General features: G+C 53.6%; 13 protein-coding genes and 1 long non-coding RNA gene across 22 annotated transcripts in view; 9 read left to right on the plus strand and 5 right to left on the minus strand.

Annotated features, from left to right (window-relative positions):
• The first annotated feature begins 881 nt into the window (after nucleotides 1-881).
• On the plus strand, nucleotides 882-11,082 carry ERBB2 (erb-b2 receptor tyrosine kinase 2). Its single transcript, XM_030232397.2, has 27 exons — nucleotides 882-993; nucleotides 3,517-3,668; nucleotides 3,748-3,934; nucleotides 4,129-4,266; nucleotides 4,353-4,421; nucleotides 5,079-5,191; nucleotides 5,269-5,410; nucleotides 5,488-5,604; nucleotides 6,206-6,332; nucleotides 6,413-6,486; nucleotides 6,569-6,659; nucleotides 7,004-7,203; nucleotides 7,286-7,418; nucleotides 7,511-7,601; nucleotides 7,682-7,842; nucleotides 7,928-7,975; nucleotides 8,054-8,192; nucleotides 8,280-8,402; nucleotides 8,479-8,577; nucleotides 8,655-8,840; nucleotides 8,917-9,072; nucleotides 9,161-9,236; nucleotides 9,320-9,466; nucleotides 9,555-9,652; nucleotides 9,726-9,896; nucleotides 9,997-10,255; nucleotides 10,353-11,082. The coding sequence occupies exons 1-27, from the start codon at nucleotides 915-917 to the stop codon at nucleotides 10,679-10,681; spliced, it is 3,705 nt and encodes a 1,234-aa protein (XP_030088257.2). The 5' UTR covers nucleotides 882-914; the 3' UTR covers nucleotides 10,682-11,082.
• Nucleotides 11,083-11,528: 446 nt separating this feature from the next.
• On the minus strand, nucleotides 11,529-13,936 carry MIEN1 (migration and invasion enhancer 1). Its single transcript, XM_050985837.1, has 4 exons — nucleotides 13,802-13,936; nucleotides 12,786-12,883; nucleotides 12,461-12,537; nucleotides 11,529-12,237 (listed from the first exon to the last, which is right to left on the minus strand). Exons 1-4 carry the CDS (start codon nucleotides 13,888-13,890, stop codon nucleotides 12,154-12,156), a joined length of 348 nt encoding a protein of 115 aa, XP_050841794.1. The 5' UTR covers nucleotides 13,891-13,936; the 3' UTR covers nucleotides 11,529-12,153.
• A 1,087-nt stretch (nucleotides 13,937-15,023) lies between these two features.
• On the plus strand, nucleotides 15,024-24,559 carry GRB7 (growth factor receptor bound protein 7). Of its 3 annotated transcripts, none has more exons than XM_050985787.1 (15): nucleotides 15,024-15,076; nucleotides 17,397-17,535; nucleotides 17,642-17,786; nucleotides 18,946-19,102; nucleotides 20,025-20,146; nucleotides 20,225-20,302; nucleotides 20,391-20,528; nucleotides 20,612-20,722; nucleotides 20,825-20,923; nucleotides 21,722-21,802; nucleotides 22,330-22,446; nucleotides 22,527-22,587; nucleotides 22,670-22,757; nucleotides 23,540-23,633; nucleotides 23,709-24,559. In XM_050985787.1, the coding sequence occupies exons 2-15, from the start codon at nucleotides 17,405-17,407 to the stop codon at nucleotides 23,853-23,855; spliced, it is 1,569 nt and encodes a 522-aa protein (XP_050841744.1). In that variant the 5' UTR covers nucleotides 15,024-15,076; nucleotides 17,397-17,404; the 3' UTR covers nucleotides 23,856-24,559. The 3 variants fall into 3 exon arrangements, with proteins under 3 accessions (XP_050841744.1, XP_050841745.1, XP_050841743.1); XM_050985788.1 differs by lacking the exon at nucleotides 15,024-15,076 and adding an exon at nucleotides 16,936-17,098 and having other exon boundaries at nucleotides 22,530-22,587; XM_050985786.1 differs by lacking the exon at nucleotides 15,024-15,076 and adding an exon at nucleotides 16,940-17,098.
• Nucleotides 24,560-24,869: 310 nt separating this feature from the next.
• On the plus strand, nucleotides 24,870-27,075 carry LOC103821759 (retinol dehydrogenase 8-like). Its single transcript, XM_050985828.1, has 6 exons — nucleotides 24,870-24,966; nucleotides 25,038-25,199; nucleotides 25,633-25,812; nucleotides 25,885-25,978; nucleotides 26,063-26,246; nucleotides 26,836-27,075. The coding sequence occupies exons 1-6, from the start codon at nucleotides 24,870-24,872 to the stop codon at nucleotides 27,073-27,075; spliced, it is 957 nt and encodes a 318-aa protein (XP_050841785.1).
• A 3,514-nt stretch (nucleotides 27,076-30,589) lies between these two features.
• IKZF3 (IKAROS family zinc finger 3) lies at nucleotides 30,590-65,389 on the minus strand. 5 transcript variants are annotated; one of them, XM_050985782.1, is made up of 8 exons: nucleotides 65,283-65,389; nucleotides 60,638-60,691; nucleotides 59,299-59,409; nucleotides 46,096-46,356; nucleotides 45,257-45,424; nucleotides 44,189-44,305; nucleotides 37,284-37,400; nucleotides 30,590-33,061 (listed from the first exon to the last, which is right to left on the minus strand). In XM_050985782.1, exons 1-8 carry the CDS (start codon nucleotides 65,287-65,289, stop codon nucleotides 32,355-32,357), a joined length of 1,542 nt encoding a protein of 513 aa, XP_050841739.1. In that variant the 5' UTR covers nucleotides 65,290-65,389; the 3' UTR covers nucleotides 30,590-32,354. The 5 variants fall into 5 exon arrangements, with proteins under 5 accessions (XP_050841739.1, XP_030088265.2, XP_050841740.1 ...); XM_030232405.2 differs by lacking the exon at nucleotides 65,283-65,389 and adding an exon at nucleotides 62,998-63,091; XM_050985783.1 differs by lacking the exon at nucleotides 65,283-65,389 and adding an exon at nucleotides 61,388-61,446.
• Nucleotides 65,390-69,025: 3,636 nt separating this feature from the next.
• On the plus strand, nucleotides 69,026-74,859 carry ZPBP2 (zona pellucida binding protein 2). The gene is made up of 8 exons (XM_030230546.2): nucleotides 69,026-69,128; nucleotides 70,110-70,187; nucleotides 70,688-70,813; nucleotides 71,121-71,282; nucleotides 72,020-72,238; nucleotides 73,184-73,269; nucleotides 73,850-74,027; nucleotides 74,585-74,859. The coding sequence occupies exons 1-8, from the start codon at nucleotides 69,026-69,028 to the stop codon at nucleotides 74,683-74,685; spliced, it is 1,053 nt and encodes a 350-aa protein (XP_030086406.1). The 3' UTR covers nucleotides 74,686-74,859.
• Nucleotides 74,860-80,201: 5,342 nt separating this feature from the next.
• Nucleotides 80,202-84,584, minus strand: LRRC3C (leucine rich repeat containing 3C). The gene is made up of 2 exons (XM_050985829.1): nucleotides 84,538-84,584; nucleotides 80,202-82,772 (listed from the first exon to the last, which is right to left on the minus strand). The coding sequence occupies exon 2, from the start codon at nucleotides 82,717-82,719 to the stop codon at nucleotides 81,919-81,921; it is 801 nt and encodes a 266-aa protein (XP_050841786.1). The 5' UTR covers nucleotides 82,720-82,772; nucleotides 84,538-84,584; the 3' UTR covers nucleotides 80,202-81,918.
• A 3,267-nt stretch (nucleotides 84,585-87,851) lies between these two features.
• On the plus strand, nucleotides 87,852-93,851 carry ORMDL3 (ORMDL sphingolipid biosynthesis regulator 3). The gene is made up of 4 exons (XM_050985834.1): nucleotides 87,852-87,986; nucleotides 91,894-92,094; nucleotides 93,275-93,426; nucleotides 93,539-93,851. The coding sequence occupies exons 2-4, from the start codon at nucleotides 91,921-91,923 to the stop codon at nucleotides 93,672-93,674; spliced, it is 462 nt and encodes a 153-aa protein (XP_050841791.1). The 5' UTR covers nucleotides 87,852-87,986; nucleotides 91,894-91,920; the 3' UTR covers nucleotides 93,675-93,851.
• LOC127060877 (uncharacterized) lies at nucleotides 92,039-93,268 on the minus strand. Its single transcript, XR_007780249.1, has 2 exons — nucleotides 92,754-93,268; nucleotides 92,039-92,711 (listed from the first exon to the last, which is right to left on the minus strand). It is a non-coding gene; the product is annotated as an uncharacterized LOC127060877 (long non-coding RNA).
• Nucleotides 93,852-97,606: 3,755 nt separating the features above from the next.
• Nucleotides 97,607-104,619, plus strand: LOC127060869 (gasdermin-A3-like). Its single transcript, XM_050985792.1, has 11 exons — nucleotides 97,607-98,084; nucleotides 98,689-98,936; nucleotides 99,833-100,094; nucleotides 100,262-100,457; nucleotides 101,120-101,285; nucleotides 101,359-101,452; nucleotides 101,874-101,921; nucleotides 102,154-102,461; nucleotides 102,653-102,803; nucleotides 103,512-103,585; nucleotides 103,717-104,619. The coding sequence occupies exons 3-11, from the start codon at nucleotides 99,911-99,913 to the stop codon at nucleotides 103,951-103,953; spliced, it is 1,458 nt and encodes a 485-aa protein (XP_050841749.1). The 5' UTR covers nucleotides 97,607-98,084; nucleotides 98,689-98,936; nucleotides 99,833-99,910; the 3' UTR covers nucleotides 103,954-104,619.
• An 806-nt stretch (nucleotides 104,620-105,425) lies between these two features.
• Nucleotides 105,426-110,469, plus strand: LOC103821624 (gasdermin-A3). The gene is given in 11 exon segments (XM_050985797.1): nucleotides 105,426-105,576; nucleotides 106,659-106,924; nucleotides 107,094-107,289; nucleotides 107,529-107,694; nucleotides 107,767-107,860; nucleotides 108,243-108,296; nucleotides 108,530-108,684; nucleotides 108,875-108,968; nucleotides 108,971-109,024; nucleotides 109,717-109,790; nucleotides 109,929-110,469. Coding segments are annotated over 10 exon segments (1,380 nt in total). The 5' UTR covers nucleotides 105,426-105,576; nucleotides 106,659-106,704; the 3' UTR covers nucleotides 110,202-110,469.
• A 1,293-nt stretch (nucleotides 110,470-111,762) lies between these two features.
• PSMD3 (proteasome 26S subunit, non-ATPase 3) lies at nucleotides 111,763-117,431 on the plus strand. The gene is made up of 12 exons (XM_050985791.1): nucleotides 111,763-111,993; nucleotides 112,810-113,000; nucleotides 114,089-114,226; nucleotides 114,395-114,531; nucleotides 114,619-114,809; nucleotides 114,976-115,079; nucleotides 115,761-115,875; nucleotides 116,094-116,213; nucleotides 116,288-116,391; nucleotides 116,601-116,756; nucleotides 116,848-116,898; nucleotides 116,983-117,431. The coding sequence occupies exons 1-12, from the start codon at nucleotides 111,822-111,824 to the stop codon at nucleotides 117,058-117,060; spliced, it is 1,557 nt and encodes a 518-aa protein (XP_050841748.1). The 5' UTR covers nucleotides 111,763-111,821; the 3' UTR covers nucleotides 117,061-117,431.
• A 1,749-nt stretch (nucleotides 117,432-119,180) lies between these two features.
• Nucleotides 119,181-122,133, plus strand: CSF3 (colony stimulating factor 3). The gene is made up of 5 exons (XM_018921485.3): nucleotides 119,181-119,496; nucleotides 119,981-120,150; nucleotides 120,491-120,598; nucleotides 120,727-120,873; nucleotides 121,230-122,133. The coding sequence occupies exons 1-5, from the start codon at nucleotides 119,481-119,483 to the stop codon at nucleotides 121,398-121,400; spliced, it is 612 nt and encodes a 203-aa protein (XP_018777030.1). The 5' UTR covers nucleotides 119,181-119,480; the 3' UTR covers nucleotides 121,401-122,133.
• A 2,136-nt stretch (nucleotides 122,134-124,269) lies between these two features.
• The window catches only part of MED24 (mediator complex subunit 24), a 17,266-nt gene continuing 7,427 nt past the window's right edge, over nucleotides 124,270-134,108 (minus strand). For 2 of the 3 annotated variants that reach the window (XM_050985771.1, XM_030232399.2), the window contains 17 exons: nucleotides 133,404-133,451; nucleotides 133,176-133,258; nucleotides 132,772-132,858; nucleotides 132,368-132,479; nucleotides 131,676-131,818; nucleotides 131,025-131,062; nucleotides 130,313-130,395; nucleotides 128,941-129,119; nucleotides 128,737-128,836; nucleotides 128,258-128,433; nucleotides 127,549-127,813; nucleotides 127,220-127,401; nucleotides 126,820-126,982; nucleotides 126,446-126,545; nucleotides 124,974-125,051; nucleotides 124,717-124,865; nucleotides 124,270-124,612 (listed from right to left, as the gene is read on the minus strand). In XM_050985771.1, coding sequence (XP_050841728.1) covers nucleotides 124,496-124,612; nucleotides 124,717-124,865; nucleotides 124,974-125,051; nucleotides 126,446-126,545; nucleotides 126,820-126,982; nucleotides 127,220-127,401; nucleotides 127,549-127,813; nucleotides 128,258-128,433; nucleotides 128,737-128,836; nucleotides 128,941-129,119; nucleotides 130,313-130,395; nucleotides 131,025-131,062; nucleotides 131,676-131,818; nucleotides 132,368-132,479; nucleotides 132,772-132,858; nucleotides 133,176-133,258; nucleotides 133,404-133,451 — 2,103 coding nt within the window. In that variant the 3' untranslated portion in view covers nucleotides 124,270-124,495. The remainder of the gene's footprint in view (nucleotides 124,613-124,716; nucleotides 124,866-124,973; nucleotides 125,052-126,445; nucleotides 126,546-126,819; nucleotides 126,983-127,219; nucleotides 127,402-127,548; nucleotides 127,814-128,257; nucleotides 128,434-128,736; nucleotides 128,837-128,940; nucleotides 129,120-130,312; nucleotides 130,396-131,024; nucleotides 131,063-131,675; nucleotides 131,819-132,367; nucleotides 132,480-132,771; nucleotides 132,859-133,175; nucleotides 133,259-133,403; nucleotides 133,452-134,108) is intronic. The other variant, XM_009096545.4, reaches the window with a different exon arrangement.

Below are 134,108 nucleotides of genomic sequence, written 5' to 3' on the forward strand. Positions count from 1 at the left end.
TGCTCCTGGCTCTGCCCGGCCGGGGGGTTCGGATGGGGTCCCCCCCCATGTGAGGGGGTCCCCACCTGTGGAGGACCCCCCCCATCCCAATTCCCTCTGCATGCCCAGGGCAGCAGGTGAAGGTGGAACAGGTGGGGGACAGGTGCCAGCTCCTGGTCACCCCGTGAGATGCTGCTGGACTGTCCCTGTCCCCCAGGACAGTCCCCAACCCCCTGCCCCATTCCGGGGTGCCAGCTCTGTCCCCCCACCCCTGGGACTGACCCCCCAAAAGCACGAGTGGTATTTCTGTCCCCCTCCCTCACATGGGTGACAGTCACAGCCCAGGGAGAGGGGACAGGGATGGAGGTCGTGTCCTTCCCCCCTCTCCCCCCCTTCAGGCGACCCCCGCCCCCCGGGATCGCAGCAGGACCCCGGGGCTGGGGAGCCCCCGGGGAACGGGAACGGGGCACTCCGGGATGGGGGGGATGGACCGGGGTGGGGTTCGGGGCTCCTGCTGCTCCGGGGGGGTGGAAAGTGGGGTCGGAGCCTGGGGGTCCCGTGGTAGTGGGGAGGGGGCACCCGCTGGCCCCGGGGGTGGGAAGGGGGAACGGGGGGTTCCCGGTTCTCCCGGGGGATGGACGGCGGTGATTCCCGGTGCTCCGGAGGACGGGAGGAGAGAAGGGGGGAGTCCGGGGCGGGACGTTCCCGGTGGTCCGGGAGGCTGGACAGGAGGGGGGGGCGGGGGGTCTGTCCTGGTCCGGGCCGGCGGGAGCGCGCGGGGGCGGCGGGAGCGCGCGGCGCGCCCTCGCCCGGGGCCGGGACCGGGATCGGGATCGCGAGGCGGAGCCCGGGAGCGGCGGGAGGCGGCGGCTCCGGCTCCGCAAACTTTCCCGGAGCGGCGGCGGGGCCATGGGCCGCGGCCCGCGCTGAGCACCATGATCGCGGCCGGGGGCTGCCTCGGCGCCGGGCTGCTGCTGCTGCTGGCCGCCCTCTGCCCCCCCGCCGCCGCCGAAGGTGGGTCCCACCGGGGAGCTCCGGGGGGCACCGGGGGCACCGGCAATCGGGGGGACTCCGGGCCGCGGGAGCGTCCCACGCGCGGCGACTTCGCGTAAAGTTTTGCACGGGACCGAGCGGGACCGGGGGGCACCGAGCGGGCGAACCGGGAAAGGGAGGGGGGGACACGAGGGGCGTGACCGAGAGGGCACCGGGGGGACATCGGGGGTGGGACCGAGTGGGAAACCGGGAGGGGACGGTGGAGGGAACCGAGGGAGCAGCGGGAGGGGACCGTGGCGGCCTCGAGTTGCGAACGAGGGGACACCGGGGCTAGGACCGGGCAGCTCCGGGAGTGGGTCGGGGGTGCACCGGGCCGCGGGGTCCGGTGTGCACGGGGGCTGCACGGTTGGAAGTGACGGGACCGCCTCCCCCGGTCCCCCCGCTGCCCCCTCGATCCCCGCCGCGGGCAGCGCGACCCCAGTGTCCCCGCGCCGTGACTGCCGCCAGGACTGGGGGGCCAAACTGGTGTGTACTGGGAGGCGCTGGGGCCCAGCGGGAGGCCCTGCCCGCTGCACCCCGGTCCCCCCGAGCAGGACGACTCCCGGGAGGAATTTAGAGGCTCCGGTACTGTCCGGAGCGGGGACCCTCCCGCTGCAGCCGGTCGCAGGGCTCCGGTACGGCCGGGAGAAGCGGGAACGGGGGCCCCCAACTTGTGGGGATTCTCTTCCCGTGGGCATCGGGAGGGTTCGGGGTGCGGGGCAGGCGCGGTGCCCCGCGGAGCGGCTGGGTGGGTGGGTGGGTGGGTGCGTCCCCGTCGCTCCCATCCACATTCTCGACGTGCCGCACCCAGCCCAGCCCCGGGGGGAGCGGGGAGCCCGGCCCGACAGCCCCCGGGCCTCGGCCACGCACCGCGGCGGGGCTGGCAGGAACGGGGCCAGCAGGGCACGGGGCTGGTAGCCCCAAAGTGGGCACCGGCAGCCCCAAAAGTTGGACCCTGCTGCCTCCCTCCTCGTGTTGGGGGGCAGCTCCAGCAGCGGGAGTTTGGAAAGTGAATGCTCGGTGTGAGGTGGTGGGACAGCGACGTGGGGACACACCGGGTGGCCTTCACTCCTGGCAGCCCGCAGCTCACGCTGCTTGGAGGGTCTGTGTGGGGCGAGCTCCTGGTTGGGGACACCCCGGTGTGTCCCCGTCTCTGGGGCTCGGCAGCCCCGGCTCAGGACAGCCCGGTGGGCACGTGGCTCACGGGCTTTGCTGGACACCCGTGGGCAGCCCAGGTGCTTGGTGGTGGCACCGCCCGCTGGAGTGAGCCAGGCAGGATGGAGCAGTCCCTGCCCTGCCCGGTGCCCAGCCGGGGAGCTGGGCGAGCATCCAAGGCCAAATCCAGGGGGAGAAGAGCCGGGATCCCACCAGGATCCGCGCACTTGTCCCACCTGCCCTTTGCCCCGGGGAAGCCCCAGCGCCCCGTGCCCGTCCCGGCAGGTGTGGGCACAGACCTTGAGCTTTGGCCACCCCACACAGCCGCACGTTCCCTTCCGGGGTCCCCCCGTTTCACCCCGGCCGGGTGGGAGAGAGCCGAACCCCACATTCGGGGGGGCTTCCTCCTTCCTGGCCGTATTTTCCCCGGCTCAGAGGCCTCGGAGCAGGCGGGGGAGGCGAGTGCCAGCCGGGTCTCCCGGTCACGGGGCCGCAGCTGCCCAGCACCGGGGGCTGTCACTCAGCCACCGAGCAGCCGTGGACCGGCGCACCGAGCTCCCGCCCGACCCCCGTGTGCCCCCCTGCCCGTGCCGGGACGGGGCTGGTGGCTCTGGGAGTGACCCTGCGGTGGCGGCGGGGTCAGCGCGGGGCTCGGTGCGGGAGCGGGGCTCGGTCTGGCGTGGGGGGTCTCCCCGGTGGGGTGTTGGGGTGCCGGGGGCCGCGGGCGCGCCGGGGCTGGGCCGTGCCGTGCCCGCCAGCCCTGCGTCACCGCTGCTCCCCAAACACGCCCGACCTGAAAAGGCGGTTCCAGCCGGGAGCGGGCGGCCGGGGCCCTGTGCCACCCGCGCCCGTGACTCACTCGCCCGGGGCCTGGCACCCAGGGCGGGCTCCCGCGCCCCCCGCCCCGCCGGGATGCCGCGGGGATGCTCGCCCGGCCAGCAGCCCCCCACAATGGGGCCGGCCGGGCCCCGCAGCCGTCGCCGCTCAACAATCGGGTCTTGTCTCGGCGTGGGCAGCGCATTCCTGCCCGTGGCCCCGCTGCGGCCCCGCGGCTCTGGGGGTCCCAACCCAGCCCCCAGCAGTCCCCGGCCTCCGCCGCGGGCACGGGGCGACACCGATCCCCGTTGTCCCTCGAGTGGGGCCCGGTGGCGGAGCGGGAGCAGCTTTGCCGGGGTGGGAGCCGGGGGAGCCACGGTCCAGGAAACCCATCGGAAGCTGTTGGGAGCAGCCCCGGAGATAAACGGCGGCCGCCGCATCCGCGGCGTTTCCTGCGGGGGCCGGAGCTCCGTGTGTGTCCCACGGCGGGAGAGGAGGGGTCGGGGACCCGCTGAGCTCCCGCTGTCCCCACAGTCTGCACCGGCACCGACATGAAGCTGCTGCGTCCTTCCAGCCCCGAGAGCCACTACGAGACCCTGCGGCACCTCTACCAGGGCTGCCAGGTAGTCCAGGGCAACCTGGAGCTCACCTACCTGCCCGCCGACGTCGACACCTCCTTCCTCAAGGTGCGCAGCGGGAAAACGCCCCGAGGGGGGGAAGGACGAGGGTCTGGCCGGCTCCTCACCCGTGTCCCCCCCATGGCAGGACATCAAGGAGGTGCAGGGGTACGTGCTGATCGCGGAGAACCGAGTGAGCGGGCTGGAGCTGAAGAGCCTGCGCATCATCCGCGGCACGCAGCTCTTCCAGGAGCGCTACGCCCTGGCCGTGCTGGGCAACGCCGGCCCCGCCGGGGCACCGGGGCTGCGCCAGCTCGGCATGAGGCACCTCACAGGTGGGGAAGCCCTGTTTGGGGCCGGCACGGGGTGCTCGGATACGTGGGTTGCTGCTCCTGCAGTTGGGAGCTGCCAGCTCCGGTCTGGGGTGGGTCCCTGTCCCTATGGTGGGTCCCCACCCAGGACTGGGTGCTCCCCAGGTCCCCACGGGGGCTGCAGGTCCATGGTGACCCCCCTACCTGTCCCCTCACAGAGATCCTGAAGGGAGGGGTGCTCATTGAGAGGAACCCCGAGCTGTGCTTCCAGGAGACCATCCTCTGGAGCGACATCCTGCACCGGCACAACGAGTTCCGTGCCGACATCCAGGTGGAGGCCACCCGCACCCGCACCTGTGAGTGGGGGGTTTGTGCTACCAGGGGGGGCTCTGGGGGTTCCAGCCCCTCCTGGCACCCCCTGCTCACTCCTCCCCCTGTGCAGGTCCCGACTGCCGGGCGCTCTGTGCCGAGGGGCACTGCTGGGGTGAGGGCAAACAGGACTGCCAGACATGTGAGTGTGGGGCCCACAGAGGCTCTGACCCCCCTCTCAGAGACCCCCAAAACCCCTGGGAACCTCTTTCCTTCCCTCTGTATGCCCCAGCTCTACTGACCACCACTTGGCACCCAAATCTCTGTCCCAGAGACTCCCTGGACATTCTGCTTGCAGTCCCGAATTGTTGCCCTACCGAGCCCTACTTGTCACCTAAGTCCTGCTACCAGAGACCCTCTGGACCTTCCATTTGCCCCCCAAATATCTGTCCCACTGACCCTTATTCACCACCTAAATCTTGCCCCCAGAAGCACCCTGACCTGTTTAGCCCCCAAATCCTTGTTCCACTGAGCCCTACATGGCACTGAGATCCTGGTCCCAGCCATCCCCTAAAATCCCTGCTCTGGGAGCCTCCCCTTACACCCCAAATCCCTGCCCTGAGGACCTCTGCTTACACCCCAAATCCCTGCCCTGAGGACCTCTGCTTACACCCCAAATCCCAGCCCACTTGCTCCCCTAAATTCCTTTCCTATTGTTTTTATTTGCCATCTGAATTCCCACCACCCAGATTTTTACCCCAGAAACCCTCTTACCCTCCAACCCCTCATCCTGGCATCTCCCCCATTGCTAGAGGGGAGGAATCCATGTCCCCAACGTGTCCCTCTGTGTCCCCTGCAGTGACCAACAGCATCTGCCACGGCTGCCCACGCTGCAAGGGCACGAAACCCACGGACTGCTGCCACGAGCAGTGCGCCGCCGGCTGCACCGGCCCCAAGCACTCCGACTGCCTGGTGGGCACGGGACGGGGACACTGGGGGTCCTGGGGAGGGGGGACAGGGGTCTCACACAGCTGTGTCCCCCTCCCCAGGCATGCCTGAACTTCAACAGGAGCGGGATCTGCGAGCTGCACTGCCCCCCACTCGTCGTCTACAATTCGGACACTTTCGAGTCGATGCCCAACCCGGATGGGCGCTACACCTTTGGTGCCAGCTGTGTCAGCCAGTGTCCCTGTGAGTGACACCCTGGGGGGGTGCTGGGACAGCCAGCGTGGCCCTGACCCCCCCCCCTCCTCCTGCCCCCCCTGCAGACAACTACCTCGCCACGGAGGTGGGGTCCTGCACCCTCGTGTGCCCCCAGAACAGCCAGGAGGTCACGGTCAACAACGTCCAGAAGTGTGAGAAGTGCAGCAAACCCTGCCCGGAGGGTGAGAAACCCCCCCTGGGGTTTGGGGGGGCTCTGGGTGCCCTGGGGATGTGGGTGAGCAGCCCCCAGGGGATGGGATGGGGGGCTCTGGACACTGCAGGATTGTGGATGAGCAGTTCCTCAGTGTCCTGGGGGGCTCATGGGGTTCACAACGTTGTGGGTGAGCAGCCCCCCAAGTATCTGGACAGAACTGGGGACCCCAGGGGTGTGGGTGAGCAGCCCCCCAGTATCTGGACAGGTCTGGGGACCCCAGGGGTGTGGGTGAGCAGCCCCCCAGTATCTGGACAGGTCTGGGGACCCCAGGGGTGTGGGTGAGCAGCCCCCCAGAGTGGCTCTGGGGACCCCAAGGATGTAGGGGAGAAGTCCCCTGGGGGCTGGTGGCACTCTGAGAACCCCAAGGGTTTTGGTGAGCAGCCTTCCCAAGCCTTGGGGGGCTCCAGGGACCCCAGGGATGGGGGTGATCCATCCTCAGTGCAGCTCTGGGGACTCCAAGGCTGTGGGGGGGTGCTGCTATGCCCTGTGGGTGTATCTCCATGGTTGGTGGGGCAGTGTTTTGGGGGGCTCAGGGGTCCTGGAAGAGCACCCCTGCTGTGCCCCCTCAGTGTGCTACGGGCTGGGAGTGGATTTCCTGAAGGGTGTCCGTGCCGTGAATGCCTCCAACATCCAGCACTTCTCCGGCTGCACCAAGATTTTTGGGAGCCTGGCCTTCCTGCCCGAGACCTTCGCTGGGTGAGTGCCTGATGCCCCTCCCTGAGCCCACTGGGGACCCCCAACAGGACCCCCCCCAACCTCCCTCCCATCCCTGGCAGGGACCCCAGCACCAACACCCCACCCCTGGACCCCAAACTGCTGCGGATCTTCGAGAGCCTGGAGGAGCTGACGGGTGAGATCTGGGGGAGCTGGGGGGGGATCGAGGGCTCTGGGTGTGGGGGGGACACGAGGGGGTGACACTCAGCTCCCCCCAGGCTTCCTCTACATCGCAGCCTGGCCACCTGACATGAAGGACCTGGGAGTCTTCCAAAACCTGCGGGTGATCCGGGGCCGGGTGCTGCACAAGTGAGCAGGGACGGGGACGTGGGGGGACACGGAGGGATGCAGGGGGACACATGAGGGGACACAGGGTGATATGGGGATGCAGAGGGGATGTGGGGAGATGTTTGGGCACAGGGGGAACAGAGAGACGGAGGGGGTGCAGGGGGTTGTGGGAACACATGGGTATATATGGAGCCATGGGGGGACATGGGGGGATATGGGTGGGTTGCAGGGGAGACATGGGTGGGACCCAGGGGGACACAGGGACATGAAGGGGCTCACACAGACTGCAGGGGGACACGGGAAGGACACGGAGGACATGAGGGGACACAGGGCCAGGCGTGTCTCACCCGTGGGTGTCTCGGCAGCGGTGCCTACTCGCTGACGCTGCAGGACCTGGCGGTGCAGGCGCTGGGGCTCCGGGCCCTGCAGGAGATCAGCAGTGGGATGGTGCTGGTGCACCACAACCCCCAGCTCTGCTTCCTCCAGAAGGTGCCCTGGCACAGCATCTTCCGTAACCCCCGCCAGCGCCTCTTCCAGACCCACAACAAGCCCCCGGAGCAGTGCGGTAAGAGGGGTCCCGTGGGGGTGGGTTGGAGATGGTGACCCCCCCCATTGCTGACAAAACCCCCCTGGTGCCCCTCCTGCAGAGAGAGAGGGGCTGGTTTGCTTCCACCTCTGCGCCCAGGGGCATTGCTGGGGCCCCGGCCCCACCCAGTGCGTGGCCTGCGAGCGGTTCCTGCGCGGCCAGGAGTGCGTGGCCTCCTGCAACCTCCTGGATGGGTGAGTGGAGACCCTCGGGAGTGGCAAACAGAGTCCCCACACACACTGCAGGGCGAGGCTGGGACCCCATCCCTGCCCCTTTTGCCCTGCAGAGCCATCCGGGAACACGCCAACGGGACGCGGTGCCTGCCGTGCCACCCTGAGTGCCAGCCCCAGAACGGCACCGAGACCTGCTTCGGATCGGTGAGGACAGGGACACGCCCTGGGGGTGGTGGGGGTGCCCCCAGACACCTGGGTCCCTCAACCCACCCCTGTTCCTGCAGGATCCAGACCAGTGCGTGGCCTGTGCCCACTACAAGGATGCCCAGCAGTGCGTGCGGCGCTGCCCCAGCGGCGTCAAGGCCGACGCCTCCTTCGTGCCTGTCTGGAAATACCCAGATGAATTTGGCGTGTGCCAGCTCTGCCCCACCAACTGCACCCACTCGTGAGTTGGGGGTCCCTAGATGAGGAGGGGGTGCTGGCAGCTGCAGGGGGCTGCTGACAGCAGGGGGCTACCCCTGTGTCCCCAGGTGCACGATCCGGGATGAGGACGGATGTCCCGTGGACCAGAAGCCAAGGTAGGGGTGTGCCTGTGTTGTGCCACCACCATGCTGGGTGCCAGGGGTCCCCCACACTGATGGCCTCTTGGCACGCAGCCAGGTGACATCCATCATTGCTGGCGTGGTGGGGGCTCTGCTGGTCATCGTCCTTCTCCTCATCACCGTCATCTGCGTCAAGCGCCGGCGGCAGCAGGAGCGCAAGCACACCATGCGGAGGCTGCTGCAGGAGACCGAGGTGGGGATCTCCCGGGGGGCAGGAGGGGACCCTCGGTGCTTGGGAGGGATCAGGAGCCTGGCCCCCTCACCCCTCCATGCCCCACAGCTGGTGGAGCCACTGACGCCCAGCGGGGCCCTCCCCAATCAAGCCCAGATGAGGATCCTCAAGGAGACAGAGCTCAAGAAAGTGAAAGTTTTGGGTTCTGGTGCTTTTGGCACCGTCTATAAGGTGAGGAGTGGGGACAGCACAGCGGGACGTGACCCTCTCTGCTCTGCATCCCCTCACCTGCTTGTCCCCATCTCAGGGCATCTGGATCCCTGATGGGGAGAGCGTGAAGATCCCTGTGGCCATCAAAGTCTTGCGGGAGAACACTTCACCCAAAGCCAACAAGGAGATCCTGGATGTGAGTGTGGCCACGACACTGGGGGGAACAGAGCTGGCAGCGGCCCCTGCCCACCCTGACCCTCCTCCTGCCCACAGGAGGCCTATGTGATGGCAGGGGTGGGCAGCCCCTACGTGTCTCGACTGCTGGGCATCTGCCTGACCTCCACGGTGCAGCTGGTGACGCAGCTGATGCCCTACGGCTGCCTGCTGGACTACGTGCGGGAGAACAAGGACCACATCGGCTCCCAGGACCTGCTCAACTGGTGTGTGCAGATCGCCAAGGTAGGACAGGGCACCTGGGCATCTCTGGGGGGGTCCTTGGGGAGAGCAGGGACAGCTGGACATGTGCCACCTCCAGGGGATGAGTTACCTGGAGGAGGTGAGACTGGTGCACCGGGACTTGGCTGCTCGCAACGTCCTCGTCAAGAGCCCCAACCACGTCAAGATCACTGACTTTGGGCTGGCCCGGCTGCTCGACATCGATGAGACAGAGTACCACGCTGATGGTGGCAAGGTAGGGTGTGGGGACTCAGGGACAGTGGTGCTCCCCTCGGTGACAGCCACCCCTGGTCCTGCTCACCTCTCCATCCACCCTGTCCCAGGTCCCCATCAAGTGGATGGCGCTGGAGTCCATCCTCCGCCGGCGCTTCACGCACCAGAGCGATGTCTGGAGTTACGGTGTGTCAGGGTGTCCCTACCTCGGGGGACTTGGGGGTCCCAATGCACTGCTCACCCCTACACCTGTCCCCTGTCCCCTTCAGGTGTCACCGTGTGGGAGCTGATGACGTTTGGGGCAAAGCCCTACGACGGGATCCCTGCCCGGGAGATCCCGGACCTGCTGGAGAAGGGCGAGCGGCTGCCGCAGCCACCCATCTGCACCATCGACGTCTACATGATCATGGTGAAATGTACGGGGAGGGGACACAGGGACAGGGAGGGGACAGGGCGTGCTGTCACCCTGCTCCTAGCCCCTGATGGCACCCGGCTCTGCTGCAGGCTGGATGATTGACTCCGAGTGCCGGCCCAAGTTCCGGGAGCTGGTCACCGAGTTCTCCCGCATGGCCCGCGACCCCCAGCGCTTTGTGGTCATCCAGGTATGGAGGTCCCCAGGGTCCTGTCCCCTCACTGGGGCCCTGGGGTGACCACTGACCAGTGTGACACCCCCAGAACGACCTGGTGGGACTGCCTGGCTCCATGGACAGCACCTTCTACCGGGCACTGCTGGATGAGGAGGACATGGGTGACCTGGTGGACGCTGAGGAGTACCTGGTGCCTCACCATGGCTTCTTCAGCACCGACACCTCCACCACCTACCGCAGCCGCATCTCCTCCATGCGGGTACGTGGGGAGGGCTGGGAGGGAGCACAGGTGTGGGGGTGACCCTGTGCCACATCTAGGATGGGCTCAAGTGCCCGACTCTGTCCTCTCCCACACCCAGAGCACGGCGGAGTCTCCAGCCAAGGTGGAAGAGGGTGAGGGCTTGGCCTCGTTCTCCTTCCCTGCCCAAGGCCTGGCAGAGGGGCCAGAGGGCCCTGTCCCAGAGGTGCCAGATGGGGACAAAGTGGCCCTGCAGAGCCCCCCAGGGCGGGAGCCTGGGACCTTGCCCCGGTACAGCGAGGATCCCACCGGGCTGACGGCCAAGGACGGAGAGGACCCCGAGTGCTTCACTGTCCCAGCCCCCCACAACACCATGCCAGGTAGGGAGGGCACTGCCAGACCCTTGGGGAGGTGGTGGGGGGTGTCTGCCTGTCCCATGACCCCTGGGGGGTCCCTAACATGTCACTCACTCTGCAGAGTACGTGAACCAGGCTGGGGAATGCCCGCCCCGCGCCCCCCCATCCCCGCCGGACAAGCCCAAGGGGCACCAGGGGAAGAACGGGCTCATCAAGGACCCCAAGAACTCCTTCCCAGGGCCCTTCGGCCACGCCGTGGAGAACCCCGAGTACCTGGCACCCCACGGCACCCCCACCCCTGGCCCCTTCAGCCAGGCCTTCGACAACCCCTACTACTGGAACCAGGACCCCGCCAAGGGTGGTGGCCCCGAAGGTGGCCCTGGCACGACGCCCACGGCCGAGAACCCCGAGTACCTCGGCCTGGCCGGCCCTGACGCCACGGCCGTGTAGGAGAGACCCCCCCCCAACTTCACCAAGGCAGCTCAGGGAGGGATGAGCCACAGCTGTGGGGCTGAGGGTCCACCCCTCTGCCCAGAGGTGGCACCGCTCATGGAGGGCTGGGAGAGCCCAGGACGCTGTGGGACAGCGCGGCAGCAGAGTGGGGACACAAGGGTCACCCTCGGTGGCACCGGGGACCCACGAGCTGGGTGGTGCCTGGAGCAGCTTGGAGCCAGCAGGGCCTGGAGAAGGACAGACCCTGTGGCATCCCCCCCATCCAGGGCTGTCCCAGTGCCTGGGACACGTGGACTTGCACTGAGGGCAGCTGGACTGAGAGCAGTCCCGGCTGCTCCGGGATTCTCTGGAAGCACCGGGATGTATATTTGAGAATTGTACATTGGTTGTTTTTTCTACTCTCGTGGTCTCTTTGGTTTCTCCTTCTCTGTCGGATCCAGCTCCGTCTCCCAAGGACCAACGTGTCATATCCCTTCCCTTTCTCCTTCTTTTTCCCTCTTTTCCTTCTCTTTTGCCCTTTTCCCTTCTTTTTTCCCCCTTTCTGCCTTCCCTTTCCCCTTTTTTGTTCCCCCTTTTTTTTTCTTCTTTTTCTTTCCCTTTCCCCTTCTTTTTTCCCCCTTTTCCTTCCTCATTTCCTTTCCCCTTTTCCCTCCTTTCCATTCCTTTTTCTGTCCCTTTTCCCCTTCTCCAGTCCCTTTTCCCCTTTTGTCTTCCCTTTTCTGCTTTTCTTCTTCCCCTTTCCCTTCCTCCCCCCTCTGCCACCCCCACCACTTGCCTGAAGGACAAAATTCCTGATCCCAGGCAAACTCCAGGACTCCCCATTCCCAAGGGACACCAGAGGAGCCACTTTCTCCATCCTTTATTCCACCCAGGCCGTTTGGTTTATACACAGTATAGAATAAATAGGGGACCCCCCCCTTCCCCGAGGCCAAGGGCAGGGACATTCCAGGCAGGAAGCAGGAGCTGGGAGCCTGGGAATGGGCAGGGGGGATGTGAACACACCTGTGGCTCTGGGGCCAGGCTGGGGTTCCCATGGCCAGCCCCTGCCCTGGATTAAACAGTGCCAGAGGGACTTTAATCATTAACAGATCCCAGGGAAGTTACAGCCAGTGGATTCCCCTTGGAATGAACCTGCTGGGAGCTGCTCCAACGCCCAGCCTGGCTCCCCATTCATGGGAGACCCCCCCAGATTCCCAGGGGGTGAGGGAGGGGAGAGGCCAGCACGGAGAAATGGGGGTGCCAACCCTGTGCCCCTCAGGGAGGTGCAGCTGATGGGGGGGGGAAGGCAAAGGCAGGTGGGAGACCCCTCCCCAATCCACAGCTACACCCCACAGCAGGTCGGGCAGGGGACACAATGATCCCCAGTGCCACCTGTGCCACCCTGGGGGTCCCCAGGAGGCTCCTGAGCCCCCTCAGTGGTGCAGGATTTAAGGAAGGCAGCGTGGGGGGACCCTGCTGTCCCTGGGGGGCTACAGGATGACGCAGGGGGGGCGGCTGTTGGTGATTTTCTCCAGGGGCTCCCCATTGCGGGCTCTGCGGATGGCCTCGATCAGCTGGGGAGACACGGAGGTGACAGCGACAAATCCCGGCCACACTGAGGATCTGCCCCTCTGTCCCCTCCCACCCTACCCCAGCAGGACCTGCAGAGGGTCCTGGCAGGGTGGCAGGAAGGGGAACAGCTCCAGAGGGTGACAGAACAATGATCCCATCACAGGAGGGGCTCCCTGCAAACCAAACACCCCCAGCCCAGCCCGGGACCCCCCCGTGGGTACTCACATCCTTCTCATAGGGAAAGCCCCCATTCTCCAGCTTGGAGAACACCAGCTGCCCGTTGATCTCGATCTCAAAGGCACCTGAGGGCACACACAAGGCCCAGCCATCAGCTGTGTGCCCCCCAAAACCCCCCATGGCATCCCCCCCACATCCCTGCCCCCAGACTGACCCCGCTGAGGGGCAACAACCAGGCCAGGCCACCCTGGACTTTCAGCCAGGTTTAACCCCCCCCAACCCCCAACAGGGCACTGGGGGTGCCCTGGGGTGTCCCCCCGAGGCTGAGGCTGTGGGGGTGTCCCCCCCAGGCCCAGCTGCTGTGGGGTCTCACCGGTGCCCCCCAGGCGTGACTCGATCTCGATGTCGGGGTACTCGTCCCGCACGGCGCTTGCCAGCTCCTGGTAGGTGGCCTCGAAGCCACAGGGCTCGCTGGGGAGGGGGGGAACTGCCTGAGGAGGGGGCACGGGGACCCCCAAACCCTCCCTGAACTAAGGACTCCCCCCAGGCTGTCCCCTCATACCAGCTCTGCTGCCTCCTGTACCCCCAATTCCCAACGCCCCCCTCAGGAGTCCTCCCAAAACCCCCAACCCCCCGTACCCCATAACCCTATGGCCCCTCAACAGCTCCTCAGCCCCACAAACCCTCTATAACCCCTCCACAGCCCCCAAATTCCCCTATAACCCCCCTTCCCTACTCTGCAGAGATCCTGAACCTCCCCACAACCCCCTCCTCAGCCCCCCACCCCTCAGAGCCCCCCAAACCCTCTATAACCCCTTCCTCGTCCCCTCCGAATTCCCTATAACCCCCCAATTCCCCACCCTCAGAGCCCCCCAACCTCCCCACACCCCCCTCCTCAGCCCCCCACCCCTCAGAGCCCCCCAAACCCTCTATAACCCCTCCTCAGCCCCCGAATTCCCCTACCCCCCAATTCCCACCCTCAGCCCCCCAACCTCCCCACACCCCCCCCTCAGCCCCCCACCCTCAGAGCCCCCCAACCCTCTAACCCCTTCCTGCCCCCAATCCACACAACCCCCTCAGCGCCCCATTCCCCACCCTCAGAGCCCCCCAAACCCTCTATAATCCCTCCTCAGCCCCGAATTCCCCTATAACCCCCCAATTCCCCACCCTCAGAGCCCCCCAACCTCCCCACACCCCCCTCCTCAGCCCCCCAACTCCTCTAGATCCCCCTCAGCCTCTCCCTTCTCCCCCCAGACCCCTCCGTGCCTGAACCCGCCGCATACTTCACCCCAGTTCCGCCAGTTTGTGCTCCCGGTGCGCCGGTACCGCTGTGGGCCGCCCACCCTCCCCGTTACCCCCGGCTGGCTCCCACCCCCGGGGTCCCCTCACCAGTACTCCACCACGATGCGGACCCGCCGCTCGGCCCCGCTCTCGGCCCCGTTCCCGTCGCCGCTCGCGTTCCCGGTCCCGCCGCTCATGGCCCCCGGTGCCGCCGCGCCGCCGCTTCCGCGTGCGATCACGTGATGCGCCTACTTCCGGCCTCTCTGCCCCGCCGCGCCTCTCGTCTCGTCTGCTCCGAGACCTCCGGGAGGACCGCCGTGACCCCGGTGACCCCCGGGGGACACAAAATGACCCAAAGTGACTTCCAGGACACCTCTAGTGACCTAGAGGGGGACCGACACTCACCGTGTGTCACCCGCAGTGACCCCCAAGTCCCGCAGGGGACCCTCAAACCCTCCCCACGACATGCACAGTGACCTCAGTGACCCCCGTGTCACCCGCACCCACCCCCGTGGGACCCAAAATCACCCCCGTGGGACACACATGGGAGCTGAAATGACCGTCCCAGGAGCTCTGCATTCCCATGGGGGAACCCTCCTTTAGGTGGGACCCACGCCTAAAACCCTGTAGGGGTTCTACGGGGTCTTTTCCCCCCCCCCAAAGACCAATAGGAACCCTCAGCATCCCCCACAGGGACTCCTGAACCCCTCCTTGGGGACACCTCTGTGACCCCATGGCACCCCTAGTCCCCAGTGGGGACTCCCAGACCCTGTGTGGGGACACCCCCAAGGGACCCCACAGGACACACAGAGCCCCTAAAGGACCCCACTGCATTCCCATATCCCAAATTCCGCCCCCAACCCTCCTGAAAGAGCCTCCAAACTGCATGAGACTCCCCCCAACCCCATGGTCTCATCTGGCAGGGGTCCCTGAGGGGACAATGGGGACACCCCCTCCCTCCCTGGGACCCTCCCAGCCCCACTTTGGGGGTCCCAGGGGAGCCCCAACCCAAACCCCTCACCCACGGGCTGGGGCTCAGTGGGATCTGCACCCCCAGGACACCCCAGGGCACCGAGGTGTCCCCGTGTCCCCCTGCTCCGGGGGGTCACCCCAGTGCATTGTGGGAAACTCCCCATCACCACTCAGGGGGGTTTGGGGGGGTGCAGCCCCCCGGGGCTGGGCCGGGGTCAGTCTGGACACCCCTCAGGGTGCCGGGGGGGCTGGGGGACCCCTCTGGGTGTCGGTGGGGGGCCGGGACCGGGCGGCAGGCCCGGGGCGTCGTGATGTCAGGCGGGGGCGGGAGCTGGCGCAGGTAGATAAAGGCGGGCAGAACAGGAATCCCTGGTCCGGCGGGAGGGTGCCGGGACGCGGCGGGAGCTGCAGGTAGGAGCGGGGCCGGCCTGGGGGCTCCCGGGGCCGGGGGGATCGCTGCTCATCCCGGGGGTGTTGGTCCTATCCCGCCGGGAACGACCCCGGAGCTCTGGCTGCGTCCGCACGCCTCCCCTCCCTCCTTCCCGCCTTCCTCCCGGCTCTTCCTCCTCCTCTGCCATCCCGCCGCGCCTCCTCTGCTGCCCCTGGGGAGCTCTGTACCCCCAGGCTCGGGACCCCCACCCACAGCTGGCATCCTGCTCCTTAATCCTGGTGGTTCTGGCACGCTGTCCCTTGTCCTGGTGGCCCTGGAATCCTGTCCCCTCACCCTGGTGACCCCGGGATCCTGCCGCTCACCCTGGGGGCTCTGGGATCCTGTCCCCTCACCCTGGTGACCCTGGGATACTGTCCCTCACCCTGGGGGCTCTGGGATCCTGCCCTTCACCCTGGTGACCCTGGGATCCTGTCCCCTCACTCTGGTGGCTCTGGGATCCTGTCCCCTCCCCCTGGTGGCTCTGGGATACTGTCCCCTCACCCTGGTGACCCTGGGATCCTGTCCCCTCCCCCTGGTGACCCCGGGATACTGTCCCCTCACCCTGGTGACCCTGGGATCCTGTCCCCTCCCCTGGTGGCTCTGGGACCCTGTCCCCTCACCCTCAGGGCTCTGGGATCCTGCCCCTCAGCCCTGGTGACCCCGGGATCCTGCCCTTCACCCTGGTGACCCTGGGATCCTGTCCCCTCACCCTGGTGACCCTGGGATTCTGTCCCTCAGCCTGGTGGCTCTGGAATCCTGTCCCCACACCCTGGTGACCCTGGGATTCTGTCCCCTCACCCTGGTGGCTCTGGGATCCTGTCCTTCAGCCCTGTTACCTGGGACCCTCAATCTGGTGGCCTTGGACCCCCTGCTCCACAGCCCTGGTGGCCCCGGGGCCCATCCTGCTGGTCCTGACCCCTCCAGTGCCCCACCCCATAATCCCAATGTCCCCTGTGTCCCCTGTTTGTCCCCTGGTGGTCCTGGCCCTCTCCAGTGCCCCACCCCCTAACCCCAATGTCCCCTGTGTCCCCTGTTTGTCCCCTGGTGGTCCTGGCCCTCTCCAGTGCCCCACCCCCTAACCCCAATGTCCTCTGTCCCTTTGCCCAAAGCCCCGTGTCCCCTGTTTGTCCCACCCTGAGTGTCCCCACCCTGCCACTGCCACCAGGACAGGGCTCACACCGGGGTGACCTGAGGCCACAGGGGTGGTGCCAGGGCGGTGTCCCTCTGCCAGGGCCCCATCTGTCCCCTGCTGTGTCCCACCAGCAGCATCACCCTGCCTGACCCCTGGCTGTCCCCGTGTCCCCAGATCACCCCTGGCACAGCCAGGGAGGGCACACCGGGCTGGCACAGGGATGGAGCAGGGGGTCCCGGTGGGATGCAGGGATGGCGACAGGGACACGGCAGCGATAGGGACACGGCATGGGGATGACATCATCCCTGCCAGCCACGGACTTGGACCCCGAGAGGTGGCGGGAGGTGGCGACAGGGACGGGCAGCGGGCGAATGATTAACGCGGCTCTGCCCGGTGTCCCGGCACTGCCGGCCCCCTCGCCGGCCGCCACCGAGTGCCACCGAGTGCCACCGTGGATGCCACGTGTGTGTTACGTGTGCCACGTGCTGGGGGGGCCGCGGCACATCCCCGGTCTGTCCGGAGCCGGTACCGGTGTCCGGGCGTGACCGGTGCCCGGGCAAGGTGGCACGGGGCGTGGGTGGGGACACGGGGGGGCAGTGGCAGCGCGGGGGGCTGGCGGCGGTTCCCACGGCGGCTCCCTCGCCCCCGGCTCCCGGCGCGGCCGCCCGGGCCCGGATGCCAGGGCGGTGAGGTGGAGCTGGGAGCGGCTGCGGGACCGGTTTGGCCGGACCCGAGGAGGTGTTTGGGCTGAGCCGCCGCCGCCGCGCTCGGCTTCCTTCTCTCCTCGGCGCCGGCAGGGCTCGGCCTGGCAAAGCTCAGCCTGGCAAAGCTCAGCCCAGCATCTCCCAGGGCTCCCAGACCCTCGGTGTTGGTGAGGGAATTCTGGGGGGTCTCATAAGGGGCTGTGCTCGCCATCAGTGTTGTGCTTCAACCCCCTGCACCCCGACAGGACTGAGGGGACAGGGACACTCTTGGTGTCCCAGCATCCCACCCAGGGCTGGGGTCCTGCTTGTCTGGGCAGGAAAGCACCCCTGGGTGGGTGCCAGGGGTGGGAGCTCACCTGGAGCCTGGCGTGGTGTCCTCTGGGGGCTGCCCACACCTGGCCATGGCCCCTCGAGGGAACAAGGACCCACCCACGGTGCCAGACCCCCTCTGTCTCCCCCCCACAGATAATGCCATGGAGGGGGGGGCTCAGCAGAGCAGCCTCTGGGAGCCCCCCGAGCAGGATGGGGGTCCTGCTGAGCGGGATGGGGGCGAGGGGCCACCCGAGGTCCGGCGCTCCCAGCCCCTCTTCATCCACGGCAGCAGGTGGGTGTGAGGCTCGGGGGGTGTCGGGGAGGTTAAAAAGGGTCAGGGGGTGCTCGGGGGGGGTCACGGGGGGTATAGAGCTCACCCTCCCCCCCCGTGCCTGCAGCCGGCAGCCGTCGCAGGAGGAGCCGCGGGCGTCGTCGCTGCCCAGCATCCCCAACCCCTTCCCCGAGCTCTGCAGCCCCTCCAACTCCCCCATCCTGAGCAGCCCGGCCCTGGGACAGGGACCCCCCCGCGAGGGCACCTCCCACGTGAGTCAGGGGCTGGGGCTGGGCAGGGGGGCTGGGGTCTGGGACCCCTGCATGGGCTGGGCAGGGGGCTGGGGTCTGGGACCACTGCATGGGCTGGGAGGGGGCTGGGGTCTGGGACCCCTGCAGGGGCTGGGAGGGGGGCTGGGATCTGGGACCCCTGCAGGGGCTGGGGAGGGGGCTGGGGTCTGGGACCCCTGCAGGGGCTGGGCAGGGGGCTGGGGGCTGGGACCCCCTGCATGGGCTGGGCAGGGGGGCTGGGATCTGGGACCCCTGCATGGGCTGGGGAGGGGGCTGGGGTCTGGGACCCCTGCATGGGCTGGGCAGGGGGGCTGGGGTCTGGGACCCCTGCATGGGCTGGGCAGGGGGCTGGGGTCTGGGACCACTGCATGGGCTGGGGAGGGGGTTCTTGGGGCACACCCCAGGTGAGTCAGGGGGTTGGGGAAAGGGGAGGGTCTCAGTGCTGGGGCAGGAACCTCTTCCCACGTGAAGGTCTGGGAACGGGTCTCAGCCTTTGGAGAGAGACCCCCCTACAGGGGTCCTGGGCCATCCTCCTGAGCCAGGGGGCCAAGGGATGGGGAAGGAATCATATCCCAAATAAATCAAGGCTCTGGGGAGGGGGGATTCCATCCCTGGGACAGGAACCACCTCCTGCATGAATCAAGGGGCTGGAAAGGAGGAATCCCATCCCTAGGTCAGGAACCGTGTCCCAAATGAGTCAGGGGGGTTGGAAGGAGAGATCCCATCCCCGGGACAGGAATCATCTCCCAAATAAGTCAAGGTTTTAGGAAGGGGGGATTCCATCCCTGAGACAGGAACCACCTCCCAAATGAGTCAGGGGGCTGGGAAGGGGGGATCCCATGCCTGGGACAGGAATCATCTCCCAAATAAGTCAAGGTTCTAGGAAGGGGGGATCCCATGCCTGGGACAGGAACCACCTCCCAAATGAGTCAGGGGGCTGGGAAGGAGGGATCCCATCCCTGGGACAGGAACCACCTCCTAAATGAGTCAGGGGGCTGGGAAGGGGGGATCCCATCCCTGGGACAGGAACCACCTCCCACACGAGCTGGTGAGCAGGAGGTGGGTGGGATGATCTCACCTGTGGTCCTGCAGGGTCCCCTGGTGCCGGGGGGGCCCTGACAGCCCCGGTGCCCCCTCCCAGGTGGTGAAGGTGTTCGGTGAGGACGGCGCCTGCCGCTCTCTGGAGGCCTCGGCGGCCACCACGGCGCGGCAGCTCTGCGAGAGCCTGGTGCGCAGGACGCGGGCACTGCAGGACCACAGCTGGGCCCTGGTGGAGCTGCACCAGCACCTGGCACTGGGTGAGCAGCCCTGGGTGGGGGGGTGCTCTCAGGGGTCCCAGGAGGAGGGGAGAGATGAGAATCTTGGCTCCATGTTTCAGCAGGCTTGATTTATTATTTTGTGATATATATTATATTAAAAGAAAATGATATGTTAAAAGTATACTAAGAGAATAGAAGAAGGGATTTCATCAGAAGGCTAGCAAGGAAAGGAAAGGAATGGAATGATAATAAAATCTTGTGACTGACCGGAGAGTCCGAGACAGCTGGACTGGGATTGGCCATTAATTAAAAACACCGACATGAGGCCAATCAAAGTTACTCCTGTTGCATCCCACAGATAATTCTTGTTTACATTTCATTTTTGAGGCCTCTCAGCTTTTCAGGAGAAAAAATCCCAACGAAAGGATTTTTCATAAAATGTGTCTGTGACACCTGGGGGCACAGTGGGGCACTTAGAAATGATTTAGAAATGCCATGGGATAGGACAGACATTGTTGGGGCTGAAAATGGAACTAGGAAAAAAGTTTCAAAAGGTGGCCTTGCAAATAAGACCAGAAACTTTGGAGAAATAGAACTAGGAAAGATGCATTCTAGTAGGGGCCACGAGGAATAATTTTAGGTGATTGGCTTTAAGGCATGTACAGCATGGTGTGGCAAAAGCTGACAGGCCAAAAAACACTTAGAGTGTATTGTAATTAGGAATTAATTGGCTTCTGATTGGATAATGTGAATTACAACATCTGTATTGTCTCACCCTTCACACGAGACTGAAAATGGAATAAAAGTTTTTAAAACCCCTCTCAGTTACCCCATCTCTGGGCCAGAAAAGGGCTCAATCCCTGGGACCCCTCACCACCATGGTGACCCCCTGGGAACCCCCCACCACCCTGCTGACCCCCTGGGACCCCCCACCACCCTGCTAAACCCCTGTCCCCCCCAGAGCGCTGCCTGGAGGACCACGAGTCCGTGGTGGAGGTGCAGAGCTCCTGGGCCCCGGGTGCCGACAGCCGCTTCGTGTTCCGCAAGAACTTCGCCAAGTACGAGCTCTTCAAGAGCAGCACGGTAGGTGGGCACCCTCTGGACCCCCCCTTGGGCACCCCGGGCACCCCAAGGGGTCTCTGCTGAGCCTCTGTCCCCCAGCAGTTGCTGTTCCCCGAGGTGATGGTGTCCAGCTGCCTGGAGGCCAACAAGAGCATGGCGCACTCCGAGCTCATCCAGGTACGGGGCACCGTGCCCAGCCGTGCCCTGGGCACCCTGCCGTGCCCCAGGGACCCTGCCATGCCCCTCAGCCCTCGTGTCCCCCCAGAATTTCCTCAACTCTGGGAGCTGCCCTGAGGTCCAGGGCTTCCTGCACCTGCGGGAGGCCGGGCGCAAGGTCTGGAAGCGTTTCCACTTCTCCCTGCGCCGCTCGGGGCTCTACTACTCCACCAAGGGCACCTCCAAGGTGAGGCCAGGGGGGTCCTGGGGGAGGGGACATGGCCGGGGGGGGCAGCAGGGCCAGTCCTGACACCCCCCCCACCCCCCCAGGACCCCCGGCACCTCCAGTACTTCGCTGACCTCACCGAGTCCAACATCTACTACGTGACGCAGGGCAAGAAGCTCTACGGGACGCCCACGGAGTTCGGCTTCTGCATCAAGGTGGGGATGGCCCTGCCTGGGGCTGGCTCATTCCCTGCGCCTCCCCCTGTCCCCTCAGAGCCAGCCGGGGCTGCACCGTGACGGCTCCGGCCTCTCCCGCAGCCCCACAAGGTGCGGAGCGGAGTGAAGGGTCTGAAGCTGCTCTGCAGCGAGGATGAGCAGAGCCGCAGCTGCTGGATGGCCGCGTTCCGGCTCTTCAAGGTGAGCCCCGGGCGGTGCTGCCGGCCCCCTGCCGGCTGGGGTGGTGGCAGAGGGATTTTGGAGGGATAACGGCGGCATTCTGGAGGAATACTGAGGTGGTGATGTGGCAGAAGGCTCGCACGGTGTGCATCCGTATGCAAAGCTGGAGATAAGAAATGCTGATTTAGAAATGCCGTGGAATAGGACAGAGACTGTTGGGAGAGAAACAGAACTAGGAAAAAAGTTTCAAAAGGTGGCCTTGCAAATAAGACCAGATACTTTGGAGAAATAGAGCTAGGAAAGGTGCATTCTAGTAGGAGCCACGAGGAATAATTTTGGATGATTGGCTTTAAGGCATTTACAGCATGGTGTGGCAAAAACTGATAGGCAAAAACACTTAGAGTGTATTGTAATTAGGAAATAGTTGGCTTCTGATTGGATAGTGTGAATTACAACATCTGTATTGTCTCACCCTTCACACGAGACTGAAAATGGAATAAAAGTTTTTAAAACACCTCTCAGTTACCCCATCTCTGGGTCAGAAAAGGGATTAATCTGACAGTGCAGGAGGGATGATGGGGAATGTTTGGGGGATGCTGGAGAGCTACAAGGACGGGAATGTGGAGGGTTCTAGGGGGGTGCTGGAGGGGTGACCCCATCCCAGTGAAAATGTTTCAGGGTGGGTGTCCCTGTGCCCACATGGAGTGGATGCAGAGCCTCCAACCCCTGCCCTGGGGGGCTATGGATGTCCCTGGGTGTCCCTGGGTGCTCCCCCACCCCGCAGCAGGGCCCCCCCAGCTGACAGAGCTGTTCCCCCAGTACGGGATGCAGCTCTACCGTAACTACCAGCAAGCACAGGCACGACTGAGCCCACCCCCCTGGATCGGCCCCACGCCCCTGGTGAGTGTCCCCTGGAGAGTGTCCCCTGCCCCCCTGCAGCCCCTGGAGAGTGTCCCCTGCCCCCCACACTCCTGGAGAGTGTCCCCTGCCCCTTGCAGCCCCTAGTGAGTGTCCCCTGCCCCTTGCAGACCCTGGCGAGTGTCCCCTGTCCCACACAGCCCCTGAGTGTCCCCTGTCCCCCACACCCCTGGTGAATGTCCCCTGTCCCCTGCAGCCCCTGGTGAGTGTCCCCTGCCCCCTGCAGCCCTGGTGAATTTCCCCTGCCCCCTGAAGCCCCTGGTGAGTGTCCCCTGTCCCCCACACCCCTGGTGAGTGTCCCCTGTCCCCCAAACCCCTGGCAAGTGTCCCCTGCCCCCTGAAGCCCCTGGTGAGTGTCCCCTGGCCCCTGCAGCCCCTGGTGAGTGTCCCCTGCCCCTTGCAGCCCCTGGTGAGTGTCCCCTGCCCCCTGCAGCCCCTGGTGAGTTTCCCCTGCCCCCTGCAGCCCCTGGCCCGTGGGGACCCTCTGGTGACCCCCCTGTCCCCCACAGCGAAGCGTCTCAGACAATGCACTGGTGGCCATGGACTTCTCAGGGTGCACGGGCCGGGTGATTGAGAACCCCAATGAGGTGCTGAGCGCGGCCCTGGAGGAAGCCCAGGCCTGGAGGGTGAGTGGGGTTGCTGAGGAGTCAGGGGGAGCCCCCCTGAGCCCACCCCAATGTCCCCCCTCCTTTCTTTGTGTGCCCAGAAGAAGACGACGCACCGGTACAGCCTGCCCGCAGCCTGCCACAGCTCCCCGCTCAGCGCCGGTGAGACGTGGGCTCAGTGCCCACTGGGGGTCCCTGTCCCGGGCAGGGGGTCCCCCTGGGTGTGACACCCCTCTCCCCACAGCCATCCACCGCACCCAGCCCTGGTTCCACGGGCGAATCTCCCGGGAGGACACCCAGCAGCTGATTGGCCGGCAGGGTTTGGTGGACGGGTAAGGGACCCTGGGCTGGAGGGGTTGGGGTCCCTGGGGCTCCTGGGGGGGGCCATGGAACTCCAGGGAGGTTCAGGAGCACAGGGATTACAGGGTCTTGCAGCTCCTGGGGGGATAAAGGATATATGTGGGTTGGGGGTGAGTGATCCCAGGTTGTTGCAGGGTTTGGGGGATGCACAGGCTCCTGGGGGATGCAGAGCCTGTGTCCCCATCCCAGGGGTGCCAGGGGGTACTGGGCTACATCCCAGGGGTGCCAGGGGGTTTGTGGGACCCCATGGGTTATTGTAAATCAAAGGTGGCTCCACTGAAGGGGAGAGAATGATGCACCTGACTCCATGGATATCAGAAGGCGAATTAATTACTTTATTGTACTATACTATATGCATTTTATCTAAACTGAATCTGCCAAGCACTCACTCTGCACACAACTGCTCACACTGCACTGAATCTCGTGACTGTCAGTGACAGTCCTGACACACACACACACACACACCTGGCCCTGACAGGCCAAGGAAACAAAACATCCTCACTGTGGGTAAACAATCTCCATGTTGCATTCTACTTTGGTACAACACAGGCACAGCAAGTGCTAAAAATTGTGTTTTCTCTTTCTCTGAGATTGAGAGAATTTTTGTGAATCTCAGAAATCCTTGGGAAGAATTGTGCCTTGCTTTTCTCTGTCAAGAGAAATGTGGCAACAATGGGTGACACTGGGAGGGCAGAGGGGACCTGGGATGGCAGAGGGCACCTGGGGCCAGCAGTGACACCTCTGGGGCTCGCAGGGTCTTCCTGGTGCGGGAGAGCCAGCGGAACCCCAAGGGCTTCGTGCTGTCCCTGTGCCACCTGCAGCGCATCAAACACTACCTCATCCTGCCGGTGAGTGCCAGCCTGGGGCTGGGGGGGCCTGGGGGGGCTGGGCAGAGGGGTCCTGACCTGCAGCCCCCCCGGCAGAGCGAGGAGGAGGGGCGGCTCTACTTCACCATGGACGACGGGCAGACGCGCTTCGCCGACCTCATCCAGCTGGTGGAGTTCCACCAGATCAACCGCGGCATCCTGCCCTGCAAGCTGCGGCACTACTGCACCTGCGTGGCCCTCTGAGCCTCTGGGGGGGCTTGGCACAGCCTGGCACCACCAGCATGGCGGGGTTTGGCTCAGTCTGGCACTGTCAGCGTGGTTTGGCACAGCCTGGCACTGCTGGCTTGATACAGCCCAGCACAGAACAGCCTGGCACAGCCTGGCACCACTGGGATTGTTTGGCACAGACTGGCCCTGCTGATACGGCACGGCTTGGCACAGACCAGCACCACCAGCACAGCTTGGCACAGCTGGGCACCACTGACATGGCACAGCTCAGCACAGCCTGGCGCTGCTGGCACAGCTTGGCACCAGTGGGATGGTTTGGTACAGCCCAGCACCACCAGCATGGCACAGTTTGGCACAGTCTGGCACAGTTGGTTGGTTTGGCACAGCCTGGCACTGCCAGCATGGCACAGCACAGCTCAGCCCAGCACCACCAGGATGATTTGGCACAGCCTGGCACTGCCAGCATGGCACAGCCCACCGCCAGGACCCCCACACTCAAGCACTTTCTCCCCTCTGCCCTGCAGCACCAGCCCCGAGTGTCCCTGCAGGGGCCTGGCACTCCTTGCCCCCACACCAGGGGGCTTTTGGGGTCCCCAGGAGCGGGGTCCCGGGGTGTGGGGGTGCGGGGGGCACCCATCACCGTGTCCCCCACGTCTCCACGAGGCCAGTTGAACTGGGACGTGTTTTATACCAGTGATAATAAAGGTTATTTTTGCAGAGCTCCTGCCTCGTTCCTTGCCATCCACAGAGCCGGTGGCACACTGCTGGCAGCGGCCCCATCTCCCACAGTGTCCGCACGCCTGGCAGTGTCCCCACGTCCCGCTGTGTCCCCAGGGTGCCCCGGGTCCCACACAAAGGCCCCTCTGTGCTCCCCGGGCACCACGTGCGGCTCAGCCACGCGGCCGCCGCAAATCCCCGGGAGGGGGGGATTATCCAGGGGGGATTAAGGACCCGGATTTGGGGGGGCTGGGGCCGGGGCAGCTGCTATAAATGCGGGGGGCTGGGGCGGTGGGGGGAGGAGGCTGTGCCATGGCTCCAAAGACCGTTCTGATCACCGGCTGCTCCTCGGGCATCGGGCTGGCGCTGGCCGTGCGGCTGGCGAGGGACAAGCAGCGCCGCTTCCGAGGTGAGCGGGGCGGAGGGACCCCCCGAGCCCCCGGGGAGAGCCGGCGGGGGCTGAGCCGCCTGTGCCCGCAGTCATCGCCACCATGAGGAACACGGGCAGGAGCGGGGCGCTGGCGGCGGCGGCGGGGCCGGCGCTGGGCCGGACGCTGGAGATCAAACAGCTGGACGTGTGTGATGAGAGCTCCATCCGCGCCTGCCTCGACAGCATCCCCGGGCGCCACGTCGACATCCTGGGTGAGCCCTGGGATTCCCAGCCGGCACCCTCCATGGTAGGGACCCCTTGTTCCGTGCCGGGGACCATTTGTGCTCCCTCCATGCCAGGGACACCTCATGGCTCTGACCCCATGCAGCGGGGACTGTCCGTGCCAGGGACCCCCTGCACCAGGGACCCTCTGTGCTGGGACATTCCCTCTACCAGGGACCCTCCAAACTCGGGACATCCCATTCTGGGGACCCTCCAAGCACTGTGCTAGGGGTCCCTAAAGCACAAGGGACCCCCTGACCCCACACACAAGTGACTCTCTACACCAGAGTCACCCTGCACCAGGGACCCTCCACACCCAGGACATCCCATGCTGGGGACACTCTGAGAATCAGAGACACCCCATGCCCAGGGTGTGGGATCCCCTGCCCAGGGTACACCTCACTGATGCCCCCCACCCCACAGTCAGCAATGCCGGGGTGGGCATGGCGGGACCCCTGGAGTGCCAGAGCCTGGCAGCCATGCAGAGCCTCATGGACACCAACTTCTTCGGCCTCGTCCGCCTGGTCAAGGAGGTGTTGCCTGACATGAAGCGGCGCCGTGGGGGCCACATCGTCGTCATCAGCAGCATCATGGGCCTGCAGGGTAGGGGAAAATGGGGTGTCTTGGGGGGACCAGCCCCCACCCAGCCCTGACTGGAGCTCCCCAACCATGCAGGCATTGTCTTCAATGACATCTACTCGGCCTCCAAGTTCGCCGTGGAGGGTTTCTGCGAGAGCCTGGTGGTGCAGGCACTGCGCTTCAACGTGGCGTGAGTGTGGGGGCAGGTGGCCCTGCAGCCCCTGGGGGCAGGGGTCCGGAGGTGCCCAGTGCCCAGTGCCCCATCCCTGGGCAGGATCAGCCTGGTGGAGCCGGGGCCGGTGATGACGGAATTCGAGACGAAGTTGTACGAGGAAGCCGAACGCGCTGACTACTCACGGACAGACCCCGAGACAGCAGAAATCTTCACCAAACTCTACCTGAGGAACTCCAGGGATGTCTTCACCAGCCTGGGCCAGACCCCTGAGGACATTGCAGAGGTGACAGGCGGGCAGGGGGTCCCAGTGGGTTGGGGCTGGGCTGGACAGAGGTGTTAATTAGCCCTGACAAGGAACAGCAATGCCCAGCAGCAGTGGGGCAGCTGACACCCAGACAGCTCCATCCTGATGGGGCTGAGCCTGGCTGGGAATGGGAATAAGAATGGTGGTGGGATGGGAATGTGGGTGGGATGGGAATAAGATGGGAAGGAACTGAGGATGGTAGTGGGAGGAAATGGAATGGGAATGAGAAGGGGTGGTAGGATGGGGATGGGGTGGGATAGGATAGAGATAGGGATAGAATGGGAAGGAGCTGGGGATGGGATAGGAATGGTGATGGGGTGAGGTGGGATGGATTAGAGATAGGATGGCAAGGGCTTGGGGATAGGAAGTGGATGAGAAGGAGATGGGATGGGAATGGGGATAGGAGGAGAATGGGAAGGGAGGGGATGGAAATGTGAATGCGGATAGAGGTGCAGATGGAGATAGGATGCACACAGGGTTCAGAGGGGACAGAGGTAGGATGGCAGTGGTGGTGGGCTGGGCTGGGGCTGTGGGGACAGAAAGGGGACAATCCCATGGCCACGTGCAGCACACCCTGCGGGTGATCGAGGCGGCCCGGCCGCCCTTCCGGCACCAGACCAACGTGGCATACACGCCCATGGCTGCCCTCAAACACGCCGACCCCAGCGGTGCCCTCATCACCGACGCCTTCTACCAGCTGGTGTTCAAGTACGATGCCGTGCTGCGCTTCGGCCTCCGCGCCATCCGCCTGCTCCGCTGGAAGGCACAGAAGGTCAAGGCAGGCGCGCGGCTCTTGGGCTTCAAATAAACCCTTGTGGCTCCTGGGCACTGCCCAGCCCATCCCGGGGGTAAAAGGGCAGGACTTGTGCAGGGTTTCGCTTCCCATTCCTGGCTTGAAATAGCTGCCACATTAAAATGGGGAGGGTATTTATACCAGCGCCGGGTGAGCAAAGCAGAGCAGCTTCCTCCAGGAGTGCAGCGGCCGTGACGGGGCTGGGAAGGGCTGGCAGCTGCCCCCTGCCTGCCTCCTGCTCCCCGGGGGCACCTGTGCCTCTGACCCGTGGGCATGTGACACCCAGGGGACCTCACCCTGTCACCCCCTGGTGCTGCATCCTCCTTCCTCCAGCACTGCTGTGGGGTCGGGAATGTCCCATGGGGGGGGGCTCTGTGTTACCCCTGTCTGCAGCACTGGGGTGACACAGGGGGTGCAGGAGGTGTTGGGAGGATGGAGAGCAGAGTGACAGGGGTGTGTGGTGTGTTCAGAGGGGCACGGGGAGGCATTTGGGGTGCAGGGTGGGTGCAGGGGTGCCCAGCAGCTCACGCTGCCCCAGGGGCTCCCCCCTTCCAGCTCCCTGTGGGTGACAGCGGGGTGGGCTCACCCTGGGCACTGACGTGTGGGTGCTTGGCGTGACAGCACCGGGAGGTGAGAGCAGGGGGAAACCACAGGAGGCCCGGCATGAATCAGTCCCGCTGCTCAGAAACCTTCCTGGCTCCCCCTGCACTCCCTGGAGCAGCCCCCGCAGCCCTGGAGGGACCCCCAGCCTCAGGTGAGGCTAGATGGAAGCGGCTGCAGCTCCGTGTGCCTCCCACGTGGCCTCTCCGGGACCGTGGGGACAGGATGGAGGTGGGGAAGGAAATATTTTTGCATTATCCCCCCTTTTCGCACGAGTTAATGGCAAAGCAGCGGTGGGACTGTGGCCCCGGCGTGATGGCAGCACCTGTGGGACGTGCAGGGGTGACATCAAAGCGGTGACAGTGTCGCTGCCTCCCCCCTCTGCGGTTTCTGCAGATTTGACTAACTTTCTCCGCTTGGGGGGCAGGGTGGGGGGGTAGGTGGGCGTGACCCTGCCCTGCCCCGGGGAGCAACAAGGGGGAGCCCCGGCACAAAGCCAGAGCTGTGGGAAAAGGGGCTGAGGGAGGACAAGACCCCCCTCATACCCCCCCCAGCCCCACGGTGTCCCCCAGTGCCCAGGGGAGCAGCAACGGGGCTGGAACTGGGGGAACTGGGGGGAGCAGGATGAGCCCCCGCCCCGCTCCCAGCCTTGCTTAGGGCAGTCCCGTGAGCAGAGAGGGGGGAACAGGGAGCTGCTGTGGGTGAGGGGATCCCCAAGAGGTGGGGAGCACTTGGGTGATGTTTGAGACTGAGGAGCATCACCTCCCACCTGGAGCATCCTCCGTGGCCATGGAGCACCACTTCGAGCCCAGGGCTGTCGCCTCCATCCCACCATGGCCGCAGCCCCGAGGGTTGGAAGGAGATTCTTCTAAAAACAATCGTCTGCTGGGACTTTCCTGTCGCCATCGTGTGACGATTGCCAGCAGCTCCCCGTGTCCTCGATCCCCCGAGGATTTCGCTGCCAGGTGCCGACTCGCTGCCATGCAAATGTGGCGCCAGATTTAACCCGCCTGGAGGGGTTGGAGGGGCCGGTTCGGCGGCTCCCCGGGGGCTTCACTTCCCTCCCGGCGCAGCGAGGGGGGCATCAGGCGTGACACAAAGCTGCTATCCCCGTGGTGGTGCCCCGGTGACAGTCACGGCCCTGTCCCCAGCACAGCACCGTGTCCCGGTGGGAGCCGCGGGGTGGGTGCCAGAGCTGGGGACACTTTCAATGTCCCTTCCCGCTGTCGCTCAGCACAGAGCTGGCTCTGCTCACCCCCTGCCCCCCGGATTTGGGAACCCGACCCACGCGGAGGGTGGGAAAACGCCGCCGGGTCCCCGCCGGGGTGGCGCGGGGTGCGTGACTCAGAGCAGGGGTGGGGAATTGGGACACCGAGGAGGTGGTGGCAGTGACTCAGTGCTCCCCGTCCCCTCCCGGCACCGTCGGGTTTTGGGTGCTGGACGGCTCCCCGAGGGAGCAGGAGCCGGCCGGGATGCTCCAAGGATGCAGACCAGCAGCCGAAAGTTTTATGGGATTTTTTTTTGTGCGTTAGGAAGCGTGTTTCAACACGACGACAGGAGAAACGAGTTCCTCTGTGCTCTATCACGATTACAGCTATCAGCAGATAAGGATCTCTCTGTCACAACACCAACTGAAGGTTTCTGTAAGCCTTTAAAGGGGTTTGGCTCCAGGCAGGAGAAGGTTGAGGGGTTTTGGATCAAATAAATTCTTATTAAGGGACAAAGTCGGATGGAGAAACGCTGTGGGACTCGCTGTCGGCATCCCCGAGCCCCCTCTGTCTCACCCAACCCTCGGAGTGTCCCAGCAGCAACAGGGGGAGAGACCCCTCAGTGTTTGTGTCGCACCCGCGCTGGAAGGAAGTGAAGGGAAAAGAAAAAAAGGATCCTCTGACTTTCTTTCTTCTCGGCTTTTTTTTCGTTTCTGTTTCTCAAGCGTGTCCAGCTCTTTGTGGCAGGAGGTGTCAGGGGGGAATGAAAGAAGCGCGAACAACGTCAGCCGGGTAACGCAGGTGCTAAAAGGGCCGGGGGTTGGTGTGAGCCTCCACCCTCCTCCGCCGGGATGTGTCCATCTGCCTGACACAGCCCCGGCAGCCCGGGAACCACGAACCCACCCCACAGCCCGAGCCAGGGGCTGAGCTGCTCCCACCCCACAGCTCTCAGGCTCAACCGTTCCTCTGCTAACCAAAACCGTGTCCAACACCATTTTCCAGCAGTCAGAGGAGCAGATGATGTTATTTTACACCTCTGACTGCGTCAGTTACTCTACTGAGTAACAGGTTCTACTGAGCACAGCCTCCACCACAGCTCAGCACCCCGTGGGACACAGATTCCATCACACCTGTGGGATTTACAGGCAGCCCCAGCATTCATTCCCACTCCTCAGCCAGCTCTGGTCACTCCCAGATCTGTTTTCATGGCTGGCAGAGTGGATATTTATTTACTGACATTTTTAAAACTTAAAAAAACCTTTAAGCACCTGAGTCTCATTTCTTGGTGCTAAAAGCTCCTTCTCTGAGCCTCCCCTGCCCACTCTTGGGGCAGTAAATGGAAAACCAAGCGAGATGGACAGACCAAGGCTCTGGAGAATACTCCAAACCTGTTCCAGACCAAAATAACCAAGCCAGGAGCAGAATAAATCAGAGTCAGAACCAGTTCCAGTGGTTTTCCCATCTGTTTTCCCAGACAAGGTGGTTTCCAGAGCTCCTGAAGCTCAGAGCCCTGCCCTGGGCCAGCACAGCCCCTCAGCATGCAGGCATGGCCCAGTGGGATTCCCATCTCCCAAGCCAGGGCAGCACTGTGGATTCTTAAATGAATCCATTACCCAATCCATTTATAGAAAATAAAATTTTTGGATGGCTCCAGGAGGTCTCTCTCTTTGTGGATTCCTTTAAGAGCCTGCCTTTGTCTGCCCTAGAGTCAGGACACCATCATTATTTAAATATTTTATTCATTTATTGACAATTCTTTGGTCTTGAAAACTAAGCCATTGAAAAGCAAGCTTGTCACAAAATTAGAAATTGATAAAGGCAACCACAATGTCCTAAAAAATGTCAGACTTAGAAATGTCAGGGCAGCAATGGAACCTTCTCTTTGTTCTCTGGGAATTCTCTCACTCCCTTTCCCCCTCTTTTCTGGACCCAAAAGTTTGGGGCTGATCCTTGGTGGAACTGCAGCCTCCCTCACAGGAGGAGCAATGGTCACATTGTGACACAGGTGTTCTCACCTGGGGAGAGCCAACACGCACCTTTCTCATGATGGAGCTCTGGGAAACATCTTGAACCTGCTTTACAGCTCCAGACATCACAGCAGAAGAGTTCTCCTCAACCCCAGGGATAGCAGATCCTGGATTTGCACTTCCACAGCACTCTGGATACTCAGACACATTGCAGGCTGATTTATCCCTCTCCAAATCCACCTTTAGTGGAAAACATGAATAGAAATTTCTTATTTTGTACCTTAAAATTCATGGAGGAAATAACTGAGCCAAAAGAATTCAGAGTGGGGGATGAATTTCAGTATTTCTTGACCCTCAGCTCTTCAGCCTCCCCTCAGGGAAGTGATTGGATCACCAGGGATAGCACAAAAGCAACACAGCTCTCAAACCACACAAGAGATGCAGAAAGTCCATCAGAACACTCCTAACTACAGGATACAAAAATATTTTGCAAAGACTAAACCTTCACTCAGCAAAGCCGTTACCAAACCCCTCCCCAGCACAGGGACACCAACACAGCTGTGGGGCCACAGGGAGATTCTGGAACTGTTGTAAAAACCAACTTCAAAGGGATGGCACCTGCTCAGGGTGTGGAGCAGCACCTCCAAGGGCTGTCCTGGTGTGGGTGTGGCTCTCACGCCCCTGTCTGGGGTCTCACCTGTCCACAGCCAGCCAGGGCCAACCCATAATGACACGGCCACATGTCCTGCTGTGGGACAGAGGCACAGCACACAGCACAGCTTCATCCTCGTTCTTGGCAGCCATCAGAAAGGAGGAGTTTCCAGCAATGAAAATTGGGATTTCCTCCAGGCCGCAGGGATGAGCCAGTGACCTCACTGGGTATCCCAAAAATATATACTCTTAAAAATCCCAACCTCAAATAGGTCTAATTTCTTATTTTCCTCTTACTGAGTAACTTTAAAGAAAGTCAGCAGTGGGGTAAGAAAAATGAAAGTGTGCCACACTCTTGTTAGGGCTTAGGGGAAAACCTTTAAAGAGAATTAATAATCCCTCCCTTTTCCTGCCCTTGTTTTCCTTGTTTTGGTGATGAGCCACTGGGATTACAACTCGGAAAAGCTCCTCCAACACTCCTCTGACTATTCACCTGAATGAGCAGGGGAATTGGCATGAAAACCTTTTGTGCTGACTTAAAGCAAACTCTATAAAAACAAACACATGTTAAAAATTGAAAACATCATAAATGGCTCTGAAGTTTCACAAAAAATAAAGTTCATATCAAAACCAGTCTCTGCTCCTGGTGTTTCCCACAGTCGCACTCACCACAGCAGCCAGGCAGAGATGCTACAGAACACTGAATTATCGGGAAAGACAAATTTAAAAAGGCGTCACCTTGTGACACACTTAAAACTGGCCTAGAAAAATACTCAAGAAAATTCCATTATACTAATTAAAACCCCAACCAACCGAGCCTCCCCTCTGACAGAAAACACATCCTTTGACCTTGGAAGAACCGGTCCCTTCACTTGAGCACCACTCTGTGCTCTCCCCGAGCTATGTGCGAGGAGAACTCGTAGCGGTCGTGGCTGCGGTAGCCGCAGACGTTGCACTCGAAGGGGTCGCGGAAGCCGTGGCAGCCCATGTGGATGGTGAACATCACATAATCCAGGAAGAGCACGCGGCAGTGGTCGCACCGGTACGCTCCGATGGCCTCCCCTTCCTTGTTGATGACCTTGAAGGCGTCGCGAGGGCAGATGGCCGGAGGCTTGATGATCTCGTAGGGCCTCGGGAAATCCTTCAGGGCCTGGAGGCCGTTGCGGGTGGGAGCCGCGATCACCTGGCTCTGGTGGAAGGCCGGGTTGGGCCTCTCCTCGTGGTTGCTGTCAGTGTCTGTGGAGTCGTGGCCGCTGTTGTTGGGGGAAAGGCCCCTGTCGGATGACAGGCTCTTGTCCCTGAGGTGGCTCTTCTCGGGCTCGGGCGCGGTGCCGTTGGGGACGTTGGGGACGTCGGCGCGGGGCAGCGGCAGTGGGTACAGGCTGCTGATGACCGGCACCATCTCGGCCGTGGGTGCTGGGGGGGTCTGCACGAGCGGGCGCAGGGCCTCGGCCCCCAGGTAGGTGATGGCGTTGTTGATGGCCTGGTCCATCATGCGCCCGTGCATCAGCTCGCTCTCCTTCTCATACAGGAAACTGGAGTTATAATTGACATCGAAGCTGGGGCGTTTCTCACCTGCCAGAGATCAGAGGTGAAAATTACCTGAGTAGGTAAATGTCAGAATTCAGGACATCCCTCTGCCTGTCCTGGATTGCCATAACCCCTGACAGGGGGCTCAGAGACCCTGGCACAGAGCCCAAGACAACTGTGATTTTGATTATGACCATGGAAAAAATTACCAACCTTATATGAGGATCTGCAAGCCACAAAAGTCTAAGCAGAATAATAGTTAGTTTGTCATGGGGTGAAAAAATAGATTTTTTGGGGTTTTTAGAACAGGGTTCGGGGGACAAGATGGAGGAATCTGGGTGTGTCCAGCCTTTCTCCTTCTTCTTCTTGGCCTCCATCCTCTGCTGTGATGGTGGCACTTTTGGATTGGTTTAGAGTAGAAGCTCACTGTCTAACATAGGTGACAGGTATTGGGAAGTTATTGTAAATAATGTAGAGGTAGTTTTTAGTATAAAAACATAACTCCACCCTGAGGGTGGTCAGCATGCCTCTGTCTGGCCTGCTGAACGGACCTCAGCGTATCAGAGAAAGAATTTTATAGCTAAGAAACAATAAACAACCTTGAGAACGAGAACTGAAGAGTTCTGACTCCTTCTTCGACTGCTGGGCTGGGAAAAGAAACTTTCTAACATATCTCAGGGTCACTGTGAGCAGCAGAAGTCCCAAGAGGTAAAGAGCTGTTTAAATCCTGTGATGACTTTTCTAAAGGGCAGAAATCTCTGGGAACGGGGCATGATATGCTCTCTGCTGAAAGAGGCTGTTCTTAGATACGAGCAGCTTTTGGGTGGGGTATTTGGTCTTTTAATATTTTTTTAAAATCTCAGGCTTAGAAGCAAACCAGTCTAACAGAGGAGGTGGTGAGGGTACTTTCTGAGAGATTCATCTTTGACAAGTCCTTGGACACTGAAGTTGGTTTTCCCCACTGTCCTTTGACAACTACAGCTTCCCCTGCACCACACCTGGCTTCTTGGACCTCTACACAGGCATTCAGGTAATCTAATACTGGCAGGTATAAATATAGATATAAACCTCCCACAGTTAGAGTCACTAGACAGAGGGTTAGTGAAAAAAAAAAAGTTTTCCTCTGGGTGTGCTGGGCTTGGAAAGCTCTGGACTGGACAGAAGTGGAGGAGGGTGCACCTGAAATGCTGCTCACACCTCTCTGGGCAGCACAGTACAACTCCTGTTCTCTGTGCCAGCGCAAGGAGGAAATAAATTGCACCCCAAAAGCACTAAAGACATTTTGGAGGTGAATGTCTAGAAATAAGTAACTGAATTCTGTGGTTACTAAAAGCATAAACTTGTTCATAGCTTAAAAAAAATACAAGAAAAAAGACCAGATGAAAGGTTTCACATGCAAGTGACTCGCAAACATTAAATCCACGAATCTCTTAGTTACGGTAACTGAGTGGTGCAGATGTTTATCAGTCACCTGTCAACACCCTGACTCAATGTGTATGAAACTCTGGGGTTTCACTGCAGAGGCACAAAACCAGGAGCTCACGTTTACTTTTCTGAAACACTCCAAAAGGTTAAAGAACCACAAGAGTGTAACTGCTTCCAGCCCGCAGCACCACTCGCCGTCCAGCTTCACATGGAAGGAAACAAAATGCTGCAGTATTTTTGGGTGACTCAGAAAGCCAGCTCCAGGCAAGTGAAAGATGTGAATAAATTGGGATTGAAGTAGAAAAAAAATAACAACAAAAGCAAAAATAGGCAAGACTCCTGAAAATTTTTGGTGTTAAGAGTCGCTGTTGTGAAGTGAGATAAAGAAATATGATGTATGATCGTAGAATTGTGGAATATCCTAACCAGGACCATTGAGTCCAACTCCTGAATGATCACTGAGGGTCTCACAGTGCTCTGTGATTCCACTGTCCTGGTGGATTTTAAAGGCTTTGAAGAGGGGCCTGGTGCAGAGGTGAAGAGTCAAATGCAGGGTCTGATGGTCCCTGCCCTTGTGTGGGACTTGTACTGGTGCACACAAGGCAGCCAGTGGGGATGGAAATGTGAAATATAAAGTGGGTGAGACTCCTGGTGCTTGTCTGAATCTCTGCAGAGCCCTCCAATTATAATAAAGGGGTTTTTCTTCCAATCAATAGACTTCATTCAGAGAAACGAGCCAAACAAAGATGCCTTGTTAGTGTATATCCCTGTCCCTGCTTCCTGACTAAATGAGACATCAGCACTCATTCCCAGATTTCCCAAAGGATCCCTGCACTGGCCTGGCAGATCTGAGCTTTGACAGGGACAGGTCAGAAAGGCACAGGAGTCAGACCAAGGTCGGAGAGCCTGCTCCTGGAAACATCCTTCCCAGGGTTACAGAGGACTGAGCGGGGAATGTTTGCCTGCAATTTAACAAGAAAAACCTCACAAGTCTTAGAAAAACAGCAAGTTTCACAAATGGGTTATTTTGTGCCTTTAGGTGATCTGTGATGGGTTCTACAGCTTCTCCACACAATCACCTGTGTGTGCAGTGCCAGTTCATGCCATCCAGCCCTAGCACAGATCCCAGAGGATCTGGGGCACACAGGAACTCTTTGGCTCACAGAGGAAACCCCAAACCCACCCCTTCTTCACGTTATGCTTAGGCTGAGGGGGTGCATCCTGCTGCAGAAATGTTTAATAAAATACATAAAGGTCAAACCAGTGGTGATTGCACAATGAGAGAGCTGAAAAACTGCTCAAATAGAGGAAGCTAAAGGATTGCAAACCCATTTGCATTAGTATTGCTTTCTGAACCACAGCAAGACATGTAAGGGCCAAGTCCCACAGGTCCAGTTTCAATCCTGAGCACCAAAGAGACTCAGATGGAGTGTGCTGGTCTGGCTGTGCAGTGAGATGACCTTTAGAAAGCCACATTAATGTAAAATAAATAAATAAATGAGACCAGTTTTCAGAGATGAAAGCCCAGTGCTACCCACCAAACCCACTAAGAGCTCCATTACCTTCAAAAACTGAGTTGGTTCCCTGTGTGGATGCATTCATCTGCACACCTTTACCTGGGATGGACCCAGCTTCTAATTTTTACCTGGATGGATCCAGCTGTGCAGCTTCACCTGGAGGGATCCATCTTCTCACCTTTACCTGGGATGGATCCAGCTGTGCAGCTGCACCTGGATGGATCCAGCTGCTCATCTTTAGCTGGATGGATCCAGCTGTGCAGCTTTCCCTGGATGGATCCAGCTGCTCACCTTTAGCTGGATGGATCCAGCTGTGCAGCTTTCCCTGGATGGATCCAGCTGCTCATCTTTAGCTGGATGGATCCAGATGTGCAGCTGCATCTGGATGGATCCAGCTGCTCACCTTTTCCTTGCTCTGGAGCTGGTGCACTCTGTGCTGGGGGTTTGCTGCAGCAGCCCTGCCTGCCCTCCCAGCCCACACCTCTCTCACATGAGCCCCACTCGGAGGGTGAAATTTATATTGGGCCATAAAAAAAAAAAAAACAACAAACCACTTTTTACCTTATGTGACCCTACAAAGAGCACAAATAAGGCTTCATCAGCACCAATATTATATAACTGCTGACTAAGGGTTTTCCTTAGGACACAGGGCTGAATTTTATTTTCTTTAAAGGCACGTTGATGAAATAAGACTGGCCAAGAGGGTCAGGTGTTCACTGAAACCCAGAACCTGCCCAACTAGTATTTAGGATCCCCAACATGCAAAACTCTGATCATGTTCAATTAAATGCAAAGAAAATACTATGGAAACATCTGCTTGCTTAAATTACCACAAGAAAGGGTTTGATATTTTTTAATCATAGACAAATATAGTAGAATGACTAAGAGAAATCCAATACTTTTCTGCCTTTAGGCCTTATTCCACACATGAATACTGCAGGAATCCTCAGCTCCTGCTGAGAAAACATTAATCTTCCTATTCTTTGCCTGTTCTACATCCTAGCAGAGATCATTTAAAATACATAGGTACAGAAATGGCACGTGGAAGCTCATAAAACATATTTATAAATCACCCACATAAAGACACAAAGCACAACAGCATCTTCCACCCAGTTTAAGCAGCCAACAGAATAACTTCATTTTATTTTAATCAACCCCCTACAACAAATTGCCAAAACCCCATCACAAAAATCAGTGCTGCTTTATTTTTTTGTATTAGATACTAAGCTTAAGCAGGATATTTAAAAGAAGCAGAGGCATTGTACTGTTTGTTACCAACCCACACGTATTTAACTGTTGCAAATGAAAAGGGGTTTTGTTCTTACCAATAAATTTCTGAGGCATTGAGCTTTTTCTCTTTGCCACGTTGCTCGCTAGCCTGTCCAGCACAAGGGCTCTTTCAGTCCCCATCTCTGCCTTGATGTGCCTTGCCTCCACGCTGGCTAGGTTGGAAAATGTGAAAAGGAAGGAAAAAAAGAGAGAGAAAAAAAAATGTAGGTGAAAAGGAAAAAAAGAAAGATAAAAAAAAAAAAAAAAAAAAAAGGAAGAGCTGACTGGTTTAATCTCCAATCGGCCACATAACCGGAGGAAACAGTTTGGAGATCAAATGCAAAACTGGTTTTGCTTTTTCTGTCATTCCTGCTCTCTGGGCACCCGTTGTGGTCAGTGGCAGCACAGCCCTGAGCTCACTCAGGGGGGAGAACAAACCAGAACTGTCGTCAGCGAGAGGAAGTAAATGAACTGGCTGGAAGGTTGGTTAAATTGCAGATGGAGACAGAAGCTCTGCTGGCCTTTCTTTTTTATTCTGAGTAAGGCTGGGTGACACCTGCACACTCAGTGTTTCAGGAGGAGACACTCTGTGTTCTTGCTTAACTTTTCAGATATCAGTCATAGATGTCTTAACGAATCACTAAGAAACTTGTATGATATACATCAGTGTTCCAGTAAAATAAAAGCAATAAAGCCTTTCAAAATTCACGATTTCTAACTTTTTTTCCCCCAGTTGTTAGTGTCACTTAATATTTTTTTTCCTAAATGCTACAGCTACAACTAACTGTGAATGTTTCCTCTGGGTTTTAAAGCTTGTTACAACCTCCCAAATTTCTAATTTTTTGATAAGTACCTGCGCCCTGTGATGACTCCCTTGGGGTTGGGCCAATTAAGGCTCTTCCCATTTTCCAGAGCTCTCCTCAGCTGTGCTAAGCAGTGCCCAGCACTGCACAGAAGCTGTGCTTGCTCTCAGCTCCAGGAGGCTGCAGAGGCCTTGAGCTGGAGAGCTGCCACCTCATATCGCTACTACCACACTAATACTGATCGTAACTGCTGTGGCTTCCCCCCAAACCCTGCTCAAACCTCAACAACACCCATCTGGACTGGTGCTTTTATGTCAAAAATTATAATGAAGAATAAACTCATTGCTAAAAGTACCAGTGGCAGGGATCACTGTGCTGAGAACTGGACACATCTGGATGGATTTGTCCAAGTCTGTAGCAGATGGGATCTACAAGGTGAGGACATGATTCTTCTGTGTTTTAAAACTTGTTACAACCTCCCAAATTTCTAATTTTTGGAAAAGTACCTGTGGCCTGTGATGACTCCCTTGGGGTTAGTCCAATTAAGGCTCTTCCCATTTTCCAGAGCACCCAGTAAGGGGTGATTTACTTTCCCAAGGTGGTATAAAAGGTTGGATCTCACAATGAAAGAATCCTGCTTGCTGTGTTACTGTACATGCACCAACAAATTAAATATAGAATCATGGAATCATGGAATGATTTTAGTTAGAAAGGACCTTGAAGATTGTCCAGTGCCCCCCCTGGCATGGTCATGGGCATCTTCCATTATCCCAGGTTGCTCCAAACCTTGTCCAGCCTGGTGCTGGACATTTCCAGGGACAGTCACAGCCTCTCTGGGCAACCTGTGCCAGGATCTCACCATCCTCCCAGGAAGAATTTCTTCCTAACATCCCATCCAACGCTGCCCTCTGGCAGTCTAAAACCATTGTCCCCTCTCCTGTCACTCCCTGCCTGTTTAAAAAATCCTTCTGCCTCCTTTTTACAACCCCCTTAAGGCAAAATGAGGTCTCCCTGAATACATGAAGCATAACCTAAGTAAGAGACAAGCAGTGCCAGAGGAAAGCAAAAGGAACAATTTGATATTTCAGTCCTGCTAAACACAGATTTATGGAGTATGAGACTTCAATTTCTGTTTGCCCAGTAGAGCAAGTGCTGAAAGTGCAGCTTCATCCTTCCCAGCCCTGTGCAGCCTTTCCCTGAGCGTTTCAGTCTGTCCTCTGTACCTGTTTGTCAGTGCTGCTCCTGATAACAGGAGTTTCAGTCAGCACAAACCATGACTCACCAAACCTCAGCCAGAACTATTTGTTCATGTTTGTTCAGCAGTTTGAAAACATGAAGTGTTTCAGAGGTGCTTGGTGCCACAAACACTGGCTACAAATATGAGTCAGGGAGGATGGGATAACAGGGCCTGGCTCTGCTTGGTCACAGCCCTGGAACCTTGGGATGTACGTGACAGCCAGCCCTGTGCAGGGCTTGGAGTGCCTTGAAGGTAATAACACACTGCTCTTCTAGTCTCAGTTTTATTCCAAATTACTCCAGTGTGTTTGGAGGTTCCCATGAATATATTCATCCCTGCTCCCAGCAGGAAATACCCAGATGTAAGAGCTGCACAAAGTGAGACAAAACACCAGGTTAAGGTGACACTCTGAGGGGAAGGGAGGGAGGTAGAATGTAATCAGCTGCTTGGGTTTGGGCCAAAAGCTCTGGTTTGGTCTTGAAAATTATAGGGTTTTTAATTTCAGGACTTCAGTTTAATTCTCATATTCCAAAGCCTGGAATATGCATCTTTATATTAACTTAGATGACTGTAGTCCAAGGTTTGAACTACCCCAAACCCAAAGCCTCATAATCTTGGCTGGATCATTGTACAAGTCATTAACAGCAGTAATCTGAATTTTAAAAACTCCAACAAATGGTGTACTCACAAATGTATTTTTTTCTTTGCAAAGAAAAAAGAAAGAAAACACAATTCACCCATATCATAAAAGCAGCTCCCTGATCCCTTCCAGTTCTTTGTTTTTATGATTTTGTTGTTCTAGTTCCTCTTTTCCTCCAGGAAAAGTCTTTTCTTCCAGGAGCTGCACTCTGAGGACCCATGTGCAGCTCTAGTAAAGCTTTAATTCCACATTTCCAGGGTGTTATTCCTTATCCTGGCAGGACTCAGGTCAGAGCTGCTGCCAGCCCTGTCAGCCCCAGGAGCACTCTGGAAGCTGCACGTAACACATCAGGGGTGACTTGTCAACATTATTTATGTCCACCAAGGGAACTTTAATTGTTAAATTAATGTCAGGAGGGCAGATGAGGGCTTCCTGCAGGAATAACAGAGCCTTTCCTCAGAGGAGATCTGCAGAGACAGTAACTATTGACCTACATAACATGCTCTGGGACTTCTGTAGAATCAATCTTGCAGCTTCATGGTTCTCTGCCCTTTTATTTTAATGCTGAGGGTCTTGGCCTTCACATTAAGATTTTTGACTCCTTGCTACTGGCTATTTTTTCCTAAAGAAAAAAATAATCTCTATTTATGGGCCACAAAAGGTCTTTGATGACATTTCCACAACCTGGCCTTCGGGAAACGATGTCTGCTCCCAGTAAGATGAAGGTGGTTATACAGGTTCTCATCCACAGCAGTGCTCTCTGTACCTAGAAACTAACTGAAAATTAACCCATGCAACTTTTTCTTCTGGATCACATATTAGACAATCCAAGAATAATATTTAGCATTTAGGAAAAAGTTTTTTAATCATTCCAAATTCTCTAAAGACTTTTCAAATATAAAGAAGTAATCACACTCTGTGTCCCTCTTCAATTATCCTCCCTCTGGATGATTCCACTGCACATGGTAATTTAAATAATCAATTATCTCACTGTAACATGGATCTTAAAATAAAATTCAGGCTGGACTAACAGAAATGGTCAAGTGCTTTGCTCAAAATTACACTGAGAAAAAAAAAATACAGAAAGTCCAGATTTCCAAAGCACTGAACAGCAGCCTGGGATCTTGAGTTATCCTGCAAGCTCAGGGCTCTGATGGCTCAACTGCAGGGCCAGAAAGCAAAAACAAAAAAAAGGATGCTGAAAGAAACTCTGCAGCTCAAATAAATCCCCTGTCCCTCTTGGTCAGATTTGATCAGTGGATCTGGAATTACCTGGCAAGTTGAGCTCCTAAGCATGGAATTTTCTGTGGTGTAAAGATGGGGTTGATCTCACCACTTTTAGAGCTCTCTCCTGCCCAGCCAGCACCAGGGCTGAGGATGAGCTTCTCTGACCCCCCTGAGAGGTCTCCATGCTGCTCCCAGTGCTGCTGCCTGGCTCAGTGTACATTTCAGGTGTAATCCTGCCTGGATAAGCACTTCCAGAGGACTGTTTTCCTGCCACTGTGAATTATCCATGAGGAAGGACTCTTTATGTTGTCCTGGAGTGCTGGGTGAGGAGCCACCTCTCCAAAAGATGCTGTCCCCTGGCCATCATGGGTTCCCTGAGTGGTTTGGGGTGGAGGAACCTCAAGGATCACCTTGTACCACCCCCCTGCCATGGACAGGGACACTTTCCTCTAGCCCAAGTTGTTCCAAGCCTTGTCCAACCTGGCCTTGGACACTTCCAGGGATGGGACATCCATCTCTGGGCCACCATGTCACCCTGTAGCAGGAGACAGAGCTGCTGCTGTCCCAGCCCCAAGCACACACCAGCACTCACCCTGCACTGAGCTGTTCCCATAGTGTGGTTTCTGCCACACCAACCAATGTGAGTAGAATTTTTAGAATGTGCAGATCATGTTAGCAAAGCCCTCAAGTACAGAGCTGAAATTAGAGGCATTGTTTCCTGTAGCATCTCTGTGTGGTCACTCTAGAAGGGAGAGTGGAACGGAGCTGGGTGATTGTGCAATGAGAGCAATGTGAGAGAGATGGTTATCAGGGACAATGCTCCAACTATATTGTTACATGAAACTTCTCTTTTAGAAATATTTCCCCATTTAGAACATGCAAGCATGGCACTGAAAAGCAAATAGAATGGCTACTACTGTCCTGATGCTTTTAAATATTTTAGTCAGTTAGGAATGGTGGCATGTAGAGCACTTTTGTGTCTAAAGATGGCTCCATGTGAGAATTATAGAACTGTGGAATGGTTTGAGTTGAAAGGAACCTTAAAGGTCACCCAGTTCCACCCTCCTGCCATGGACAGGGACAGCTTCCACCAGACCTGGCTGAGAAGCTTGAGGGGAATTCAGAAAAACATCAAAATTTAAAGTGATGCAGAGAAGTAGGGAAGGGATCAGTAATGGAAAGAGAACGTTTACTAAATACAATTGCAAAGTGTTACACTTAAGGGAAAAAAAAAAAAATTAAACATAGTGAATGACCTCCTGAGAGTCTTTCCAGCTTTCCCTCTCCCTGATTCTGCCACCCAACATCCTGTTGGTACTAAGGAATTAAATGGAAGTGCCCCAGGAGTTCTCATTTTTCATAAAATTTCCTAACAACACTGTGTAAGGGTGTGAAAGTCTCCAAGACAGGGGAGCAGCCACCTCTTGGCACTCTGGGAATTTCTATTCCCTGTGACCAGTTAAGGCTCCCTGCAGTGCTGCAACAAGGATTGCACCACAGGCTTGGGATGAGGGGGGAATGCTGCTATTCTGAAATGCATCTAAACAATGAGAATAGTTTCAAAGCAGAAACCTGCAGAAGCTCTCATGTTTTCCATTTTCACAGGTGGACACCTTGGGTGATGGCCATGATGAGTGTACTGTAACACAAACCACAGTTACAACGTGTAAGGGTTCTCACCAAACCCAAAACTTGCTGATGAGCTGATCACCAGTAACTTTTACAAATACTCTAAGAAATATGTCACTTGCTGACAAGAAGAGAGCCCCCTCAAAAGTATAAAACTCTTAAAAACCTCTGTGAAACACTTTGGTAAATCATGGTTCTCTGGGAGGCTTCCTGCACGTGTCACAAAGCCTGAAACACCAACCTACACTCTCTGCACAGTGCAGGGATTCCTGTACCCAAGGTTTTCATCACATACCAGTGGCTCTTCCCACTGATTTTCAGGCCTGGTTTGTGATGATTCCTGCAGAATCTTGTCCTTACTGCTGTGGTTAGAGTTATTAGGAGGAAATTCCTCCCTGTGAGGGTGGTGAGGCCCTGGCATAGATTGCCCAGAGAAGCTGTGGCTGGCCCATCCCTGGAAGTGTTGAAGACCAGGTTGGACAAGGCTTGGAGCACCCTGGGTTAGTGGATGGTGTCCCTGCCTATGGCAGGGCTGGGGGGCACTGGATGATCTTCAAGGTCCTTTCCAACCCAAACCCTCTGTGATTCCATGTTTCCATTATTTGGTGTTTTTTTCAAGGTTGCATAGCAAAAGATGGGAGCCTGAATTCTGAAACTGTAGCCTCAGCTCTTCTTAGATCAGTCATAGAGTTCTTTGGGAGGTCACAGCTACTCCTTGACTCTGAATGGGAAGAGGAATTTTTTTCTGACTTACTGGTGTGTTGTGAGATCCAAATCACACAGTTCATTTTAGGATTTGAACAGTTCAGGTGAAGCAGGGACAAAGATTATGGTGATTATTTTTCACCAAAGTATTTTGGAACTGCAGCACTGAGACTGCAAAATGGGAAAAAAGAAAAAAACATGTTTTGATACATTTCATCTTTTCCAAAGGCAGCTCTATATTCAAAGCAACCCTTTACCTCTCACTCCCTCCTAAGCTGATCTGTCAGTGATTTTTGGGACACCACTCCCTTTTCATGCCCTGGATCCAAGCCACTAAAACTGCTGCAAATTCTAACAGAAAAGGAACCATCAAACACGTGGTTGTCAACAACTCATCCTGTAAAATGAGCCATATAACAACATTAATGTGGGAATAATTTATCTCACTGAGCAGCACCTCCAGAAATGCTGGATACAAAGTATTTTAGATGTTTTACACAAAGTAACACTTAAAGAGAAAAGTGATTAAAGTAAAAGCGCTCTACCACCCTGAGGGCTACGGTGAACCAGCCCCTTTAGAACAACACAGCCCCTCAGGTTACTGAAAAGGAGGGTAGGAAAAGCTGTTCTCAGGCTGTGGGTTAACAGCTCACCAGATGATCTTTTATAAGCCCTGTAATGTACTGAAACCCCAAAACCACTGCAATGTGATAAACTCACCAGCCTCACACATGCCAGCGTTCTGCAGGTAAGTCCGGCACCGCTCCTTGTGCTCCTCTAACGAGCTCCTCTGCTTGTAGCTCCTTCCACAAAACTCACATTTATATGGCTTCTCCACTAGAAGAAGAAACAATAAAAGAATTAAAATAACCACAAGAGACCACTAAAACACTGTCTTGCTTGAAGCGTGGTGGTTATAGCATTGTGCTGGTGGGGGACAGCGCTGCACTGCTGGTCTTGATTAAATCAGAATCTCTTTTATCCTTGGCAGATAAGCTCACTTTAGACTTTGATTCTTTGTGAGGTTGAACTTTTTTCTGTACAGTGCAGTGCAGAGATAACACCTATAATTTAGAATCAATGTTTTCTTTCTGAGCCCATGTAGAACACAGGATAAAGACAAATTCAAGGGCAAGCACAGCCTGGCTCCTGCAGAACTAGGGTAGCTAATATTGAGTTATACCTGACTTGAAATCCAAGTCCCCTCAGCTCTGTGCCTCCATTTCCCCATCTGTAAAATGGCAGAACACCCTACCAGGCTTGAGAAGAAACATCTGTTGAGCATTTTAAGAGATTCAGATGAAAGGCACTACACCATAGTGAGGTGGCAATAGTAATCTGCCTGCAATTATGCTCCTGGGATTTTCCTCACAGCTCAGAATGGGATGGGAGGAAGTCCCAGCAAAGCACATCTCACACTCTCCTCAAGTTCAGAGCTTGCTGGCACAGCCAGCTGCACTCATATGAAAATGAGCTGACAAGGTGGTGATGGGTCAAAGGTTGGACTTGATGATCTTGGAGGTCTTTTCCAACCAAAATGATTCTGTGAAAATACCATGGAGTCATTTGTGCAAGCAGGTTTGTGGGCTGTAACACAGCTCCTGTGGCCCCTCTCTCTGCACCAAGAGCAGAGCCAGTCCTGAGCTGCTTCCAGGAGCACCAGTGAGTGGTCACTGCCCTGTGTTGAGCCTTTCACAGGCTGAGCAAACCTTGCTGACTGTCTTTTCCACACCGAGTGTCCCAGTGACACACATCCAAACCACATGGAGTGCCTGTGAAGTCACTTACCAGAATGTGTCCTTAAGTGACCCGTAAGCGCATCCCTCCTTTGGCAGGCATAACTGCACAGGTGACACTTAAAAGGTTTTTCCCCTGTGTGTAGTTTAATGTGGCGGAGGAGGTTTCCCTTCTGAGTAAAGGAAGCTCCGCACTGATTACACTGGAATGGCCGTTCACCTTAAAATGACATACAGAAAAGGACATTTAATGGTTATGTGGGTATCAGGCTGTCCTCTGGCTTTTTGGAAGAGGAAAGAATGAGATATTGGATTGATTTCTTTCTATAGAAACACACAGAGTGTGGCTTCAGTGGGAGGGAGGTGCAGCTCTGGTGTCAGAGCTGCTCGTAGCATATGTAGGACTATGGAAAGCACTGCACAGTTCTTCCATGGAAAGAAGCGCTCTGGAGGAGGCTGATTCCAACAAGACAGCAATTTTTAGAAAGAAAAAAAGTCTTATCTTACTGCAGGCTGAAACTTAAGATGCTCATTGGTTTGTTGCCAAAGTATGGCACAGAGAGAAATTTATATATGGACTGAAAATGGCAGCACAAAACCAAATTAACTTTTGCTTCGTGCCAGAAATATTGCATTACATAGTGCCTTTCATCCAAAATTCTTTAAATGCCTCACCAACTTGCTTTTAATAATATTCGATCCTGATAAGAAGAAAGGTGGGTAAAGTGAGGCACAGAACAAAGAGTAACTCGATAAAGATCACATGTGGTGTCAAGGACGGAACAAGGAAACCCTGATTTTGGTATCCTTTTTAAAAATAACCAGTCTAGATTAAAAATTATCTTATTTTCAGTACCCCAGCTCTTACAAGAACAACAGAGGGATATTTACCAGTGTGGCTACGCTTATGAACCATCAAGACATTGAGGCTAATGCAGGCTAATCCACAGATATCACAATTCATCTTTCCACTAGCTGGCCTGACGTTGTCATATGAACCCGAGTGTCTCTCCAGTTTAATGCTCTCATATTCGTTATATTCTCTGGGATATGTGTAAGGCAGTTCAGATTCTTCCAGGTTTTCCATTGGCTCGGAATTTAAAGCACTCTCCTCTCTTTCACTGTATTCACCTTTCACTTTAATCACATCATCTGTGGGTAAAAGAAAAGCACAGGAGTGAAAAAAGGCTAATCTTATCCACAGTGAAGTACCTTAGGAAAAAATGCACTAAAAATTATAAAAAACAACTGTATCAGTCTTCCTAAAAGTTTTATTGAAATATGCAGATGAAAAAATGAAGAAATGAACTTCACTAGTCATGGACACGTAGTAATATTCACAGTGAGATAACCCTTGAAAGCAATTAACCTGCCTGGTAATTAACTTTGATTGAGAATTTCCTTCTACAGATTATGAATGTATAATACAGTACAAACATCTCCTGAAATTACTAGCCAGGATTCAAAACAAAACACTTTTTCACACCACTCACATTATTTATATAGAAATCAGCATTTCAGGTTGCTTCTGTGAATTGGAAATACAGAAAGATATAAATTAAATAAGTAATTTTATCTTATACCTTCTTGTGGAACCTCTGGTGCTTAGAACAAGCCTAGGAAATATGTCTGATCAGAGCAGGACCCTCAGCTCTCCCATGGGATAGATTCTCACTAGTTAAACCTAACCAATAATCCTAATTTTCACTTGCAAATCACAGTTTTTATCTATAGCTCTCAGACGTGTGAGGAGCAGCTGATAATCTTGATTTACTGTGTGAGTAAAACTAGCAGAGGCAGGGTAAGGGTTTCCTGATAAATAAATGTAGCCCAGAAATGCCAAAAGATCTTCCTGATTTTGTGAGGATGTGGCAAAGAACCTCCTGAAGATCAGCATCCATGGCCTTCAAACAGGTTCCTGGATCTGTAGCCAGTCCAGAGGAATCCAAAGGCATGGCCTAAATGAATGCAGCTCCATGACAAAGGTGGATGTAACAGGCAGTTAATGATTTACTAAAGAGTAAAAATGCAAGCAAATTGGTCACACTTTATAACCAGCTGATGATTCCCAGCTTAGGGTGCTGAATTTCCTTTCCACAATTAACTCCAACACCACCAGCAGGTTCCATTAAAATCATTACTAACTGCCAAGACAGCTTTTTTCTGCTTAAAGCTGGCTGAGAAAGTTGGGGCTGTTCAGCCTGGAGAAGAGAAGGTTGTGTGGAGACCTCGCAACACCTTCCAGCATCTGAAAGGATCACAAGGGAGCCAGAGAGGGACAATTCATCATGAGCTGGAGTGACAGGACAAGAGGGACTGGCTTTAAGGTGAAAGAGAGAAAATGGAGGTTGGCTATGTGGAATTCCTCCCTGTGAAGGTGGGGAGGCCCTGGCACAGGATGCCCAGAGAAGCTGTGTCTGCCCCATCCCTGGGAGTGTCCAAATCCAGGCTGGATGGGGCTTGGACCAACCTGGGAGAGTGGAAGGTGTCCCTGCCCAGGGCAGGGGATGGGACTGGATGAGCTTTAAGGTCCTTCCAACCCAAGCCATTCCATGGTTCTCTGACAAGAGACAGACTAAGGGTAAAACTCGAGTTGTGTCTCAAGCTACCGAGTGAAGAGGAGCACCATGAGATGCAGCACATGGCTTCCTGTTTGAGCCTTGTTCTCTGGCCACCTGCTCCTCCCTCCAGCCCAGGATTAGACAGTTCAATCTGGCACTGGATCACTTGTCCCTTCTCCAAAGTACAGAACATGAACTGCTGAATATGTATTAGCTCTGGTTCTGAGTAATAAACCACATCAAATGCCGAGAACAAACAATGGGTGGCAGTGAAAATGAGGTGGCAACATAAAAGCAACGTTAAAAAACAAAGATCTGGCAACCTAGAATTTCATGAAATCAACATTTTCAGCTACACTTTAGGGAGAAAATCACTCTGTCCTAATTGATTGTGTTAAGCCCTGCCAATCTGTCTGACTTTGGGCTGAGCTGAGGGAAATAGGTGGGTGATGGTTTCTTTCTCCTACACAAGACCCCACTTGTGTGGGAGAAAGAAACTCTGAGATCCCTCTTGTGCTCTCCTTGAATGGGGATATTGATGGAAGAAAGGGTTTTCTCCCATTCTGTGTGGTTTTATCCCTTATCCTGGAAAATATTTGGATTTTGCTGTTGGGACTTGCTGCCCCCAACTCCATGTCCAAGGGTGTGAGGGTGATCTTGTTATCAAGACTCCTTCAAAATTAGTTTATACAACCATTTCCATTTTCCAAGGAAAAATGATTGCCAGTTGCTGAAAGGAGATTTCAACACCCATCCTTTTCCCAGGAGGGGAAAAAAAAAAAAAAGAAAGAAACTTTTTTGGTTGGTTGGTTGTTTTTTTCCCTCTCAAAAGGAGGCTGTTCCAAAATAATTTGCTACATCCTGCCCAGCATGGTAAAAGGAAGTACCCAGTGCAGCTGCACCTTGTTGGTGCTTTCAGAAACAATTTCAATTCCCACTTTCTACTTAACGTCTCACCTTTCGTCTGCATCACACACAGTTTTCAGCAGTGGAAGCCAAGCTGTGACCTCCAACAGAGGCTTCTGTGCTGTTTGCTTCTTTCTCACCACAGTGCTTGGCTCACTGCTCCAGAGCTGTGCCAGGGTCTGTGTGGCACAGTGTGGGCACTGGTTTGAGCCCCCCATGGCACATCCTTGGGGAACTGGTGTAAACTGGGTGAATCATCTTGTGATTCCACCATGGAAAATAATCACCTTAAATTAATCACCCCTGAAGTTTCCACACTGCACATAAGGCTTGTGTTTCCTTGTAGTAACAGAGGAGGATGCACCTGAGTTTTGATCAAGGCTTTTCCACCACTGCCTCTGCAAAAATCAGGGGCTGTTTCAGCTGTCCATGGCATCCAAAGTTCAAGTGTTTTCCTATAGGTATTTGAAGGATTTCCACGGGAAAATTCACCGTCTGATGTTGGGACCAGGAGAAGGTACAAGGGAAGAGACTTTTTAACCCAGAATTAGAAGGGTTGGGATTTTTTCACCTGTGATGTTTTAGAGGCTGCTTCACCTCCTGACAGCCAGACAGGAGACAGCTTAAGCGCAAAGCAGTCTGAGGAAAAGATGGCTTGGTATAGGCTGTACTAAAATTAACCAAGTGATTGCAGAGTCTGGAGCCACCAGATTACTTTTTCAGCCCACTTTTCTCTGTACTGGCATGCACAGGGAATACCATGTGATCAGGAGATTGGCAGATGTGTGGAAGGTTTGTATCTGTCACTTAAAAATCATATCAACATATTTTATTAGATCAGGGAGTTTCCAGGCTGGTCTGCCATAATCAAGAGGAAGGAAGCTGTGACTTCATGTAGAACAGGGAAATTTAACTGAGGAAAAACACAATTATCCCTAAAAACACTAACAAAGTTCCCACAGTGGAAAAACTAAGTGCTATCATGTCTTCTATTAGGCAAGTGAAGAGGTTGCAAGAGAAAAAAAGCATTCATAGAGTCTAAGCCAGGGAGCTATTTTTCTTGAGGCAGTTCATGGAGTTAATATACACTGAGGAAAAAAAAAAAAACTGCAGCTTTTACAGAACAAAGTGCTGGTGTGATGCGTTAAGGCTGATGCACATGGTTTCATTTCCTGGGGAGATGATTACAAGATGAAAGACATACTCCAGAGTAATATTTTTGTTTCACCTGAAACACTGTAAAAACAATGGGTTCTGGAAAAAATCCAAAATAAAGCTGCGGTGGCAACTTCAGACTGAGTCACCACCCAAACAGTGCTTGTGTGTGCTCTATAAAATGATAGAATCACAAAGGGTTTGTTTTGGAAGGACATTAAAGCTCATCCAGTCCCACCTCCTGCCCTGGGCAGGGACACCTTCCACTCTCCCAGGTTGGTCCAAGCCCCATCCAGCCTGACCTTGGACACTCCCAGGGATGGGGCAGCCACAGCTTCTCTGTGCCAGGGCCTCCCCACCCTCACAGGGAGGGGTTTCTCCCATATATTCAACACAAATTTTCCCTTTTTCATCTTAAAGCCATTCCCCCCTGTCCTGTCACCCTTGTTCCTGAAGCAGAGCCCCTCTCTGCTTTCTTTTAGGTCCCTTCAAATAATGGATGGCTGCTCTGACACCCCCATACAATCCTTCGTCTCCAGGCTGAAAATGCATAAATAAAAAAGTCAAGAGAGCCAAATAACGAGGGCAAGTTAGAGGGTTTCTGAATTTTAGCTGTTTTCTCTAGGAGGAAGTTTCAGTAGGAAAACCCCCCAAATTCTCCATTTAATCTGAGACTCTGGCATCAAATACAGAGGAGAAAACCTAAGTTTTGTCCTGTTGTTAAGCAAAGTTTACCAGGAGGGATGGGAAAAGCAGGAGGAATAAACCCAGAAGCCATTAAAGACAACGGCAGGAAAGGGTGATGTAGCTCAAGTGTTTTACAAGGAGTGGGGTCATAATCGTGAAATCCTCAGCACATGCAAAAAGTCAACTGGGTAACAAAGAAACTTAATCATCTTAATGTGGCATTTTAATGATGCTGCTGATTTGCTGTGCCAATTCAGAGATAATGAGCCCCTAATGCTACAGATGTTCATCCAGACTAAAGGAAAAAAAAAAAAGGAAAAAGGAAAGCTTTTCTTGTATGCCATTTCCTAACTATCCAATTAAACAAATTGTGAAAGCATATAAATAGTTTACCAGGTTTTGACAGCTGTTAATGGGATTCAGATGCTGAGGAACAAGAAGGGAGTCGATACAGGGCATATTGGAGGCTTCTTGTGACTACCTGGGTTTGACAGGTATTAACTGATGATTCATCACTCTTGTCCCCACAAAACCCTACAGACACATGCCAGAGCTTCTCCCCTCCCAGAATGAGAGATTCCTGTACCTAAGCCAGCCTGAGACAGAGTGGTGAAGCTGAAAAAGTCAGTGGAGTTTCCAGATTCAAGGCAGAATCCTGCATGTTTGTGAAAAACACCTCAGCAATGGAATCAACACACTGGGGGCAAAGATAAGTCATGAATAAAAAAATTTCATCATCCTTAGTGAATAAAAAAAGTAGTACCTCCCATAAAAAATTATAAACCAGGGGAAAATAATTAAAATAAACACTGCTATGCCTAAGTTTTTTTCCTCAAACAAGAAAACAATTACATGTATATACTGAGAATTTGGAGATTGTAACTAATGGGGAATTATAAAATGTGAAGAGACACAATAACAACATTTGAATTTTTTTTTTTTTAATGAGGCAACACTATCAGAGTTAAGATAACTTTTCTCCATGTTTTTCTTCTACCCCACTGCAGATATCCATCTAGGGAAGGGAAAGGATTTCAAGCCTTTTTGGCCCACCCTGGTTTGTTTTCCCTCTGACTCCAGCCTGGGCTCCCTTTTTCCCAACAGCTTTTATGAGATCATTGTTTGCCAATAAAGAAAGAGCAACCACCTCAGAGCAGAATTAACTTCCAGTCAGACAGCAGAGACAACCACCCCAACCAGGACATGGTGACAAGAAATGTCCTTGCAGGGTACAGATCCTGGGCCTGTCCCATCCCTCAGGTCCCTTTTTGTGTCACTACAGGCCAAGCAGAGACTTCTGCACTGAAAGTCCCAAATATTGCATTTATTACTTGGACATGTTGGCTTGGGATTTATTTTATCTTTGTGCCTTTTAGTATTTTCTTAGTCCTGTTGTTCAATACAAAAAACCTTGTACTTATTTTGTTTAGCTGCTTTATAAGGTAGACGTGAGGGGTAATTCCTAAATGACCCTGTGCAGAATGCACCTGGTGGAAATTTCATTTCTAAATACAGGAGAGAAACTTTCATCATTCCCCTTTGTGGAGTGCAGGCTCAATGGTAATGAGTCTCCTTGCTTTTATTGTGACTTGAAACAAAAATAGAAACAAATCAAATTGAAATGCAGCACTGAAAATTGGAAAGAAAATAAAAAAATCATCCAGGCATCATTTTCCAAGTGCTCAGATGTGTATTTTCTACTTCATTAATATCAGTGCCTTCTATCATTAAAGCATAGTGTAATTTATCTAGTTGTACAATTAATTGCAAAACAACAGCCACCAACAACACACGTCGTTTCCAAGCTCATGTGAGTCAGGAAACTTGAATTATGTAACTGGTTCTTCAAGAATCTTACTTAAAACAAAGATTTTTCTTATGAAGATTAATATTCCTGTGGAAATCTAGGTTTTCATACACAGTATTTCCCCTCTATTATCATTTTCTGCCTAATCATACTCTAATGTTTTTCTAGGATTTTCATTCAAAAGGTTTCCAGATTATGCTGAAGTTATACTAACAGAAATAGGGGTAAAGGAAAAATATTCCCCAAAACTGAGTGTTCCCAAAGCTGGAGTAAAACAGGACAAACTGCACAGCAACATTGTGCAGTGCTGAGTTTAGAGAAGGAAATGGTATTTAACTTCATTGAAGTACATTTAAATGCTCTTAACTGAAACTACAAACAGAATTTGGGGAAGCAGAATGACCTTTCCTGGGACAAATCGGACTAGGGGCTGGAAAACTATAACTAGTGTATGCTGAAACTACCATGGGATTGTGTTTTGGTTGTTTAATTATAAAAAGTGGCAATAATTTGTCATTTTTACTCTTTTTACAGCCCCAGTGTTGGAGGGGAGCACAGAGGGAATCCCATCCCACATCCTCAGGCCTGCAGGGCCTAGGTTTTCCAACACCTGTCCCAGATGAAATTTATTTTAATTTTGACACCTGTTAACATTATCCTTTCAAATTTGAATATCTTTAAAGTCTCCCCTCTTACAAAAAAACCACAGAAAAAGATGAAACTGCACAAGCTCTTCCCTTCCTTTGCCGTTCAGATACCATCACGCAGAGAGAACATTTCTAAAATGACAATTCCTGAAGTCCAGCAAGACAGATACAATCACAACCGTTAAATCAGACTTCAATGAGACAGTTAATCAGAGAACATCTGGACCCAACAGTCAGACTGAGAAAGGCCACATGTTAAATTCAGATAATCACTGGTATTACTTATATCAAGGGACCAATCACTAATGTGACCACTCAGGCACAGTCAGCTCTGGTCAACTGTGCTTCAAATGAACTTCAAACCTGAGAAATTCAATGTATCATTTCATTTAATCTTTGTAAATTCATTTCCCAGGAGCCTTCTTAACAATGCAATGTATTCTTGTAAGAAAAGTTAAATATGGAGAGAAAATAAGATAAAATAATAGGAAGAACAGGGAAATTTGTGATAAATACCTGAGGAATTTTAACACATATAGGCTGAAGGCAGGAGCTTGGTTCAGATGATCTTGAACACCTTGAACCAATTTGATTGAACTATAAAAAAATCTGGTAGCAAATAATCTGTACTTGAATTTTAGATTACACCTGTGTTGTCTCCTATTTGAGGTTCTTTATTCAAATATTTGTAGTTTACTTTTAGCCCAGCCTTGTAGAGAAACGAGTGCACCCGCTTTGTGTTCCCTTAGTAACACTGATCTTACAGCTGTAAGATCTTACAGCTCTTTCCCATCCTAAACGTTCCCGGCAGTCTGCACAACAAATCCAGCCGTCCCTGGAAGAGCAGGATTGCTCAAAGCGCCTGTCGGGAGCACCTGCAGCTCCCGGAGCCGCTCCTGGAGGTGGAGCTCCTGCACCAGGAGAGCAGGAGAGGAGCGCGGCGGGCACGCACGGCAGGTGAGCGCAGCCACACGCTGCTCCTCGGGAGTACAGCCAGCCGAACTCCGAATTTACAAAGTTCCTAAAGCTCCTGCAGAGCAGAAGGAAATAGAGACGGAACAAGAACTGGGGAAAATGAAGAGCTGAGGACGCGGAAACGCCGGCTCGGGGAGCCCCAGGTGAAACAGGCACCGAGCACCCGCTGCAAACTCTGCACAGCTCAGTTAACTGTCAGTCAGCAGCGAGACAAAAGAGCCATCAATTCCAACGCTCAGGGAACCATTTGTATCTATTTCAGCAAAGTTTTCACTCTTGTGGTTCTGTTTCCCCTTCTTGAAACTTTTCCAGCAGCACAAACAGTGAACCTGTCCCTTCAACTCCCATTTTGTGCCTTGTTTGGTGGCAAAATGTGACTCATCCCCATTAACTGATTTCCTTTTCACTAATCTGTATTTCCAAAAATAGATTATTTCCTACAATAACATGTGATTTGAGTTCCCAGACCCATTTTCTGCATCTTCACTTATTTTCTGCTGGGGGGAGTGGGGAGGGATCGCAACTCATCAGTCTTGGACTAGATTTTATTTCAGTGCCAAAGGAATAAATATTTCTCTCACTTGTAATTTCAGGGAATTATTTTGTATCCATTCAAGGTACCCATTTTAGAACAAGTGAAAAAAAAAAAAAGGAGTTTAAAAAGTTATGGAATTAAGGCCATCATCTATTGAATAACTGTGCATCCTCTTTCCAGCCCTTGTTCTGTCTCAAAGCTTCCACTGGGAGTCAGGACATCTCAAAAGTAAATTCTATTTTCTAATCACTATAATGGGTTAATTAGAATGAGAAATAGCTGCACTTTCCGATTATCTCCAGGCAATCAGAGTATCCGAATGTCTGTGTCAGTGCTGAGTACTCAGGATAGTCCAGCTGATGTCAATCATTTACAGGCTGGGTGACACCACCGCCCCGTTGATGTCACCGAGCGTGCCTGGCAGCATTCCTGCCGCTGACAGCACAGTCTGAAGAGTTCAAACAAAGTCAAGAGGATCGTTTGTTGATAAGGAAAACGCGGCTTTCAGTCCCAATAGATCCCCCAGAGAAGCCTGACCCGTTCAGCACAGGCTCCTTGTTGGCTTTAACACTACAGAAATCCCCTTGCAGTGAACTTCTGCTGATGTTGTCAGATAACCCCAAGTCCCATGAGCGCCGGGGCTCAAGCTGGGCTTGGGAGATGAAATATTCTGATAAAAAACGGCACTTCCTTTCCAGGCAGATAAGTGTATGTTCTTGCAGCACCGCTGGAACCTCGCTGAGCGCCCCAGTGAGGCTCTGTCACCTCTCCTGCCTCACTCCAGCCTTTCAACCGCCCCCCTCACACACCTCAGTGCAGCAGCAATTAACATCCATAAACCACAAATGTGGCTTTTATCTCTTTTTAGCTCACAACCATGAAAGCTCACTGACATTCATAACACCCCAAAAGTTGTCTGCCTCAACAGCTGAGAGAATTAAGACATAATTAAACATTCGTGCTTGACTGCGACTCCCAGAGGAAGGAACGTGGCTTTTTAAATTTAATTTTTAAATTAAAGATGTGCCAGCTTTGGCCACCAAAGGTAACAGTGTTGGGGGCACATAAAGAAACAGGGGAAATCAAGAGCTTCCCCCCCTCTCTCATTGCTTGTCTCTTTTCAGACTAGACACAGGAAGCACCATGGGAACGGTGTATTTTTATGGTTGCAGGCAAGCATACACCATGTGCACCACAGCGTGCAGCTTCCAGTCCCTTGAGGCAAGAAAAGGGGGTTTTGTTTCTTTTTTTTCCTTCTTCCCCATCAAGCTTTTAATTACCATTTTACTATAGCCTGCTGCCTAATTGTTTGCCCGATACTTAGCACTGATCATCATGGAAGCCTGTTTAACAGGGGGGTGGAGTAGGACAAGTTGTTTCCATGGAATGGCATCTCACCTGTGTCAGGACACACATAAAAAACACCATAAGCTGGTGTGTTTGCACAGGCTCAGAGAAATACAAATACAAAACTGTTTGCTGGAAAAGTGGATTTTTTTCATACCAAATGAGGTCCAGCGATAGTGTTTCAGCCCTATACGTTAATTTAGTGCTTTTATTAACTGTCTGTAAGATTTTAAAAGCATCCCAGCACCACTTTTAGCATTAAAGTCTCCACCAAACCAAATCAGACAACATCTAGATTTAAACAGGTCCAGCTCAAAGCCTCAGAATAATTCCCCACAACATACTCACAGTGTCACCCATGAATAATGCAAGAATCACAAAAACATGCAGCCCAAGAAACTGGGAGATTCCTACTCACTATGGATGGCTGACAAGACGTGGAAAAACCAGCCATAATTGTGCTGGAGAAAAACATGTTACAGACATACTAAGGCAGTGGAAAGCAGGTTATCGAAGGCCTGATCTCTCTCCATGAGTCAGTGGCCTCGTGTTCCCATGATGGCCTTCAGCAGATGGAACAAACCCCGGGGGCACAGATCGTGTGGGGGTTCAGGAGAGAAAAAGGAGAGGTTTCTGGGTTGCAGGCTGTCATCAGCCATGAATTGGGAAGGTGGAATTGCTCACTCACAAACATGATTAACATTTATGAGGACCACATAAATATTTTTTATTATTTCTGTTTAAATTTGATATAAAATGAGGGGATTAGTGATCGTATCAATGTGCCAAATAAAGAAATGGAGCTTTTTTGGTTTTTATTAACCAGTAGATTTTTCAGGTGTAGGCAGGACATAATCCTTTTCCCAAAAGCCATCACCAATACTGACGATATTTCTATTCTGTGATCTTGGAGAGTATTATATATTCATTTTACCAGGGTTAGTGATCCCCAAAAGATAATCCTCCCACCAGGACAGCACTGTCAAAATGTGGTTTCATTTATAGAAGTCAGACAGTAGTTAGTGACCCACGAGGACTGCTCAGGGACTAACAGAGCTGCTGCTATTTTATAGAGGGCATGACATGAAAGCTGAGATTATTTGTGAATTACAGTCTCCAACAGCAACTGAACTGGTGTTGTTGGGAGGAAATTTAAGTGCACCTACTGATGGTTGCAGGGCCTGGAGTACTAGCACAGCATGCTAAAATATTTAAGATTTATTGTGCTTCCGGTATCAGAATGACTGCAGAGAACAGTGTGTGAAGCACTGAAGCAAGCATTATGTATATTTTATTTTGTGCCATTTCACATGGAGATGCTGGAGGTACCTTTTTTGTGCATTTGAAGCAGCTTTCTCCTTGTAGTCATGGCTTTATTCCTACAGTGAGCAGCAAGGAATGAGGCACTGTGGTACTGAAGGTTCATACTCACTTTATAATGAATGAGCTCTAATGGTAAGGGAGGCTGCTGGAGGGGAATGATGTTTTATTGATATTTATAGCATTGTCTTTGAGATGTAAATTTTCAGTGTTTGCATTCCAGAACAAATGGCAAAGAGACTTTAAGAGATCAGCAGCAATATAAAAAATGAATGGTAAGAGCTGTACTGACACAGTCTCTCACATGTCCAAGTTGTTCCTGACTTAAATGTATGGAACAGAGGATGAGAAATGGTACTGGAGGCACAGGGCAGCCAGAGAACAGGAAAAGGACTTGCTTCAAGCCTGGACACTGCATATGAGCAGTATGGACACGGCTACTGGAAAGGGAAGGTGGGAAGAAGCTACAGCAACTCCTCTCAGGTGGTCAGTACTGAGGGGTTTGGGAAAGAAATCCTATCCTGGCTTCCTGCACCCACAGCTCATGAGCAGGAGGAGTGAAGGGCTGGAACACTGGGAAAGCAAAGGGAGAAGTGAGCCAGTGAGAGTGGAGTTGGTGCAAGGGGTGGACAAACAGCTGGAGCATGGCTGTGAATATTTTATGTCCTGTGGGATCTGAGAGATCAGCTGCCTTGGTTGTAGAAAATGCTCAAGTCTTCCATATTCTGTCTATTCTATCAAACTTCTGTATTTAGGGTAAGCAGAGCAGAACTCACCTGCCCAAGGCAGGCTCTATATTGCAGGCATCTATAATGAGCTAATCTCAACTGCAGAGTCCTGCTAAGCAGCAGCTGCTCTGGGGACACAAGGCTTTTCATCCTAATCCAGACACCCAAATTTGGTCAGAAAACCTGTGTGATGTCTGTCCATAAATTGCCCAGAAATGCCAGACACCAGCAGTTCCAGATACTGGCGCTGTAGATCCTTGAATGAGATTCCTCTCACCACTCCCTTGAGTGTTTTATGTTTGCTTGCAATTTGTTAACCAATAAAAACATTTGGTCTTTAATAATGCAAAAGCATAACCTCTGCAAAATAATCACATTAATGTTAGAGGGAACAACCAAAGCTACTTACACAGCCAAAACAAACAATTCTTTAGTGATTTACTTGATTCATGTGATACAAACTCTACCTCAAACTCCTACCCAAAGCCACAGCTGTAATTTCCCTTGGTGCTGCTGCACTGCCATGGACTTGTGTCACAGAAAGGCCCTGTGACACTGATGATACCATGTGTGCTGTGCCCAGGACACGTGCCCCACATCCTCCACACTCCTCACTGGTTGTGGCTGAGGCCCCTGACACGGATGAACACTCTCAGATCATGGGCAGGAGCTGTTGTTCATGCTGAGATTTCAGTTTAGGAGCTTCTACAGCACAGAAAAAACTCAGCACATGTGTCATGGACACATGTAAACCCCTGAGCTCTGTACAATTGCCAAGTTTCAGGAGCTGCTGCTGTTATATTCTATCTATAAATGAAGAGAGCCTGATGGTTTTTAAAGACAGTACATATTAGTTTACTATTTTAATTAATCCCTGTGTTTTCTCTCGGACCTGTAGGAAGGGTATTTTCTTCAACAATAAATGTGGAGAACTGACCAACCTCCCTTTTACCCCCAGTTTAAAATTCAGCATTACTGCTACAGTTTTAAATTTTACAGGTCTAAGTGGTCCTGTGAATTTGAGATAACTTGTTCTTTCTTTAAAAAAAAAAAAAAAAAAGAATAAATTATCAAGTTATTTTTTAGGTATGAAAGTACTTAGCATAAATCAAAATTGCAATCCTAACACAGGATTTGCCTATGCAAACTGCTCTTAGGAATTTGTTACCACACACATTAGAGGCTCACCAGATGCACTTGCTCTTTTATCTTCTCATCCATATTTCACAGAATCTGTAAAACTGACCTTGCTAAAATGCACGTGAGGTTCCCTGATGGAAAAGTGTTGCTCCTCTTTAGAATGTGTTGAAATGTTCCAAAAGAATTGTATTGCTATTCCTTTTAAAGGCATGCTCTCATAGCATAATCAGATGAATAAAAAGACAAAATACAATTATTATTTATCAGAATTCCAACTCTGCTTTACCTCCTGCTTCTTCATTAGACTGATTGTGTTCCTTCATATCTTCCACATTATCCATGCTTTCCATTTCCTGGGATTTGTTCAGATTACAGTCTGTCAAATCCTCTTGTTCCTCTGGAAAAAAAAAAAAGGCAAAAAAAAAATTAACTATTTATTCCCCAAGAATATTTCCAGGTGATTCCCTCAAAGAAAGTACCTGCACACTCCCAGCACTGCTGACAGTTCCCACAATGTTATTTCTACAGATGCACTGGTTGCACTTTGGGGAAGGATTTCACTTCCCAAAATCCTACACAAACTCTCACACACACCAGGAACATATTTTCAGCTTTTGCTCGGATCTAAATATTCTGCAGGTTATTCTAAATGGCAGCAGGAATAAAATCCAGCATATCTAACTCTATCGTAGGTGCTCTGACAACTGCTGTGAGCAGGGATGGAGTTCCTGGGAGCAAGGCAAAGGAATCACAGCTCTACTTTGTTCTTTTGGGGAAAAATTTTAATCATTCTGGCCTTAGGCCAGAAAACTGCTCAAGCAGATGTAACCAAGGCATCTTTGAACCCACTTGCACTTCTCTGCTTATTCCACGTGTGTATTTTTAAATATCAACATTATCATGCAGACCAGCATCCCAGAGATCCCAGCCTCTCTACTTGGAAATAAAGACACATTTTTAACTGTAGTGAAATTTATTCGGGTAAAGTGTTTCAAATAAAGCCTCTTTCATTAACCCCACAATGCAAACTAGCTCCATATTTTGTGTATTTCTGTAAATTTCAAATCAATATTTCATTAAAAAACAGGCTATTTTTTTTCAAACATTATGGGAATTTTAAAAATTTACAGTAACACTGTGAAATTGCTGGTAAATTCTTTAACTTACTGACAGCTGGATGGTAACACCTCTGATCCTTCTCAAGCTAAATATTACATTGGAGCTGAAAAGAGGCTTGACTTTTTGATTAACAAGAAAGTGAAACACTTGTCAAATTCACTCAGGAGGTTTGTTTTCATATTTTTAGAAATGCAGTCAAGCAAGAGAATTGTATTATTCTTGCTTCCCTAATCAAAACTTCCAGCTTTCTCCTGAAAATATTTCCTTTTCTCTTATACAGTCCTTTTTTTCCCACTTCACAATAATTTTCCAGTATTATATTGAACTTCCATGGTTTTATTTCATCTCTTTAATTCACTTTTTTTGCCTTTAATGTCCCTCTTTGTACTTTTGACTGTTATTCAGTGTCCTGGGACCCTAAAGCAGCTACAATTCTTGTATTTTTTGCCATTTAAATATAAATTTGTCAAGAGAGGGTGGAAGAACACAACTGAACAGCACAGTACCTGCAGCTATGGGCTGTTCCTGAGGGTTACTGAGGTCCATCCCGGGCTGTGAATCTGCAAAAAACAGAAAAGCAGCCTGAGCTGTCTAATATTTAAAACAGTTCACAACACACTTGTTACAATCTTATAAATTCCTGTTTTCTTGGCTGAAAGTAAAATTGAAAAAGAAAAGGTTTCAAAGAAATAAAAACCAAATTAGTATCATGCTTCACTTCTTTATATCCTGAGCACTGGCCTGTGCCCAGAAAAGAGATTAAGTATGATTTTCTAACTTAAAAAAATTATAGAACAGAGTACCTTAAGCTTTCAATTTACTCATCGAGTACCCTGTGAGCACAGTGCAGCTGTAGTACCTCTGGAGCAAGCTAATTTCTCTAAAGCACAAAGATATTTTTGCATTCTTTTTCCAACACAAAGGGAAACCCCCATTATCTTCACAAGATCTACTTGGTTTTCATGGGAATGCAAGTTTAATTCCCACTGAGAAATTCCAAGAGGGATCAAATGCTAGGAATTTTAAACATTTTTCAGGCGAATACCCCGTGCAGCCCAGTTTCCCAGTGTGCTGGGGGCTCAGCAGAGCTCTGAGGCCAACACAAGCTGCAGGTATCCCCATTGCCCAGTGCCCAAAGTTCAGCTGCTGAGTTGAATTGGAGGCACAGACCTGAGCTGTCCCATTATGTCTTTACTCCAGACCTCCCTGCCTTGAGATTTCATTCTTAGGAGGTTAAATTCTTAACACATAGTTACCTGCTTCCTTCCTCCTTTCTTTCCTGTAGCTTTTTCCCCCTCTTTACTTTTTACATGCCATAACATCTTTTATCAGCTTTGAACCTAAAAAATAATAGTTTCTGGACCAGGAAAATTTCTTCCTGGCAGTTACATAACAGAAACACCCAGGCAGCGGGCATGAGGTGTTAACCACGGGTGACATTTACCCCATAATTATCTGTCTTTACCTCCTCTGCATATGGAACTTTTTTGTGGTCTCTGCAACGTTAAAATATAAAGCTCTGGTAACTCTCCAGCAAGGCAGCATGGTATCAGAAGAGGTACTCCAAAAAACCTCTATGAATAGAGGGGGGGATAATGTGTGCAACAAAATAGAGGCCTTGCATCATAAAGATAGACACAGAATTAAATGACAAAAAGTTCAGATATTTACTGAATTGATATTTTGAAGTAAATAAGAAAGATCAAGGAACTGTATAGTCATAACCCTTAATTTCTCATTTTCATTCTATTATGCCAGGAAAATTGAGGTACAAAGAAGCAAATGGACAAATTTATACAGCAAATAATGATGAGAAAACATCAGTAAATGCTGGGTAAATGAACAAAATTTCCTATAATATTGATTTTAACTTTACATTGCAATAAGTTGACCAGAGAAGCTGTGGCTGCCCCATCCCTGGAAGTGCTCAGTGCCAGGCTGGATGGGGCTTGGAGCAGCCTGGGATAGTGGAAGGTGCCCCTGCCCAGGGCAGGGGGTGGGACTGGGTGAGGTTTAGAGCTCTTCCATCCCAAAACTGTGATTCCATGAATACAGACACTTAAATTACACAAACCCTTGTAATTCTGCACATAATTAAATAAAATCTCCCTTATTCTGCAACATTTGATTTTGGTTTTAATTGCATTCAGAATCCCTGCACGGTTGCTCCATTTGGGTGATGGGGGTCAAAGCCCCAGGCTGAAGTCCCAAGGTGCCATTGAAACCTTGGCAGCAATTCTGGGTTCCCCTGAGCTCCAAGGAGGTCATGGAAGAAAAAACTAGAACCTCTACATGACTGCTTGAATTCCAATAATTCTACATATATTCCTGGATAACTGTGTATTTTCAGAAACCATTGGATTCCTCAGGTTTCCCTGGCAGCTGCAGGACAACTTGCTGGAGAACAGCATTGCCTGAACAAGAGAGCCAAGCAGGACCTGCTCAGCCTCCTCATCTCCTCCTTGCTGAGATGGCGTCTGTGAATTTATTCATATTTTGTTGAACACAACAGTTTCATGCCCATGATGGCTGCTGGGCAGGATAACCCTTCGGAAGAGATAAGAACAATGACACATCATAGAACGTTTCTCTTCTTGCTTGAGAAACATCCTGGTCTTTGTCTCACTTTCAAGCCTCCAACCTCCCCTCACCAGCACCTGGTTCTTTACAGCATCAGTCTCCAGCAGCTTCTTAGAACCTTAGTGGTCTCTTCATGATTAACTTCAGGTCTCTTTCCTGACAATCCCAAGCCATATCCTTCATGGTGAAAGGAGAACATGTGGGTATATTCCACCCCTGATTCTATACCAATAAGGTTATTTTTCTACCAAATGTTCAGAAAAACACAAGGCAGGAAATCACTTACAGAGCACGTTTGTCTTCCCAAGCTTCAAAGAGCTCCAGTGGCTGGGGTGCATGGGAAGAGGACGCTGGTCTCTGTGTGCTGCAGCTGAGGCACAATGTGCATTTACAAAGCAGAAGTAAAATTCGTGTGCTTTCGAAACCAATCCTTGGCCATCCTGTGTACTACACCGATAGGCAAAGGGAGCCAAAATATTCAAATAGCTTGCTAAAAAAGTGCTGTGGTATTTCAGTATGCAACACTCTTCATACTTTATCCTGGTATTTGACCAGAACAGCCAACCAGAAATTTAACTCCCCTAAAATGGATATTTTTCAAATCACTGATGACCCTATTTCCTTTCTGTCCTTAATACAGGATGGGAGGTATATTTTGAATTATTATAATTTCACCTGTTGGTCCCCCAGATGAAACCAGAATTCTGCCTTTTTCCTGCTTGCTGCACTTTTCAGCTCAGTAGCACAGGGAAGGAGACACCTTTGAAAGTCCCATCTGCTCTTAGTCCTTCCATCACAGTACATGGAGCAGAAACAGACAATTTCCTTGTCTGAAATCAGTGCCTTCACTATGTACACCACTCAACCTCTTGCACTCCAACAAGTTTTTCACCTTCAACCCACACTGGACCATTAAGGAGAGAAATTCTAGCTGATGTCTCCACTGAATATACTTCTTCATCATCCACAGCCTCCATGGCTTTCTGAAGAAGGCCAAGTAAACTGGGCCAAGTAAACTCTTTGTGGGGTCTCATACTTTACTGCTCTTAAGCACCATGCAGTGTGTGAAATGTCACAGGCAATTTAAGTGTACACATCATTTTGGGAAGAAATCCTGATCAGCACTGATATTATACACTGATCAGCAGTGTATAATTAAGGATATTTTTCTCATATTGGTGCATATGACCTTCTAAACCCAGTAGAATAATTCAATGATTCAATATAGGATATCCTGAGTCATAGAATATCCTGAGTTGGAAGAGACCCACTAGGATCATCAAGATCCAACCTGTTGATCCAAGCCCAGAACTGGGAGCTGACAGCTCCAGCTTTTCAGTAGTCACAAAACCAAACCACTCATGGAGAAATACAATCAAGTTAATGAGAAATTTTGGTTCAAACACCCACCCTTGCCAGGGCCTGTCTGCTCCTCTGTGACCCTATCAAACCTCCACTCACTGGGTGTGGAAAATCCGAGTCAGCCATGTTATCCCTCTGTCCTCAGGGCATGGAGATTTGTCCAAGACCCACGGAAACACCCCTGAAAGTCACTGTATCCAAGGATAACACATTACAACAGTGTTGCACTAACTTCATCCCCAGCCCAACACCCTCAGGCACATTAATGAATCCTCACCATCCTCAAGTACAGACCCAAAAGCTGAAGGATCATTTCCATGTTCACTTTGAGCACACAAGAAATAAGAACACCAAAGAGAGGACTTCTTAGATAACCTCAGTTATAGTGAAACCCTGTTATTTTCTAATTGCAGACTATTCCAAGACACCTCACAAACTTTCCCTCCCCAAAAGACAGCAATCCCAACTCATTCAAGAAAATGAAGCTGCATTTTTAAATGCTAAAGTGCCCCCAAACCCTTTCTTTCAAATCATTAGTTACTTCTCTCCAACAGCAGCATTCTCGATTCAGTCAGATTCAATGAGTGATTATTTACAGGAAAATAGTTTCAAAGCCTTCAGCAAAGGAAGATGCATTTTTAAATAGGCATCTGCAGCTAACTTAAAATAACCAAAAGCCCCAAGTCATTGAGACAGGACAGAATCTAAACTGGAACTCTTAAAGCACTGAAGTAAGAATCTCCACCTTTGAAACAAGAAACCAAGTGATGCTTTGCAAAGCTTCTCTGCAGGATTGTTAAAAACACCAGAAACACTGCTTTTCTAAGACAGGTAATTACTCCAGAACCCAATATTAACTCCCAGATCGGTTTTTGCTGGCTCTGAATATTAAGGGCATGTTTTACAGGTGAAAAGGAAGAAGACATCCTTGAATTCGTTAAACCCCAGAATAAGAACAGCAGATAAAGTGTGCTCTAAACCCTGGCTTTATCATGCACTTTGTGATATCTCCAAAATCAAACAGAGAGGGGGCAAAAAGCCCCGTTCGTTTCCCGTTTAATTGGTACACGCGACTCTATTTCTTTTCCAGAGCCTGCGAATTGTTTGCAGCAAGAGCTGAAGAAGCAACTGAAAGCCCCCCGGGCGATGGAGCCGCTGCGGGCCCCGGCAGGACAGAGGGTCCTGGGGAAGAGCGGGGTCGTTTCTCACCTTCCATGCTCCGTTCGCGGGTCCCAGCTCCACCTGCCCGCCCGGGCTCGGGGCTGCCAGCGGAGCGCACCGGCCTCGCCTCCCGCCCGTCACCGTGACATCCGGCTCGGCGCTCGGCGGGCGGAGAGCGGCGCCGGGTGGCGGGGAGAGGAGCAGACCCGGTCCCGATGCCGGTGCCGGTATCCCCTGCCTTGGAGCCGCTGCTGGTGCCGCTGGCAGGGGGCTCCGGCCCCTCGGTAGGGGCAGGGGGGCTGAGGGCACAGCGCCTGTTTTGGGAGATCGGGGGAGCCCCCAGCCACCTTCTCCTCCAGAATGGGCACACCTCGGACTGTGTGTTAAAGTTAAATGGCAGGGATAATAATAAAGAGGACTTAGGTTGAGATGGTTTTCTTAAGAAAACAGTGTTGCTATTTAGGAGAAAATCAAAGTACAAAGTTCTTCAATAAAATGAAATATATATGAAATTCAAAGTCCTCTAGTACAGACTCCAAAAAAGGGGCTCTTTCCACACTGGGCCTGAACAGGGCTTTGAGAGACCTGACCAGGTGCAGAGTATCCCTGCTGGGGCAGGGGGTAGCAGCAGGTGACATTTAGAGGTCACCGCAGGCCCAAAACCAGTTAATGAAGTGAGAAGTGAAATCGGGATCTGAGCTCATCACTTGGATCTAAACCCAAAGGCAGCAAGCACAAATTATCATAGATCAGGAGCAGGATAACAACATGGAAACATGATTCTCCTACTCACTTCCTGTGTGGTGCCAACGGCTGCTTCTTGCACTGGTGCTTTTCCATTGCTTGGAAAAAGATCCTAGAAATAAAATGTTAAAAAAAAAAAAAAAGTGGGATAATCAAGCAATTCTTGTCTATTCCTAATCTCTGTAACCCCTTTCCAGAATAATTTATTAATTAGGCAGGTTTCCTGGTTCTACACATTTTAAGGAAGACCTGGGATTGCTGTGCAGCAATCAGAAACCTCTGGTTTCCATCCCAGGATTATCCACGGCCATTTTCTCTTGCTGCCAGATTTGTTCTCTGATTTAAATCCCTACTTTCCCTCATGCTTGCCTTCAGAGAAACAATTGCATCTTCACTCTGGTTTTATTTTAGGTGCACAAATCAAACCAATCTGGTTTTCCCAGGCTACAAAAACACCCTTGTGCTAATTGTGACCTTCCTTAGTGTGATCCCACCTTTGGATCACTCACCTGAAAGATCAGAGACAGAAATTGTGGTCTGTAGGCTCTCCAGAGCCCTGCAACAGGTCCTTTACCTGAATCTGCACTCCTGGAAATCTCTCTACATATTTCCTAGGATAAAATATTTAGCTTTTTAATGTCTACTCACTCCATGATCAAGTTTACAACTGCAGACTTTTGTCCTCCTCTATAATTTCCTACTGATACTCTATTAACCAAAAAAATCCCCACCAAAACAAAACAAAAAACCAAAACCAAATATAACCCCAATCCCAGCAATCCAGGTTTAAAACACAAATATAAATACCTGAATTCACATTTTGTCCTATTAAATCCTCCCTGCAACACTTCCTGTTCTTAAAAATAACCCATTCCCCTTCTCTCCCCCCAAAGCTTACAAATCTATAATGAAAATTTACCAGTCTGGGAGTTAGAAATATTATAGCATTGAAAATAAATGGGTCATTTGGCTAAAGACACTGACTATGAGTTTATAAAGAACCAAAACTGCAGCCAAAGCTTTATAGTAGAGATACTATTTCATAATAATTAGCAACCTGTGGACTGATGGGCTGTGCAGGACCTGAAAGGAGCTATAAACATCCTTAGGAGCTGAGGCTGCTCGGGCTGAAATATGACTCGTTTATAGCAGACACGTTACAAACTGAATCATTTTGCCTGCACAGTGTCAGCATGAAATGTTCGCTTTGAGTAAAACTGAAAATATTCAGCACATGGGAACGTGGGATTGTCTGAGGTGGTCCCGATTCTGACCTGCTCAGCAGCTCAAGGACATTAAAAATGAAAACCCTGACACAGTTCTTACACTTGAACTGACCACTTGAGTTAATGTGTTGGTCTAAGGAAGAAGAAAGCTTGAGCAGAACTGTTTTCCATCAATAACTTGATACCTCCTTTTTCACACTTTTATTTTTGTATTTTTACCAATTTTTTTTCTTTTCTTTATTAAAGGAAACTCATAACTTAAGTGCTGTTTTTACACAGAAGCATTAAAACTTTCGCAGCTCTCTGTAAAAATAACTCTTATTCCTATGTTGGTTGTTCCATATTTGTTATGCAAATACTGTGACATCATTTTTGGACACTAGCATGGTCTGGAGTGATAAATACGACCTAGGTAGGTAGAATAAATACTATTTTGCTAATTTCCAGAGGCTTGGCCACCGTTCTGGTCTTGAGTATCTCGGAGTGTGCTGGGCAATCAAACGTGAGGACCCTCCGAGCCCTGTCAGCAGATTCTGGAGTGCTTTTGTATCACCCGCTCTAGAAACAAAATAGTTACATGTTTAAACATTTCAAAGACATAGCAAGTTTTCCAAAAATGTAACTGACTTGAAAGCCTCTTGCAATGATACTGTGGCATTTGGCTTCATTTTCGAGCCAACACTCTTCGCCCGTGCTTACTTTCAGTCCCAAGTGACAGAATCACGGAATCTTGGAGGACTTTGGGTTGGAAGAGATTTTAAAAACCACCCAGCTCCACCCCTGCCATGGCAGGGATACATCCCAATCCCAGGTTGCTCCAAGCCCTGTCCAACCTGGCCTTGGATGCTTCCAGGGACAATTTCCCAGGTAAATCCATTCCAGGGCATCACCACCCTCACAGAGCAGATTTTCTTCCCAATATCCAATTTGAATCTCCCCATTTTAGTTGAAGTCATTATCCTGGTCCTTTAGCTGAAGTCATTATCCTTTTGTCCAAAATACCTTTCCAGTTCTCTTGGAGCCCTTTTAGGTGCTGAAAGGGATGGGTTTTTGCTTTTAAGTGGAAAAATATGTGTCCTGTAATGACTTTCTACAGAAACCTGCAGCTGGAGAACACCCAGTACTCACAGCCCCTCAGGAGGAAAAGCCACAGGATGTGCCCAGCTCTTACTTTCAGTCTTTCTCACAGCAAGTGGCAGAAACACAGAATCACAGAATGGTTTGTGTAGAAAGGGACCTTAAAGCCCATCCAGTTCCCCTCTCTCCCCCTCCATGAGCAGGGACACCTTCCATAGCCCAGGGGAGGCTGAGCATTGACAGACCAAGCCATGATGGAGCCTCTTCCCCCCTTGTCCCCCTGTACTTCCCTCTCCTCGTCCCCCAGATGGAAAAAACACTTTGTAGTCAAAAAACACAGCTCACTGCGCACTGTGGAGGAGCGATGGGGGGCTGAAGGGTGACAACGGACGCGGGAGGGGGTGGCCTGGCCCGTCCTTCGCTGCCAAGCGCCTCAGGGGCCTGAAAGCGAGACAACAACAACAACAACAAAAATCACCTCCCCAAAACTAAATACTCTAAAAATCTCAGTGAAGTGCTGGCGAGGATGTTTTTAAAACTGTATAAAAAGCACGGGGCGTGGGCGAGGGAGCGGAGAAGGAGCGAGGGACCCCGGCGGGGACACCCCACCCTTCTCGCCCTCAGCCCTGAGGGGAGGAAAAAGGGCGGGAAGCGCCGTGCGCGCGCGGGGATGGAGGCGGGGGGAGGGGGGGCCGTTAGCGCCCCCTCGCGCCCGCCGCGGCCGTTGTGAGGGGCGGTGGGAGGATGGCGAGGGGCGGCGGGAGGACGGCGGGGGGCGGCGGGCGGCCCCGCTGCCCCCCGGGCGCTCTCCTCGGCGTGGCGGCCGTGGTGGTGGCGGCAGGATGGGGTGAGAGGGACTAGGGGTGGGAAAGTAGCTGTGGGGATGTGTTGGTGCGAGACTGGTCCTCTCAGGGCGTGGTAGAAGGGGGTCGGAGGGCGTCAGTGGGTCCCGCTTGCTGAGCTGGAAGGGGGGGGGGGGTCCCCATAGAATATTCCCTGAGAGTGGGAGATGAAGCCCCCAAGAGGGGACAGGTGGGCTCCATTTACACTCCATTGGTGGGTATATCTCCACTCTGAGGGACAAATGTCCCCCATAGAATATTCCCTCAGAGTAGGAGATGAAGCCCCTCAAGAGCGGACAGAACGAGCTCCAGCGACACCCCATTAGTGGGTATATCTCTAATGTGGGGGACAAATGTTCTCAAAAAGCCTTCCCTCTCAGGGACAAATGTCCCCAAAATCCTTCCCTCAGAGTGGGAGATGAAGCCCCTCAAGAGGGGACATGGAGCTAAAGCCCCTTAAGAGGAGTTGTCATAGGTTCCAGTGACACCCCACTGTCCCCCATGCTCAACTCTGGGACACAACAGTGGGGCAGGACCACCCCAGTGTGCCCATGGCCTGAAAAAAATCCATTTCCAATAATTTCCACCTCTCCTGGGGATTCTTGCCACAGAAACCTCCACGCCTGACATCAGCCTGCTGTTTTCCACAAGGGAAAGGGCTGAGAGATCCCTGCCCTGTGTCTGCTCAGGGTCATACTACAGAACATTCACTTTATAGTCAGATTTTATAACCATTTTAGTGGCTTTTTGTAAAGAGGAAGTTCATCTGGTCTGGAACCCAGGCAGGTTTGCAACATGGACACTAAAACAATTAAAAAGTGACTGGTCAAACACAAGGGCTCCTGCTTGTTGCTAAGAAAAAAGCATAGGGAAAAAGGAAAAGTAAGACAAAAGAAACAAAATGAGACAAAAGTCAGGGTGAAATAAAGGATTAACAACCCCACATTTAGATTGATCTCTAATATCCCAATTACTTTTCCCTGCAGTGAGAGCAGAACAGAAGGAAGAGCAATCTATTGATTTAATTGGAAAGAATGAAGTTTATGGCGACACCAGGCATGAAGGTAAACATGTCATTTTTTCCTATCTAGATTTCATTTTTACTAGAATTTGTAGTTTTAAGCCATGTATGTAATATGTATGTAATATGTAGTTTTAAATCATGTATGTGGCACCAGTACACATGGAACCTTTTATGTGCAGGAACAAGAGAAAGAGGGATGGGGATGGAAATATATTTTGTCCCATAGTGCTGCTGGAAGCACTGATGAAAATTTAAAATCAAAATGAGGGTTTCACTGAAAAATCTGCTGCTTTTTTTAGCCCTGTACCACAGTTTGTGTGTGGGACACAAGTGTCTCCCTCTAACAGTCAGCACCAGCCACACTGTGGACAGTTCCAGGATATTAATTAAGAACAAATGGAGATTAATCTTTAATATTACACTTTGCAAATCCAAAACTGAAAAACACACTTGAAACACAATTTTCAATGAGGGTTTTTTTCTTTGGTGATTTCATTCAATGTCAGCATTTTACATCATTTACCTGATTCTGTGTTGCAGTGAATGTGTATGTTAAGGTGTTCACAAACAGCCCATTCCTAGTCTGTATGGATTTGGCTCTTTCTCAAGAAAGAATAATAGATCCCAACTATTTGTGGACGGGTCCAGATGGAAGAGTTTTACAAGGTTAGTTCAGACTAAAAATATCACATATATTTCTTCTTTCTATTCACACCCCCAGTGGTTTCTTAGCCCTTTGCCAGATATTTCCACAAGTTCTGACACTAAACTCCATTTCCCTTCTCCCTCTAAAAGTTACAGATACTTTTGCTAAAAAAGGAATTTAGTAGTAAATCCTAAAAGTCATAAATTTTAGATCATTTCAAGCTAACGTGAACCAGCATCATTATGCACAGGAGCAAGATTTCTTCTTCAAATATTCTAAATGCATCCAAAAGGGGACATTTCTGGTAATCCAATATTTCTATTCTAGGGCAAAGCTATGTGAATCTGACAGAGACAGGGAAGCTGATGGTGATGGGTTTCATGGTGCCAATGTCTGGTGCCTACACTTGTACTCTCTCCCACAAAGTCATCGAAACCACAACACAGGAAGAAATAGAAATGGTTGAGGCCTATAAATTCATGGTTTATGGTAAGATTGCAAAGTTAGGAGTAAGCACATTGGTGGCCTTGTGAGCTTTATTTTTATTGCAAGGTTTGATTAAAAAAACACCAAAATTATTAAAATTTTATTCTGGAATAGAAAATAATTTTTTTTTACTTATAGACACACATGAACCTTTTCATGGTTTTGGAAAACGTTTAATATTACTGTTCCCAAAGATATATGGCAATAAAATAATCTCTACCCTTAGGTACAGAATTAACTGCAAGAATTCCAGAGTTATCTGAGATCTACACTCCAGCCCCTTCCACCTCTTGTAACCACTCCTCACCAACATCACTTCCCACCCACAACATAACAACCCAAAAAATGCTCGAGAAGCACTGACTTTTAAAATAATAATAAAATTACTCCTACACCATAATTGCATAGAATTGGCACCAATCTGTTTCAGACACACAGCTTTGCAGACAAGCTGGTTCTGTGCCATTTTACTATTTATCTCCTTTTTTTTTTGATTTTATTATTGGGAACAGAATCTCCAGTAAGTACATAAATTTCTGTATACTTCAAACTAAAATATCTCTTACTATTGAGTCAGCTCTGTCAAGGACTAACGTGTTGTGACACAAATAATGGCAGTGCTTTATTTATTTATTTATTTATATTTGAATAAAACCCCACATTTCAGATACAAAGAGTGATAATCTAAGATTCAATCTGTGATTACACCCCAGCCTCACACCCAAGCTATTTCCTCCCAGCCTATAGGGAAGCTGACCATGCCTACCAGGTGTCTGTTCGCTTCAGCACAATGGGTTGCAGGCTGAGAAACAACGACTTGTTCATCCAGATATTAAAAAATATCCTCAACAGCAGCATCTCCCACCTGACCTGCCACATCACAGGGTCATCCTACAAGTGCCACTCTATCAGGACACCAAAGGACGGCCTCCAGTATGAGCTGTTTGTTAATTTTCTAGGTAACCGATTTCAGTGCTTGTTTGGGAGGGATCGTTTATTGTTATGAGAAACTTGTGAGTGCTACAAACAATGTCTGAAAAATGACAGCAGAGTCAAGAGCACCTCTGAAAGTTGTTCCGGGTTTTTTGGGTTTTTTTGGAGTCCCTGTATTTTTTGTTGTTGCCCACAGATGGAGCTAAAACGCAGTTTTTATGTTAAATTAACATTCAACTTTTTAAAATTCTTGAGAGAGCCGAGAGAGGATTGTCAGAAGGAGACAGCCCATAATATGCCCTAACGTCACTGTCATATTTAGGTTTTCAGTATTTGATTTTTAGTAAGTCTGGGACCACTCTGGTTTTAGAATCATAGAATGATTTGGGTAGGGAGGGACCTTAAAGCTCATTCAGTCCCCCCCTGCCATAGGCAAGGACACCTTCCACTAGACCAACTGGAAAGTCCCATCCAGCCCAGCCTTGATTCTAGGAAACTGCACAGAGCTAAAGCAAGAGCCTCACAGCTCCCTCATGGCAATACTGAGGTGGTTTCACTTCTCAAACAAGTTAAATCAGCTGATGCTGCCTTGATGGTTTATCACTGAGAGAAAGAAATTATTCTTTAATTCTCTGACCACATTCACTCCTGTGTCTGTTCTCACCACGCACCAAGAGGGACCATCCGTCAGGTTATGGAACAGTTCTGTGGATCTTTTTCCCTAAGTAAAGCCAAGCAACTTTCATGACCCAAAGATTTTTAATTTTACATAAAACTTCAGCCCTTTTAGGACCATGAGGTTGCTATGTGAGACATTCCTTCCATTCTCTCAGTTAAATGTATTTCCCCCCAATTTTATATTGGTCAGTCTCTGACTCTTATTAAACAAAGGAAGGAACTGGACAGAAACCACAAGGACCTAATCTATCTTTTTTCCCCTTTTTCATGGATCTTTTTTCCTCCATCCATAGTCAATCCATTTGCACCAGGATGGGAAGAAGTTTGCCAGGAGTTTCCTTATGATTGTGAAGATGTGACAAACAGGAGAGTCCGACAGGTTCTGTGTCAGTCACCTCGTGTCTTCTCTGCCCCTTTAACACCCACCTCTGCCTTAGCTCCTGCAGTTGTGACTGGTAGTAATCCATCTTTACCCAGATTTTGTGGGATTAATATTGTAAGTGATGATTCATGGATTTAAAATAATTCCATTCAGGAAGAAAAATGGGTTTAGAGGTCAAATTGATACAAATAGCTTTAAAAAAAACAGTTAAAACATCAGGCTCATTACCTGCTCTATATTTGCTTCTAATAATAAAGAAGGATAAACATTATTATTTATATTGAGCTTCCAGTCCTCTAAATGAAATTTTTGATTTATGATTTGGTCAATGGAATTTAAAGTAACTCTACTGTAGCCAATTTCTAAAATCTGTTCTCTCTGCCTTCTAAATATTAAATCCTGGGATCAGCTCCCATCCTAGGTCCAAATCCAGGCCCCTTGAAGCCAAGGAACACTCCCAATAAAGGTGACGAGTCAGTGTGTGGACACCAGGACTAGAAAATATTTCGTGTTATTTTTAAATCTAAAAAAAATCAACCAACTATGCTTTTTTTCTCCCAATACTTCTGAATTTTAGGCAGCAGAGCGAATTGGGAAGTTTTTCCATCAGCTGAGGCACGTTTTGAAGCATGAGTTTCAGGCTGCTCCTTCAATACAGTATGTGGACAACAGCTTCTCCATGACTCCCATCGACAGCTGTCGGCCAGGTTTTGGGAGAAACCACCACACCCACCAGAACTGTGCCAGCTGCTGTGGTAAATATAAAATACATCCCTTTAAATATAGCTCTTTGATTTAAATATAGCTGATTAGAGCTGGGCCCAGAGCTCTGGGGAGGATTAGGGAAATATTGGGGTCAAAAGCAGGGATATTTCTGTTCATCCTTTGGGAGGATATTCACATTATAGCTTTAAAGTAATGATAGGAAATGAGCCAGTGGAGCGTGTCAGTGCATTCACAGGTGTAGTTGCATTTCCAAGCAAAGTAGAACTAGTGCAGTGGGTTTTTTTCCTTCCAGGTGTCACTGGTGAGTGACAATCCCCAGGACCCAGAGCCTATAAGAAACTGTCGTGGGGTGACAGAAACAATTCCCCTCATGGAAGTCTTGCTAGAAAATTCTCTGCTGATTTTTCAAGTTCTTTTGCAGCACCTGCTGCAGGATGTAGAGTTGGGAGGGATTTAGCCAGAGGCTCAGGGAGCTCTGGAAGGCTAGGAGCTCCCACAGGACACTGGGAAGGCTCACAGGGATGTCTGATGGCCCCCCTGAGATGGGAGGAAAGTGGCTGGAACCCCAACTCTGTTCTCTTCACAGTGGTTTGTGATCCTGGAACTTACAGTCCCAACAATGAGGTGACGTGTCAGACCTGTGCCATGCCTGAAGCCAGAATGTATGGAGCAAAATCCTGCCATTAAACTGGCAGAGACTGGAAAGCCAAAGAGCAGCTGTGAAAGAATTCTTGGTGTTGTGGTGTTCTTTTCATTTTAGCTGCCAATCCTGGAATCCTCTGTTCTCTTTGGAACAAAACATCCTCATTCATACACCCCTAGGTTTTCCGGTGTTCAGGGACCCCTTAAACTGGAAAAAGCACTGCTTCAAACACAGTGTTCATGCAAGGAAAACTAATTAAATGGGAAAAAAGGAAGTTTGTCACGTGGCTTAGTGCAGAGTCTGTTACTTGGTGGTGACACCAGACACGCCACAGCTTTGTGCTGCTCAGAGAACACAAAGGAGCTGCAAACAATTCCAGGCAGGATGGCAGGTGGCTGTGGTGGAGTTATGTGCCAGACTGGCATATGCCAAAATCTCTGTGAGGAATTTCTAACAGATATTAACAGAAGTATTTGATCTTTGAGATTTAAAAGCATTACGTTCTCCCCTGCTTTTTTTTTTTTTTTGCCCTTTTTTTTTTACCTACATTTCTTTCACTGTTTCTGAAATGTTCCAGCCTGAACATGAGGAGAAAGGAAAATCAGGTCTCTAAAACAAAAGGGTGAGTAACAGATTACACCCAGATTACACAGCCCAGCCTTCAGGAGGATTAAGAACCCAGATTATGGTTCTCTCCTTGTCCCCAGAATAGAGATGGAATATTCCAGAGGGAAGCAGAGAGTCTGCAGAGCCTCTTCCACCTCCTCCTGCTGCACCAAAGCCTCGTGCAGGGCCTGGCTGGCCCCAGGTGCTGCAGGAACAGCCGATCCTCTTACACCAGCTGTGAATTCCTGACGAGTTCACCGGATGATACAAATTGCCAAAGCACTGAGCTAATGGGAACGTTTTCTTCCCAGAGAAACCTCACCCCAAGCTGCTTTAGAAGGTTAGCTGCTGGATCTGCAGTGATCCATCACCCTGCTCACACTGTGAGTAGAGATTATTTGAGAACAATCAAGAACTTGACGTGTAAGTCCAACTGTTCCCCAGTTCCAGCTGAGCCTCCTGTGGCACAGCTCCTGGAACACGGGCTTTCAGAGCTTCTTTCTGAGCTGTTCCCTGTGGGAGTTCCTACCTTCCAGACTCACTTTATTGAGGGACATCAGAGAGCTCAGTTTCTTGAAAGCAGTGCCCAGCTTCCCTCCTTTCTTTCACAAAGCAAAACTAAGTCAAGCAAAAGAAGCATCTCCCACTCAACCACCCCAACTTCTTACATCTCGAAATTCCTTGGTGGGTATTCATCCAAAAATCGACCCGATTCAACCCAGTTTAACTTATCCATAGTGACAGGAACACAGCAGGAGACAGCACGGGCACAGACCCCGCTCCGAGCTTTTCAGAGTCATTACTTATTAAATACTAAGGAATAAAGTGTGCTGTAATGAGCATTTCCACTGCCCTTGGGCTGATTATCCTGGCTGCCAACTGGACACTGTGCACAGCTCAGGCTGAGACAGATGAAGCAGCCGGGCTCAGCGGTGCTGCCTGCTTCTCTTGGCCTATTTCAGCAGGAGGAAATGCCACATGCATCAATTATGAGGGAAAAAAGCTGTAAGTACCTACTAAGTGCCATGGAGAGTCATAAAGGAACTGTACTCCCTCCTGAAAGCTCTTACAGCACCTTCACTTCTTCAGTGGGCCTCAAACTGAGTGGGAAAATTAAAGTTGGATACACAGAGGAGATCTTTCCCTCTGGGGGTGGTGAGGACCTGGCACAGGTTGCCCAGAAGAGCAATGGCTGCCCCTGGATCCCTGGAAGTGTCCAAGGCCAGGTTGGGCAGAGCTTGGAGCAACCTGGGACAGTGGAAGGTGTCCCTGCCCTGACAGGGGGTGCAGGTGATGAGTTTTAATATCCCTTCCAACCCAAAGCATCTTGGAATTCTATGATTCCAAAGGCAGAAAAATAGTTCAAATATTTAAGTATCTCATTGCAAAGGGGTTTGTGTTAGCAATTCTGTGGAGACTCATAAAAACTTGACAGGAAGTGGCTTCTCTCTGACCTTTCCTGTGTGAAAGTCCTCTGCATCCAGCTGGAGCTGGGTGCCTGGGGCAGCAGCTGAGCCTTTCGTGGCTGACACCACCCCTCACACCTCTCTCTTCCCTGTCACACCTCAGGATGTGCAAATCCCTGTGATCAGCTCTCACCTCAACTGTTCCCATCCTTCTCTACCTCCCACAGCTGCAACAGCTCTGCAGGATCTTTCCTCACTGCTCTAAAACCTCCCAAATCCTCCTCTTCTGCTTGGCTCTGGCTTTACAGGAGGAATGATGGAAAGCTGGACTGTGCCTGATGCTGTTGGTAAGATGGGGCAACTCCATCACCCCTGCAAGTCTCAGCCCTTTGAACCCCCACTTTAACCTGCCCTGGTCCCACAGCTCCAACCTCACTCTGTGCCAAGGATCAACACATCACCTTGAGAACACTGAGGAGTTGTCACAAAAAATAAATTTAGAATTTCAAACTTCCCGTCCTCTTCTCCACACAGACCTCCTGGATCTCAGCACGTACTGACAGCACACGAGAGCTTTGAAACATCCACAAATGGCAAAAATAACAGGAATAATCTGCCAGCTGGAAGCTGCAGCCCATTGTTTTCCCATCAGAGCTGCCTGGAACAACCCACTTGAGAAACACTTAAGGAACACGTGTTTAAACATTCACTGTTGAGCTGCAAGCAGTGATGGGACTCATCCATCGGGTGACAGTGACACTTTGGCTCCGGTGGGAAAGTTGTCTTGTAAGTCCCTGAAGCAGCTTCATTAACCCAAAATCAAGATATTCCTTTAAATTTAAGCCAAGAGGAGCTGAAGGAGCCACAGTGTTGCCCAGGACACAACTCATGGCCCCTACTCACAAGTGATAAGGAGAGGGGGTGTGGGAAGAAGGCAGAGCAGGTGCCCTGGGATTGGCACATCCTGGCATGGGTGTGGTGCAGCCCGGCTAATCCAGGAATTCTTCCAAGGACACAACCAGGAGCCATTTTGGTGGAAAGATGCTTGAAAACAAAGCTTGACCAAGAGTCGAGGATGTTCCAAGGGTGCCCAGGTGACACTGAAAGTGCCACAGACACAGATCCCTGGTGCTTCCACAGGAGGATGAGGTTGAGTCCCAGACCATGGATGCTGATGGTCCTGGGTCTTCTAAGACAGGAAAAATACCTGGAAATACAAAATTTCCCTCTGAGAGTGAAAATTTTGAGGGTCACACAATTTTATTAATTGGTACAACTTCATCCTAAAAGAACAGCTGTTGGAAAATGATCCTGGACTCAGCCATGCCTGCCTTGGACAAGTGATGAGAGGGAAAATCACCAGGGAGTCTGGAGGGGAGTGCGTGGCTGGCTGAACTGTTGAGCTCTCAACCACAGGCACAGGAAGTGCTATTGTGATTTTTAGCTCTGCTTCATTTTCCTACCCACTGAAATTAAATTTTCTCCTGCCCAAGCCCAGTGACCACACCATGTGCCCAGCAGCCTTCCTAGAACCACTGGCATCATTGCATTAATGAGTCCTGGGCAGGCAGTGAACAAGGATGATTCATTATTGGCAGCAATGCAGCTGTACATGGATTTTTTGTGGGGTAAAAGAAATAAATAAGGTCCCTGAGTGAAAGGCGGGTGATGAAGTGTAGCCTGGCTTTAATCCCAGTGTAATTGCTGCCATCACTCCTAATTATTGATAAATATTTTTCTAATTGTGGAAATTAAACAATTAGACATCCTTCCTTCCCTCTTGGAAATCTAATCAGTTCAAAGTTCAGGATGCAGTCTGGAAACATGCTCCACTTGTAGGCAGGGGAAAACAAGGCTTCTCCCAAAACTTTCTCCCAAAACCCCCCTGCTTTTAGCTCTGCTGCTGGGAGCACGGACACACTGGCAGGGTGTCCCCTGGCATATCCTGGAGGCTTCCTAGGAACACTCCTCCATCCCTGTGATCCCAAGGCATGCCAGGGCCAGGCAGGCAAAGAGTCATCCCTGCCAAGAGGATTCAGGTCACAGATCTTGCCCCAGTGACACGTTTCCCTCCATCCTGGAGAGGAGAGCAGGCCAGTTAATGACTGGGCGGGCAGAGCTCCTTGGACGTTATTAACGGAGATTTACCGGCGTGCTGGAACACACAGAAGGAGGTCATGCTGTTAATTCTCCTGCTGCTGATCCCTGTGGATAAATCTACATCAGGAAACGAATTACCCAGAGAGGGGTATTAAAAGGGATGATTCTAATTCCTTGCTGAAGGAGAAGTGCTGCCTTTAACGCTGAGCCCCTTGTACCCACTATGCCGAGTGCCAGCTCCCACTCTCAGCGGGGTCTGGCCCCACAGCACCTCGCAACTGGAAAGAGTGGGGTGAGAAAAATCCCTCCTTGAGATTGAAGCCATCTGGCAAGCTGTGTCCCCCTGCTCCCAAGATCCCAGGATGGGCCACAGCACCCCCAGGAAAAATCCCCAGAAAGTCATTTTTCTGTTCTTCCCCATTCCCTGTCACACCTGATTAAATATCTGACAGTACTGACAGCCTAAATCCAGCATAATTCCATCCCACACCAAGTGACCTTCCCAAATCTTACTGCAGATTTTTGTTAGACTTCTTGTGTATTTTATCCCCCTGCACACCCACACAGGCCAGTGGCTGTTCCACATCCAGACAAACCCCTGGAATCCATTTCCTTTCCCCCGTGCTCATCAGTGTGGGCTGTAATGAGCCTGATGGTTTCTATCCAAACAATTCCAGAGACAGGATCCAGAGCAGGGCTGACCCCGGGGGACTCAGCATCATCCAGCTCCGTGAGAGGGGACACCTGCAGGACTCCAGGGAGCCACGGCCCCACGGACAGGGTGGCAGCTGGGGGCAGTGTCCTTCGTGTCCCCCAGCCCTCCCCAGCTGCTCCGGGAGCCGCGGGAGGAGGATCCCCAGGGAGTGACCGGAGCTGGGACGGCAGCCATCTGCTCCAGAGCCCGGGGTCTGCGTCTGGAGACAGCCGAGTGACAAACAAGGTTAATGTCCCACGAGCGGGAACTGTCACTCTGCGTTAAGGCCCGGCTTTCACCTTCCATGGCACAAGACTCCAGCACGGATCACCCGGGGAGAGGAGCCGGCAAACCGGGACGGGGCTGTGACCGGAGAGGCCTCTTGTGGGGACAGATGGGACCGTGGTGTAGGAAGGGCTTGTCCCTCCCGGCCGTCAGGATCCTGCCCGGGTACCACGCGATGCTCGGGTGGGGACGGGAGGGCAGGCAGCGGAGCAGAGCCCTGGGAAAACACTCCACGGTGTCCTGGGTGTTGTGGGGACCGGCACGGTGCCAGCGACCTGAGCCGAGCCGCGGGTGTTCATTATTGAAGGCTGGGGCAGGGTTACCGGAGGGACGGGTGTCCTGTTTCTGCAAGCGCCTGCCCACAAAGCCATCGGTTGTCGCGGGCACCTCCGTCCTTCCTTTGCAGTCACAACGTCACCAGGGCCCGGTGACCCACAGACACACACACCAGCACACGCCAGCCACCGGCTCCAAAGTAAAAGCCAACTTTATTGTCGTATAAAGTAAGAACTAAAATGTCCCTTAACCCAAACACAGATGGGTCGGGTGGTCCCAGCACCAGAGGTGGCCTGGGGGGAGCAGCCTGGGGGGGTTCGGTCGGGTCCCCCCACGCCCCTTTTCTCTTCAGCCGGTTGTAGAGAGGGAAGGAGTAGCCATGGGGCTGCGGGGACGCCCGGATGGGAGCTGGGGCTGAGGTGTTTGTGCGTTGCAGAGCTCCTGCTCTCTGCTGGAATCAGGCACTTGTGGAAGGGTGGGCCCTGCTCCTGGCCGGCTCAGTCCCACGGCTCCCACCAGCCCCGGGGCACGAGGGCACAGCTGGAGCTGCCCACACCAGGGGCTGAGGCTGGGCCTGGCAACAAGGCAGCTCTGGCCTCGTGCAGAGGAGGTTCCAGCAGCTTTGGTTGGTGCTCTTGGTGAGTTAAGGCAATTTAGCTTTTGTTGGTTTTAAAAAAGGCCAAAACCAGCAAAACCAGATGTCCCACACGCCAGACAGGCAGGTGGAAGAGTCTGGGGCTGCTCTGGTTTTGCTCTGAGTTGCCACTTGGACCCTGCATGCCCAAAAGTGGGCACTGACCCCTGTCTGTGCCAGCCCTGTGCTCAGCATCACCTCCACCGCTGCCACCAGGAACCTGCAGCCCAATACTGGAAATGTCAAGAAGGGACTTTGGGATATTTTAGGGGAGATTCAGACTCCTGACAGCAGTGCAGGGGTGGGGAGAGGACAGAGGAGGCATGGCAGCTCCTCCATCCTGCTTCCCATCACAGTGACTGGTCAGCAGCTTGTGAGGTGGGAGCTCCCCTCTGGCAGTGACACGAGCAGATGGCCAAGGGTGCTGCCAACACCCTCCCACGTGGTCCCCGAGAGCACTGGGGGGAACCCCTCTCCCCCAACATCCCAGCGGGGCTGGACCCACTGCCAGGACCCCCAGCTGCCCCTCCATCAGCACCCACATCCCTTGGCAGCCCCAAAGGGAGCTCATTCCCCGTTTGGTTCTCGTTCCCCACGCTCCGAGAGGAAAGGCCCTGGGTTTGCCCATGTCCGAGTGGGGACACCCATACCTTTTGCCCCACCTGGCCTGAGCGCCGGAAAAGGGGCAGGGAGATGAAACGGAAGATGGGGCGGCACCAACCTGTGTGTCCCCACCCCCTGCCCCACCCCTTGGTCCCGCTGGCTGCGGTCGCAGCCCGTGACCCTCCAGGGCCAGTGACCTGGCAGGGCACTGGCCTTGCCCCCTTACGGCTCCTCCCCGGTGCCCTCCCAGCAGGGATCCAGGCCCAGGCTGCCCTGGGCTGCCGTACCATCCCTTGGGCAGTCAAGGGGGAGCTGGGGAGAGATGAAAACACCGATTCCATAATGCCCCAAGGGATCTCTGCAAAGGAAATATAAAAAGTTTTCGATGAAGTCCAAATGTCCAAGTCAGTCAGAGCAATGGCCACATGCCAAGGGAATGCTCCAGGTTGCTCCAGTCCTCCAAAACTTGGGAGGATGCTGCAGATCTTCCGTGCTCATATCCATCCCTGACCTCAGCCACCAGAGCCAGGGACTCATCAGCCGTGGCTGCTGCTGTCAAGAGGAGAACAGAACAAACCCAGGAGTATCTCTGTGCGATGCCAGTGGCTGGTGACAGCCCCTGGAGTGGCCGGTCCCCGCTCCACACGTCCCCATGTCCTGCAGGATTCTGTGCTCACACCACAGTGCTGATGGTGGACGACTCCTCCGATCGCCGCTGTTTGCTGGGCAGAGACTTGAGATACTCCAGGTGCCTCCGGGCGTCCTCCTGGTTCTGCCTCACGTAATAAACCAGGTAGGAAATCACCATGGCGAACCAGCCGAACATGGTGACCAGCATGGCGATGTCCGTGGTCTTCTTGTACACGTTGCAGAAGTCTGTGTCAGCAATGACCTGCAGGAAAGCTTTGCCCACGTGCTCCTCCTGCGTGGAGGAGTCGCACACGATGCCCCCCGAGGAGTCGGCCACCAGCTCCACGGCACGGATCAGCTCCTGCAGCCGACAGTCACACAGCCACGGGTTGTTGGACAGGTTCACCTTGGCTTTCAGGTTGCTAAAGGCGTCTTTGCTGACCGATATCAGCCTGTTGGAAGACAAGTCCAGGGAGTGCAGGTGCTCTGCCAGGCCCTGGAAAGCCCCAGTTTCAATTCTGGTGATGGCATTGTGGGACAGATCCAGTTCCAGCAGGAGTGGCAGGTCCTGGAAGGCATCGCGAGGCAGGAAGGGGATTTGGTTGAAGTCTAGGTAGAGCTTGTTGGTGTCGTTGGGGATGTCCCTGGGGACCTCAGTCAGCTGAGCGTTGCTGCAGCGAAAGGTCTTCAGCCCCTCCTCTTCTGAGGGATAACAGCCCTTGGGGAAGGCAGCGGCTGTGTGGAGGCAGGAGCCCAGGAGGAGGAGGAGGAGGAGGAGGAAGAGGCTCTGCAGGAGCAGTCCCATGGTGATGGGGCGGAGGAGAACCCCCTGTGCCGCAGTCATGGTGCTGTACTGCCTTCCTCACACCCACAGTGCTTCAGCTGGACTTGGCACATCTGGGACAGGGACAACAAGGGGACAGTGTCAGGCTGAGACAGGGGCAGAACTGTCACTGAGCTGGCTGTGAGCACCACATCTGACCCTAGCCATGAAGCAGGGACAAGGATGGGGACCAGGACAGCTGTCATGGCTCACACTTTCCCCCATGCCCGGCCATCACCTCACTCTAGGCTCCTGCGTGCCAGGATCAGGCCCCAGGGGCTGGGCACGTCTCCTGCGCCGGCAGCTGGGTTGTAACAACCGGAGGCGCTCGGGCTGAGCCAGAGGCGGGGTGAGCTCCCGCCCTGCCAAGGTCACGGCGCCGCGATCGCTGCTCGCAGGAGGCCGATGCATCCTGCGGCGGCCGGAGGACGCACCAGCGCGGGTCCCGGCTCCGGGCGAGCGGCCGCTGCAGGCGGCCCCCGGGAAATGGCACGGAAAACATGTGCAGGCAGCGGCTCAGCAGGTTCCTGCCTCCGGCTCCTCTCTCCGGGAGCGCCCGGGGCACACGCGGACGCGCGACGGGTTTTCTCCTTCCGAGGGGACCGGCACAGGTGGGTGCTGGTTGCTGCTGCGCTCTGCCCACTGCCAGCCCACTGTGGGGTCGGGCTGCTCACACCACCCCGTAACCATGGGCCCCATCCAGCCCTTGATTCCGGAGGGGAAAAGCGTCAGCAGGAAAGAAACAAAAACAGAAAAAGGAAATTCACTGGAGCTGAGCGTGCAACGAGTTCCCAGGGTGGTGGCAGCAGATAAGGGCCGTGTCTGAGCACTCCGAGCGCTGCCCGGCTCTCCCAGCCCTGGGTCCCACCACGGCCAGGGGTCCCAGCCTGTCCCCGTGCTGGCCGTGGCAGAGCAGCTCTGGGGGCAGGATCCAGGTGCTCTCCTACCATCCCGAATTTGAAGCCACTGGCGCTAACAGGCACCTGTGTCAGCGGTTGGGCAGAGCTCGGTGATGCTGCAGGAGCCCCGAGCTATGCCACCAGCAAAGCTGCCTCTGGTCCCTCTGCTCCCCGGAGCTCCCCAACACCGGCAAACCCGCCTCGGGGTGCTGACCGGGGCTCCTCGGTGTGGTGCAGAGGCGGCCACCCCGAGGGTGGTCCCCAGGCACAGGCAGGAGAGCACCCGAGTGCTGGGCACTGTCACACAGCCTTGGCACACCGACACACCCCAAGGTCACACCTGTGTGAAGCTCAGCCTGCACTGCCGGAGCCCCGGAATCCAGGAGGGTCCTGAGAGGGAACCAGAGCTCAGGGCACACCAAGGGCACCGGGACCCCGGAGCGCACACTGTACCAGCCCCCCCAGGTCTTCCAGAGGTAACCTGGAACGAACACAGCCCCTTGGTACCCTCTTCCCGCTGCCCGGGAAACCACCGGCATGAGCCGGGACCCGGTGTCCGGGGAGGAGGCTGCTTCGTCCACGGAACCGGGACATCCCTGCGGGTGGGACGCGGACCAGAAACGGCAGCGACGACAGCCAGCCAGCCCTTGCCCCTCCGCGGGTTTCCCAGCCCACAGCAGGGCGTGGGGATCCCCAGCCCAACTCCGGGGATCGCCACCAGCGCCAGGAGATGCTGTTGAGGAGCCGGGGGCGATCCGGACGCCAGGATTCTCCGTGAGCCCGGGGATGCCCGGGAATCCCCCCAGCCCCGCTTGGCACCGGGGGCGTCGCAGGCGAGGGAAGCCCCAGTGCTTCCCCGGGGGAAGCTCCGCTCTGCGCGGCGCTGCCGGCCCTCCCCTCCCCGCCTCCCGCCCCACCGGAGGTCCTGTTGCGGACTCACCTGCCTGTGCACCCCCGGCGGCGGAGCGGCCCCGCGCCCCGGGCCGGAGCGGCCGCGCCCCGCGCAGCGCGGCGGCCCCGGAGCCGGCGGCGGCGGCGGGGCCGGTGGGCGGGATCCTTCGCCCGGGCCTCCCCGGGGCTCCCCGCCCCCGACCCGCCCCGCCGGGGGGGCCGTGCAGCGCCGAGCACCCTCGGCCCCGCGCCCGAAGCCTCGCCAGCTCCTCGTCTCACGGGAGAAGCGCTGCCCCGGGTCCTCAGACAGGGAAGCGCGGGAAGGCACCGGAGAGACCCAGTGAGGAGCTGCCGAGACCCCCGAGCCGGGGGCAGCTGGGGCCGGGGCGTCCCGGGACACTCCATGGCCTCCGCCCCCCCGCGTCCCCGCCGAAGTCCGGTGGGAACCCCCCCGGCACCCGGACCCTCGGTCCCCAACGGTGCTGCCCCCGCAACACCCCAGGAATCCCCTCATCCCCTCCCCAGCTCTTTGGGGGTAGCAGGACCCCCCTACTCCCACTCCGGCGGGGTCACGGTGCTCCCCCCCCCCCCCCCCCCCGCCGCCCCGCACCGGCATCGCTTACTCGGGGTAACCCGACCCGCGGCGGTGGCACCGGGCGGGGCGAGATCCAGGGGAACCGGAGTGGGTCCCCAGCTCAGTCCCCAGCTTTCAGGCCTGGGGCCGCCGGGTTGGCTGCGGCTCGGTGTCCCTCCGCCCCGGGGCACCGGCGAGTCTGGCTCAGGACCATGGAGAGCGGCCGCCGTTACCGGGCCCCGGGGCCGCGGGGAGCGACGCGGCTCCCGCTGCCCCGGTCCCGGATCTCCGCGGCGGGGGAACCCGACCCCGGGCACTGACGTTCTCCCGCTGCTGCGGGGGGATAAAACGTTTAGGAGGCGCCTGGCCTGGATCTCGCTTCAATGAGGAAAAGCGAACCTGACGGCAGCCAGACACGGCCACGGACAGATCCTCCCCAGAGACCCCCGCACTCCCCCGAGCCCCGAGCTCCCCCGGGGCCAGGCCATTGCTGGGTCTGCAAGTGTTCAAAAAACCTGTGCATGTGTACCTGGAGACATGGTTTAGTGTTGAAGGTGACAGTGCTTTGTTGTTGGTTGGAGTCGATGATCTTAGAGGTCTTTTTGATGTTTCCATGCCCGTAGCTAAGCCCGACATCGACCCGATGCCAGGCTCACCGGGCAGGATTGTCCCGGCACACCGGCAGGCAGCAGCAGGCAGCCATAGTTGGTGCTCTTGAGCGTTTCTCTGGCATCTCCCCGTTCGGCCGGGGAGCGGAGCAGCCCCGTGCTGCCCATCAGCATTCCCAGCGCCGCCGGGAGCTCTGCAGGCAGCGGGAGCAGGGATAGGTGTGCTGGGATGTGGCGGCTCCGGTGACACAGCCCCACGCCGCGGGACGGGGCCGAGGGGCCAGGGTGACAGGCAGGTGCGGGGGGGGGACCGAGCTGGGACCCGGAGAGGCCGTGGGTGATCCCGGCAGCGGGAGCAGCCCCAGAGGTGCACCCCACGGGGGTCCCACGTGGAGGACCACACAAAACCTGCACAAAACCTGCAGTGCAGCACGACCCACGCGGACCCTTCCCACCGCAGGATGGCTAAAAATAGCTGGCACCGACTTCTCGCTGCCACCACGGAGCTAAATATAGGCGGCATCGACCGGGCAGTGGGACCGGCAGCAGTCAGAGCGGGAGCTGAGCAGGGCCCGGCACCGGCAGGGGCTGGGAGCGAACGAGGCCTAGGAATCCACACGGGAACAGCCCCCTGAGCTCGGGGGGAACGCGGGTGCAGCTGCCGGTGAGCGGATGGGGCCGGGTCCCCCCCGGGAACTCCCCGCCCCCGGTGCCGGTGTTCCTTGGGAGGGTGAACGCGGTGTGGGGAGCCCAGGGAGCGGGTCGGGTCCCCCCCGCGCTCCACCGGCAGCGGCGGCTGCTGCATCACGGAGAGCGATGAATATTTATGGGCGTTTAAAAATAGCTGCTGCATTGTGCTTCCCCCTCACGTGCGGAGCCAGCGGGGTGCGGGGAAGCTGCTAAATTAGATGTCACCGCGCAGAGAGCTGCTCAGTCAGGCAGGAGCTGGATAAAAATAGAGCCTGCTGTGCGTGCGTGGATCTCCTGCAAAGCAGGACCGGATCCCGTGGGATCCCCCGCCTCCGCACCGGCATCCCCGCACCGCACCCTGCCAAGAGGGCACCGCAGAGGAGCCGGGCGGGGACAACGCTGTTCTACCGGGTGGCAATCAGCGGCCTTTCATCTGCTTTACCCCCAATGCGCGTCTCTCCGTGCCCAAAGCCCTCTGGAGGCTGACATTGCTGAGCTCTGGCTCCGGCAAGTGACCCCGTGCCCTGCTAGCAGCACGGTGCCAGCATGTGACACCCTGGCAGCCCTGGCAGCCCGCGGGGTCTCCGTGCTCTCGCCGTGCCCTGTCAGGATGTGCGGCTGGAGCCGAGGCAGGATGGATGCAGACAGGGTCAGGGCACACAGCTCAACGTGGAGGCACAGAGGCACTCAGGGAACTTCGACCTGTGACTCCATCTGGGCCAACACCAAAACCCAGCGTGGGCTGTGGCGAGCAAAGTGTCTGCGCCAGCTCTGGGGGCTGAGAGTGGCACCGGCACCTCGCTCGGGCCCCGCACACTGCCAGGGGCTCCGGGCAGGGGGTTTGCAGCCCAAAGCGGCGCCAGCGCTGCCCCTCCGCTGCTGGAAGAGTCGGCAGCAGGCACTCACAGAGCCCTGCACAGATGGCTGCGGCACCCGTGGGCCGTGCCAGCCCCACGCGATGAGCTTTGATGGTTGTGCAAACAAAAGCGGAGCCAGATGGTCTCCCCCGCGCTCCAGCGCTGGAATCCTGCGCTCGCTCTCAGCCCCGACCTTGGCTGGGTGTCCTGCAGCGCTGACGGCCTGCCCGGGCTGTCTGCACAATGCTGCCGCTGGGATTTTCATGCTATCACGGAATCAGAGTAGATTGGATGGGAAAGGACTTTAAAAACCACCCAGTCGCATCCCACGCCATGGGCAGGGACACATTCCAGTACCCCAGATCGCTCCAAGCCCTGTCCAACCTGGCCTCGCACACCTCCAGGGATGGGACAGCCACAGCTCCTGCTGGAAGCTGCCCCAGTGTTCCCCCACCCTCGGATTTCCCCTGGGAGAAGCGGCAGAGGGGGCAGCCCACCCTTCCCGAGCAGGTTGGAGGCGCCCAGGAGGGTCTGGGGTCCGCTGTGAGCGGAGCGGGGCTCGGTGCATTCCCCGATGCCCTTCCCGGAGCCGCTCCCGCCGGTTCCCATGGTGGCCCCGCCTCTCCCGCTGCTGCCGGACTACAGCTCCCGGCGTGCTGCGGCGGGGCGGGCCGAGGGGCCGCCGGGAGCGCACCGGGAGAGCACCGGGAGCGCGGCGGAGCGAGCGCCGGCCCCGCCGAGCCGAGCCGGGCCGGACCGGGCGGGAGCGGTGAGTGCGGGCCGGGGGCACGGGGCGGGACCGGGGGGCTCTGCCCTCCCCGGGGGCGGCGGCGGCCGAGCCCCGCGGCGGGGCCGGGGGAAGGTGCCTCGCATGGGCCCGGCCCGAAAGGAAAACACCCCAAAAGAGAGAAGCGGGCGCTGGGGGGGAGCTGGGAAGAGGCGGGGTGGGAGCCGGGGGGGTCCCAGTTTGGTAGTGCGGGTCCCCGTGGTGGGGTCGCGCTGTGCAGAGCCCTGCCGGGAGCCGGTCCTGCCCCGGCCTCCCGGGGCACCGTCCCGTTCCGGGAAAACGGGGAGGAAAGTGGGGTCTGGGACCCCACGTGAGCCCCGAGAAGCCCAACCTCGGCCTTCTCTTGGTGTCCAAGATTTCCCGTTAAATCCACCAGGAAAAGCCGAGGGGGCAGGATCCCCGCCCTCAGCCGGGGCGGCTCACGCGCGTCCTCGTCCCCGTATTCCCCGTGTCCCCTCCGGGGCTCTGGCAGCCCCGGGTCCCCCGAGGAGGAACCGGGCAGTGCTGGGGCTCTGACATGTCCAACACAGCCCGGGGCTGGAGGGACACGGAACGCTGTGTTCCCAGTCTCACCTCTCACCCAGCACTGCCCAGTTCAGCAGCGTCCCCCATGTCCTCCGTGCTCTGGTTCACCCGTTGCCAGCGGCACAGAAGGGTTTAAAGGATTTGTTTGGGAGGTGGCAGCTGTTGCTGCTAGAGATTGGGATCTGTGATCCATGGGATCATCGTCACCTGCAGTCTGGGAACACTCAAGATCAAGATAAGCACCCGAGCCCTCCTTCCCTCACCAGGCCATTGAAGATCCTGCAGCAGGGTGCCAGGATGGGAGCATGATCCTGAAATCCCTGGGGAGGGGTGACAGTACTGCCAAATCACAGTCATTGATTTAGGATGGAAAAGGCCTTTCAGATCATCAAGTCCAAGCGTTAAGCAAGGGAACAGGAACAGATGGTTGTCACACTCCTCTGGGGACAAAGGTGAGGAAGGAGCTGCCCCTGGACAGGGAGCAGGACAGGCAGGATGAGGCAGAGGGAGGGCTCAGCTCCACTGCCTCGTTGTGCCCTTTGCCACTGGCCACAGCTCCAACTTTTCCCCTCCTTGGATGGCCACTGTCCAATGTCAGCAGAGCCCTGACCTTCACCCTCAGCCTGCTGCAACATTCAGGCTTTTCTGTTCCAACAAAAAAGTAGGAAAGCAGAGCCTGGCAGCAGCTACTCTGGGAAGGGGGGCTGGAGTCCTTCCCATGGTGGGCTGTGTCTTGTTGTCCTGCAGGTGAACAAATCCTGGTGTGGAATTAGAAAGCAAACATGGGATTTAGGATGGGGGGAGGGACAGAGCTCTGGGAGCTCGTGTGCCCTCAGCCAGGCTTGTGCAATCCAAAATTTGGGAGAGCTGGGCCAAGGGCTGCAGAGCCCAGGGCAGAGCTGGTGAAATATTTAAGGTGGGGAAGGACAGATTTGGAGATGTGGAGTCACCTTCATTGCAGCAGTGACTGCTTGGTGTGTCTGTATGTCCTGCAAAAATGAATTAACCTCTTGTATGTTCCAGCATCCCACCCCTCTAATCCTTAATTTCACAAGGAAGGGAAACTGAGGCATGGGAAGGAGAATTGCTTCACATACAGCTTCCAAGTTGGGCCCTTTTCCCACCCAGTTGTGGGTCTGCAACAGCCCTCATTTGCAGAAGAGACCAAATCCAAGCTGCTCCTTAGTTTTTGGAAGTTACACTCATGGTTGGAAATTCCACAGCACCAGCCATGTGCACCTCTGGCTGCAGGAAGCTGCCACAGCCTTTGGATAACAGTATCAGGAAAGACTCCTGCAGTGAAGGTTTTTAATTGTTGAAGAAACTAGATTTTAAGGTCTGCAGTGAGAGCATAGATCCCTTTCTGTGGGCAGTCCCTTCTCAGTCCCTCCTCCTGCACCCCTCTGTTGCTCTAAGACACAGCCATGTGGTTCCTCCTGCTGCACAGCTGGAATCCCACAGCTCTCTGTAGAGCATCCAGCTGTTCCTCACGCCTGTCTCCAGCATCCTCCAGACTAAACGAACCCGTTTCCTTCCAGCTGTCCTTGCAGGTCATGTTTTTCCTACACCTCTGCTCATTTTCTCCAGCTCCTCCCAGGACTGGACAGTGTTCACCCAACATCCAGGAGATCTATTTCCCATGTCTGGCACTCAGCACTCCAGTTTACACATTCCATAGGGTGTTTTTCTTTTTGTTGTTGTAACAGTCTGACTCTTTTTGACTCATTTATGCTTCACCCCAACCCCCAGTTTTCCTTCTGAGAGCCCTTGGGAATTGCAGCGGGTTTAGGACAGAGCTGCTCCCTCTGCCAGGGGTGAAGTGCTGAACTCTGACTCTTAGTCCTGTTTCCAAATCAAACTTTGGGCTTTTCTCTGGAATATCCATAAGTTGGTGCCCTGGGAGGTGGGCAACAAGGGAGTGAGCACCCCACAGACCTGCAGCCATTTTCCTGGAAACAAAATCCTTCTCCAGGTATGAGCCCCCTGACAGAGTGAGGTGAGGATCTGCAGCAGCTGCTGCCTGTGTGCATGGAAGAGGTTTGGGAGTTACTTGGAGCATTCCAAGAGCTGTGGAGTGGAGGCTGGCTGTGATTCTCAGCCCTGGGCAGGAATGGGGATGGTGCCAGCTCCTGAGACAAGGCAGGCCCAGCACTCCATGAGGGAGCTGGGAACAGCTGGCAGTGAGGAGAGTGTGATGTTGGATCTGGCTCGGGCTTGCCTCCGGAGAGCTGGAGGGAACAGCAACACAGCTTCCAGCTGTGGGAAGCAACAGCAAAGCCACAAGGCCAGACATCAGGAAACAGCCTTCACTGTGGGGTACTGCAGCCAAGGAGGATGAACTGGATCATCTCATCAAACTCCTCTTCCGTGGGACACAAAGATGATTTTACATTTTCCTGATGTTGAAGACAGTCAGCTTTACAGTGGGTTTAGTTTGTGCTGTTTTCTGTAATCCCTGGATATCAGTGAGCCAGAGCTCTCCTGCTGCCACTGGCACTGTGTCAGTCCAGCAAGCCACTTGATACCTTCACTGTCTCAGAGACACCACTCCAAGGACTTGCTCTGACAGGGTGATACTCTCTTCCTTCTTTTCCCTCCTGGCATTGTCCAGAAACCCATCTTTGTGCTCCTCCTACATGGCAGTTGTTCTTTCCAGGTAGGGGAAGGGCTAACTCCTCCCCAGCTCTTCCTCCTGAAACATCCTCCCAAGGCACTTTGTGCTGTTATCTCTCCCTTTTTACGTTCCTCAAGAAGAATCTCATTCCTTCCCTGCGGCGCAAGTTTTTTGTTCCTCTTTTTTTCCCCTCTGTAAGTCTTAAATCTGAAAGCAAAACACATAAGGCAGAGTAGGAGAGATCAGCAAAACTCCCAAGCCGTGCAGAACTGTGTTAATTTAGTTAAATTAATTAGGAGATCTGTTGATACAGAGCCTTTCCTCTGCAAATGCTCTGTTCCGTTCCCAAGTTTAAGGCATGCTGACTCCATAAACACACAGGAAGCTTCCTGTGCTGTGTGTTTCCATTATTAACACTGTGATGAGAATTTAAAAGTGCTTAAAAGTATTGGTTTGAGTTTTGTCAGGCAATCGTGGGATTGAACCTCAACACCTCAGCTCCAGGAAAACATCTCAAATCACAAGAAGCTTCTGTCACAGACAAGCTTCCCACACATAATTCCCAATCTCAACCACTCCCGGAGTCAGCGACGTCAGCTCTAAGAATGGCACTAACGAGGGGCAGAGGAGGGAACTGACTGGGGATTTTTATAGCCAACAGCAGATTTTGGGTTTGCTTGACTACCAGCCTTTGCTCAGCCCCACTGAGCAGTTTGGATCCAGACTCTGACCTCAGTGTTTCTGTTCCAGGGGCTCCTGCCAGCCAGGAGAGGCAGGATGAACGTGGGAACAGCGCACAGCGAGGTGAACCCCAACACCCGGGTGATGAACAGCCGCGGCATCTGGCTGTCCTACGTGCTGGGCATCGGGCTGCTGCACGTCGTGCTCCTCAGCATCCCCTTCTTCAGCGTCCCCGTGGTCTGGACCCTCACCAACATCATCCACAACCTGGTAAGGGAGCAGCACGGGGAACCTTGGCACAGCTGTTCCTCTGAGCAATCTGCTGAGATTCCTGTTGGAACAATTCCTTTGTGTTTCCAAAGATGCCGGGTGAGTTGCTCAAGCCCTCGCCCTGTACTGGTGCCTCTGGGTCATGGATTTAAATCCAGCCCAGGTACAGGTGAGGCAGCAACACCTGGTGGGGCTGCTCAAAGGGGACGTGGATTCATTTCTTGTAGGGCAAATCCTTCATTGTGTCCCCTTCCCAAAGGAATCTGTGACAGACCCCATCACCGGGGTTGGTAAAACCTGAATTGGCCTTGTGAGAGTTAAGAAAATACAAAATTAACCCCCAGATTTTGTTCTGCCTAAAGTAAAAGATTAGTCCAGGAACTGATTCTTCTCTCTGAAGATCAAGTCCCCACATAGGTCCCCTTGGGCACAGGGGACAAAAAACTTCAGGGATGGAGCAGCTGATTGTGTATCTTTTATTTTAAATAATATCACAGCCTAGGAATATTCCAGAGATAAAAATTACAGGGATTGAGGACCCTCATGATAAGTTATTACTAGTGGGGGATAAAAACCTCCACAAACGCCCAAACTGGAGCTTCTCAGGAGATAAAAACCTCCACAAACCCTCAAGCTGGAACTGCTCAGGAGATAAAAACAACCACAAAGCCCCAAACTGGAACTGCTCAGCACTCAGCTCACGAGCTGCTGGCTTCTCACCCATCTTCCCTGGCAGCTTTAGCTTCTGGGGACAAAAAGGAATTTAAAGGCCAGGAGTGGCTGTACTTGGGAGCTGTAATGTAGCTGGAATGTTTGTCTGTGACTTGTGTTCCCCTGGTAATCAGGGAGTGACAGACCTTCTCCCAGACATTTTCGGGGAGCCTTCAGGCAGCAGGCAGGCGCTAATCTCCCGATCACAGAGATCCCAGGGCTGTAATCTCGCCACCGCCTCCTTGGCTCACACCCAGGAGCCGAGCGAGAGGTCTGACGTGGAGCAGCCGAGCTGGCCCGGCCTTTCCCAACTCTCCTTTCCCCGCTTCCCTGGCCGCTCCGGGTTTTCCAGCAGCGCCACAACCCTCTAGTGGAACAGCGCGGGGGTGCAAGCGCCCTGATCGGCTGCCCTGGATCTGGGGTTTTTGGGGTGCAGGGCCCCGTGTGCCTCACACTGTGTGTCCTGCAGAGCATGTACATCTTCCTGCACACCGTGAAGGGAACCCCCTTCGAGACCCCGGACCAGGGCAAGGCCCGGCTGCTCACGCACTGGGAGCAGATGGATTATGGAGTCCAGTTCACCGCGTCCCGCAAGTTCCTCACCATCATGCCCATCGTCCTGTGAGTATTCTGGGCTGGCGGAGCCACCTCACATCCCAGCACCCCTCAGTGTTCTGTCCTGGGAGACAAACACATGGAATGCCACAGCTCTGTTCCTACCCTACCTTTGCAGGTATTTTCTAACCAGCTTTTACACCAAGTACGACCGGGTACACTTCATCATCAACACCATCTCCCTCATGAGCGTCCTGATCCCCAAACTGCCTCAGTTCCACGGAGTGAGGATCTTTGGCATCAACAAGTACTGAGCGGCGTGGCCGGAGCGGATGGCGGAGGAGCGGGGCCGAGGGGGGAATTCCTCTCTCCAGCCCTATTTCCTCCCCCCACACAGACTGGGATGTGGTTTGGCTGTTTAAAGGCAGATCCCAACAGACACATTCCGCATGCTGGATCCTCGTGCCCAATAAATCCAAACCAGCTCCAGAGTAGAGTTTAGTGCGGAGCAGGACGTGCGACAGCGGATTTCTCTTCTCCCAGGGTCATCAATAGATACAAAACCACTGAGACTTTGAGGTACAACAAGGATGAATTCTGGGAAGAGTCTCATCTATTCCAGACATGGAATGACGAGGATAGGAATGAGGGGAAAAGCTTTTAGTGCTGGTACTATTGCCTGTGGTAAATGCACTTTAAATACATTTCCCTTCCTGAAGCTAGGTGCTTTGAGCAGAATGTGAGGGAAATCCAAAGGGATACAGCCAGACTTTCCCAGGACTTGATTGTTTTGGGGTCTGATTTCCAGTTTTAGGTGGGAAGTGGGAGGGGGAAGTGAATGATAGATTTTTATTTTGCAATCGTTGACACCACTGATAAGGGAAGTTCTTTTCCTAAAGACAGCACAGAAAGAAGTGACCTGCAGTTTGACAAAGCTTTTGATTTCCTACATCACCATCCGTGTGGTCCAGGGAAAAGGTGGATAGATCCAAAATCATGCTTGTTACTTTCAGTTTATACCCAAATCTGCCCAAGTAACCCCTCTCCCCTCCCCAAACTGCTGGTTTTATGTGCACAGGGGCTCAGTGGGCATTTGGATCAAGGGCTGAGGGCAGGTGAATTAATGACTGACAGCAAATGCCATGGAGCTCCTTGGAACATGGACAGGGACAGATGTGGGAGAGGCAGACAGTGAGCAGACACAGGAGGAGGGCTGATTGTTCTAATCAAGAAGGCAGCCATCCTTGACTTGGAATTTTCCTTCTCACTTCAGCTCCTTGGTTGCTTAAGTGCATGTGACTGGGATTTGCCAGTTCTCCATGGACTCCGGGGTTGGATTTCTGGCTTACCTGGAAATCTGTCCCTCAGCTCCATGCCCAAGGGCTGTGTGAGCAGCAGCACCAGCAGCAGATGAATTGACCAGCAAAGGAGTTGTTTTGTCACTGATAGTAGATCCTGTCACAGAGGAAGAAAATCAAGCCTTTTTCCTCTAAAATTACCACCTAAATAAAGCAGGCTTAGGTTTCCTGGCTGAGACAGCTTTTACTGTTTTACTGAAAATCAGAATGACCTGATTTCCCTTTGGGTTGTGTCCCAGATGGAATGGGTTTTCCCTCACTCTTCCCCTATAACCCCATGAAAACCTATATTTTTGTTGTCTTAGTGCTTATACTGTCTCACCTTTTTTGACAATGGTATAAATCTTTTAAATCTGCTTTTTTTGTCCTTGCAGTAGCAAATCCAGCTTTAGAGGCTGTGGTGGAGAATGTTGAGGTTTTGGATGGTCTGAGCATAGGACATGGAAGGGAGAATTTTTAGATCTGTTACTACTACATGCATAATTTTAGCCAAGTTGCTTCACTTCTCTCTCAGATTTCCTTTGGGATTGCTACAGGGAAGGGAAAATAAGGAGTGTACCTCAAATGGCTGCTGGAATGCAGGGAGAATCATTCCCTGATGTGTTTGGAAAATGGAAATCCAAGTGAAAAGGAAGTTTTCAAGCAGGTAGAAGGAGAAGAGAATCTGGCTGGAGACCCCAGGGTATTGACAGATGTGCAATTTCCTTGATGGGCAGTTTAAACCTTCAAACCTAGGACAGAAGAGCTGCTGCTTTAGCTGAGGTACTCTCTACCCTAATCGGCTCTTTAAGCTACTAGACAATGATAATTGTGATAAAAATAGAGATATTTCATCAATCAGCTGGGAAATGACACAGACATGAGCAGTATTCCTGCAGGAGGGACAGGTCCTGGCAGGGTGCCTGAGGCTGAACTTGAAATGTTGATTGTGGTGCTGAACAGACCTGAGTGTCTGCCCAGACACCACTTCCATCTCCAGGGGAAATGAAAGAAAACTAATTATTGTCATAGAAAATATGGGAAAACCCATAATTTTGCAACAGAAACAGCCTCTAGATGCTTTCAAACATGACTCCTCACAGACAGACATATGCTGGGTATTTCTAAGCATATGCACATCACAGATTTGTAAATTCAGAGTAATTACCAATTGAAAGAATCAGCTTTTTTTTTTTTTTTTTTTATGAGATACAGCAATAACACAGCTGTGGGTTTGAACACTTGTGTGGTCACTGACACTATCTGACCCTTTTTCCTTAAATTAAAGATCAGCTGGGACTCAGGATGGGATTACAAACTTCTCAAACAAGCAGGTTCTAAAGCATAAAGCCCCAAACTTGTAATTAAGACTCTGCCTAGCAACAAAAGCAAATATTTTTTGATTTCCCTCCTTCACACAAATGATCAAAACAGCCAATGGCAGACTTACGACATGACACTTTTCACAACACAGGTGTGGCATTTTTCCTTGGAATAACTGACATTAATTTGGACTCAGTTAATCCAGTCAAGAGAAACATAAATGGAAACATGAGTAATATGGAAAGAAGCAAGTTGAAGAAAGATTTCATGTTCTGTTGTGGTGAGTTGAGTATCTATATATGATTAATAAGTATTTGAACAATTACACATCAGGTAGCATCTTCCTTAAGATCCCAACTTAAGGGTAGGTGTCAGGATCAATCAAAAATAAAAAGCAGGAAGTCAATTGTAATTAAACCACCATTTTTGGGTGTACCTGAGTCTGAAGTGAAAGGACAGCATGAGCTGGCTGAAGGGTGGTCAGACATGTCCTGGCAGGGGACAGATCAGGGGTGAAACCACATTGTGGGAGGAGAAACGAAACATGAACAGATGTGGTGCTGCAGGGAGGAGATAACTGATTGTTACTGATGTTAAATGGGATTCTGGTCACATCACACTTGACAGATTTTCTCTCACACTGGTCCTGTGTCATGATCAGGACAAGTTCCTACCTGGAGAGATCAAATCTCCTGTGATGGAAAAACAACTCCTGGTAAGTCATTTTAAGCTTTTCTGTTTTGGTCTGTAATGAAAGAGAAAAAATTTTCAAAGGCTGGAAGCCTTCTCAGGAACTGGCAGCAGCCTGTCCCATCTTGTACTTGGCGAAGCCCCCTCAGCCACTGTCAGCACCACGCACGTTTCCATGGAGCACAGCAGCCCCTGCTACAGGACACTCAGAAAACCAGCAAGTCCTCCCAGCCTGATGCTCCTGAATCAGGGATCCTCACCTGGGAGTCCTTTCACAGAGCTACCAGGCTGGCAAACAGTCCAAACCTTTGCAGGAAAAAGCCTATAAAATGAAAATAAATGGAGGGCTACTTATTCTTGAGTACTTTTATGTTTGAATCACTGTTCAATTTTGGGTTGTTTTTAGAAGCTCGGTACTGGCCCTCAAGGAGGGGACAGCAGTGGGTTAACACATTAATATTCCTTCTTGTGACTTATGTTGCTTTATCATTGCCTAGAATATCTTTTAAGCATGTGAGTGTTGGTGTGTCCATACCCTCCTTGGATCAGTTAAATCAGCTGAATTAGTTGGGAGGGTTTTTAAAGGAATGTTCTGTACAAAGTTTTAGGGTTTTTTTTCCCATAGCCTTCTTTTTGCTGTGGATACAGGAGTCTCATGTAGAGAACTTTCTAAAATAAAGTGTGAATATTTTTATTACTCCTTTGTACAGTATTCTAAGAGAGACTAATAAAAGTGAAGTATTCAGGTAAAAACTTGCACTTGAGTCCTGGAATCTTGACATGGATGGCTTTTGCTGTCATACAAGCATGGCAATATACCCAGGAGACATGGAATGGCTCGGGTTGGAAGGCACCTTAATGCTCCAGGGCCATTCCCACCCCCTGCTATGGGCAGAGACAGCCTCCACTAGCCCAGGTTGCTCCAAGCCACCTCCAACCTGGCCTTGGACACTCCCAGGGATGGGGCAGCCACAGCTGTTCTGGGAAATCTGTTCTGGGGCCACACCACCCTCACAGAACGGAATTTCTTGACAATTTCTCTTCCTGAGTCCATTTCTCCATCTGTAAAAGAGCAGCAGTGTTACCTGGCTCTATAAAGCTGAATACACAATGATGAAATGGTTTTGTCTGAAGGGACCTTAAAGCCATCCAGTCCCACCTACTGTCAGGGGCAGGGACACATTCCTGTCCAGTCTGGTCTGGGACACTTCCAGCGGTGAACTTACATCTCCTACATCTGCAGAACTTCCAGTAATCCACAGCCCCTGTAAGACTCTGGATAAGCTGCTGTGAACAGCCACGGGTCCTCCAGCATGGATCAGGTCTAATGCTGCCTTACCCAGGAGTTGCTTCTGGGACCCCCCTGTTTGTCAGGTAAGAGAAAGCTCAAGGAAAAGTCACCTTTAATATCAAAACATTCCGTGAATATGAGTACCAGAGAACCCTTTTTTTGAACCTCCAGGACCATAAAAGGGCTTTCAGTAAGAGGTGGATGCAGGCAAATTAATTCTTAGGAAAGTGACATTTATGTGTTATATAAGCAGCTCATTGTAATGAATATGTATAACCATGGTACATAAATACTTGGTTGTACAGTCTCAGCACACACAGGATAAGGAGAGATCTGTGTGTCCTCTGCAGATGAAGAATGCCTGCTTTCTAACACTTCAAATTGAGTTAAAAAGTTTATTCTGGGCGATTTCGGTATCACCTGTTGTATTGCACTAAATAGTTTATTTAGTAGTTGTTGTTGCACTGGATAATGGGAAATTTTTACTGAGCAAGTTGGGTCAGGTAGATGGGTTTTCCCCGTCCCTCATCACATGGTCTCCCCTGTTATACACACCTGGTCTGTCCCATGGGTACCTTGCCCCTCCCCAATGGCATCCCATTGGCCGCACTCCTCTCTCCCCTGCCCCCCTCCCCTAGGGTATAAAACCTCTTGTGTGAGAGTCCCATGCACTCTTTTCTACCTCAGGTAGGTCCCATCACCTGAGTGGCTTGCCACCAAGCCAATAAACAAGATACACCCACGTGGAAAAGAGCGCCTCTCGTCTTTTACTTTCGTCTATGCGGGTCCGTGTGGGCTAGAGTCTGAGCTAGCCAGATTGGACTCATATAAGGCCCAGGAAAACCACAGAATACTGCAATCACCAGAAGCCACAGCAGTCCTGCAGTCTGCTTCAGACACCCCCCAGCCACAGGAGGCATCCACCCCACAAACAGGCAAGTGCATTATCTCAGAGCTTTGGGTAGGGGAGAGGGTTGGTGGAGCTCTCTCTGTTAAGTGCTTTTGTTTAGTTTTCCTCTTTTCTTCAAGACTTTCAAAACAATGTGTTGTGGAAATGCTACTAACGCTGAGCACACAAGGCTATTTATCTTTGGAATGGTTTAAATTGAAACAGGGTAGCATTAGATGGGATATTGGGAAGAAATTCCTCACTGAGGCATGATCAGGCCCTGGCACAAGTTGTCCAGAGAAGCCATGGCTGCCCCGTCCATGGAAGTGTCCAAAGCCAGGTTGGCTGAGGCTTGGACCAACCTGGGAGAGTGGAAGGTGTCCCGGCCCATGTTAGAGAGAGGAATGCAATGAGCATTAATGTCCCTTCCAACCAAAACCAGCCTGGGTTATCTAATTCCCCCTCCCCAGCTCTATCCCATAAAACACCAGAAAGGTGAAACTGAAACTTTTTCATAAAAACAAGCCGTCAGAAAACATACAGGGATTTCTTTCTGGCCCTCAAACACCCTGCAGACCACCAGTACCTGCCCAACAAGACTGGGCTGGGCTGAGCTGAGCTGATGTCTCTCTATTCTGGGGGACATTTGTCTCCAAAATCAGCACCCTGAGGGTCTGTCAGCTGCAATCTCTCTGCAAAATGACTGGAATTCACCAACAGAGCAGAACAAGTCCAAACAACCCCTGGCTCCTGCTGCTTCTTCTCCAAATATGCTCTCCATATTCTCCAAATATGCCCTGTAACAATCCTGTGAAAATTGTGTCCTTGGATAATGTGGGTCATTACTTTGAAAACTTCTTAATAGTTAAAGTTACGCTTTGTTACAACTTTCTGCTAATATTTCAAGTAATTCAGCCTAGCTTGTGTTCCCTCTTTCCCAAGGCACAAATCCCCTTCGCTTTCCTTCAAAACTTCAGCCATAGAGTGTTTAAAAAACTCACCAAATTCATCGTAAATCAAATGGATCCAAGCCAAGATTTGGATCCTGTCGAAAGCATTGCAGACAATGAGCACTTCAGGCCTCTCTGTCTACTGAAGAAAAAGAGAAAATCAAAACGCGTATTCCACTCAGCTCCCTACTATCAGTGGACAGGGTTCACACTGGATGATGTGCTGCTGCCTGGAGAAGATGATAAAAGCATAGGTAAAACCCAAATTTATCAATCTAAAGACCATCAATTCTACAGATAATGTGTTTAGGTCATTTGTGGCTGAACTCTACCATGTTCCAGCTTTCCTATGTGTGTGTGATATGCTTATAGTGTTGAGTCTGTGTAATCCCACTTAAGATAATGCATGGAATTATTTCAGAGTCCCTCCATCAGGAATCCAGTCAATTTACTCTCACAAAAACCAGTGCTGATCAGGTTGAGGGGCATGCCAGTGCTCCTTTGGGCCCTGTAAGTGCAGAAGCGGGAGGAGGTGCCTCCTCGTTGAATGTCTTTTCCATTACGCTACAGAAGAAGAGCATACCACTGCAGTCACTGGAGGCACTGAGAAGAGAAAGGTAAGGAGCACACACACTCCAGCCATCCCCCTCCAGCACACACCAGGTCAATAATGGGTTTTCAACAGCCAAAAACAAAGATTAAGAACTTAGGGAAATTATTTTCCCTAACTAGGCCAAAGACTGGATATCAGTGCATGGTCTCCCCACACAGGGATAATGATTGGCATCTGACTCCATTGATTCAGAAGTGCTGAACAATTGCTTTATTAAAACTATACTATATTACATTAATATACTATTTTAAAGAGATACTATACTATACTACATACTTAGTATATCATACTAACTAACTAACTAGAAAAAACAGTGACTCTCTGCCAAGAGTCCTGACACAGCTGTGGATCCAACTGGACCATGAATCCAACCATCACCAGAATCAAATCAAGCAATCACCTTGGGTAAACAATCTCCATACCACATTCCACATGGGCACAAACACAGGCAGTGAATGAGATAAGAATTGTTTTCTCTTGTTTTCTCTGTGCTTCTTCAGGAAAAACCCTGAGATAGAGAATTATGTCTCTCTGTTCAGAGCATGTGAATGCCACAACTGGAGTTACAAGTTCACCCCTTAACCTCCTCTTCTATAGCCTGAGCACCCTCAGCTGCATCTGCCATTCCTGGTGCTCCAAACCCTTCCCATCCTTTTTCTCTTTTAGACAAATCAACATAAATCACTCCCTCATCCAACAACTACAGAGAACAAACATCAATCTATACATGGTCACTGAAATCCTTGAAGCCTCAGAGGAGACTATCTACAAGGCATCCATCACGGCAGATGGGGTCTTTAATGTCATGTGTCACATCACACTTGGTGCACAGGTTTGGCTTTTCCTTTCCTTTCTTCTCTAACAGCTGCACCCAGGTGCTCTAACAGGCTGTTTTCCTTCACCAGGGCACCAGAGAGAACAACCAAAGCATAGTCATACCCAAGGGCTGCACGCTGGCCTTCAGGACCATCCCGCTATACATTAGACACAGAGAATGGAGTAAGCAACTTCCAGAAATTACAAATTTCTCCCTTCTGGAAAAAGTGCAGAAGAAGAAGATTTTAGGAAGTATATTTGCGCCCCAGATACACCCTCATATTGTCTGCAAGGACATGGAGGCAGTGTGAGGGGCTGAAATCAGCTGGGGGAGGTCAGACAGCCCATGCTCAGTCAAAGAACTACACAGGAAAAGTGCTGTTTGGGGAGGGGTTAGTAAAGAAAGAAGGAAGTCTCAGATCTACATTTCAGGAGCTGCAGAGCTCCTGTTGATAAATGGCACAGAGAACAGAGTTTGGCCTTCTCTCCCCTTCCCTCTCCTCCCTTCCCCAGAAGAAAAGAGCCAAGGACAAAACAGGGTGGGTAACCAACAGTGGGAAGACTTGATTAGAACACTGTAAATGTCCTTTTTATCCTTTTGCAGATCTGGAGCACTTAGCAAAGATAGATGTGAGAGGCCACAAAACTCCTGGTAAGTGATGTATTTTCACAGCTTCTACTTGCCCAACTTATAGCTGCTTTGGGTAAAATGGAATCTCCCAGCATTAAACAAACCACCAGGAGAGAGGCATTTGCCTCTCTCACAACTGCCCCAATTCCATATTGCTTCAAAAACACTCAGAAGAGTTTCAAACTCTCAGAGAAGGGTTTAGAGCTGCCAGTGAACTCCATGTTGAGAAGTGACAGATTTGGACTCCTTTCAGACAGTGAACCCATGTCAGCGAGAAGAAACTTAAAATACAGAATGAAAAAAATTGCAAACCACAATCAATTCGAATTTGAAGAATACTGTGCAATAGAATTCAGTCTGAAAGAAGCTGAAACCTGCTGTGAATTAGAATTCGGACTGAAAGAAGCTGAAACCAGGTGTGAATTAGAATTCGGACTGAAAGAAGTTGAAATCCACTGTCAAATCTTCTCTGAGTTGTCTCCTGACCTGCTGCTCATCATCTTAAACACCATCAAAGCTGTGATGAGAGACAAGAACCTCCTTCAAGAGCTCAGCCAGAAAGTAAGTGAAGCGTATTCTTACCGCCACAATTTATAAATACAGACACATCCACAAACACACCTCCTGTCCCACAAGTCACCTGTGCCACAACCATCCTTCCAAAATTCCCTCTCACAGTACATGTCCCTGCTCTGGACAAGCAGCAGCCTCTGCCCTCAAATCCTGACATTTCTTTTCCTTGTTCCCCACAGATGGAAGAGGTTCCTGAGCAAAATTATGGTTATCAGCTGAATACTGAGAGCCCAGACTTAAAGGACCTGTTCAACATCTTACAGCATTCTCCAAGACAGCTTGTCCTTCAGCTGGCAAAAGGGATCACCTACATCCTTGATGCTTTGCAGGGTGAGGCTTTGGGGCTTCAAGAGGAAAATCAAGGCATGGATGACTCCCACTCCTGCCATTCCCTCCTGCCTTCCTCTCATACTCCTCCTCCTTTTCAAGGGAAATTACCATGAAAGTCCCATGGAGGGGAGAGGAGACAAACCCCCTCTGCACCCATCCAGGGCTCCCTGCTCCCTCAAAGTCTGGTCACAGCTTCCTCCCAAGGGCCAGCCCAGATCTCTGCTCTGGTGACCAGCAACAGGACCCAAGCAAATGGCTGGAGCTGTGTCTGGGACAGCTGGGTTGGATATCAGGGAAAGGTTCTTATCCCCGAGGGTGCTCAGGCACTGAACAGACTCCCCAGGGCATGGTCACAGCCCCAAGGCTGACACAGCTCCAAGAGTGGTTGGACAACGCTCTCAGGGACACGGTGGGATTGTTGGGGTGTCTGTGCAGGGACAGGAGTTGGACATCAATTATCCTTCTACATCCCTTCCAACTTCATATTCCATAATTCTGTGAGTAACAGCCAGATCACTTTCACAGTGACCATGCACAAGTCATTTCCATTAAAACATCCAAAGAACCTTGGACCAAACAGACATTTCCTACAAGAAATAATCACCCTTCCCATCCTCTTCACTCTTTCCCATCCTGCTCACCAGTCCCAGCCCACCTCCATCACCTCGGTACAGAGCTTTTGGATCCAAACCCAGTTTATTTCTGCAGAGTTAACGGAGGATCAGCTGGAGCTGCTGCTGGAATCCTTGGAAAGGAAGATTGTGTCCCAACAGCTGAACCTGGTGAGAACACAAATCACTCTTGGCTCCTTTCAAGGGCGCTCAGTCTATTGTAATTCTAGCAACGTCTCCATAGTGTCACTACTTGACTACTGATTAAAATAATGATTTTGCCCTTTTATTGATATTTAAAGGTTGAAGACCTACTGACACATGACCTGGAGTATCAGATGCAGCATTTCCATGTGGATGCCAAGCTGCTCTCCTTCCCACACAAGGAGGAACAGATGTTAACCATTGCCCTGGTGGAGCTGAGTGGAGTGCAGCTCCAGGAAGATGGATCAGCTGTCCCTAGGGATAAACCCTTCGAGGCTGTAGCAGCCCTGTTTGCAGCCCTGTATGCCCTCAAACTCCTGAGTGGTTCCAAGTAGGATGTACCTGCCCCTCCACAAGATGTTAGGGAATCTCTGCTGACAAGACAATTTTTCTCTCCCAATATCACCCTAGTTAATGCTCAAGGCTGCTTTGGCTGGCAAAAGCAAATTTAAGGCAGAAAAATTCATTATGGATGCTAAAGGCAGGATATCAAAGTAGATTTGTCTGTCCATCTCCCTAAGAATACTGAGGGAAAACAGGAAAATCCACAAACCCAAAGAATCACAGGCCTGGCACCAGTGATTCATGTAATCCTGCTTCCCTCAAAATTATGCTGCTGCTTCTGCAATCACTAAAAGGGAAAGGGAAGGGCAAAGGGAATGGAAAGGGGATGGGAATGGAAAGGGGAAGGGGAGATGCAAGGGAGAAGGAAAAGAACATACCATGGCAAAAATGAAATGCAAAGGAAAAGGAAGAAAATTAAAAGAAAACAAAAGCCAAAGGAAAACATCAGCACTGATTCACCCTGGTCCCTCTCTGGTTCAGTGGGGGCTCCATTCACTACTGGCTGTAGGAAGGTGGGGAAATCCCAAAGGTTTCACTCTCACCTCTCTCATCCCATCTCCCCAAGATGCTCAAGAGACTTGGGCAGCACTTCAGAGCGATACCACAAATATTCCCATTATCACTTTATAAATAAAGAGCAGCTTCTTGCTAAGCAATTTGGTGGTCTCAAAGGCTATTTCTTAATTTTGTGTCTTTTCCATCCCACGGCACACCTGAAAACCTCAGGACTGAAGCTGTACCAGAAATAAGGGCCCTTGATGCGGACACAGCAGTCTCATGTAGAGAACTTTCTAAAAGAAAGCGTGAATATTTTCATTACTCCTTTGTACAGTATTCTCAGCAGAGCACTAATAAAAGTGAAGTATTCAGGCAAAAACTTGCACTTGAGTCCTGGAATCTTCACATAGATGGCTTTTGCTGTCATGCAAGCATGGCAATATACCCAGGAGACATGGAATGGCTCGGGTTGGAAGGCACCTTAATGCTCCAGGGCCATTCCCACCCCCTGCTATGGGCAGGGACAGCCTCCACTAGCCCAGGTTGCTCCAAGCCACATCCAGCCTGGCCTTGGACACCCCCAGGGATGGGGCAGCCACAGCTGCTCTGGGTAACCTGTTCTGGGGCCACACCACCCTCACAGAATGGAATTTCTTGCCAATATCCCCTCCTAAGTCCATTTCCCCATCTGTAAAAGATGAGCAACATTATCTGGCTCAATAAAGTTGGAGCATGGAAGGATGGAATGGTTTTGTCTGAAGGGACCTTAAAGCCATCCAGTCTCACCTGCTGCCAGGGGCAGGGACACATTCCTGTCCAGTCTGGTCTGGGACACTTCCAGCAGTGAACTTCCATCTCCTATATCTGTAGAAGTTCCAGTAACCCACAGCCCCTGTAACAGACTCTGCTCAATGAGTAAAAAGGAAACGTTACATAAGCAACGGCCCATTTGTGGAAGCGGAACACGGCTGGTGAGGATGTAAAATTGCTGAAGTGACCTCACAGCTGGGAACAGCTCCTGGTAAACCACTGGGTACAGCCAGGGGTCTTCCAGCACGGATCAGGTCTAACACTGCCCCTGCCCAGGTGCTGCTTCAGGGAGCCCTGTTAGCAAGGTAAGAGAAATTAATTTACTCTTTGCTCTGGAGTTGTGGTGGTGCGAGCTTCCTGTGCGACTCACAGCTCCTGTACTTCACAAATATTTACACACCTCTGAGCAGAAGGGAAGCCAGAGATTTTCTCCCCAGTCCTAGTGCTCTACAGAGGCACATCACCTCAGCAGCCCCACGGTCTGCTCTGCATGCCCCCCATGCCTCAGAAACAGGTAAGTGCATTATCCCAGAGCTTTGGGCAGGGGAGAAGGTTGGTGGGAGCTCTCTGTTAAGTGCTCTTGTTTAGTTTTTCTTCTCTTCTTGGAGACCTTCAAGGGAATGAGACCTGCAAGGGCTACTAACTGTGATCATACAAAGCTATTTGTCTTTGGAATGGTTTAAATTCAAAGAGAGCAGGGTTAGGTGTGATATTGGGAAGAAATCCCTCTGAGGATGCTGAGGCCCCAGAACAGAGTGCCCAGATAAGCTATGGCTGCCCCATCCATGGCAGTGCCAATAACCAGGTTGGACAGGGCTTGGAGCAGCCTGGGAAACTGGAAAGTGTACCTGACCATGGCAGGGAAGGGAATGGGAGGAGCCTTAAGGTCCCTTCCCATCAATACCAGTCTGGATTGCCCAATTTCCCCTTCCCAGCTCCTTCCCATAAAACACCAGAAAGTTGAAACCGAAACCTTTTCACAAAAACAAGCTGTGTCAGAAATGAAACAGGAATTTCCTTCTGGCTCTCAAACACCAGCTCTCCCCTGTAGACCACCAGGGTCTGCCCAATGAGGCTGGGCAGATGTCTCTCTATTCTGGGGGACACTTGTCTCCAAAATCAGCACCCTGAGGGTCTGCCAGCTGTGCTCTCTCTGCACAATCACTGGGGTTCAACAGCAAAGGGGGACAAGGCCAAACAACCCACAGACCCTGCTGCTTCCTCTTAAAAGACTCCCTGAAACAACCCTGTGAAACATGTGTCCTTGGACAGTGAGGGGGGTTTTGAGTCATTATTTTGAAATCTTCTTAATCATTAAGTCACACTTTGTTACAATGTCCTATTATTTCAAGTAATTCAGCTTAGCTTGTGTTCCCTCTTTCCCAAGGCACAAATCCCCTCAGCTTTATTTCAAAACCTCAGCCACAGCCAGAATGTTTAAAAAACTCACCAAATTCATTGTAAATCAAATGGATCCAAGCAAAGAACTGGTCCCTGTCGAGAGCATCGCAGACAATGAGCACTTCAGGCCTCTCTATCTACTGAAGAAGAAAAGCAAACCAAAAACAGTATTTCACCGAGCTCCCTACTACCAGCGGACAGGCTTCACACTGGATGATGTGCTGCTGCCTGGAGAAGATGGTAAAAGCATAGGTAAAACCCAAATTTATCAATATGAATTTATCAAATACCATAGATAATATCATTTTTGAACTGTTTGTGGCTGAACTGTACCACGTTCCAGCTTTCCGCTGTGTGTGGTATACTGACAGTGCTGGGTCTTGTGTAATCCTGCTTAAGATGATGCATGGAATTATTTCAGAGACCCTCCATCAAGAATCCAGCCAATTTATGCTCACAAAAGTCAGCGCTGACCAAGCTGATGGAGGTCTCAGCATTTCTTTTGACCCTACAAATGTAGAGTTGAAAGGAGGTGCCTCCTTGTCCAAAGAGTTTTCCATTACGCCACAGAAGACAAGCATATCACTGAAATCACTGGAGGAACTGAGAAGAGAAAGGTAAGGAAGGACAAAGGGAGCACACACAGTCCAGTCATCTCCCTCCAGCACACACCAGGTTAACAATGGGTTTTCACAGCCAAAAACCAAGATTAAAACCTTAGGGCATGAACTTCCCCTAACTAGGCCAGGTTAGACAGGAAATGGAGTGACAAGCTCCCCCATAAAGGCTTATCCCCCCCCAGATGCCTCAGCTGCTCCTGGTGCTCCAAACCCTTTCCAACCTTTTCCTCTTTTAGGGAAATCAACATGGATCATTCCTTCATCCAACAGCTCCGGAGAACAGACATCAAGTTGTATGTGGTCACTGAAATCCTCGAAGCCTCAGAGGAGGCTGTCTACAAGGAATCCACCAAGGCAGACGGGGGCTTTAAGGCCAAATTTTATGCCACAGTCTGTGCAAAGGTTTGGCTTCTCCCTCCTTGCTTCCCCAACAGCTGCATGCAGGTGTTCTAACAGGCTGTTTTCTTTCACCAGGGCACCAGAGAGACTAACCAAGACCTAGTCATACCCAAGGGCTGCACACTGGCCTTCAGGACCATCCCACTACACATTAGAGATGGAGCATGGAGTAAGTAACTTCCAGAAATTACTAAATTCTCCATTCCAGAAGAGGAAGAACATTTTATGAAGTACCACTTACCCCCAGAGCAACTTTCAGCTTGTCTGCAGATAGGAGGAGGCGGTGTGAGAGACAGAAATCAGCTGGGGGAGGTCAGATAACCCATGCAAGTTCAAAGATGCTCTTTGGGGAGGAGTCAGTAAAGAAAGGAAAGATGGAAGCCTCAGATCTACATTTCAGGAGCTGCAGAGCTCCTGGTGATAAATGGCACAGAGAGCAGAGTCTTGGTGTTTCTTTTCCTTTCCTACTCAGAAGAGCCTGGGAGGAAGCTGAGTGGGTGACCACCACTGGAAAGGCTGGTATAGAAAACTGTTGTTTTATCCTCTTTTAGATCTGGATTATTTCCCAGATGAAGCTGTGAGAAGGCAAGCTTATGTAGCTGATGGTAAGTAATGTCTTTTATTGCTTCCACATGCACAACTTTTGGCTGCTTTGGGTAAGATGGAATCTCCTAGCATAAAACAAACCACGAGGAGAGATGCATTTGCCTCTCCCCTGAGACATCACAACTGCCCGAATTCTTTATCACTTCAAAAGAATGTTTCAAACTCCAGGTTTAAAGCTGCCACTGAATTCCTAGAACTCAAGTGACAGATTTGGACTCATTCTGGTTTGCAGGTCCCTCAGAAGGAAAATTAGGACAAGTGATGACAGAGGTTCAATATTCCTGCCGAATATTCTCCGAGTTGTCTCCTGACCTGCTGCTCATCATCTTAAACACCACCAAAGCTGTGATGAAAGACAAGAACCTCCTTCAAGAGCTCAGCCAGAAAGTAAGTGAAGCGTTTCTTACCGCCACAATTTATAAATACAGACACATCCACAAACACACCTCCTGTCCCACAAGTCACCTGTGCCAAAACCATCTATCCAAAATTCCCTCTCTCAGCACATCTCCCTGCTCTGGACAAGCAGCAGCCTCTGCCCTCGAATCCTGACATTTCTTTTCCTTGTTCCCCACAGATGGAAGAAGTCGCTGAGCAAAATGATGGTTATGAGCTGAATACTGAGAGCCCAGACTTAAAAGACCTGTTCAACACCTTGCAGCATTCTCCAAGAGTCGTCTCCTTCAGCTGGCAGAAGGAATCACCTACGTCCTGGACGCTTTGCAGGGTGAGGCTCTGGGGCCAGGGATGACTCCCACTCCTGCCATTCTCTCCTGCCTTCCTCTCTTACTCCTCCTCCTTTTCAAGGGGAATTACCATGAAAGTCCCATGGAGGGGAGAGGAGACAAACCCCCTCTGCACCCATCCAGGGCTCCCTGCTCCCTCAAAGTCTGGTCACAGCTTCCTCCCAAGGGCCAGCCCAGATCTCTGCTCTGGTGACCAGCAACAGGACCCAGCAAATGGCTGGAGCTGTGTCTGGGACAGCTGGGTTGGATATCAGAAAGGTTCTTATCCCCAAGGGTGCTCAGGCACTGAACAGACTCCCCAGGGCATGGTCACAGCCCCAAGGCTGACACAGCTCCAAGAGTGGTTGGACAACGCTCTCAGGGACACGGTGGGATTGTTGGGGTGTCTGTGCAGGGACAGGAGTTGGACATCAATTATCCTTCTACATCCCTTCCAACTTCATATTCCATAATTCTGTGAGTAACAGCCAGATCACTTTCACAGTGACCATGCACAAGTCATTTCCATTAAAACATCCAAAGAACCTTGGACCAAACAGACATTTCCTACAAGAAATAATCACCCTTCCCATCCTCTTCACTCTTTCCCATCCTGCTCACCAGTCCCAGCCCACCAGCAACCTCCATCACCTTGGTGAGAGGTATTGGATCCAAACCCAGTTTATTTCTGCAGAGTTAATGGAGGATCAGCTGGAGCTGCTGCTGGAATCCTTGGAAAGGAAGATTGTGTCCCAACAGCTGAACCTGGTGAGAACACAAATCACTCTTGGCTCCTTTCAAGGGGAGGCAGGGGATATGTTAATTCTAGCAACATTTCCATAATGATTTCACAAGCTGACAACTGATTGAAATTCTGATTTTGCTTTTTTTGTTGTTGCTGTGAAGGTTGCAAATCTCCTGGAACATGACCTGGATAAGGGGAAGGAGACTTTCCTTGTGGATGCCAGGCTTCTCTCCTTCCAACACAAGGAGGAACAGATGTTAACCATTGCCCTGGTGGAGCTGAGTGGAGTGCAGCTCCAGGAAGATGGATCAGCTGTCCCTAGGGATAAACCCTTCGAGGCCATGGCAGCCCTGTTTGTAGCCCTGTACGCCCTTAACTTCCTGAGTGGGATGTACCTGGCCCTGCCCAGGGAACTCCTCTGCAAGGTTATGTGAAATCTCTGCTGACAAGACATTTTTCTCTCCCAGTATCATCGTTGTTAATAATCAAGGCTGATTTGGCTGGCAAAAGCAAATTGTAGGCAGGAAAATTCATTATGGGTACTAAAGGTTGAATATCAAAGTGGATTTGTTTTACTGACACGTCCCTGGTCCCACCAACGCTGCCATCATCCCTGAGATGTTCAATGGACACATGGAGCACTTTAGAGCAAGCATACTCTCATTATCACTCTATAAATAAAGAGGATGTTTTGATACACAATTGGGTGTTCTCAAAGTCAATATGTTAATTTTGTGTATTTTTGGTTCCACAGCACATATGACCACCTCAGTTGGCCCTCGGGGGAAGTCGGGGGGTTCCTGAGGCTGTGGGGCCTTGGGAGGGTCTCTGGAGGGCATGGGTGCCTGCAGCAAGGGGAAGCACTGCTCACCTGTGTGGGGACTGATGGTTCCAGGAGGACCTCCAGCACCAGGGGCCAGGCTCTGCCTTGCAACAGCTACACAGAGTGGAGCCCGGCTCCCACCTGGAACCGCCACGAGACCCTTTGTCCCCAGACCAGACCCCTCACAGAACTCCCAGCTTCAACCTGGCCCCTCATGGGACCCCTGCTCCCAGCCCCCAGCCCCACTCCCCTCACTGACGGATTCCCGATCTCAGCCCAGCCCCTCACAGGATCCCCAAGCCCAAATGGGATCCTTTGGGATCCCCAGACCCAGCCTGACCCCACATGGACCACAAGGACCCCTCAGAAAATACCCGATCCTAGCGCGGACCCTCACGGGACCCTTCACGGGATCCCCGACCTGGTCCCAACCCAGCCCCTCACGGGACCCCTCACAAAATCCCCGATCCCAGCCCAGCCCCTCACGGGAGTCTTCACGGGATTCCCCCTCACAGACAAGCCCTTAACGGGACCCTTCACGGGATTCCCCCCTCATGGCACCCTTCACGGGATCCCCGACCTGGTCCCAACCCAGCCCCTCACGGGACCCCTCACAAAATCCCCGATCCCAGCCCAGCCCCTCACGGGAGTCTTCACGGGATTCCCCCTCACAGACAAGCCCTTAACGGGACCCTTCACGGGATTCCCCCCTCATGGCACCCTTCACGGCATCCCCGATCTGGTCCCAGCGCGGCGCCTCACAGGACCCCTCACAGAATCCCCGATCCCAGGCCGGCCCCTCACGGGACCCTTCACGGGATCCCCCTCACAGACAAGCCCCTCACGGGACCTCAAGGAAGACTCGCCCGCGCCCCCAAAAGGCGGGAACAGCTCAGCACCCTGCGGAAACGTCCGAAAGATGTACGGAGATTCCCGAAGGATAGAGACGAAATAAGCCGATCGATGCCGGAACCTCCCGACAGGGCTCGGCCACAATGCCCGAAAAAGCGGGCGAAAATCTACGATTGAAGACGGAAAAACCCGAGAGCATCACGGAACTGCACGAGCGGGAGCGACGGAACTATCCGAGCGGTGCCTGAGCTATCCAAAAGCGCGACGGAACAACCCGAGCGACGGCGGAAACAGCCGAGCAAAAGGCGGAAGGAGACGATCGTGTGTCGCTCGTCGCTCGGCTGGTCGCGCCTGGCGGCCCGTTGTGCAGTGTCACGCCATGAAGCAGGACGGCGCGTCCCGCCGCCGCGGCGACAAGGCCAAGGCACCCCCGGAGGGACCCCCGCCCGCCCCCCCCGACGTCGAGATGCACGAGGAAGCGGCGCCGGTGGCCCCTGAGGCGGCCGGAGAGCGGCAGCCGCAGCGGGAGCTGGACGCGATCACGCTGGAGGGTGAGGGGGGGGGGGTGTTGTTATGGGGGTGTCTGTGGGAATGGGGGGGGGGTACTGGGGGGGCTTGGGGGTTGAAGGGGCCTGGCAGAGATCGGGGGAACCCCTGAGAGGGGGGTGTTGGAGGAGGGGAACTGGGGGGATGTACAGGAAGCCCTGAGGGGGTTGGGGAGGGGGTCAGGGTGGGGGTACCTGAAGGGGGGTGAGAAAGGAGCTGGGAAGGTGTTGGAGGAGGGGAATGGTGGGATCAGTGCTGGGGGCACTGAGGGAAAGAGAAAGGAGAGGTGAGTTTAGGGTAGGGGACGCTTTGGGGAAGGGAAGAAGGGAGGTGTGTTTGGGGGGGTGTCACTATGAGGAAAGGGATTTAGGAAGGGAAATGGAGATGGGAGCTGTGTTCTCCGTGCAGGAGACACTGGAGAACGGTGTGTGGGGCAGTGTGTGATGGAAAGGAAGGGGGAGGTTGGTTTTGAGGTCACTGATGAATGGGGGCTGGAGTTGTGTTTTGGAACCATCACTGTAGAAGGGAATTGAGGCGGCTCTGTGAGGATGAGGGTGTGTTTGGGGACAGACTGTGAGGGACAGAGGGGCTGCTGTGGTGGGACCCCACGGGGATGCAGAGGGAGAAAACTCTGCAAGGACCTCACCAGCCCCCCCTGCTCCAGACAGGGCCAGCCCTGAGGGCAGCTGGGGTCACTGGGGACACCAAGGGCAGGGACATCTCAGAACAGCAGGACAGGGTGAGAGGGCAGCCCTGGCTGTGCTCCGGGGTGCTGCTGGCAGAGGGTTTGGGCTGAGAGGTGTCCATGTGTGCCCCCGCAGACATCAAGGAGCACGTGAAGCAGCTGGAGAAGGCGGTGTCAGGGAAGGAGCCGCGCTACGTCCTGAGGGCCCTGCGGGCTCTGCCCTCCACCTCCCGCCGCCTCAACCCCAACGTGCTGCACAAGGCCATCCACGGCTTCTTCACCTCCAACTGCACTGTCAGGGACTTCCTGCTGGGATTCCTGGAGGAGGTAGGGACACCTGCTGCCCTTACCTCTGCCCTGCTCTGGTGACACCCCCCTACCCCCTGTGGTAGCAGCTCTCTGGCCACAGAGAGCAACCGAGAACTTCCCCAGGCATTTTCCTGTGAGAAAATCAGAGAAAAGAATGAGAAACTATTCTTATCTCCACTTGCTGCACCTGTTGTTGTGCATGTGTAGAATGTGTTATGGAGATTGTTTACCACAGGGGGATTTCTTGGTTAGACACTGGTGATGGTGTTTAAAGAGACTGACCAATTAAGTCAAAGCTGTATCAGACTATCTGTAAAGGTGATGAGCTTCTTAATAAGTATAGTATAATAAAGTAGAATAAAACAATTGATCAGCCTTCTGCAATCATAGAGTCAATGCTAATTATTACCCAGCTGGGAGCCTGCAACAACACTGCCCCAGCTCAGGGGTCCCAGCACAGGAAGGGTGTGGAGGTGTAGGAGTGAATCCAGAGGATGATCAAAGGGATGGAGCAGCTCAGCTGTGAGGAAAAACAGGGAGAATTGGGATTGTTCAGCCTGAAGAAGAGAAGGTTTAGGGGTGACCTAATTGTGGCCTCCCAGTATCTGGAGAAGCAACAGGAAAGATGGAGAGGGACTATTTACAAGGGCTTGGAGTGACAGGACAAGGGGGAATGGCTTGCCACTGACAGAGGGCAGGATAGGATGAAATATTGGCCTGAAATTCTTCCCTGTGAGGGCAATGAAGCACCAGAATGGATTTCCCAGGAAAGTTGTGGTTGCCCCATCTCTGGAAGTGTCCATGGCTGGGCTGGACAAGGCTTGGAGCAGCCTGGTTTAGTGGAAGATGTTCTTACCCATGGCAGGGTAGGGATGAACTTGAAGGCCTTTCCAACCCAAAAAAGCCTGGGATTCCATGATTCTTTCCCTCTCCAAGGAGCCTCTGGAGTAGGGCAGTGGGGTTTGGGACACTGGGGACGAGCAGCCCCTCTGCTCAGACATGTGAGCAGGGACAGGTCCTTGCAGTCATGGGCTGGCTCCTGTCACACCTGGGGCAGAGCTGTCCCTATACAGGAACAGTGATCCCAAATTTCTCTCTTCCCTCAGTCCATGGACACAGAAGCTGAGCTGCAGTTCCGCCCACGGACAGGGAAAGCAGCCTCAGCCCCTCTCCTGCCAGAGGTGGAGGCCTACCTGCAGCTGCTGCTCGTCATCTACCTGATGAACAGCAAGAGGTACCCCGAGGTGAGACCCCTGAGCCGCCCCCACTGTGCTCCTGCTCCCCAGCCATCCCCTGGCTGTCCCCGTGCTGTCCCTCATCCCAGCAGTGTTTGCTTGTTCCCCACAGCCCGGGTGGTCTCTGCCCCTCCTGGGATCAGCCCCCCTGCTCTGACCTCCCTTCCTGTCCCTCAGGCTCAGAAGGTGTCCGATGATCTGATGCAGAAGATCAGCTCCCAGAACCGCCGGGCCCTGGACCTGGTGGTGGCCAAGTGCTACTATTACCACTCCCGCATCTACGAATTCCTCAACAAACTCGACGTGGTCCGGAGGTGGGATGGGTCCCATGGGGGGCTGTCCCTGAGCTTGATCCCCCCTCTTTTTCTCCCTCTTCCCTGACTCCTTGTCCCACCCCGCAGCTTCCTGCACGCCCGGCTCCGCACGGCCACGCTGCGCCACGACGCCGACGGCCAGGCCACGCTCCTGAACCTGCTCCTGAGGAATTACCTCCACTACAATCTCTACGACCAGGCTGAGAAACTCGTCTCCAAATCTGTGTTCCCCGAGCAGGCCAACAACAACGAGTGGGCTCGGTACCTGTACTACACAGGTGAGCGAGGCTCGGTGCCTGCCCTTCCTCCTGGCACCTCTGGTTCTTCAGAGAACCCCTTTGATCAGCTGGAGGTGGGGCTTCCAGGCAGGATTTGGAGCCCCATCCATGTAGGTCAGGTTGGATTCACTGGGTGGCTTTCCCCACCCGCCCCGTGTGGGCGCAGGGCGGATCAAGGCCATCCAGCTGGAGTACTCGGAGGCACGGCGCACCATGACCAATGCCCTGCGCAAGGCCCCGCAGCACACGGCCGTGGGCTTCAAGCAGACGGTGAGTGAGGAGGGGGCCGGACCCCCCCGGGTTGGGGCTGAGACCCCTCAGGGTTGGGATCTCACAGGGCTTGGATGTGGGACCTTCTGGGATGTCAGGTCCTATGGAATTTGGTTTGGGACCTCCCAGGTTTGGGACTCCTCAGGGTTGGGATCTCACAGGGCTTGGATGTGGGACCCTCTGGGATGTCAGGTCCTATGGAATTTGGTTTGGGACCTCCAAGGTTTGGGACCTCCTTGGATGTCTGGCCCCATGGAGTCAGGTCCCCTGGGATTTGGGACTTCCCAAGGTCAGGTGCAGGACTCCCCAGGGTTGGGCTCCGCAGGGGTGATTCTGAGATCTCCCAGGCTTGGCACCTTTCAGAATGAGATTTGGGACCCCCCAGGGTTGTGCTCGGAAGGGATAGGTGCGGGATCTTCCAGGGTCAGGCCCCATGGGAACAATTTTGGGTTCTCCCAGGGTGTTGGGCCCTGCAGGGATGACAGGTGCAGGATCTCCTAGGTTTGGAACTTCCCAGGGACAAGTCTGTGACCTTCTAGGCCCCACAGGGATAGGAACGGGTTTGGGATCTCCTGGAGTCTTGTGCCCCACGGGGATGGGTGCAAGACCTCTTGGAGTCCACAGGGACAGGGATGGTTTCAGGCCCCATGGGGACTCGCTCAGAGTCTTGCTCTGCCCCAGGTGCACAAGCTGCTCATCGTAGTGGAGCTGCTCCTCGGGGAGATCCCGGACAGGCTCCAGTTCCGGCAGCCCTCGCTCAAGCGCTCACTCATGCCCTACTTCCTGCTGACCCAGGGTATGTCTGCCCACCCCTGCCTGTCTGTCTGTCCTGCAGGGTCAGGGAATCATGGAATATCCTGAGTGGGAAGGGACCCAGTGGGAATTCTTTTCTCTGCCCTTGATGGGAGTTGGATGCAGATGCCACTTGGGAAGGATGAGAAGGAGGAAGTCAGCCAGCCCTGACTCACTTTCCCCAGCCTTTCTCCTCCCCCATTCCATCCTTCTTCCCTCCAGCCGTCAGGACAGGGAACCTGGCCAAGTTCAACCAAGTCCTTGACCAGTTTGGAGACAAGTTCCAGGCCGATGGCACCTACACCCTGATCATTCGGCTGAGGCACAATGTCATCAAGACAGGTAGGAGGGTATTTGGGGACCCCCACCAGGCTGGGCAGGCCTGGGGGCTGCATCCCCTTCCCTTCTCCCTGCAGGTGTCCGCATGATCAGCCTCTCCTACTCCCGCATCTCCCTGGCTGACATTGCCCAGAAGCTGCAGCTGGACAGCCCCGAGGATGCCGAGTTCATCGTTGCCAAGGTACCAGCACAGGGAGTCCCATCCCTGTGAGATCCCAGGGTTCCCACAGCCCCCACCCTGCCCCGTTCCCCCACACCCCTCCCTGCAGCACCACTGGGTTTGGGTTGAGGCTCCTCCATGGAGAGCTGGGGACGCTCAGGGCGCCATGTCCCCGCTCTCTGTGAGCCCTTGGGGACACCCCGTGCTCTGCCCCGTGCCTGGGCTCACAGGCCATCCGGGACGGCGTGATTGAGGCCAGCATCAACCACGAGAAGGGCTACGTGCAGTCCAAGGAGATGATCGACATCTACTCCACGCGGGAGCCCCAGCTGGCCTTCCACCAGCGCATCTCCTTCTGCCTCGACATCCACAACATGTCCGTGAAGGTGAGCACAGCCTGTCCCCAGGTCCCTGATGGGGACAGCAGGACATGGCTCAGGGCTGGCTCAGCTCTGAGCTCCTCTTCTTTTTCTCCAGGCCATGAGGTTCCCACCCAAATCTTACAACAAGGACTTGGAATCTGCAGAGGTGAGATCGCTGCAGCCACCGTGGCCACAGGAAGGATGTGGCTCCTGTCCCCACCTGCCACCAACGTCAGCCTTTGCTTTCCAGGAGCGCCGGGAGCGTGAGCAGCAGGACCTGGAGTTTGCCAAGGAGATGGCAGAGGACGATGACGACGGTTTCCCGTGACCCTGGGCCCTGGCTGTACTTTTTTATTTGTCCCTTGGACAGATGGTGGCTGAGCAGGGCCCTCCGTCCCCCCCAGACCCCCTTTTATAAATCCCTGCATGTCTGTACTGTGGGAGGGGACACAGGGGGTTCCCTGGGCCCACACCCCCTGACCACCTGCACTTGTGGTGGGACCCCCTCCCTAATAAACATCCTTAAAAGGATCCCTGTGGTGACATCGGAGCCGATGCCGGGGGCTGCGAGGGGAGCGGGGCTGGAGGGAGCAGGAGTGGGGTCTCCACTGGTGCCCTCCCAGCTCCCACAACAGCAACGGGGTCAAACTTTGTTAAACTTCAATTATGACTTTTAAAATAAAAGATGGAAAAACACCAGCCTGGGTGGCTCCTGCTGTGGGTTTGTTGGGATGGGCAAAGGGCATGGGGCTGGTTTAGGGTCTCTCCCTGAGGGTAAGCACCAGAGATGGGACTGGAGCTGGTCAAGCCATCCTGGGGGACTGGAGCTTTGTCTCAGTGGTGCTGGGAGTGGCCCCAGCAGCTCCAGGATGGTATTCCGGTAGGATTCTGTTGGAAAACGCACAGAGTCCCCTTTGTGCCCCACCAGCCTTGGGGGTGATGGGGACAGGGGACATACAGCCACTCCAGGTGGATCCCATCAGCATCTGGGATGAATTCTCTGAGAAAATCTGGGAATCTCCCAGCCCCGCCCATGCCGGGATGGCAGCCAGGGCTGCAGGTCAAGAGCGGGGCTGTCCCAGCCCATTCCCGCTCTGGGGGGGACCAAAGCAGGCAAGAGCCCAGCCAGGGGGGCTGGGGCTGGCACTGGGGACACAGGGACATCCTGGGAGCACTGGTCAGTTGGCAGACATCAGGAAAGGGCTGAGGGTGCCTGGGTTGGCCCCTGGGAAGAGGAAGGGTGACCACGAGGCCGAAACAGAACAGGGTGGGAGCCTGGAACAGTCTCTGGACCGAGCAGCTCCAGCCCCATGGTGGGGGGGAGGGGGTTTGCTGGGCCACCTCCTTCCCCCACCCCCCAGCACCCCCAGTTTCAGATTTGAAACCACTTCCTTCCTTGGAAAGCTGACAGGGCCTTTGGGCACTGATTCAACCCCCCCACGCCCCCAGCACAATTCCTGAAAGCACCATCCTGCTGAGAGGGCAGATCCGCTCTGGGGTGGTCCTGTGGGTGCTCATACTGAGGGGACCACGCTGAGCCCCTCAATGGCCACCAGGGTGGGGACAGGCACAGCTGGGGGGGCTGTTTCTCCCAAAAATCCCATGAACATTCTCTGCTGCCAAGGTCCTTTCACACATCCAGAGGGCAGAACGTTTAGTGCTGCCAGGTTTGAAGGGAGGTCAGCAGTAATTTTTAGAGTTCACACCTGGCTATGCCAGGAAGGCTCTGCTTGGTACTCATGGATTGACTGCACATGATGTGGGTTTATTTCCCAGCGGGAGCCTGTCCCCATCCCTGTCCCCATCCCGGTTCTTACAGCCTCCAGGAGGGCAGCAATGGGACCCAGCCAGGGGTCAGGGGTGCAGAATGAGCCTCCCCAGCCCAATCCTGCCCTGGGCTCACCCTGGCCTGGGCTGTGAGGGGAGCGGGTGCCTCCCATGCCCCGGCCAGCCCGTGCCGGGCAGGACCCGGCCAGCTGGCACCCGGCCAACAGATCCTGGAAGGACTTGCGGGAACCGGCACGAGCCAAAATTCCCTCGTCAACGCAACAGGGCCGGGAGCAGCCAGCCCTTGCCAAGGGCTGCCCTGGAAGCCTCTTCCCCGTAGGGGCAGAGGGGGGTCTGGCCCCTCCCGGGTGGGGTCAGCCCAATGTGGCCGTTTCTCGGTGCTGCACATGGTGACATAACCCGGCCCCGCAGCGCCCAGCAGGGCAGGATCTGGCCCCGGGGTACTGCCCACGTGGGCTGGGGATGGGGACAACCCCAGAGTGACAGCAGCAGCGTGAAGCCACCATCCCCTTGGCCGGTCATCTGCGAGTGACCCTGTGGGTGACGCCGCACATGACCCTGCTGTGCTCGGCACTGGCCCACCTGGCCAGCGTCGTGGGAGCCCGGCGAGCAGGTTAATGAGTCACCAAGGCACCACCTGCCCTGTCCCGGTACCCGCCCCGCTGCCTGGGCTCCACCGGGCGGCTGCAACCACACCGAGGGGCACCGCTGCCCACCGGCCCCGGGAAAGCCCCACGCTGTGGCCGCGGCTGCGGCCGAGCACCCGGTTCGAGATTTGCATGCTGTGATTAAGGCAGTGAAGCAATCGCGCTGTTGCCTCATCGGTGAGAATCCCCGAGGCCCGTGCGCTATAAATGCCACCCGATCAATGAGCACAGCCGGGCAGGAGCGAGAGGAGCCGGGCCGGGCTGGGCAGGGCGGCACTGCACAGAGGAGGAGACACCGAGCCGGGCACCCACCATGTGCTTCCTCACCCGTGAGTAGCCAGCACCCATGCAGCAACCCCATCTCCCACTGCACCCACTTCCCCTACTGCTCCCACTGCACCCAAACCACCCCTAAAAACCACTTTGCCCATAGGATCCACTGGCCCCACAACCACAGCACCCACTGCTCCCACTGCCCCCAAACCACCCATAAAATCCACTTTGCCCATAGGACCCACTGTCCCCAAATCACCCCTAAACCAACTTTGCCAATAGGATCTACTGCCCCCACTGCACCCAGAGCACCCCTAAACCCTCCCTACCTGTAGCACCTGCTGCACTCACACATCCAGAGCTCCCTGCTGCTGCCCTTGACACTGGGAGCACTGGTCCCTCTTCCCTTTTGGGGTCTCTGCCCCTTCCCCAGGCCACGCTGCTGCTGCCACCGTCCCCAGGGTGGTCCTGGTTGCGGAGCCCATCCCGGCTGAGGGGTCGGAGCTCCCTGGGGTGGGCACTGAGCCGCTGTCCCCGCAGGTGGGCTGGCACTGCTGCTGGCTGTGCTGCTGTGGGCACCGTGGTGGGCGCTGCATGGGGCACCACTGACAGAGCTCTCAGGAGACCAGGACTTCCAGCTCTTCCTGCAGAGGAACCTCGAGTTCACCCGCAAGATCCGTGGGGATGTGGCTGCGCTGCAGCGCCTGCTGGTGAGTCCCACACGCTGCGGAGGGGGGATGGCAGCCACTGTGAGGTCACAGATAAGGTGACCCCCTCCCTGCCCTTATCGGCACCGCAGGGCCAGGAGCCAGCAGTGTCCCCTGCACTGCCCAAGGCTCAGCCCCAGTTGGGGCACCCACCAGGGACATGTGGTGACCCTCCTGGGTACAGAACTGCCACACCTCTGTCCCCATTGCACCGGGTCCACTCCATCCCCTCCCTCCTCCTGGCTGGGCTGCACAGGGTCCCACAGCTCAAGGATGGGATGTTGGGGGGTGCTGGGGGTGTTGGGGTCCTCTAATATCCTCACCCTGTCCCCTTTGTCCACAGTGTGACACCCTCCAGCTGTGCAAGGAGGACGAGCTGCTGCTGGTGCGGCAGGACCTGGACATCACCCAGGCGCCGCTGGAGCAGTGTCACAGGCGCACCTTCCAGGCAGTGAGTGCGGGCAGCCCACCCCTGCCAGGAGCTGCTCAGCTCTGTCACGGCTCGGGCCACCCCAGAGCCTCCATGTCTTGGTGGCCAGGGCATGCCTAGCCCCACTGACCACGCCATGCCCACCACAGGAGACCTGCTTCAGCCAGATCCGTGCCGGCCTCCACGTCTACCACAGCTCTCTGGCCACCATCCAGGCCCTGCTGCCTGGGCACGCTGGGCTGGTGGAGACCCTGCAGCTGGACATGGCCAACCTGTCCTCCAACATCCAGCAGCAGGTGAGGGGGCAAAGGGCAGACTTTGTGGGGACAGGTGGGTAAAGCAGGTGCTGCATCCCAAAGGAGGGGTGGGCATGGTGGGGACTGCATCCACAGGGATGGGTGGGCATGGCAGGGGTTGTATTCACAGGGTTGGGTGGGCATGGCAGGGGCTGCATTCACAGGGTTTGGTGGGTAGGGTGGGGGCTGCATTCAGAGGGTTGGGTGGGCATGGTAGGGGCTGCATTCACATGGCAGGGGCTGCATTCACGAGGATGGGTGGGCATGATGTGAGCTCCATGCCCAGGAGGGGCACACTGGGGCAGGGGGGCATCTGCAGGCCTGGAGCTGATGCCTCTGCCTCTGCCTGGCTGCAGATGGAGGACCTGGGCCTGGCCACGGTGACTTACCCCACAGAGAACCAGGACCCTGTCCCCACCTTCTCCTCCCATTTCCACCACCAAGTCGGCGGCTTCTTCATCCTGGCCAACTTCCAGCGGTTCCTGGAGACAGCGTACCGGGCACTGCGGCACCTCACCAGCCTCTGACCCCTGCTTGTGGATGTCCCACCTGAGGGACATCCTGGGAGCACCCCATTTCCTGCTTATTTAATATTTATGGCTATTTAATATTTATCTGTCTGGGGATGCTCCCCCTGCCAGGGGATCCCGCAGTGGATCCATGCACAGATCCCTGTGCAGCATCACACTTGTTTAATATTTAAACACAAGCGTATCTCTGCTATGAGGTTCTGGAGATGGGCTGAGCCCCCACAGCTGCTGCTGGCACTGCCTGTGCCTCAGTTTCCCCACGGCTTGCACTGCTGGGGCTGCTGTATCATCCCACAGGAAAACATCCCAGGATAAGGATGCTCCAGAGCAACATCTCCCTGTCTGGGCTGCAGCCTGCAGGGACACATCTGATGGGTGTTATTTCTAGTAATTAATATTTATTAGCCATTAGGGAGGGAGGGGAGGGAAGATGGAAGAACCATAGGGATGCAGCAGCCTTACCAGGATGAAGCTTTTCTGGGGAGCCGCAGCACTTTGGGGAGCTGCATCCCTGCTCTGTCCCCCTTCCCTGCTAAACTCAGAGTACTTATTGCAGTTTAACTTATTTGTGCCCATCCCTGTCCGGAAGGAGCCACTTGGACACATTCCCATCCTCCTGAGCCTGACGCAGCCCCAGTCCCGTGGTTGTGTGGGAGCTCTGGGCGTGGGGGGTTTTGTACTGTATTTATTGCTGCAGCTGGGTGAGCCCCAAGAAACACCCGCTTTTTTCTATGTGATAAAAATGGAAATAAACTCTATTTTTGCACTCTCTTTCTCTGTTCCTCTGTCTCCTGCTTGTGTGGGAGGGAGGCAGAGTGGCCAGGGTGTGGGGACACAGGGACAAAGACGGGGGGATGAGGGAACGGGACTTTGGGGCAGGGCAGCTGCTGATGTCAGCTCAGGAAGATGAAATGCAGCCCCCCCAGTGCCCCCACCATGGCCTGAGCCCGCTGAGGGTCAGGAGGTGCTGTGGGATGGCCACTTCCTCCCACACCCGGCAGGGCTGCTTGGGCAAGAGCTGATTCCTAGAAAGCTCCAGAAGCCACCCGCGCATGCCGAGGGCACCAGCACCCAGCCCAGAGCTGGTTTGTGGGCTCATCCCGGGCTGGTGGCACTGGGGGTCCCCAGCCACCCTCCTGCTGCTGCTGTGACACAGGGAATCTGCCCAGGGATGTGCCAGGAGCCCTCCCAGAGCCCTCTCTGTACCCAGGGACGTGCCATGGTGGGAGGAGGCTTTCAGCAGTGAGGAAGGCAGAGTGGATGGACAAAGGGGGCACCCCCAATGTGGCTGAGCAATGTCAGGAGAGCCCTGGGCACCTCCCTTGCCACAGAAAGCCCCTGTGGGCACCCCCAGCCTCTCACCAATGGGTGTTTGCCCACCCTGGGCTGTCCCAGTTTCACCAGCCCCATTTCCTGCCACTGGGCCCACGCTCACATCCCATGACCAGCAGCATCCCTCACCACACTCATCCCAGCCACACACAGCCCAGTGCTGGGGGGTGCCAGGGCTCCCAGTTCCTGCCTCCCACCTTCCAGCCCTGGCCAGGGGCTGGCACAGGATCACGAACTGCCAGGGGGAAGCCCTCAGCCGCGGGGTGAGCAGTTCCCTCCTTCCTCCCCTGCCTCACAGGACCTTACAGAAACTCCCCTTCTCCTGCTCCAGCCCCTTCCTGTAAGGGGAAGCGCCGGTGCCAACGCCAGGCATGGGGCTGCCTCGGCAAATATTGACAGAGCTGGGAAGGCCACGCCAGGTCCTGCTCTTTGCTCCGGGCTAACGGTAAAGAGCCGCCCCTGGGCCAGCAGAGGTGCCCGGGCGGGTCGGTGCCAGCTCAGGGTGGGACTCGCACCAGTGTCAGGCTCATCCCAGCCCGTCCCGGTAACCCATCCCATTATCAGCCCCACCCAGCCCCGCAGCTGCTCCCGGCTGCCCCGGACAAGGACCAGGGGCAGTGGGAAGGGCAGGATGCTCCGTGTGTGAAAGCCAAGGACCAGTAACACCCACAGCTACCCCAAGGGCATCGGGGTCTCTCCTTCCAGCAAAGCCTGGGGGCTGCCAGGAGCTGAGCTCATCCTGGGATCAGATGGAGTCAGCCCAGCCCTGAGTCACTGTCCTGCTGCCTCTTCCCTGGCCAGCACTGACCCAGCCTCTGCAGCACCACTCCAGGATCCCCCTGTGCTCCATCTCCCTTCAGAGCCTCCCAAAACAGGGCTGGGAACCCCACTGGAGTGGGCTCGGGGTCACGGTGCCCTGAGGGAAGGGCTGGTTCCTGCTGGCCCCACTTTCCCCTTTCTTGTGAGTCAACACCAGTGGAAGGGGCAGAGGTGCAGCTGCTCTGGCACTGCCACTGCCTCGGGGACAAAAGTTCATGACAGCTCTTGGAGGATTCACTGCTGGAGCAGCTGGCAGGGTGTGGGGACAGTCTCAGGGGAGCCTGTCCCAGCACGAGGCTGGTGTGGTGCTGGTGAGGCCACAGTTACTCATCCACTGCCCGAGCTCACCGTGGACTGAACTCACAGGGAGGAATCACAATGAGAATTCACACTCATGGGAAGGAATTCCTACAAAAACTCACACTCATGGGGAGGAATTCCTACAAAAACTCACACTCATGGGAAGGAATTCCTACAAAAACTCATGCTCATGTGGCAGAATTCCCAACAAGATCCCATTTGAGGCTGACAGCACAGCAGGGAAGCATCCCTGCCCCACCCAGTGAGAGCACCACAGGCAGCCCACCAGCCACTCTCAGGTCCAGGACAGGGTGAGGGAGATTTCCCCTCCTGCCCAGCACAGGGCTTGGTCATCACCCCCAGGATCAAGGAGTTTTGGGGAGTCCCAGAAGCCCAAATGAGATGAGGCAAAAGCTGATTGTACAAAAGGATTGGTTTATAGAATAAAAAAAATTCGGGGGTGTCTCAGTCTCAAAAGTGCCATGAGGCAGAGCAAGGAGATGGCTCTGTGTGCTGAGGGAGCAGCCCCCCAGCAGCTGCAGGGACAGGGGCCATCCCAGGCATGCAGAGCACCAGGGAGATCCCTGGGCTCCTCAGGGATTCCCCCTGAGCAGGGATCCCCCTGGCTGGAGCAGCCCTGCTCACAGGGCAGCGATGGCCTTGGCGGCGACACGGCGACCCAGGGGCAGGCTGAGGTCTGTGATGGCCAGGACAATTTTGGGACTGGACATGGTGGACACCTTCACCAGCTCTGAAACCTGCCCAGGGACAGAGAAGCACAGGTGAGTGTGTGTCCCACGTCCTGTGGGATGCTGGGGCACTCCCCAGGCAGGGACAGGGGTGTCACAGCTGCTGGACCCACCATGGTGAAGGGCATGAACTGGAGGATGCTCCCACGGCTGCCCTGCTCCAGGCACTCCACACACTCCTCCATGAACCACTGGACAAACTGGGTGTGGGTGCCAGCTGTCTTGGCCCCCAGGATGGAAGAGATGAGCAGAAAGAGGTTTGCTGTGGGGACAGGGAGAGAGCGACAGTCAGGTCACTTCTGGGAGGCCTGAACTTCCCACTGGTGTCCCAGTGGTTGGTTGGGATCCCACAGACCCATCCCCACCTTACCCAGCACCCGGTTCAGAGGGTCCCTCATGCTGACAGTGTGGAGCTGGGAGGCAGAGAGTGAGCTGCTCATGGAACGATCTGTGGGCAGGAGCAGAGTCAGGAACAGCCTCATGGCCCCCTTGGCTGGCCAGCTCTGGCCACTCGAGGTCACCCAGCTCTGGGAGGGGCTTTGCCATGAGGCAACTGTGGAGCAGAAGAGGTTTAGGCCCCCTGTACCCAACAGTCTGTGCCAGTGGGGCACCCCAAAATCACTGGTCTCTGCCCCAGCCCTGTCCCCACTGCCAGCCCACACAGAGCCCAGGCAGGTTTCCCACGCTGTTTTTGGGGTGTGACACGTGGTGTCATGAGGGTCATGATCAGGAGCGGAGGAAAACAGCAGCAACACACACATTACACATCCTGTGTGTGAGCCAGATGTTCAACAGCTGCACAGCAGCCCTCCCATCTCACTGTCAGGGTGCAATCCAGCTATCAGAGCTGAAGCACGTCCAAATCTAGCAGCAAATCCTGGGACAGACCAGGAGGATTGAGCTGACCCCAGATGTGAAGCACTGCTGGGCACTCCTGTGGGAAGAACTGGGTCAGATCTGCTCCAATGGGATGGGAATCCCCTTGGGAAGGTTCTTGTGCACACCCCACAGCCCCTGCCCAAATCTGCAGGATCCACCTTGTGCTGCTCTGAGGATGCTCACCAGAAAAAGAAAGCCCTCCCACACTTTTCTCATGGAATCACATGAGTTACTCGGTGGCTGCAGGAAGCAGCATTTCCACATCACTGCAGCAAATAGCCCAAAAAAGTCCTGAGTGTCACTGGGAAGAGGTGGGACGGCCTCAGGAGGTAAAAGAAGATAAGTGAAATAAAGGGAAAAGCCCATATTTCAACAGTAATGAAACCAAACTGAAACCGAAGGTCAATGGATGTGTCAAAAACTAATATCTAGAGTAATTTGGGCTAAAGGGAGAAACAATGACCTGAGAATGTCCTGACTCACTGCCCAGGAGTGTGGACAACGCATGTGGGAACTGTGACAGCACCCACTTGACAGGACATGGACCCCCCCAGCAAATCCTGTGACACTGCAGGGACAGGGATGTGAGCGGGGGCCTCATCCGCTCTGCCTCAGCCTTGTTAACAGCAGTGGAATGTCAGGATTTGGCCCCAGACACCAGGAATGTCACCTCCAGCTGTGGTCTCATGAGAGGTGGCTCACCCCTGAGCCCCTAGGGTGTGGGGCACTAGCATGAAAGGAAAGGGTAATGTCACTCTTTTAAGTTGTTCTGATCCGAAAAATAAAGAAATTGACTTTTCCCAAACACAAAAACTCTAAGATCAGTCAAAAAGCACTTGAGAACTCTAAATCCTCACCCGGCCAGTCTGAGAAGGGAAGGGGTTTTGTGCAATTACACATTTCACTCCCAAAAGGGACAGGGAGACAAGGGAGCCACCCCCCCCCCTCCCTTCCTGCACTTACTGGGGCTGGAGAGGATGTTGGAATCCTCCTCGTTGGAGCTCAGCAGCCTCATGAGCTTGGAGGGCTGTGTGTCATCCAGTGGGAACAGGCTGATGTAATCCTGGGGGGAGAGGGGGGTTAGCCCCACCAGCCCCTCACCCTGCACAGGGCTGGTGACCCACCCTGGGCTCTGCACAGCCCCACAGCCCAGGATCTGATCTCTGGTAACCCAGAGCACCCCAGTCTGGGCTGGGCACATGCTGAGCAGCTCCTTACAGCCCCTTGCCCAGAAAAGAGAAAGGAGAATCCTGAATTTTAAGATTGGAAGGCCTCAGAGAACCTAGAAAAGCTGGACAGAGAGTCTGGCTTTACCCACCCACTCCTGCCACCCTCACCTTGCCCAGCCATTGCTCCTTTGGGCACAGAGAGAACCCCCAGCCAGCCCCTGCTCCATCCAGACACACCTCGATGTCCTCCCGGTGCCTCTTCTTCTGCCGGGCCGAGGCCTGGACCTTGCTGTGGGAGGAGTAGGAGCTCAGGGCACACCAAACTGAGAGCCTGGGGACAGAGCAGGGACACAGTCAGGTGCTGCCAGCCCACCTGACAATGGGGTGCGGGACAAAGCAGCTTCCTCCTCAGGGGACAGGAGGGAATGGGGACCAGAGTGGGAACTGCTGGCACTGCCAAAGCCAGAGTGGGATTTGGGTAGCTGGGATCCTCATGCCAGCACAGATCATCCCCCCATCTCCCCAAACATGCCTTGAGGAGACAGTCTCCATTGCTCTGGGGTCTTACTTGGCCAGAGCCTTCCCAGGGGGGTCCATGAGGGTGTGCCACTTGGAGGAGTCTGTCAGCAGGTTGGGCAGGATGTGGCCCAGCAGTGTCAGTGTCAGCTGGTGCATGTCCAGGCAGAAGATGGCATAGAGCAGCTCCACAGCCCTCAGTGTGTGCTCCTTCCGTGTCTCCTTCAGCAGCTCCTGCAGGGTGGAGGGGAGAGGTGGTCCTGCCCCATTCTCCAGTGCCCAGCACCCAGCCCAGGGACACCCAGGACACTGGGAACACAAACCAGACCCACCATTCCTGGCCTCAGCACCCCACCCAGCACTAGGGGTCCCTCCTGATACCTTGACCAGGTTGTTGCAGAACCAGTACACGCCCCCCATGTGCAGCAGGGTGTCAAAGATGTGGATGGAGCGGCTGTCAACCCAGCCCTTCTCCAGCACCTTGGTGAACACACTGGTCAGCACCTCCTTGATGGGCTTCTTGGGGGGCAGAAGATTCCAGTAGGGAATGGTGTCCATGCCAGTGGAGGGGAATTTGATCTGCGTGGCCGTTTGCTGCAGGACGTCTGCACACATGTGCTCCAGGATGGAGCTCATGATCACCACGCTGGGGTGGAGAGATGGTGTCAGGGCACAGGGAAGGAACAGTGGGGCACAGAGACAGAGAATGGCATGGCACTGGGAAAGGAGAGCAGGGTAGAGAACGGCACAGGAAGGGACAGCAGGGCACAGAGATAGAGAATGGCAAGCACTGGGGAGGGACAGCAGGGCAGAGAGTGGCACAGCACTGGGGAGGGACAGCAGGGCAGAGAGTGGCATGGCATCAGGAAGCAGAAACAGAGAAGATGGCATGGTACTGGCAAGAAGAAGAAGAGCAGGAGACAATGGCACTGGAAAGTGGAAACGGGGCAGGAGGCAGCATGGAACTGGGAAGCAGAAGCAGGGCAGGAGATGGCACAGAATCAGGAAGTGGAAAAGGGGAAGCAGGGCAGGAGACGTGGCCCTGGGACACAGCTGCAGGGCAGGAGCAGGCCCGTGTCCCCGAGCTCACCGCTCATTGTAGAACTGCAGCGTGTTCTCCCCGTACAGGGGGGTGGCGAGCTGCCGGATCATCTGCAGAGACTTCTCCCGCTCATCCAGGCCCAGCATGCGGACGTGGGCCACCAGCCAGGCCACTGCACACACTGCCATGCTGCACACCTTCCCCTTGATGTTTTCTGTGATTTTCTAGGAGAGGAGATAAGCACAGCCAGGTGGATGTGCAGCCGTCACCTCCTAGGGCTGTGGGTCCTGACTGCAAGGTCCCAGCCCTTCTCTCCTCCATGTGTGACACTGTCCCTGCCAATCCCACTGCCACCCACAGGGCAGTTTGGAGCAGGAACAAGGGGCTGGAGCCACACCAGTTTCCCACTTCCAAGTGGCAAGCTCCAAGGCAGCTGTCAGAGCGATCAGGGCAGGAGAACAGGGTACCCCAGAGCTTCTGGAACCTTGACCCCTCCTCAGCTCCACTCTGCCCCCCACCAGCCCCACCTGGATCGACTCAAAGGTGAGGACTCCATTCTCCCAGGCATTGAGGATCTCCAGTATGGCAGCTGAAATGCTCAGACACACCTCGTGCCACTTCATCTGCCTGTCAGGGAGAGATGGGGATTCAGACCCAGCTGTGGAGCCAGGGCAGCTGGGCTGGAGGCTCCCCCCAGACTTGGCAAGGTGGGCACACAGGTAGGCTCTTACACCAGCTTCATCTCAGAAGAGTTGTTGAGGAGGGCAACCAGGGACTCCACCTTGGTGGAATCCGGGCGGAAGCAGGGGTGGTCGGGGTTGAGGATCTTCCCCTCCTCGGGCATGCAGGTCAGCATCCAGGTCTCGAAGAAGGGCACCTCGCCTGGAGGGTTGGAATCCGACAGAATCACCTGGAAAGGAACCAACACGGGGTCTGCATCCCACAGGGACCCTGCTGGAGACCCTGAGGTCTGTCCCCACCCGGGGGTCTGTCCCCCACCCTGGGGTGCTCATGGCCATGGGAACAGCGCCGCCCTGTGGCCTGGAGGGAGGGACAGGCACCGGTCAGGCCCCAGCAGGGCACTGGTCAGCCCCTCGGAGGCACTGGTTTCCCCTCTGTGGGTTGTGGTTTCCCCCAATACCAGGGTGTTTCCCAGCAGAACACAGCCCAGCTCAGAGCAGAGATGCCAGGCCAGCTGTGAGTGTGGCCACGGGGTCACAGTGTCCAGCTCAAACAAGTCCCTTGTTCCCCCACCCCACCAAGCCATGCATAAGGTCCCTGGGGCTGGGGTCACACAGCCCAGCTGGGAGGGTCCTGTGGGGGCCATGAGCTGGGAACCCCACACGTCACTTCCTCCCCTCAGCCTGTGGCACCCAGGGGACACTATTTTTGTCCAAAAAAGTTTCACACATCTGTTCAGCAGCAGCTGGGCAGGAAAGCTGCTGGGCTGGGGAGGGGGAGATGAGATCTCATTGGACAGCCCTGGGCACATCCATCCCTGCCTGGTCTCCCGTCCCTGCTCCCAGGGCTGGCTGGGCAGGACCCTTCTCTCCCCCTCTCTGCATTCCCAGTGTTTCAGTATCGTTTCTCGTCCCAGCACACACAGATGTCGAAACCGGGAAAATTTTCATGCAACCCAAGTGCAGTTTCCTGAGCAGGGCTGGGAGTTCCTCCTTGGACGAGGAGGGCTGACACTGCCTGGCCATGCCAACCAGTACCAAACTGGAGGGGCAAACTGGGAGCAGTCCGGTGAGCTGCAAGGCCATTGGAAGCAGCATTCCCACTGATCCCACCAATGGAGCATAGCCCAAGTCCTTGGGGAGGTGACAGTCAGTCCTGCTCCATCACCTGGCACCCAGAGAGCCCCAGGGACAGATTTCCAGGTGACAGGCGCTGGGTGCTCTGCCCTGGGCTATGAAGTGGCTGCAGGGACAGGAGGGACAGTGGGAACAGTGGCAGGCTGGCCACTAGAGGAGGCTGATAGGCTGCAGCAGCGCAGGCCTGAGCTGGCAGGTTTGAGAGCCCCTCTTAGGATCCAGCCTCATCCTCCCCCTCCCTCACAGGATCCAGTCCCACCCTCTCATCCCCTCGGAGGATCCTTACCTCTGAGCCATAGGTCTGGGCCACATGGCACAGCATGAGGAAGGAGATGTCAAAGAGCAGAGCCCGGACTGGGCCACTCTTGGCTGAGGGAGGAGAAATAAAGACCTTGGCACTCTCTGGGCTCAGCAGGAGGAGGGAAGCAGAAACCCACAAACACGGGGGCCAGGGCCTTGCTTCCCCCACAAAGAGTTTCTAACTCCCCCAGTGTGAACAAAGGGATGTTTCAAGTGCCTCCCACCACCTCATCTGCCTCTGCTTGAGCTGCTCTTGAGTGCTCCCCCAGAGCAGCTCTGGCCTCCCTCTGGGCAGCCCCAGCCCAAGCAGGGCCCCCCCTCACCATGGAAGGTCAGAGCACTCTGCAAGTTTCATCACACAGAGTCAGAGTCCTTATCTGGGCTGTGCTGACACATCACCCCTTCCAGGGAGGGAGCCAAGGGGCCCCCAGGCTCAGCTGGGGAGAGGAAACCCACGGGAACACCCCAGATTTGGGATGGACACACACAGGAAGGTACTGTGTCCCCAGGAGCCCAGATCCCTGCTGGCACAGGGCCCCCTCCCTGCCAGCACCCCCAGCTGGGCCTGGCACAGCTCAGCTGGCTCTGGTGCCACAGCCAGTCTCAGTTTAAGCCAGCCAGGCCCCAGAACACCCCAGCATGAGCAGCAGGGGGGGCACAGCTCCAATCACCCCATGCACAGCCAAACACACACTCACAGATTTCCCCGGTGATTTGCTTGGTGAATTCATTCAGCCTGGAGAGGCAGAAAGTGGCAGCAAAGCATGATCAGTCCAACCAGACAATTCCCAGCTCTGACACAAGCAGGGGGCTGCCTGGCCTGGAGACCACCCTAAACTCCATCCCAGCACAGAGGGGCGGGAGATGCAAGGCCCAGCTCTGCAGACACCCTCCAGCACCACAGGGACAAGTCACCTCCTCCCTGTGGTCACCCCACACCAGTGGGCTCTCCCCAGAGCCAGCTCTGAGGGCATTTCAGAGCACAGATCCCCAAAGAGACCCCCCAAGCCACCTTGGGGGAGCCCATCACACAGCCCCATGTGTGTGCTGGTGCAGGTGCACTAACCAGGACATGTGTGTCTGCAGAAGGCAAGGACACACTGCCCTGGATCCAGGACTTGGCCACAGCCTTCAGTTTTCTGAACACCCCCAGACCAACCTGGCTCCAATTCTCTGTTCTGTTAATGCAGAGGCAAAGATGGGGTGCTGTGGGGTGCAGCAACTCTGAGATCCCGGCCCTCCCTAGGGCCACAGGCACATCCAGCCCTGTCTAGAGGACAGTTTAGGGGGCTGCCTGTTCCCCCAGCCCCTTGGTCACCAGTCACAGTGCCACTCAGGTGGACACTCACTTGACAAACTTCCGAGCAAAGGATTTCAGCTTCCCAGTGGCTGCTGCTGCTGCCAGCAGCAAGTCCAGGCTCTTCCCAGACAGCATGTGACCCAGGACCCCCAGCAGGCCCTCAGGAGACTTGGAGTGATCTGCATCCATGGTCTACAAGCAAAAAAGTAAGAGGAAATGGAAGTCATGGGAATGTGTGCTACAGAGTAGCAGCAAACTCCAAAGTTGATCAGCTGCAAGAGCCGTCCCTGAGCTGTCCCTGAAGAGCAGGGACCTGCTGGATTTGGGAGAGGTGGGATGGAGACCTCTGAGCCCCTGCCACCAGCAGGAAAACATCCCCTGTCACTCAGTAGCAGCAAAACAAGCAGAGTGACACAGGGACATGGGGAGTCCCCAGGGAACAGGGGGGATGCACACAGAGAGCAGCTGAGCGGGACGGGCAGAGCTGGCTGGGCTCAGGCTGCTGGCACTGATGACATGCCACCTGACAGCTCCTGCAGCTTCCTGGGAAGGAGGAGGGGAGCTCCTCATCTCCACAATGGAGCAGCAAGGCTCGAGTGATTCCTCCACTACTCCACCCCAGGGCAGGGAGAAATCCGGCGCTTCCCAACTACTCTGGCTATCTGCTTAGACTGATGCTGCTGGCAAAGGGCTCCAGGCCTGAGCCCAGCTAGCCCAGCAGGGCTGCAGAAGGACACTGACCTTCAGGATGTTGGTGACAGTGGGCTCAGCCCTCAGGATGAGCCCAGGGTTTGGCTGGATGTTGGCATTCTCGGCCGATTTCAGGGATGGAGAGTTTTCCTTGTCTGCAGCCCTGGGGGACCCCAAAGAAGGGCCAGTGTGTAGGAATCCATCACCCTGCCTCCCTCCCTCCACCCAGTGGCACCCTCAAGGGACAGCCTCTGCCTCGGGCCACCACCAGCTGTCTGAGGGGACAGACTCTACCTGTACCCAACCTGTCCCAAAAGCAGCATCCCATTCCCCCAGGCCACCATGTCCCAGTCACAGTCCCCCAGTGTCAGCACAGCTGCTCCCTCATGCTCCCCCCAAAACCAGGTGCCCCAGCCCCACTTGTGGGGGCTCTCCAGACTCTGGGGTGGCTGTACCGTTTGTCGATGAGGTTGTTCATGTTGGCCTCGGAGAGCAGCCCCTGCTTGCTGCACTCCTGCAGGAGCAGGCTCATGCAGTTGCAGCTGGAAGAGAGAGGAGAGCTGTAGCCCCAAGGACAGCATTCCTGTCACCCCAGACAGTGCCACAAGGCAGGGGGATCATGAGCTGCCCTCCTGGCCCTGTCCCACCCCTCCGAGGGTGCTGCAGGGTCCAGAGCAGCTCAGGGTGTCACACACGTGACTCAGCTGTCACACACTCACTGCCTCACTCATGTGGCAGCAGCAGCTCCTCAGGAAGAAGAAATGGGATCAGAAACTAACCCAGCCCTGCCAGGAGCTGCCCCAGCACCCACACTGAGGACAGGGTGGCTGTGGCAGCTGTGGCCATGGTGAGCACTCACTTGCAGCGCTGGTCGGCTTTGTCGAGCAGAGGGGTCAGCTTCAGCAGAAACTCAAAGGCACAGTTCACATCCTCAGTGAAATCCTGACAAAGACAAAGCCAGGCACTCAGCTCACCATGCTACTGGCACAGGCCCACCTCCCCCTGTCCCCACCTGCTCCATCAGGGAAGGTTTTTGGGACAGGGAGCATTTCCCCGTGCAGGCCAGGCACAGCACCATCAGTCTCACCTTGTCCCCTTGGGGATACTTCTTGAGTTTAACCAGCACTTGGGGCATCTGAAAGACACAGGGCATGGAGTGACATGAGGGCAGACCCCATTCCAAGCTGGGACCCACCCCCAGCAGCACCAGCCCACACCAACACAGTTGCACACAGCTGCTCTCCCAGCCCAGGAAAGCAGCATTTCTGGAGCAGTGTGTGCACCCAGGGGACTTTGTGCCCCTGTTCCCCTCTGCAGTGTCCTTCCACCATCACCTGGAGCCACATTTCCCCCATAACATCTCAGGAAAACTCACTCTGCCTCACAAAATGAGGATGGGCTGAAAAGAGGTCCCTGACAGCAAAGTTGATGCTCAGTGGGTGACAGGAGGGCTCAGGTGGGGTAGACCCCAAGGGGCACATTGTGGGGAGTGGGGGCCACCCTGAGGAGAGCATTGTAAGGAGTGGGGGGTATACTCTGAGGAGTGGGACACCCCAAGGGGCACATTTTGGGGTGTGGGGGGAATCCAAGGAGAATTCTGAGTGGGTGAGGGGCATGCTGTGGGGATGGAAGGCATCCCAAGAGACACGAGGTGGGTGAGTGGCACACTGTGGGATGTGGGCACCCCAAGGGGCATACTGCAAGAAAGAAGGACTTATTGCTCTGGCAGAGCTCAGGGCTCAGCAGGAGCCAGACCTGCAGGGAAAGGACAGCAGTGGGCAGAGATTCAGTG

Source organism: Serinus canaria, chromosome 27 (assembly GCF_022539315.1).
Source record: "Serinus canaria isolate serCan28SL12 chromosome 27, serCan2020, whole genome shotgun sequence".
NCBI classification, from domain to species: domain Eukaryota; kingdom Metazoa; phylum Chordata; class Aves; order Passeriformes; family Fringillidae; genus Serinus; species Serinus canaria.

Bases quoted from the DNA above. Each gene is read 5' to 3' on its own strand.
- LOC103821759 (XM_050985828.1), top strand. From the start codon at position 24,870: ATGGCTCCAAAGACCGTTCTGATCACCGGCTGCTCCTCGGGCATCGGG. The intron at 25,200-25,632 runs GTGAGCCCTGGG...CCCACCCCACAG, and splicing joins GCGCCACGTCGACATCCTGG to TCAGCAATGCCGGGGTGGGC. The intron at 25,813-25,884 runs GTAGGGGAAAAT...CCAACCATGCAG, and splicing joins CAGCATCATGGGCCTGCAGG to GCATTGTCTTCAATGACATC.
- GRB7 (XM_050985787.1), top strand. From the start codon at position 17,405: ATGGAGGGGGGGGCTCAGCAGAGCAGCCTCTGGGAGCCCCCCGAGCAG. The intron at 21,803-22,329 runs GTGAGTGTCCCC...TGTCCCCCACAG, and splicing joins GGATCGGCCCCACGCCCCTG to CGAAGCGTCTCAGACAATGC. The intron at 22,758-23,539 runs GTAAGGGACCCT...TGGGGCTCGCAG, and splicing joins CGGCAGGGTTTGGTGGACGG to GGTCTTCCTGGTGCGGGAGA.
- CSF3 (XM_018921485.3), top strand. The intron at 120,151-120,490 runs GTGAGTCCCACA...CTTTGTCCACAG, and splicing joins CTGCGCTGCAGCGCCTGCTG to TGTGACACCCTCCAGCTGTG. The intron at 120,874-121,229 runs GTGAGGGGGCAA...GCCTGGCTGCAG, and splicing joins CCTCCAACATCCAGCAGCAG to ATGGAGGACCTGGGCCTGGC.
- IKZF3 (XM_030232405.2), bottom strand. From the start codon at position 63,049: ATGCACCCCAGCCACTGGAGCTCTTTGAAGCTTGGGAAGACAAACGTG. The intron at 44,306-45,256 runs GTAAGTGACTTC...TTCTTCTTCTAG, and splicing joins TCACTTAAGGACACATTCTG to TGGAGAAGCCATATAAATGT. The intron at 33,062-37,283 runs GTAAGAACAAAA...GATCTCTGGCAG, and splicing joins AATGCCTCAGAAATTTATTG to GTGAGAAACGCCCCAGCTTC.
- ERBB2 (XM_030232397.2), top strand. From the start codon at position 915: ATGATCGCGGCCGGGGGCTGCCTCGGCGCCGGGCTGCTGCTGCTGCTG. The intron at 5,605-6,205 runs GTGAGAAACCCC...GTGCCCCCTCAG, and splicing joins CAGCAAACCCTGCCCGGAGG to TGTGCTACGGGCTGGGAGTG. The intron at 6,333-6,412 runs GTGAGTGCCTGA...CATCCCTGGCAG, and splicing joins CTGCCCGAGACCTTCGCTGG to GGACCCCAGCACCAACACCC.
- MIEN1 (XM_050985837.1), bottom strand. From the start codon at position 13,890: ATGAGCGGCGGGACCGGGAACGCGAGCGGCGACGGGAACGGGGCCGAG. The intron at 12,884-13,801 runs GTGAGGGGACCC...CCCCCTCCCCAG, and splicing joins CGCATCGTGGTGGAGTACTG to CGAGCCCTGTGGCTTCGAGG. The intron at 12,238-12,460 runs GTGAGTACCCAC...GTGTCTCCCCAG, and splicing joins GCTTTCCCTATGAGAAGGAT to CTGATCGAGGCCATCCGCAG.
- ZPBP2 (XM_030230546.2), top strand. From the start codon at position 69,026: ATGGCGAGGGGCGGCGGGAGGACGGCGGGGGGCGGCGGGCGGCCCCGC. The intron at 70,188-70,687 runs GTAAACATGTCA...TCTGTGTTGCAG, and splicing joins TGGCGACACCAGGCATGAAG to TGAATGTGTATGTTAAGGTG. The intron at 70,814-71,120 runs GTTAGTTCAGAC...TTTCTATTCTAG, and splicing joins AGATGGAAGAGTTTTACAAG to GGCAAAGCTATGTGAATCTG.
- ORMDL3 (XM_050985834.1), top strand. From the start codon at position 91,921: ATGAACGTGGGAACAGCGCACAGCGAGGTGAACCCCAACACCCGGGTG. The intron at 92,095-93,274 runs GTAAGGGAGCAG...TGTGTCCTGCAG, and splicing joins CCAACATCATCCACAACCTG to AGCATGTACATCTTCCTGCA. The intron at 93,427-93,538 runs GTGAGTATTCTG...CTACCTTTGCAG, and splicing joins ACCATCATGCCCATCGTCCT to GTATTTTCTAACCAGCTTTT.
- LRRC3C (XM_050985829.1), bottom strand. From the start codon at position 82,719: ATGACTGCGGCACAGGGGGTTCTCCTCCGCCCCATCACCATGGGACTG.
- LOC127060869 (XM_050985792.1), top strand. From the start codon at position 99,911: ATGGATCCAAGCCAAGATTTGGATCCTGTCGAAAGCATTGCAGACAAT. The intron at 100,458-101,119 runs GTAAGGAGCACA...TTTCTCTTTTAG, and splicing joins GAGGCACTGAGAAGAGAAAG to ACAAATCAACATAAATCACT. The intron at 103,586-103,716 runs GTGAGAACACAA...TGATATTTAAAG, and splicing joins TGTCCCAACAGCTGAACCTG to GTTGAAGACCTACTGACACA.
- PSMD3 (XM_050985791.1), top strand. From the start codon at position 111,822: ATGAAGCAGGACGGCGCGTCCCGCCGCCGCGGCGACAAGGCCAAGGCA. The intron at 114,227-114,394 runs GTGAGACCCCTG...CCTGTCCCTCAG, and splicing joins ACAGCAAGAGGTACCCCGAG to GCTCAGAAGGTGTCCGATGA. The intron at 114,810-114,975 runs GTGAGCGAGGCT...GTGTGGGCGCAG, and splicing joins TCGGTACCTGTACTACACAG to GGCGGATCAAGGCCATCCAG.